At 42.1% G+C, this 144,179-nt stretch overlaps 1 protein-coding gene across 1 annotated transcript; it reads left to right on the top strand.

The window, feature by feature from the left end:
• Positions 1-5,685: 5,685 nt before the first annotated feature.
• TMC1 (transmembrane channel like 1) lies at positions 5,686-119,975 on the top strand. Its single transcript, XM_060236544.1, has 20 exons — positions 5,686-5,737; positions 14,007-14,069; positions 22,039-22,306; positions 34,491-34,631; positions 43,451-43,541; positions 46,161-46,242; positions 50,858-50,964; positions 51,711-51,809; positions 65,159-65,301; positions 78,465-78,609; positions 82,363-82,557; positions 94,832-95,011; positions 96,880-97,032; positions 98,248-98,376; positions 108,775-108,842; positions 111,353-111,592; positions 117,298-117,423; positions 117,981-118,059; positions 118,164-118,275; positions 119,646-119,975. The coding sequence occupies exons 1-20, from the start codon at positions 5,686-5,688 to the stop codon at positions 119,825-119,827; spliced, it is 2,655 nt and encodes an 884-aa protein (XP_060092527.1). The 3' UTR covers positions 119,828-119,975.
• The last annotated feature ends 24,204 nt before the right edge of the window (positions 119,976-144,179 follow it).

The raw sequence follows: 144,179 nt of genomic DNA on the forward strand, positions 1-144,179 counted from the left end.
ACACCCACCGAAGATGAAAAGATCTACTAGTGACACAGAATACCACTGCAGATTTACTGTGGAACTAATGTTCTGATACTCATTCATTGCCTTAATTCATTTTATACTGGTCAGAACCCTTTTCCTAAGTATTGGTTTATGTGACTATCTGGTTTGGGAGATTACAGTGGGCTAGGTGCTACCCCAATGATAGCACATAAAACTTATGAATTTCACAACTTGCCTAAGAAGTTTACATTGTCTTTTCCAAAGTGTCTGTGCAAGAGACTTATGTAAAGATCCTACTTAGCAATACAACATGGTGTGCTCCGTTGTGCCAACTTCTAGTAAGATTTCAAATGTCAAAATGTACACTGTTCTCTTCTGTTTGAGGGGGCAAAAGAAAGAAGGTAAGGCTAAGCAACTCCTCAATCCTATTGACCCTCCTATGCCACCCCTAAATGGCAAACTAAACATTCATGAAAAATGAATGACTTGGGAAATTAGTACCTTCTTATGTTTCAGAGCATGAAACTGCACCAGCACCCTTTCGCCGACAGACAAAAGTATGGTGATGTGCTAGATACTTTATCTTGAACTACTTATCCCGGTAATTGCCCATGCAGCCAGTAGCTCTAACAGTCCTGTGAAATACAGTCAGGATGCCTAGAAATGAAAAGCCAACCGCCTCACCAAGTAATGGTAATTACAATTTTAATTATACATCTTATTCCTGTATTCTTTAGGTGTGTATTTTCATTGGTAATAGAGAGCTGAAACTCTACCAATCTGTTTAGGAGAACTTGCTTGAACTCTAAAATTTGCATTTGTTTCTTTGTTTTTAAGTGTCATACTTTCATTTTGGTAACCTAACTAACTTGTAAATCAAAACTGTGCAACAGCAGTTCATGGCAACTAAGAAACAGATGGACACATTTGAGATGAGTCTTGGAATCTTTGTTTAGGCAGAGATCTATTTCCCCATATATTATTATAATAGAATGTTGTCATTAGTAAGAAGAAACTCTGGCTGTTCTTCCCAGCTTGGCCAGCAGCACTAGCTTGGAGCAGCACAGTTCCTTTAAGTGTTCTTTCCAAAGGTCGCCATCTCTGGAAATGTGCAACCAGTTCAGGGAAGCCATTAACAGCACCATCTGAAAACACTTTCCTGAGAGTAAGTCACATTGAATAGAGTTGTGTATGATTCATCCTACTTACGATTGTACTGTCTGTCTGAAAACAACTTCCTCCTGAACATATTTCCATTGACTCTCTGAGCAAGTGAATGTCCACTAGGTTGTATGAGGCAGAGTCACATTTATTTTGATCTGAATCTCATCAGCATATATAGCATCATGGATGGCTTTTCTAAAGAAGTATTCACCAAACTTTTTGCAGTTGGCATCAGTTTCTTTTACTATCTGTTGGAAAAAAAAAAATCACAGAAATAGATCACTTGGGGAACTACTGGGAATTATACTGTACCTTATATGGTGGCCTGTCCTTTATAGTTAAGATAATTAGGAAGACTTGAGTCTCATGAAATTAGAAATGTACAAGCAGAGAACCTGCAAGAATTTGGAGGGTCACTTAATTTTTCTCCCAGATCCCCTTCCCTGCACTATGACCTCTTTCATCCTGTCTACATGAGAGCCCCTCTCACACCCCTTTCTTTGCTTTCTTCTCTCCTTCCCACTTGCCAGCGAATCTTTCTTATGTTTGCCTCCCCAAGTCTTAAGCTTTTATTTATTTATTTATTTATTTATTTATTTATTTATTTATTTATTTATTTATTTATTTATTTCACATATACTCAACATTTCTCCCCCAGTGGGGAACCAAAGTAGATTACACTGTTCCCTAATTTTTCATTTTACCCTCACAACATCCTGTGAAGTAGGTTAAGCTGAGACACAGCAAGTTTCCACGGCAGAGTGGTGATTGAATATGAGTCACCCACATAGCTAGGACAAAACTCTGAGCTTACTTCTGCCTAGCAGGCTCTCCCCAGGAAAAGTCTGGTCAAGTTGCAAAACTTAAATATTAGCAAGTTGCTTAAGTAAGTTATGTGATAGCCACTGCTAAGCCTGACCAAGTTGTGCAGAGGCTGTTGTTAGGCCCAGGCAAATTATATGGCACGAAATCATCCATTAGCCACCAGTGAACTTTTGTGAGTTTCACAAATTGCATGGTGTCAAGCTGTCTGGTGGTTGCTGTTATGCCTGGCCCCAATGAATGCTACCTCAAAGGCAGAAGGAAGGGAAGCAGAGGTGTACTGGGAGACCAAAACAGCCCTGGAAAAAGCCCACCCCCCTGCCTTTTTCTAACAGAAACCAAGGTTTGAAGGCTGCCAATCATGGTTGCCTAGGAACTCCCACAATGCTCACTGAGATCTATTTGCTTCAAGGTGCAGACTCTGCTTGTAATTCTTGTGGGGAGGTCACCCCCCACAGTTTTTTAAAAATTTCAGATTCTAATGCTGAGGCTTTAAAACCTGGGACTTTTTACAGATACACAGAAAAGAACTGTTTTGTCTGTTCTTGGCTTCAATCTCTAGATTTACATATCCACAAATGAGGCCATAGTGAGAATTGGATATACTGATTATTTATTTATAGGGCACCATCTCCTTGTCTTTACCAGACATTGTGGATTTTATAAAATGAATTCCAAAAGTAAATTTCAACCTTTATTCTGAATTTCCAATAGGTTGTGATAAATTCTCTTGTGGATCTTCAGTTTAACATACACTTACACGTGCACACACATACACACTCAAAGAGAAATAGATCTATCTATGATGCTATGATGTTAGTATCAGAAAATCCCATTGCTTTGTATTTTGATGTTGGATTTAATTTAAGACAGTTTCCAATTAGATTTAAGAGCTATTGATTATTTATTTGAAATATTTGCCCCCACAGATGGAAGGAAGAGATGGACACAAGGGTTTGGGTAACTAAGGGCCACTTTCTTTATTATTAAATTAACAACAAGGGCTATAAACATAACAGGCAGCATGGCAGGGCCAGGGGACGAAATACCCCTCCTTTGCCGCATGACGGGCAAGCCACCCTGCCCCTAGGTATAGACAAAATGCATGACTTGTACCCAACCGGCCTAGCAAAGGTTATACCCTGGAGTTCCAGCTCCCATCCGCACGGCTGAAGGGGGGGATCAATCCATGCAAACCCAAGGCGACTTCATCACTCAACTAGTCCACGCGTGCCAGGAATGATTTAGCTAGACCCCGTGCCCCAAAACTGGGGTGTTATTGGTGCTCACCGAGCTGCATAACGGAAGTTAGGCAAAAAACCCAGCCACTGTGAGGCCAAGCCTCTGCTTAGGCAGCTGCGCCCACTAAACACCTACCACTTCCTAAAGTCCAAGTTTTAAGTCATCAAAAAAAGCATCGTTTCCCTTATCAGAAAGATGGACGCCATCAATCCTGTATAAATCCGTGCAATCAGCACAGATCCCAGGATGAGGGAGAAAGCGGCCCAACCCCCCGCCCCCCCGGGCTTTTTTAATTTCTAAATTGGCTTTGCAGCAAGCTCTCTCAATCGCCTGTGGATCCCATACCCCATGCCATACCTGGCACAGGATCATGGCCGACCACACAATCAAAACCTGAGGCCAATGACTCCTAATGACTCAAAAGTCATCCTTGACTTGCAGCACAAGGGCTTTACCCTTGAGCAAGCCTAGATTGTTTCCTCCCAAATGTATCACCACATGTGGTGGCAAAACATGAACGTTTTCAAAAAAGCAAGGGCAACAGGCCCGACCACTGGAGACCCCGTCGTCCACGCCACTCTATGGTAGCCCACTTGCTGAGCCCCAGCTGTGACCTGGCCAAAGTCCTCCTGGCCCTATGGGCAGCCAAGAACACGAAGCTGTGTCCGCATATGAGAATGCATCATCTCTCCCCATGGACAACAGGATGTTAAATCCGCTACAGGACACAGTTCCCCCTTGGAACAGGTGCCCAAACTAATAGTGTTCCCCCGCTGCAACTGGTCAGTCTTAGAACGATGCACTGTGATATATGCCGCTCCATCAGCAATGCGAATGTCTTGGGCCAATAAGGCCCTTCCAGAAACATCCCCTCTGGACTGAGCTACCAGCTCACTCAGAGAGCCCCAAAAAATGTCACCAGGGAGGCAGCATGAAAGAGAAGTGTTTCATACTCCGACCAACACACCTGGCCCCAGACTGACCGTAAACCCCTAAGAATTATGGGTGAAATCGGCTGCCTTGCATCCGACCTAACCCTGGCCTCTCTGGCCCACACTTCGAGCATCTTCCGAATGCAGAAATCACTAATTAGTTCCTGTAACCCCATGGCTTTACTGGCAAAAGCCAAAGCAGACAACCGGCCCCGAATGGATCGAACTGTCAGGTCCCTGCGCTGCAATGATACGCAATAGTGGAGTAAATGCTCCACTGGAAGAGGCCATTCCATTCTGTAACCTACGGTGCTCCTAAACTTCTCAAACTGGCTCACTGCCCTTGTGTATGATTTTCTAGTGCTAGGAGCAATAGCGATACTTATCGCTCTGCCGACCTCGACCCGCCAATTGTCCAAATCTCCAGGGGCATCCTTGTAGGAAGAAGATCTGTGTCTGGGGCGAGCTGACGAAACCTGCATCTGTTTGTGAGAGAGAGTGTCAGCCACTCCATTATTCACCCCAGGCACATGCCTGGCAAAAAATAAAATATTCCGCTGCAGTGTGAAAGCCCGAACGAACCTCATAACCCTGGGTGATTTAGAAATGAGGGAACTGATGACAAGCACCACAGCTAAATTGTCACACCAAAAGTGGACTGTGTGGTCCACCAACTCATTTCCCCACAACCAAACGGCCACCAAGATCAGGAAGAACTCTAAGAAGGTCAAGTTCCTGGTCCACCTGGCATCTACCCATTCCATAGACCAGTCCTCTGTGCACCAGTGTTCGCAAAAATAGATGCCAAATTCCAAGGACCCTGCAGCATCGGATGTAATTTGAAGCTCGGCTTCCAACCTCAAATCCTCCCTCCAAAAGGAGACACCATTAAATGAGGTCAAAAACTCCTGCCACAAGAAGAGGTCCTCCTGTATGCATCCGGAAATCCTAATTCTGTGATGCGGCTGGCGTAGACCAGCCATTGCATCACACAGCCTCCTCAAGAAAGGACGGCCAGGAGTGACCACCTTACAAACAAAGTTTAGGTGTCCCACTAACTGCTGCAACTCCTTCAAGGTTGCCTTCCGCCGCAACAAAAACTGGGCAACCAGCCCCTGGAGCCTCAAAAATTTTTCCCCTCGGAGGCAAGAGGTTTGCTGCAATGTCAAGAATGTCAATTGCTGGGAAGGGCCTTGTGTCTTCTCATGGGTTAGGGGGATGCCCAACTCCTCAGACTGCACTGTAAAGGTCGCCAGGAAGTGAGCACACTGGCTGGAGCCCAAGGGGCCAGCAAACAAAAAGTCATAATTGCTTAAACCAGCCCTACAGCACACACCCCATTCTAAAAAAGAGCTAAAGTGCTCGAACGCAGCACAAGAAACAGAGCACCCCACGGGCAAGGCCCTATCCATATAAAACTGCCCATCAAATTGGAAACCTAGCAATTCAAAATCCAAAAAGATGAATAGGGAGAAGACGAAAGACAGACTTTATATCGCTTTTCGCCAACTCAGCACCCACCCCACAGCACCTCACCATGCGAACCGCTGCATCAAATGATGTGTACCGCACGGTACACAATACCTCGGGTATGGCATTGTTCACTGACTCCCCACGAGAGTAAGATAAATGGTGGATCAATCTAAACTCCCGTGGGGCCTTTTTATGCACAATGCCCAAAGGAGAGACCCACAGAGAACTCACAGGAGAAGCAGGAAATGAACTAATCACCCTGCCCTCAACCAATTCTTTCCCTATTTTTTGTCGAACTATATGCTCCATACCTGTAACTGACTTCAGGTTGTTGGCCATAAATGGCCTTCTGGGTTCCTGACAAGGAATTCTGAAACTGAACTTAAAACCATTGAACAAGTAAATTCTATCCTCAACATTTGGATAATTATGGAGCCAGGCCTCAAGCACTGTCACCTTTATTGGGCTGGGGCCCTTTTCCAAAAGGCTTATTTGTCCCACCACAGCCCTGCCTGCGCAGCCCCATCCTGGGTTTACCCTGGGAACAATTCATAAAGGAGTGAGACCCTCTGCACAGAGGGTACTTGTGCTTAAATGGGCAGTTTTCTCTCCCACACACCCCCTGTGACCCAAATTCCCAGCAGAGCAAGCAGGGTTGAACTGCCTGCCCCGCATGCCCGCGGGAACCAGAAGTAGCGGCTGTGTGCTGCACAACATGGCCGCTGTCTGACCTATCTCCAAGATTAGGTCTCTCTGGAGACATAGCCTGCAGCCACAACTGTGGCTGAATTTGATCCCATTGAAGGGATGGGTTCAAGGCGGCCCTCATCCTGAATTCCTTGTCATACTGAAGCCAGGCAGGACCACTAAAGCTGGTGTAGCTCTTGTATATGATATCAAAATACTGGAAAAGTGAAGTGGCCCTCCATGGATGAGACCTGGAAATTATTCCGGTGTATATAATGAAACCGGGCACCCAATTTGCCCAGGTCCTATCAACTTTACAACGTTTGATTTTCTCCTTTTCCCTATCATCAAGGTCCTCCTTATCCTTTTTCTTAAGCTCCCAGTAGAGAAGAGAAAAAAGGTCCATAAATTCACCCTTTAATATTTTATCATTGGTGGCTGGCAACAAGTGATCTCCTAAGGGAAGAGCCAAATCACCAAAAGATAAGGCCTTAGCAGGCACCAAAGATGGGTCCCAGGGATAAGGGAAACTCCAGCCACTGCAAGGGGCTGAGGATAGTTTAGGAAACTGACCAGGCAGGCCACCCCAAGACACTGGAGGGTTAGCAGAATTAAAACACTAAGCCCAAGGCTGAGGATTAGTAAACACTGCAGACTGGCTATTGGCCACAGGCCAAAATGTATCTGAATGCCCCCACAGGTCCCAGGGCCAAGCTACATTAGTGCGTTGTATAGACTCACCCCTACCAAACTGCACACCTTGCTGGGTGTCCACATCAGAAACTTCCACCAGGAGAGGTGACGCTCCATCTGTCTCAACAGGGCCGGACCTGCTCTCAAGAGAAGACAAGCAGTTAAGAATCTCTTCTTGCAACCGTTTCCTATCAGCAGCCTTGACAGCTTTGGATGAAACGCCCTTCTTACCCCAACCTCTGTGATATGGGGCTTGCCACTAGAACCCTCCAAAGCAGCCAACCTAGCTAATACAGACTGCTCAAAGGAGTCATCCTCGTCCTCAGATGACATAGGCTGAGGTGCCAGGCGCTTATAAGAAATTGGCTGGCGAGGCTGCGATTTTGGTGCAAGGCTCTTGCCCTTTGATTTTCCTTGCCCCTTAGGCATGACTAGCGAGCCCAACATCTAGCCTGCAAAAATGGGGGGGGGGTGTACCTCTAAGCAGAGACTAACAAAAAATGGCCACCGCCCTGCCTAGCAACAGGGAAGTAATAAGCACAGAAAATGGCTGCCGCCCTGCCCAGCAACAGGGGAGTAATAAGCAGAGAAAATGGCCACCACCTCGCCCAGCAACAGGGGAGTAATAAGCAGGGAAAATGGACACCGCCCCGTCCAGCAACAGTGCAGACCACCCCAACAATCAGGACGGGGGGACTGAAGAGGGCCCCAAAGCTAGACCTAATATTCCCAGCTACAGAGGGGGAACAACTCCCAGGAAAAAGCAGAAAAAAAAGGCTGGCTGAGCTAAAAAACCCAGCCAGAAGCAAACCGCTACGCCAAAAAGCGTTTCCGCCTCCTCCACGTGGCCGAAAATCAGTTGCTCGCCATCCCTCAATGCTCAAAAGCGGCTGTGGCTGCCAGGAAACCGCTGCCACTGAGCTACAGCCCCTTCCTCTGAAGCTCAGCTGAGGGATTGCTGCTGCTGCTTGCTGTGGCATGAAAACCAACGTGCCGAAAGGCCCCATACCGGGCAGGACAGGAGGAGCTCGTCCAAGCTCTCTGCTCCCCGAGCACGAGGTGAAGACTGGGAGGCAGAAGCGGAGACAGCCGTTAAGGCATGCCTGCTCCACCTTCACCTCTCATAATGCCCTGCCCGCTCCTCCTCCTTATGAAGGGGAAAAACGGCCCTTGGAGACAAGACTGTGCAGCCTGCCTCTGGTTGGGAGCTGCATTATCTACCATCTCTCTGTGTGTTCATATCTGATGTGGATCACAACATCATAAAACTGATTCATAGAACAATGAAAAACAAAACTAAGATTAACCCCCAAATCACTTGAGCTAACAAAACTAAGAGCAAGAAAAAGTAAGCACAGCAGGAGGAGGGGAAAGAAAAACAAACAAACATGAGAGGCTTACTAGGTCCAGGGTGACCCAAATATAAGTCCTCACACTACCAGGAAGGTCACCAGGTGAACTGGCCACTTTCTTGTCTTAATTTTCCGCACAGGGTTTTTGTGTGGATAAAATGGAGTAGAGAATGATGTATATCACTCAGAGCTCCTTGGAGGAATAGTGGGATAAAAATGTAATTGAAAATTATTGTTATAAATCATGCTTACAATGATCTTTTTTATCAAATTGATTTATCTCAATATTATGCCAAAACAGTCTAATTTTTTTTTTAAAAACCCATCATTGGAAGATGTGTGCTTAATGATCTTGTATCCCCTCATTGGTGGATCTGTATGATAAGGGATGTTGAAGGAAGATACAAATGATCTTAAGGGACCCTTCACATCCGGGCCACTCGCTATTTGAGATTTTACCGTCAGGTAGGCGATATAGAGTGTTGAAGGCAAAGAAAAATAGATTCAAGGGCAGCTTCTATCCAAGTGCCGTGGTTAAGCTAAATGCAGGGTTATGAATGGTTATGAGTTTTTAGATGCATTTAAATGGTCTATGTAGATGTCCTTTTGTGGGTGTTGATGTGTTGGTATGTTTGTGGAAGAGCACCTCATTTCGTTGCTCTCATTTTCTTGAGAACAATGACAATAAATTTATCTATCTATCTATCTATCTATCTATCTATCTATCTATCTATCTATCTATCTATCTATCTATCTATCTATCTATCTATCTATTCACTTTTCTTTTCTTTTTGCTGTCCTATCTTTTCCCAGTTTTTTAGTGATAGTTACAACATCATTTAGATAATACAAAAAAAGAAAGGACAAAACTTTTTTAAAAATAAGGAATTGTTACATTCCCTAAAAACGCCAGAGACTTGAGCCATACATATAATTAATTAACAGACAGCAATATTAATCATTTCAGGATCAGCATGAAATATTACCCAGTTCCATTGTGTTCCATGGACAACTACCTCAATGTTTGAAATTGCAAAATAACACTGGGACAATTGAGTAACAAGTGTGAATTGTACCCCTAAACAAGAGACAGCAGCTGCATTTCATTCCAGTGCCGTGAATCGTTTAGAATAGCTTAACTTTCAGTCTATATTCCCTTAAAGGAAGGTGGGTGAGACATATTAGGTGATCCTAGAGCGTTATATGTTTGACATTGTACACACTTCTGTGATCCATCCTGAGCCTTCATTTGTGATTATGGGTTAATCCACTCATTCTTAGCTTTTTGACAGAACTATTTCTCTTGGCTGTTAACTTCCGCTTTCTGTTTTCATACAACATTTTTGCTCTGCAATATCAGGTTGCTGTTAGATAAAAACCCAGGGTTTACCATTATTTGGAAGAAATTGGCTTATCTCCCACTTCTGATGCCAGATACATAAACAAAATGCTTCTTTAGACCAACATCTTATCTTGACTGTTGGAATTCTTCATAGCTTGTTAGTTATTCTGTGCCACCATGGTTAATTAAACTCAATCCATTACATTGACAATGCATTTAAGCCTCAGTTAGTAAGGGTGCCTTGTTTGTTTTTAGATATAATAACATTGATTTCTGAAGGCGATATCCACTCAGCTGTAATGCTCATTCCAATGTATATTATAAAACTCCAGCTATTCATTTATTGCACATACTCAGGATCCACTGTGCAGCTCGCCAATTCCATCTCTTTAGAAAGCTTCCATGGGAATTTTCTCTTTGACTGAAAGAAGATCAGCAAAGGCATTTGTTGCAAATAAAAACCATTCTCTAATCTAGCATGCAAAGCATCTTTTCAGAAGCATTTGTCTTCATCACTGCAAGCACTCAATGGCAATTGTAATAATCTTTGTATAATGTGGATCCAGTTACTGCCTCTAACCAAAAGCATATCTCCAGACCAAACAAAAGAGCACTCATTTTCACATTCCACTCTTGATATTGAATAACATTTTTGCATAATCCTTGAAAAAAAGATTATGCAGATGTTGGTAGAGATGACAGAACGTGTTATTGGCTTTGTGGAAAGAATTTCTGCTTTTTGCATGTATGCCTTTTTAAAAATAAGCCTGTTACATTCTGAATAATAACCATTTGCACAGTAACACAGGGAAAGAAACAAGACCCATAGCTGTTCTTTTCATAGCATTACATATTTAGCTACTCTTTTCTGTCCTGCGTCATCAAAGAAGTGCTCAGTTTTGTTCAATTACAGTTTTTGCTCAACAAATTAGCATTTGCGTCATACTTTTAAAAAACTGGGTAGGTTTCTACCAGTATGGTTCAATTTATTAATAAATGTTTATATACAGCTACAACAAAAATCAAAGACAATACTAAATGCAAAAAAACCACTGAATACATTGAATCAACTTCTTAAAAATTAATAAATGAAAATAGGGAGAAAAATGACCGCAGGGATGTGAAAAAGTAACCCAAAAGGTTTGTTATTAAATGATTAAGATAAACTGAGGGTCTATTTAAGTCTTTAGGAAATCGGCACTCAATCATGCTTTCCCAGTGTTTCTCAAAGGCAAACAGTAGCTGAATATCTTTGCTTACAATTCTTCTCCTTTTCAGGGTTAAAAAAAGTTCCAGGGACAGTTTTGGTCAGCAAAACCACAGAAGCAAAATTAAACCTCCTCTGCCTTGTCCCACACTGCTGATCTGAATTGGGGCCACAATAGAGTTGTCAGCCTCCAGGTAGTGCCTGGAGATCTCTTAGGATTACAACTGATCTCCAGGTGACAGAGATCAGTTCACTTGGAGTAAATTACTTTTCTGTGTGGAAGGTAGATTTTATGGCATTATACTCCACTGAAGTTCCTCCTCTCCCGAAACCCCACCCTCCTCAGGTTTGACCCACAAAAAACCTCCAGGTATTCCCCAACCCAGAACTGGCAATTCTAGGCTTCATACAACTTCTTGTTTTGCTCTATCTATCTTATTCTACCCTTTCTCTAATGTTTAGGGTAAAAACTAGCTCTCTGCTCAGATACTGATGCAAGAGACCCCCCAAAATATTAACCAATTGATGAAATATATGGAAACCGCCAATACATGTTGATCTATCCTTTCTTTACAGTCTGTCTATACCACATCAATTGTTAGCTGAAAATTTAGCTTTTTTTCATTTTTACTGTGATTTTTCATTCCCTCTGACTTCACAAATCTCTTCACCCATATCCTTCCCTCTGCTGGCTACATTTAATGATGCCAGTTAACCACCTGTTTCCCAATGCCACTCTTGTGGCTGGAAGGACAAAAATAATACTAGAAAATAGTGGTGGGTTTTTTTTTTCTAAAGTGACAGTATATCACTTCCAGACATCAGTCTACTGAAGGTATTTACTCTAGACTTTCTGCCAATTTCTCAAGAGGCATGACTTCACTCCTGGTTTACTTCAGATTATCCCTGGAATTGATGTCATGCCACTGCCAATGGTGTCCTTCATTCTCTACCCCAGACTCACACCATTTACAACCCAAGAAAAATCCTAAATCAAGCAATCCTAAACAAAGTTAGCATTCCTAAACAAAGCTACATTCTTTAAAACCCACTGACTAGGGATAGGCAAAATTGGGGAAATGCAGTTCAGTTTGTGGTTTGTGGTTTGTGGTGTGCCCATAAACTTTTCGCCTCCAAACAAACTGGTTTGATTTGTGAAGTTTGTGACATGGTAGAATGGCTCTCTGGCATGTTAAAAGACCAAATTCACAGAAGATCTCTGACAGGCTCTCCTTTACCTGCCCTCCAAGCTTGGTGAGGATTGGATTTAAGGGATCTGAGTTATGGTCCCCAAAAAGCCGCAGGAAAGCGTTTTGTGGGGAAATGACAAGCAGTCATTTTGACAGGTGCAGGTTTAGGAGGTTCAGGAGTATATAGAACAGATCCTGGGTAAACTAGAGACAGCAAAGTCACAGGAGATTTGAACATATGAAGCTGCCTTCTACTGAATCAGACCCTTGGTCCATCAAAGTCAGTATTGTCTTCTCAGACTGGCAGCGGCTCTCCAGGGTCTCAAGATGAGATTTTCCACACCAATTTGCCTGGACCCTTTTTTGGAGATGCCAGGGATTGAACCTGGGACCTTCTGCTTCCCAAGCAGATGCTCTACCACTGAGCCACCGTCCCTTTCCCCCAGATGCTCCTCTACATGCCCTCCAAGCTTCCCCTTGTTGCTTTGAAGTTTGATAAACATTAGATTGAGTTGATACAGTCTGTCTGGAAACATTTAGACTGAGTTGATACAGTCCATGAACTACTTGAAAGTTTGTGGAAAGTTTGTGCCAGTTGACCTGCCATGAACTTGAGTTTGTGAACCATAAACTGGCCAAAATTCATCACAAACTTTAGTCCATGAGCTGGTTGTGCTCATCCCTACCATTGACGTCAGGGGACTTTCAACTATCTGCAAATGCAGAGTAGATATTTCTTGGGTTCTTCTGAAGTACCTTTTACATTAAGACAGAGAAAACTGGAATAGACCCTTGATTTGGGGGAGGAGAAGCTGTATGGTTTTATCTTCCAGATAAAAGGAAGTAATTTATTCCAGAATAGTCACAGGGAGAAATTTCAAAGCCCAGATACCTAAGGGCTTGCAAAACCACCCTCTGTCAACTTGCATTTAAGATGGCACCCGGAGATGACACCTATCCATCCTATACACATTCTGAACTGTGGCACTTTAATTTATATTTGATAAATTTTAATTGTTAATTAACTTAATTTGAATTGTATCTAACTATTTTAATTGTTTTTAATGTATTGATGGATTTTAGTGTAATCATGGTGTAAACCATGTCATGTGAGCCGCCCTGAGCCCGCTTCAGCGGGGGAGGGCGGCATATAAGAATAAATTTATTATTATTATTATTATTATTATTATTATTATTATTATTATTATTATTATTATTATTATTATTATTATTATTATTATTATTATTAAGAAATCAATTTCTACAGCCAAGCCAAGGCTATGTGGTTGTGATGCATCTGCCTGAGATGAGCTCAGCGTTTTACTAGTCACTCAGTTGATAGAGGGTTAACAAAAGCTCTTTCAAGACCCTTCAGATTTTACACTCCCCCAAGATCCTTCAGATTTTACACTCCTTCCAAGTTGAGAAACAAGCCAAAATACATCACTGGCATGGTACCTCTGGACACCATGGTAGGGATAGCTGGTTTAGTGCTAGAATTGATCCTTAAATAAAACAAACTGCTGGGAAACAACCAGTAACTACATTTAGGACCACAACATTAAATAATCAGAAGATAGTCTTCATTTAATTTATTTCATATTTGTCCTGCTTTTTTTCACTCTGGAGAGCCAATGTAGCTGGCAAAATGTACAGAAAATGAAATACAGCACAGAGACATACCACCAAACAAGCTCCCATTCACCCTTCAAGCAGGTAATAAACCACAAGGTTGTCCCATATCATTGCTGTGAGCCTTGGCCCTTGTCCATATGCTCATGCTAAAGTTTCCTGAAAGTCCAGGCTTGAAATTACTTGCAGAGAGAAAGCAACAAATGTTCAGTTCAGGCCTTATTAGTTGTTTCCAGTTCCCTTTCTGTTATATTTTGCATAATTTTTGCTTTTCTTCCACAGTGAACATAAATGTTGGCAATGATGAAGGTGGTGCTGAAAGTGGAGAAGGTAAGGATATCAAAGGTAACTGGAGGTTGATATTTGATAGGGATGGGCACAGACCAGAAAATGCTGGTTCAGTTCACAAACTGAACCGGACCAGTTTGTGAACCAAACCATAGCTTGGTTCGCGAACTGGTCCGTTATTTAAAAAACCCCACACAGGGCTTCAAGGCTCCAAAATGGCAGGTTGTCTCCAGATCACTCTCTTCAATGTACCCACCAAGTTTGGTCCACATTGGATTTCAGGGGGCTGAGTTACAGACCCCTAAAAAAGGTCATTCAGTGCAATGCTTTTCAAAGGAATGTCACCTCTGCTGGTTCAGGAGTGACAAAAACTAACCTGGGTGAGCTAGAGGCCAATGCACACAATTCCTTCCTGGGGTGACCCTGCACATAGTCCACATGTTACATGCATGTCAGATTTGGGGGGATCCAAGTAGCAGACCACCAAGCAAGGTATCTCCAGGAAACTGTTTTTGGGGGAGTTGTCCAGCGCCAGTTTGAGACACTACAGTGTGGACCTGGTTAAGCTACAGGCATCAGACTCCCAGAGTACCTCCCCAGGGACCACCCACATGGCTGCAGATGGCTGTCTTCCTGGGACCAGACACCCATCCCTGGTGACATGATGACTGATTGAGGCCAAGCCTTCTATCCTACCTGGGAAGGTGACAAGGACAACCAAACCTGGCAACCGGGACTCACTGCACAGCTGTGGGAGGGGACACTGGTGGACTAGCTAAGGGAATGTGTGGGAATATGTGGTAGAGGAGAAAGGATACTTTTTTGGAGGAGCAGAAAGGGGGCCCCACAGCCAGGGAAGAGGGCAATTAGCCAAGCCCCTCATAAATCTGTAGGTAGTTTTGGTGCCCGAGTGGGAGAGAAGAGTGGAAACCCCCAGAAAACTGTAGGTAGTTTGGGTGCCTGAGTGGGAGAGGATACCCCTCAGGCAGAGACTCAAGCAATGCAGGAAGAAACAGGGTGCTTGAGTTTCTGCCTGAGGGGTATGCAGAAAGGGGACCAGCATGCAGAGAAAGGGCAGTTTTCAGAACCCACAAAAGTGAATAGTCCACCCCCAAATCAAATCAAAAACATGTTTTAAAAGAAAACAATCTATCCATGCTTCCCACTCCTCATAGCAAAAAAAAAAAAGACCAGGGAGGAGGGGGGTAAATGTAGCTCTGAATGCAAGGAAAGGAGAAAAAGAGGGAGGTGATGCTTTTACTCTGGCAGTTTGTATAGAGGCCAGGAGATTCAACAGGTTTCTCCGCCCACCCCAGTAATTCTGCCCCCTTCAGTCCACCAAAAGATATTCTTTCACATGCAAGGAGAACAAGACTCACAAAAACCAGAAGCAAACAGAGGACAGGAATGTGCCTCCAGTGATTATATACATCCCCCTCCCCCCATCCTGAGGAAGTCAGATTGATCCCTGTCATTGGAAATCAGACTTGCCCATCAGCTTCAGACTGTCACTGCTGGTCCCTCGATGACTGGAAATATCCTACCCATATCCACTTTTCAGTGCAAAACTCCATGGGTGGAGTTTCTCTGCCGAGAGTGCACAAGAGGTTCCGAACCAGGCAGAAGTTCGAAGTTTGGAGACTTCCTGGTCCGAACATATGACTTTTGAAGCGAGCTATCCAAGCCTTAAACAAGGTAAACTCTGGGCCAGATTTTAGTTTGGTGTTCGGGTCTGTGCCCATCCCTAATATTTGAATTCTGTACACAGTTGCCTTCTGAAGGATGAAGAAACCGGGGGTGGGGGGAGGACAGAGAACAATTTCAAATGGACAATGCAAAAGGGTATTTTTCAGAGGCCTTTGCATGGAAATAATTCATATTATTATGTATAATAATTCCAAATCATTTTGATTTGGTACTTAACAAGCACTCAAACAATCATGAATACAGAACAGAATGGCAATGCAGCATAAGGAACATTCTCCAGTTATCAGGTGCATGTGTAAATACATTATTGCTAAACCTTCATGTCAGCATATAAATTATTAATTAAAATAATTAATATCACACTGTCACGTGTCCAGAGTGGCTTACAATAACTGTATGTAAAAACATTTACAAGAACTAAACTAGCCTGGCAATAAATAATAATGCCCAACAAGAAAGCTAAAAGTGTTCATCAAATTCCTCCCAATAAAGAAAACTTTGTAAAACCTCCCCTCTAAAAGTAGTAGTTCCCAACCTTTTTGGCATGGTGTAGTAATTGCTGAATTTTATAATTTTTATTGATTTTAACTACAAAGAGAAAAGGCACAAGCGTAGATACATTAAAGAGGGGAAAGGGTGGATACAAAGTGGGAAAAACAGAAACAAAGAGAAATGCAAATATGTCAGTTACAATTCTACCTCCAAGTGAAATACCCAATTCTACCTGCAAGTATGAGGTTCTCCTCATATATTTTACCATCTTTATCTTTCATTATAGATTTTTTACTAAACTATTACATAAAATGCAAGTCTCATCACAGAACTGACTGGCTAAGCTCAACCATATTGAAAGCACAGACTTTAGTTTAACAATATCGTCATTAAAATAAGCATATGAAACAAATATCTTTATCCTTCTAACTAACAACTCAAACAGAAAGAAAGGGGAAAAAATCAATTTAAAATGTCATAGAACATAGGGAGAAAAATAAGACTAAACTAAAGATAAGACATATTAGTTTGTCTCAGTATAAACAGTTTCTCCAAACAAATATACTAAGAGCAGATTTACCAGATTACTAAATAATTGTGTTGTCTGCCTTTTTAACACTTGATCCAAATTAACCATTTATTTATATAATATTTTTGCCAAATTTTTCAATCCTTAAGATCTCACTTGACCTCTTAAAATCACATATCAGTTATTAAAAATTCCATATGTAATTACCCACAGAGGGAACAACAGTTCAAAGACCCTTCTTCCTGAAGATTTCCACATCTTGATTTTTTGCTGCTTAACTCAACCATATTGAAAATACAGACTAGCTTATAAGTTTAACAATATCATCATTAAAATGAGGCTAAAAAACAAATATCTTTATCTGTTAAGAGCAAATCTAGCATATTACAAGATAATTATGTTGTCTACCTTCTTAAAAGTTAATCCAAGTTAACTATTTATTTACATAAAGTTCTTTTCAAAACTTTTCAATCCTTTGGCTCTTATATCCATATTACTCTAAGGTCATTTTCGCACTCACCTCCAGCCGGCGCGACCCCCCTCTTCACCGCGCAGGATCTGCGCGGATTTCGCACTAAATGCCGCGGAGCAGCCTTTTGTGCTGGAAACTCCCGTCGCAAAAGCCGCGCAAACGATTTACGTTTGAGCGGCTTTTGCGACGGGAGTTTCCGGCGCAAAAGGCTGCTCCGCGGCATTTAGTGCGAAATCCGCGCAGATCCTGCGCGGTGAAGAGGGGGTCGTGCCAGCTGGAGGTGAGTGCGAAAACGACCTAAAAGAAACAGCTTAATATAACCCAAAAATCTCACTTAGCCTTTTAAGATGGCATATCAGTTTTTTTGAGATTCCATATCTGACTACCCACAGAGAGACAATTCAAAAACCTTTCTTCTTGAAAAATTTCCTCATCTTGATTTCTTTGCTGAGGTGCATCTTCTCTCTCCTTAATGCAGTCATCCCTCTCGGTAAAAGTAGGAAGGATTCCACGCCATTTGTTCCTCTCGAAAAAACTTCAGTCAGTCTCAATTTCTGGTCTTTCTTTTTAACTGCACCATAAGGTTCCATTTTGGTTTTCTTTTGTTCATTTCCCAGTGGATCACTCTCCCTTTGCAATTCCACAGACTTCACCAGGATCTCTTTAACACTCTGCTCATGTAGATTTGAGATTTCGCTAGCTTTCAGCATAAAAGCTCCCATTTGTTTTTTAATCAACTCTGTTAATGAACCAAGTTCCTGCTTCAGAGAAATTATGCTACGTAATATGTCTTTTTTATAAAACATTTCGCTTGGTAATGCCATTTTTCTCTGTCAACAAACTCAGTCTATTAATCCAAGTTGAAAAGTAGCTCAGTTTGCCTCTCCAAATCTCCTCCAGCTATGATTTTGGATGTTACCATTTCAGTTTCAATCAGATGACAAAGACAGATCTCTCTAGAATATATCTCGTTTTTGTTCAGACCATATTGCAGCCAGATAACAGCCTTTTTTTAACACATATCCAATTATAATCCGGGTTGATTTAGGTATCCGTATTCAGTCTAATTCAGATTGTTGCCAATGCTCAAAGTTCTTTAAAATTTTCGAAGCCTCAGTCACAGGGAAAGTGGGGGTGGAATCCACTTCTTTCCCTTCCTTTGAACTGACCCGTTTGTTGTTATGTAAAATGACCCATTAGCCAGTGGTATTGAAAGCAAACTTACTTGCCAAGTAGAATTGCCATGCTTGAGGTAGGAAAGCGATACATCAGGAGCTTATTGAGAGAAAAGAAAGCAAGTGGGCGTTCACATTTTCTGCTGTGTTAGCTATCATGGTGGTAGAGCTTGGGGGCATACAAGAAAGACAGGAACAGCTGCCGCTATGCACCTGGCTTTTTGCAAAAATCCCATGCTGAAAGAAAACCCCTTCAAGGTCACAGACGTGGCACCCCTCCAACCACCTGATTCAGAGGGGCTGCTGGAGAGACGATCCATGGACCCCTGCTGAGCTCAAGGCGACATAACCCGGAAGTCGATATGGTAATTGTTAAATGGTCACCCACTTAAGAAAAATAGAACATGCATAAATCAATATAAGTGCAAAAGCCTAGGACCCACTTTCACAGGTTTTGCAACCCACTTTTAGTCCAGGACACATAGGTTGGGAAACACTGACATAAGTTCCACAGATCCTTTCTGGAAGATTGTTCCACAGGGTGACCTTTCTGGAAGATTGTTCCACAGGTGGTGAGTACTACAAATGAGGGGGGAGGACACATCCTAGCCACAATACAGTGGACTTTCCTGATTGTGTGTGTGTGTGGGGGGGGGTCACCCCAAAAGCTTGTTCTCTGGAACTAAATTGACACATGGGCTCCTGTCCATTATGTATATAATGTAATTTCACATTTGTTAGATCAAGTCCCATGCCAGTTCTGCATATCTTTTCCCAAATGTTCAACTGTGCAGGAAGTAAGTGAGGCTGAAAGTTATACAGCAACTATAAAAACAAAAGTTTAATGTGAGAACACCCTGTACCAAGCCTGTAGATTAACATCCTCAACCAGAAAAGCAAATCTGTATGCAGAAACAGGTTCCCACCATATGAAGTTGCTGCAGGGGACCAGAGCAAGAGCATCTAGGATACAGTGAACAACCTGAAACGTGTATGTTCTGCCTAAGGTTTGATCAGCACCATTCACTACATCAATTCCATTAATAAAGCCTGACAACTAAAAGCTGACATACACCTTTCTGAATGCTGGTCACAGGTTAAGAAAATGTACAGCCTCTAGCTGTTGGCACTGCAATGAAAGAACCTGGATCTTCCAACTCTGCTCTATATCAATAGGCCTCTTGAATTCTTTAACATAGTTATGCATTGTTCTGAAATCATGTATGTTCACTCTAGGTAAAATATTGTTACGGGCCATTCCAAAGTGATTAAAAGTATTTTAATTTTACACTTGTGATAATTTCTAATGTTAGATAAAATGTTCAGTACTCTAAAACAGAGTATGTCCTGTAGACCATATTGGATCACCAAAGCCTTCATTATTCATTTGTTACATTTGTATACAACTCTTCCTCTAACAAGCTGAAAGTAATGCTTTAGCTTCAAAACATCTCTACAAGTTTTGGTATACAGAAATATTTAGTCAAGGTCACCCTTCATAGCTACATGGGAAATAAAGCTTGAATATACCTGTCAGTGTCTATCACTGATGGGACAGACCCTGGGGTCATAGCACCCTACGGTACTTCCTTTTTATAGGAAGAACCAGCATCAGAATAGGGCACAGAGGAAGGTTTTTGTCTTCATCCTGATCTCTCTCTCTCTCTCTCTGCTCCCTCTTCAGGGTTGGGCCTCTGGTGACTGAAGGAAAACTGGGCCAAGGGCCTCCCTGGCTGGGCACTCCCTTCTCCCTACCTGCTGTCCCTTGAGAGTTTAAGAGGCTGCTCTGCCTGCCTACACAGGCCCCAGGAGGCCCAGCTGCTGATGGCCTCCTCCTCTGACCTGTTCCCAGATGGAACCTGTTGCCTGAGCTTGCTGGCAAGCTCCTGAGCATGTTGTCACCCTTGTTCCCATCTAGGGTTGCCAATCCCCAAGTGGGGGCAGGGGACCCCCTCCCCCCACTTCAGATTCATTGGGGGTGGGGAGGGAAATCTGCTGGGCACTCCATTGTTCCCTATGGAGTCTGATTTCCATAGGGTATAATGGAGAATTGATCCGCAGGGCTTTGGGGGAGCTGTTTTTTGAGGAAAAAAACTGTTTTTTGAGCATATCATCTGATGCCTCTCCTCAAAACACCATCCAAGTTCAAAAGGATTGGACCAGGGGTTCAATTCTATGAGCCCCCAAAGAAGGTGCTCCTATCCTTCATTATTTCCAGTGAAGAGAAAACATTTAAAAGGTGGGCTGTCCCTTTAAATGTGATGACCAAAACTTCCTTTGGAGTTCAATTATGCTTGTTACAACCTTGCTTCTAGCTGCACCCCCAAAGTATCTTGGCTCCACCCCCAAAGTCCCCAGATATTTCTTGAACTGGACCTGGTAACTCTATTCCCATTCCAGCCTTTGACTGGGCTGGCTGAACATGGCTGCCCCCTGCTAACAGCTCTTCTGGAGCACTCCCCTGCTAGCATCTCTTTTGGAACAGGCCATCACCCTGGACAATACCCTTCATATCAGTACTGTTATGTTTATGCAGCCAGCTACTAAGTTCAGCTTTCTCTAGGGTTGCCAACCTCAAGATAGAGATATCCCAGAATGACAACTGATCTCCAGGTTACAAAGATTGGTTCCCTGAGAGAAAATGGCTGCTATGGAGGGTGGACTCTATGCTGTTATATCCCACTGAGATTCCACCCCTTCTCAAATCCTGCCCTCCCCAGGCTCCACTCCCAGATCGCCAGGATTTTTCCAACCCTGAGTTGGCAACTCTAGCTTTTTTTGTTCTATATGAGCTATCATTCTATGGTAGTTTCACACTGGATTGAGATAAAAATTCAAATCCCCACTTGGCCATGAAGCAAACTTGATTACCTTAAACTAGTCATTCTTCCTCAGTCTAACCTATCTCACAATGTTGTGAGGATGTTAGAGACATGAAGATCTGCATACAGCACTCTTGAGTTGGGTAAGATATGGGACTTGGAGGGAGGGTAAGATATGCAAAATGGAGAGAATTTGCTATCTTGCAATCTTTATACTAATATGCTGGTAGTTGTAACTCAGGAGGTGTGATTGTGGCACATTTCATTAACCCAATCACTTAATTTAATGGATTAAATTAGTTAAAGCTCTATTACAAAGACATTTATTTATATACTTCCAAAGGACATACAGCAGAAAAACAATATAGTCACAGGACAGTATTGCAGTTGTTGAGTTTCAGTTTAAACCAGATTCCAAGTACCTTCTGAGGTAACAACATATCTCTCTGAAAAAAAATCTCCTCAACTTTTTCTGCTTCTGATAACTACTTCCAGTTGTCAAAAATGTCAACCACCTTTTAACAGTCAAATTCATCTGCTGACTGTTTGTCTGTGGAATGGTCAAATGCTCCAGTCAGGTCCACCCATCATGCACGTTTGTTTGAGGATGTCTTTAAAATAGCAGTATTTAGCTTACATGCAACAACTTATTTAATCACAGGAACCCAGGTTTTCCACACCGATATATAAACATTTTATATAAACATTCACTACTTTCACCTGTGGCAAAATTATGACACCAGAGAAGACTTTTGTGTTGGGGGCTGGGTGGGAAAGAAGTGGGTGCTTGATAAAAGTGAACTGATTTTTGTTCATTTCTCTCATCAAGATGGTAAGCAAAAGAAAAACGCAGCAAACAGGAAAAACAAAGAAAAAAATGAAGTGGAGAAAGATGAAGAAATAACAGCTGCAGAACGCAGGCGGAGATACAAAAGACGTCGAAGAATAGAAGCTGGACTTGAGGATGATGACTCTGAGGATGGAGAAGGCTGCACAAACAGGCGGAGCAGGTCAAGAAGCAGGTCATCCTCAGAAGATGAGATGTGGGACAGAAAAATGAAGAACAGGGGGAAAAAGAAAAAGAGGAAAGGATCAGGGTAATGCATTATTATTCACATATCTCAAAAAAATAATGGTTGTTGATATTTTTATGTCCTTGTGCACTGAAACTTGTGTGAGTCCTTAGGCTCCCAGAGCCAGGACTACAAATGTTCTGCCCTCATAAAAGTGCATTATTTCCAAAAGCACTTTACTTCCATTCAAAACACTGAACACTTTGGAACTGTATGTGTGATGTCTATAAACAAATTTTGACAACTCATTACCCAAAGCAATAAAGTCATTTGGAAATCTGATTACTTATTGGACCAGTAATTTGTGGGGTGGGGTGGAGAATAATCCCCATTCTGAACTCCCAACTGCTTCTAAAAAAATCTGGCCTTTGCATCTTTCATCATTTCTTTGGCTTCATCCTCATCTATTTTCTGGGCCCATAATCCTTCGCACATTAATCAACTCATGGAAATACCATGATATCCTGCAGAAGAAAATGGATATACTTATTTCAAGGAGAATGCAGGGACAACATACATTTCCCTTATTTGGTCCACAGAAAGATTATGTGACAACTAGGGTTGCCAAACACCAGGTGGGGCCTGGCATTCTCCCAGAGCAACAAATGATCGTCAGACTACAGAAATTATATTCCCAGAGGATATGGCAGCTTTGAAGGATGGACTCTGAGTTCCCTTCTGTCTTGAAACTCTGTCATCCCCAGGCACTTCCCCCAAATCTCTAGGAGTTCCCCAAGGGGGGATTGACAACCCTAGAATTTTACAGACTTACATCATGTTATTTCATATGTGAAAAGGAGGAGGGACAATCAAAATAATAATTCCCATTCTTGTGAAAGTTTCTATCTATGCCTTTGGTGGCTGAAACAAGCTCTCAGAGTTGTGGAACACTTCTTTCACCAAAATAATAATAATAATAATAATAATAATAATAATAATAATAATAATAATAATAATAATAATAATAATAATAATAATAATAAATTATATCCTGCCCTCCCCGCCGAGGCAGATTTGTGTGTGTTGAACATCTGAGCACTCTGAGATATACTGAAATTTCAGCTAAGGGGATAGTGAAACATTTGCATACTTTTTTTCACTATGTTGTGACAGTAAACAGCACACAATAAGGTCAGCAATATAAAAATAGAAACAGCATTTAAAAATCAAGGCAGATATTCCAAAGCTGTGGCACTGCTATCAAGAAGGTATCTCTTTTGTGGCCACCCCATGTTGTCCCTGGGGTAATGTAGTTGTCAGTTTTGCTCTCCCTCACAGGATTTTCCTTTATCTTGTTCTTTGCTGAGCAGTCCCTTTTTCTATTTTCTTCTTTGTTTCTCTCTTGCTGTCCCACCTAGTCATTAGAATGTATATTGGGAAAAGCTGACCCAGCCTAGGGAAATGAGAGGGAGACTAAAACTACCCTGAACTCTGTGAACTCAGAGAAGGGCAGTAATATGAATCTAGATTATAAATAGAGAAAGAAAGAAAGAAAGAAAGAAAGAAAGAAAGAAAGAAAGAAAGAAAGAAAGAAAGAAAGAAAGAAAGAAAGAAAGAAAGAAAGAAAGAAAGAAAGAAAGAAAGTCCTTATGTCATTGTTTGATAATGGCACACGGGAGGCTAATAGTTTAAAAATAATAAACTGTTTTAACTTTGAGGTGAAATGGTCAGGTATGAATCAAGTTTAAGACTTATGAGGTGAATAGGCAACAGGAATGAGGTAACTTTGTATAAAAATAATCACCAGATAATTTGTCACAAACAAGTTACTGTTTTTGTTATTCAAACAGGTCTTTAAAACTTGAGGAGAGAGATTTGTTTTTCTTATTTAAACTAGCATAAGCTTCTTGGTCTTACAGACACTAAAACTGGTGAAGGCAGGAACATTTGCACAAGTTAAGAACATAAGAGAAGCAATGTTGAATCAGGCCAGTGGCCAAAAACCAGGTGCTATCAGGAGATCCACCAGTGGGGCCAGAAGTCCTCCTAATGTTGTCTCCCAAGCACCAAGAATACTGAGCATCACTGCTAATGGTCACTGATGGGCCTCTGCTCCATATGTTTTTCTAATCCCCTCTTGAAGCTGTTTATGCCTGTAGCTGCCACCATTTCCTGTGGCAGTGAATTCCACATGTTAATTACTCTTTGGATGAAGAAGTACTTCATTTTATTTGTTCTAAACTTACTGTTCATTAAATTCATTGAGTGCCCATGAGTTTTGGTATTGTGAAAAGGGGAGAAAAGTACTTCTTCTTTACCTCCTCTATCCCATGCATAGTTTTGTAAACCTCTATCATGTCACCCCTCAGTTGTCATTTCTCCAAGCTAAAGAGCCCTAAACTCTTTAACCATTCTTCATAGGGGAAGTGTTCCATCTCCTTAATCAATTTAGTTGCCCTTTTCTGCCCTTTTTCCAATGCTATTTCTTTTCTGGGATGTGGTGACCAGAACTGTATGCAGTATTCCAAATGAGGCTGCACCATCAATGTATACAGGGGCATTATGATACTCGCTGATTTGTTTTCAGTTCCCTTCCTAATAATCCCCAGCATAGCATTTGCTGCTTTTTTTTAAAACTGCTGTTGCACACTGAGTTAACATTTTCAGTGAATTATCTACCATGACTCCAAGATCTCTCTCCTAGTCAGTCTCTGCCAGTTCAGACCCCATCAACATGAATTTATAGCTGGGATGTTTGGATCTAATGTGCATTACTTTGCACTTGTCCATGCTGAACCTTATTTGTGAGTTTCCTTCCTTATCCCCTGGCTAGGGATCACCCTTGGTTTTAGGAGCTATATCCTTCAGGCTTATTAGGGATGGGCCAAGCTTCTCACTTCCCTAACTCAGGATCCTTCTTAATCCACTTCCAGTATCTTAGGCTTCCTTCCCAGTCAACTGTTAGTTCTTAACTGCCACTCCTAACTGACTCTCTCAACTGAAGAATTCTGTTTGAATCTCCTGTCATTCAAGGTTCTCAGACCAGGTTGCAACATTAACCATTTAGTGTTTGTCATAGCAGTGATCACACATTCAAGTACCTTGCCCAATAATAGAACACTGGAGGCTGGGCAGAAATTATTAAAACTATATGTATCAAGTGAAGACTCCACAAATAATAGTCTCCCTACAGCAGGGCTTTTTTTTGGTAGAAAAAGCCTATCAGGAACTCATTTGCATATTAGGTCATATCCCCTGACACTAACCCAACCGGAAATGCATTACCATGCATTCCTGCTCAAAAAAATCTCTGTACTACAGCCTCGTTTAGCAGGAGGTGCCAGAACTCTCAAGAGGGAAATGAAGGAGAAACACACAGGTGCTCCTCATGAACTTCTAAACATTTTTTTTTTATAATTTTGTTTCCACAAAGTGATTCTGGAACTCCATTCTGCCGTGTTCCCCCAGGAAAAAAGCCCTGATAAGAACCCTCCCTTTCAGAAGGATTTATTATCCCCCCCCCCCATCAAGTACCTTAGTCTTTCTTGGCTTCCTTAAGTAACAAGCAGGGTCAAGACCCAAGCATACACATCACACAGAATCATGCCCATATTTACACCTTGAACAAGCTTAAGGTATCTAGAAAAAGTAGACATCTTAGTAACAACCAAATTCCTAACTGAATATGGGATCCAACTTGGTGCAAATGTGAGAATTTTGCCACAATTTATCAATTTCCTACTGTGGACATATGCATAACAAGGTTTGAGCAATTCAGAAAAGTTTGGCAAAGTGGCTCCATAAGGTGACAGTTATGATGTAGAAGAACATTTGGTACCATTAAGGTCCCTGAGTAAGCTGCAAAATGGACACTACCTTTTATTTGGTTAGATTACCGCTAGTTTTTTTTTTTTTGGAGGGGGGTTAGCCATAATCTATCTATCCATTATCTCTGCTGTTTCATGGTCCCAAGCTCTTCAATGGACCAAACTTGAAGAGTGCAACTTGGTGCTATAGTGTACAACCTGGGCACTGCCTATGTTGAATCCCTATACCGAACCGTAGATAGACTGGGCAGCCATGGCAACTAGAAATTCTCAAGAGCCATCGGGAAACCATTCAGCCACATTACTAATTTACCATTTTAATCAGTTGCCCACCCCTGTATTGTTTCAAGCTTCCATTATAGTTAAAACCCTACAAGGCCATAATCTGTTCAGTACAAGGAAGGCACCATGAACTTTGCTTCCCCAATATCATGTTCCTCATGTCCAGAACAGAATGCCTACAGCAGAACCCACAAAACAAAGAGCATGGGGAAAGAAATAATTTGAGCCAGACCAACATCCTTGAATTTCTAATTCATACCAGACAAGGGACCTTGGTTTAAAAAGCAGCCAGCCTGGAACACCACACCATCTCCCCTGAGATCTTAGGACAAGAAGAAGTTTGCTGGGCAGTGAAGCAGACAGTAGACCAGCAAAATCCTTCTGCTCTGTCATCCAGCACAAGCATAATTATGTAAGTTCTAGAATTTGGGCAGAGTACCTTGGGAATGAATCCATAACAGAATGTGGAAACTCCCTGTTATATATGTGACCAGTAATGTGTTTATTATATGGAGTTCTTGCCTGGCTCATTGGAGTCTGTAAGACTGAGCTGGGGATCCGGGAACAATGGGCAGTAGGATCCAAATCCCTGCTGCCATGCTCCAATCATGGCCCCCCTACTGGTTTGAATAGTCCAATAGGATGCTAGCATGGGACTCTGGAATGTATATATAGTTGGCCCTGTTGGCCCAGTAGTTAGTCTTATAGTGCAGCTCTATACTATGCTGTATCTAATAAAGAGCTGATTATCACTACCATCGCACCTCTGCCATGTATTGAACACACTATATTATACTCCCCATCTATCTAGTCTTGATTTCTCCTGAACTCAGTTGGAATGCAGTTGAACTCAGTCTACCCAGTTATTGGTAATAAAAACAGTAATAAATCCAGTGGGGGTGGGGGAGTAAAAGTCCGAGCAAATGAGGAATATAACTGCTAAAGTTTCCTAAGGATGAACTGGAATCAAATGAGGAAAATGAATTAGTGCATTTTCAGATAACTCAAAATAATTTAGGATTGTAAAAATCCAAGCAGATTTGGACTTTATTTCCATTAATTTATACCCCGTTCCTCCTGACATCAGCTCAGCGCAGCTTCCAGACAATGTTAAATCATACACAATAAATACAATAAAATCCAGTAAAACACATCATTAAAATCATAATATACCATAAAACAGCCGTCACATTCAGCCATCACAGTTAATAATGGTGGCCATGTAGCATATCAGTATCAATAAGTTGTTAACAGAGTACTCACAGGGAACCCGATCACTTTTGTCAAAGACACTGAGATGTCAACTAAAAGCCATCCAGAACAGCTTAGTTTTACAGGCCCTAGTCTCCTCCAACAGTTCATTCTACAGAGTGGGAGCCAGAGCTGAAAAAGCCCTGTCTCTAGTTGACACCAGCTTGATATCTTTCAGGCTGGAGACCCTCCCCCGCAAAAAACAACAACACCAAAAGAGGTTCTGCTCATAGTTGTAATATTTGCTACTTGGATTTTTTCTAAAATGTTGCTACAGAAGTGTAGATTTAATAAAGATTAACTAACATAGTGCAACTCATATGATAGTTGTCAATCTCAAAATGGCTACTGCCCTAGCTTTCCAATTCTATTTTGCTGTTCTCCAGCAATGCTCTATATGCCCTCTATATGCCCACTCATAGAACTCTCTGGTTCCTACTGTCATGTATCTCCCATTTTTAGAACATACTATTGTCTGCATCTGATCTTCTTATCACTCTTATCATTTGATGCACTAATCTGAGTGTTTTTTAAACTCTCAGAGCGTTTTCGCACTGACCTTTTACTGGCGCGACCACCCTCTTCACACTGGAGGATCTGCGCGGATTTCGCACAAGAAGCGCCGGCGCACCCAAAAGAGCCGGCGACTTCTGTTGCAAAAGCCGCTCAAACGTTTTCCTGCTTCTTGGCGGTTTCCGTTTGAGCGGGTTTCGCGACGGAAGTTGCCGGCTCTTTTGGGTGCGCCGGCGCTTCTTGTGCGAAATCCGCGCAGATCCTCTGGTGTGAAGAGGGTGGTCGCGCCAGTAAAAGGTCAGTGTGAAAACGCTCTCACTGATGATGATGATGATGATGATGATGATGATGATGATATTGGATTTATATCCCGCCCTCCACTCCGAAGAGTCTCAGAGCGGCTCACAATCTCCTTTACCTTCCTCCCCCACAACAGACACCCTGTGAGGTGGGTGGGGCTGGAGAGGGCTGTCACAGCAGCTGCCCTTTCAAGGACAACCTCTGCCAGAGCTATGGCTGACCCAAGGCCATGCTAGCAGGTGCAAGTGGAGGAGTGGGGAATCAAACCCGGTTCTCCCAGATAAGAGTCCGCACACTTAACCACTACACCAAACTGGCTCTCCAACTTGTTATACTGGTAATAGTTTTACTTCCCCGTTTCAAAATGCTAGTTTGTTTGTATGTAGGGTTGCTAGCTTCCAGGTGGGTCTTGAAGATATTCCAGAATTGCAAATGATTTCCAGATTACAGAGATCAGTTCCTCTGGAGGAAACAAGTTTGGAGGGTGGACTTTATGACATAATACCCAGGGTGCTACAGTTGCCAGCCTGGACGTGGAGCCTAGAGATCTCCTGCTTTTACAACTGATCTCCAGCTGGCAGAGATCAGCTCCCTTGGAGAAAATGCCTGCTTTGAAGGGTGGACTTTATGGTACAATGCCATACAGTCCACCCTTCAAAGCAGGCATTTTCTCCAGAGGAGCTGATCTCTGCCAGCTGGAGATCAGTTGTAAAAATGGGAGATCTCCAGGTCCCACGTGCAGACTGGCAACTGTAGCACCTTGTGTATTGTTGCTCAGCAAGCCAGATTTGGCCTTCTCCTCCTCAAATATCACCAAGGAGAGAGCCCGCTTCCCTCACCAGAGCCCTGGTGCCACTTTTCACATCAAGCAGAATTTGCCCGTCTGAGGATGATAAACAGGGGTGGGAGAAGAAGGAACTCAGAGGGAGCTCTGGATGCTGTGTTCTCATCTCCTTGTGCTGCTCATCACAGCCTTTGTGGCAAACCACATGCACAGGCCTGGCGCATGGGAGTCAGCAAACTAGGCAATTGCCTAGGGCATCAGCTCCCAGCAGGGGTGGGGGGCAGGTGCCCCTTCCCCGCTTGCGCCATCCCTGAACCTCCGCTACTCCGAAAGCGGTGCTTTCCTTTCCTCCGCCCTCTAAAGGCACAGGGGAAGGGAAAGACCAACTGTCCTGTCGGCTCTGAGGGATTGGAGGAGCTTCCCCCGATCCCTCAGAGCCGAAAGCAGCATTTTTCCTTCCTCTGCACTCTTTGAGGGCATGGGGGAAGGGAAGGGCCGACTGTCCTTTTGGCTCTGAGGGATTGGAGGAGCTTCCCCCAATCCCTCAGAGCTGAAAGCGGCATGTCTGTGACATCATTGTGATGTCATCACGCTGCATGCACGCTTTGTGTGCACGAAACCTTTTATGGGTGTGTGTGTGTTGGGGTTCTGCCTTAGGCGCCAGAACCCCATGCACCAGGCCTGCATGTGCAGTCTCCCTACAAATGAATCAGCCCTTTCTGATAAATTTCTGAATGAGTGGGGTTAGGCAACATTGTTTGGACAAAGCTGGGCCTGCCCAGAGCTTTGCAGCTCTCCATTTCTTATGTGCAAACTGACCCCTGCTCGTGGATTTGGAGCTTGAGCATCATGGATCACATTCTTAATGCAGAATAACTTTAGAGCCTCAAACTTTAGAGCCTCAAGCTGGGCCTGCCCAGAGCTTTGCAGCTCTCCATTTCTTATGTGCAAACTGACCCCTGCTCATGGATTTGGAGCTTGAGCATCATGGATCACATTCTTAATGCAGAATAACTTTAGAGCCTCAAACTTACTGTTTATGAGTAACAGGAAGGTGTTCCAAAAAGTCCTGAAGTTAGCAGGCACACCTGTGACATTTGCCATAGAGTTTACCAAGGCGCATCCAAATGGGGGGAAGTCTGGCTTTTGGCCACAGTGCGTGCTGTGTAGAAACACAGTGGTAGCAAGAGAATCTGTGCATGCCTGTGTCTGACTTTTGTAGAGTTTCTGTTTTTGGGGGGGAGAGTCAGATATGCACTGGGGTCCCTGGTAGGAAAGTGAAAAGAAGACTGTAGATTTATATCCCACCCTCCACTCTGAATCTCAGAGCAGCTCACAATCTCCTTTACCTTCATCCTTCACAACAGATACTCTGTGAAGTGGGTGGGACTGAGAGGGCTCTCACAGCAGCTGCCCTTTCAAGGACAACTCCTGACAGAGCTATGGCTAACCCAAGGCAATTCCAGCAGCTGTAAGTGAAGGAGTGGGGAATCAAACCCGGTTCTCCCAGATAAGAGTCTGCACACTTAACCACTACACCAAACTGGTTCCCTAACCAAACGAGCTCTCTTAGGCAGGAGGCAAGAGTGTTTCCTGTTCAGAGAGAAGATGACTAAGGGGAAAGTGCCAGAGGCTTTTAAAATTAAGCATGGGATAAAAAACATGAACAGAGAACTCTTTTCTCATAATACTGGAACTTAGGGGCTTATTGGAAGTTGATGGGTTAAAGGATGTACACTCAGTGAGTAATTAAATTGGGGGATTTACTGCCATTGGGCATATAGTAATGGACATGAGTGTACATGGCTTGAGAAAGGGAATTAGACAGATTCCTGTAAGAGATGTCTATCCAGGGCTACTGGCACAATGACTCCATAGAGAGAGTGAACCGCTGAATCCCAGGGCTATTGAGGCACCATCGGGGAAAGCCTCAGCCTCTGTGATCTGTTTGTTGGCCCTCCAGGGCAACCAGGTTGGCCACTGTGTGAAACAGGATACTGGATTAGATAGACCACTGGGTTGTTGCAGAGAAATTGTGTCTGCTTAGAACATGCCATTATGAGGGAATGTGTGAAAGGCAGACTTGTGACTAGTCACTGTGGGGAAGTAAAGAATTGCTCTAGGTGACCAGGCAGGATAGGCGAGTGATCTTTACTTCTCTTCCCCCCTCCTCAGCTGTATTTCAATTCCGTAGAGTCCACTCTTCAAAACAGGCATTTTCACCAGGGGAGCTGATCTCTGCCAGCTGGAGATCAGTTGTAAAAGCAGAAGATCTCCAGGCCGCACATGCAGGTATTTTTTTTCCACCTGCAGGCTGGCAACTGTAGCATCCTGGGTATTATGCCATAAAGTCCACCCTCCAGTCTTGTTGTTTCCGCCAGAGGAACTGATCTCTGTAATCTGGAAATCATTTGTAATTCTGGAATATCTTCAAGCCCCACTTGGAAGCTGGCAACCCTACATACAGACAAACTAGCCCCTCCCCAAACCCCATCCTCTCCTTGATCCACCTCCAAAGGTCCCAAGTATTTTCCAACATAGACCTGGCAATCCTAGTTCAAACTGTTTGAGTGCAACACAGCCGTTCAGCTAACAACGTCTTACAACAAAGTGGTTGTCATAGGCACAATTGGTGGGTTTCAGGATGCCGCCTTCCCTCCTTCCAGAAGCAACCAAAGCTTCATTACACACACAACACAGCTTCCAGCATGCTCTCTCACAACAACCCTGAGAAGAAGCTTAGGCTGAGAGTGTGTGACTGGTCCATGGTCATCCAGTCAGCTTCCATAGTAGAGTGGGGATTTGTATATGGGTCTCCCAGATCTTAGTCCAACACTTCCGGTTACCCTTTTTCCACTTGAAAAAACTGAATCATGCTAAGAAATTACATATGATGTGGAGTTGCTTTCTTAAACTAAAATAAAGAACATATTTTCAACAGCTTACTTTGGAGTAATCACATTTAATTGGTTGTGAATGATCAAGAAATAAAGTGTAATGTAGTGTTTAGACTTGGACTGAGGTGGGGATCTGTGTTCATATCATTTGCTTCTAAAGCTTAGTGGATAACCATGTGCCAGCCATTGCCTCCCCAGTCGGAATAATGAGACAGACACAAAATTAGATTAAATGGCCACTTTATTAACTTAACAGAAAGGGCAAAACGTGGGGACAGGTCAAGCCATGGGTCATACCAGACCACCTCCTTGTCCTGAAAATGGGCAAGCCCCCAAAGCCCCGGGTATAAGCCAACCCAGTGGCTCAGACCCGGCTGGCCGAGCAACATGATCGCCGCTCACCCAAGCTCCACCATCCTGAAAGCCGTACAGCCTGGAATGTGGACACTCTCCGTGTGACGGGATCCCCAGACTCCCTGGTGCTGACCTTGGGCTGTACAGCTTAACGGTCACCCAGAAAGGCCTTTCACCAAAATGGTGCAATGTAACGGGAACTCACCAATCCCCAAAACATATTCCCAACAACAAACAGCCAGTGACCAACCTATTTAACAGCACCGCCGATCCAATTGCCATCACCCATTACCTGCAGTACAGGGTAGGCAAAAACACCCCTCGACCGGCCAACTTGTCAGGGGGGCGAAAAATTCCTACCCGGCCCCTTAAAAAGGTGACCAGCCTTTGCCTGTACTGCATGACGGGCGGGTGGGCCGAGAGTGATTTCCAACTGCTTGTTCGGGGGATGGGGCTGGCCTTTTAAGGCCGTGCCTCACCCCCCGCCCAGAAGTAAGCTGTTCCACTGCCTCAATCCTGTTGGGCGGCACCCAGCCTTAGCGGACGATGGTCCGCTCGGCTGGGGAGGAGACGAATTCCCTCCCAGCCTAAATTTCCTCTAAGCTGAATCTTTGTCCCAGGATTGTTGTGAGGAAAATAATAAAATAATACCCATCCAGTTACACCATCTGAAAAATGGATGGGATATAAGTGTGATGAATAATAAAATTAAGTAATAGGTTAACAATTACAGCATAGTGGCTTTTAAATTCTGTGTAATGTTATGACACCAGAATTTCCACAATAAGTCACACTCCAGAGCTGTGTCATTTGAAAGAAAGGGCACCGCTAAGGAAATGTTAAAAAAAATGGAAATACCAGACATCAATCAGAGTCTATGGGATTGTGATGAGTAGCGATGAAAAGCTTGTCAGAAAATGGACATGCAACAACCCAGCATGTATTGAGGTGAAACCTGAGGGTTTTTTTTTCCTTCAAATCTAAGTAGCTATAAGCAACACTTCTTAGATTTAGACGAACAGTTCAATAAGATCACAGGCTTTCTCCAGACTTATTTTTATAGAAACAAACCATTATTAACTAAGGGAAGACCTGCAGGATACAAAAACAAAACAACAACAAAAAAACCCCCTCTGCTTTCATCACAGAATAAAAAAGAAGGTAAGTTTGAAAATGACATCCTGAAGATTATAAAGTATAAAGAGAAACGCTTTTGGAAGTGAATAATGGCACAGACAGCTATATATAGAACAGCAAAGATGTTTTAAGGCAACATAAATAGACTATATAAATCAGGTACAGGTACACACATCAATTCAGAAACTATTTAGCCCTAATTCTGAGATCGCTCAAAAATATGTGAGCTTTAGCAACTTGGTGTGGCTTGTTTTTGTAGACCTCCCACACTTTCACTTCCCATGGCCTCCATCAAAATTAAACATTTTTAAAACATTGGGCTGGTCTTATCACAGTTACCATGTGTAGGCTTCTCAACTTCCAGGTGCCTGGAGATCTCCAGGAATTACAACAGATCACCATATTATGAGGATTAGGTCCCTTGAAGAACACACTTTGTAGAGTGGACTCTGTGGCATTATACCCTGTTGAGGTCCTCTCCACCCTCCTTAGACTCCACCCCCAAATCTCTAGGAATTTCCCAACCTGGAGTTGACTAGCCCAGTGCCTTGTCTGTATTGACCCTAAGCCAATTTTTGATAAGTATGTCATCAAATGAAACTAACAGGAGCAGGGTTTCTTGTTACTGGCTTAACCATGTAGAATTCCTTTCCTTTTGAATACCATCTTCGTTTTCATCTTGACAGCTGTTTATGATCTTACATAAGAAAAATTTACATATGTACCCTGTATTGTGATTGATGATTGATTTAGTAGTTCAGAACTCAGTTTCAAATTAACTTCGTAGGCACGTGATTTATTGTGGTACATTGATGTCTTCCATTTATCTCCAATACACAAATAGCTACTATAAACCTGGCTACTATAAATAAGAATTTTCAACCAAGTTCCTAAGTTCTTATTCCTATTTTTCTTTTTTAAAGCTCTGATTCTAGTTCTGATGAGGATGAAATGACGGAGGAGGAAATGGCTAAGCTGAAGGAAGCAGTGGAAGAGAAAAAGAAGTTAATTGCAACATTAAGAAACAAGCCTTGGAAGATGAAGAAGAAAATGGAAGTCTTGAAGTATGTTTTCATTGTAATACTTTTTTGGTGTAGGGCCAGTGCATAGATTCATATATGTTATTCAGTTATTTGGCTCTTAATGACTTGTGGATGAATATGAGACCTAACTCCACTCTCATGTTTGAGATGGTAATTTCTGGCTGTGGTGACCATCAGATTGGCTCATTCACATACAAATCACCAGTTGATTTGGATGCTATCAAGGTCCGGCAAGAGCACATTTTCTAACCTCAGGAAGACATAATGCTACTAGTGGGCTTGTATCTTGATAGAAGATCTCATTTGTGAGATGTGATACCTTCATGTGGGGGAATTGTGCCTGACAGGATGTGTCCATTCACCACAGTCCATTTATAGGTTGCCAAACTTGTGCTTATCATGTAAGTAGTTTCCACAGAGGCTTTTCACCAAAGTGCCTCATATGAGTAATGAATTGAGAGTCAGTGTGTTGTAGTGGTTAGAGTGTTGGATTGATGTGAGGGTAAACACAGGAGGCAAGGAAAACCACATATATTCCTCTGGAAGAGGTGGTGGTGGATAGAATACTGCTGGCTCACAAACCCTTTGGTGGTCTTTTACATGTGGGTAATTGTTGTATCTGAAAAAAATTGAATAAAGTCAAACCAGCTCATATCATACCATATGCTCATTCGTCATATACTGTATATCTGATCCCCTCGTCTGAAGAAGTGTGTTTTTAGCACATGAAAGCTTATGTTCTGAATAAAGCTTAGTTGGTCTTAAAGGTGTAAATTGACTCCTGCTTTGTTCAACTGCTTCAGACCAACACAACTGCTCATTTGGATATATTACACTATTAGGTTGTATACTCCCCCATTAGGTTGTATTTCTCCCTCCCCAATGGCTCAAGAATAAGGGTACTTTTTCTTGGATAGCCCATTCTTAGATACTGTAGATTGACATGAACTGATCTTTTTCATGTGTCGCTATGTATCCATCTAAAGGTTGGTTGACTTAAGCATGCATATCGCATAAGTGACTGCATCATCACAGATCAAGCACCTGGGACAAAATTTTAATCTCATATGCTATTATTTCAAACAGTATTTAAGATTACATTTTGCATACTTCTGATGGGGAATAGAAGAAGAAGAAGAAGAAGAAGAAGAAGAAGAAGAATTGCAGATTTATACCCTGCCCTTCTCTCTGAATCAGAGACTCAGAGTGGCTGACAATCTCCTTTATCTTCTCCCCCCACAACAAACACCCTGTGAGGTGGGTGGGGCTGAGAGGGCTCTCACAGCAGCTGCCCTTTCAAGGACAACCTCTGCTATAGCTATGGCTAACCCAAGGCCATTCCAGCAGGTGCAAGTGGAGGAGTGGGGAATCAAACCCGGTTCTCCCAGATAAGAGTCCATGAACTTAACCACTACACCAAACTGGCTCTCTATTTGTGGATACTATTTGTGGAATCATAGAGTTGGAAGGGATCTCCGGGGTCATCTAGTCCAACGCCCTGCACAATGCAGGAAATTCACAAATACCTCCCCCTCACATATACATCCTCAGTGACCCCTGATCCATGCCCAAAAGATGGCAAAATCCTCCGGGATCCCTTGATCCCTGGAGAAAAATAGTTGCCTGACCCCAAAGGGTCAATAAGTATTTCCCTAGGGTGTAAGAATGGGCCACAAGAACTAAGCATTGATGCACCCCTTCCCATCCTCCTTATCATGATCTACATAATTCAAGGACAGATCCTTGAGGCAATCCACCTGTCATCCCTCTCCAAGAGAATGAAGAATTATCCACAAGCACTCTTTGTGTGCAGTTTTTCAGCCAGTTAGAGATTCACCTAACAGTAACAGGATCCAAACCACATTTTATCAACTTGCCAACTAGAGTAGTATGTGGAACCTTATCAAAAGCTTATCAGAGAGCCAGTTTGATGTAGTGGTTAAGTGTGTGGACTCTTATTTGGGAGAACTGGGTTTGATTCCCCACTCCTCCACTTGCACCTGCTGGAATGGCCTTGGGTTAGACATAGCTCTGGCAGAGGTTGTCCTTGAGAGGACAGCTGCTGTGAGAGCCCTCTCAGCCTCACCCACCTCACAGGGTGTCTGTTGTGGGGGGAAGATAGAGGAGATTGTCAGCCGCTCTGAGTCTCTGATTCAGAGAGAAGGCTGGGGTATAAATCTGCAATTCTTCTTCTTTACTGAAATCAAGATAAACTATGTCTACAGCATTCCCTTGATACAACAAGGTAGTCACTTTCTCAAAAAAGGAGAAAAGGTTAGTCTGACACTCATAGCACAATACATTGGTGGTTATTTAAGGAGCCAGAGGACTTGATTGGTTTTGCTGTTTGTCAGGGAACTTGGTTCAGTCAATTGATAACACAAAAGTTAATTGCCTCAAAATGATTATGTTAAAAGTATCTCTGTGAGTGGGAAGGAGCATATAATCTTAAGGAATAACTTGGCAATGATAGTGCTTTTACCATTTTTAAAAACCATCACTTTAACAAGCTGACTGGGAGAAATCCATGTTGATCAATACTAACAGCGCTTTGATCTTTAATGAGTTTCAAGCTGGTGACTGAATCCATCTTGACCTGTTACTGAAAAGTTGAGCAACCCACCTGAATCGTCTTCTTGTGCTGCAACTTCTTAAGTTCAGTAATTCATTCCCCACTTTTGCAAGCCTTAAACAGCCCAAGTACAGGACACCTAGCACTTTGGGAGCTGCAACCTCATACCTACCATTAATTATTAAGCCGGGCCATTTAAGGACAATAATACCTGGCCTCATGAAAGATTGATGCTCCTTGTGTTGGTAATTAGATTAATGTTACTTTGAATTTAATAAAGCTTTCATGGCTAGCTAAAAGGGTACATTTTGGCTTATCTTGTGCTATCGATAATTTACCTATAACATATGATCCAACTGATTACAAAGCCCAGTTTTGTATTTCCTGTGTTTTGGCACTTTCTCATCCTTAAGTAAGAATGTACAAGCTTCGTTTTGTGTTTTAAAGAGACTTTAAAAACGTTCAGATAGTTTTAAGAAAATTACTTGTAATTTTTAAAGCACTCTAGGATGTTCATAGAGCTTCTCATGCACATGCACACACAGTTTCTTGCATATCTTAATAACAATCCTGTAAGGTATGTCAGTGTTATTTCACCCTGTCATGTTGTTATTAAAATAAATTTAGAGTCTCAGATATTCTAAATAGATCAGATCTAAAGTCTTGCAGGATTGTATCATCAATATATCTAATACACAATATAATGGTTTTTAATCCAGAGACTGGAGTCATAAACAGGCAATACAAATGTTTGCAGCATCTATACCTTGAGGAAATGGATGCCCTCTAAAATCTGTGACAATTGTGCGGGTTGTATGGAAACCGCAATGATATTGACAGCCTTGAAATCTTGGTTTCTGTTAGTAAAATCCAGTGGGAGGGCCCTTTTCAGGGATATTTGGGCCTCTCAGTCCACCCCTGTCCTGAATGAAAGACTTACCAGAGTCAGGGGCAGTAGCAGCTTCCAGGCAACTTGCTACCAACTCACAGCTCACCCAGGTGTGACACTATGATTTGATGCCATACGACTTGCCTGTGCCCAGTAGCAGCCTCCACACAACTTGTGTGACTGGTCCATAGCCAGTAATGGCCAGTACGCAGCTCACCTGAACAGAAGTGTTGGACTAAGCATTATTTAAATTGGATTGGATTGTAAATTTTAGGAAGGACTTTCGGTCCTCCTGGGGAGAAAAGCAGCATAGAAATGCCTAAAAAATATTTACATGAATGGTCAATGTAACAAAATCACAATATCTAGAGGAGGCATATTGAAAAGAACAAAGGTGAGAGTATTGTGCCACCTTTTGTTGATGACTGCAGCAGCAGCACTGAGGCCTTTTTAATAGCTCACGGGATGTACTCATATATACATTATTTGTCTCAATACCCACCAGTCTTCTTTTGCAACCTACTCTTCTAGCAGCAGATTTTCTATTCATATATTTTATTTTAAAAAGATCCCGTGGGGATACTTCCTGGAGATATGCACTTAAGTACCTATTAAATATGAGATTTCAATTAATTCTGCAAACATTTCTTGGGGCTGCTAATGAGACTGCTGGAGAATACATACTAGTTTTTCTGTATACTGGCACATGCCAGGGTCAATCTCTGTTTTGCTGTTATGCATTTTCAACTGATGTAAAAATGCAGTGCAATTTCATACGGAGGTGACTTAGAACTTGCCCATTAATATAGACTTTTGCAGAACTGTAATAGGGACCAGTGAAACAACATGGTTGTAGTAGTAGTCTGTAGGTTATTTTGTATGATGTGGCAACCAGATTTGTTGCCACATCATACAATTTCTTACAACTGCCAACTCTGGGATGCCATGCCTCCTTTTTATAGTTTTCTCAGCTCTTAGAGGCTTACTATTTACAAACGTTATTTTTGGATAACAAAATTTGGGCTTTCTTTAATCTCTAACTTGTCCATATGTTCAAGAGATGAATGAGATATTGACATTAGCCAAATGAGGGACAGCAGCTTTTGACAAAATTAAGGTCTATTGCCTTTCTTTCATTACTATATCAATGACTTTGGAGGAAGAAGACAATCATTTTTTCTAGTGGGTGGAACTTACAGCACTAGAGGTGGTCAGTGAACTGAGATGATCTGAGGTGCTATGGGGTGGGTATTCTATGGAAAAATGCTTTATTCATGAATGTTTGTCAGCAGCTCCAGATATTCCAAAGACAAAAGGAGACAGCTCTGGTTCATGCTCCCATTTTCATCTTCTATTAATGGATCTCCTTCAGTGGAGAGACGTATAAGCTCTCAGTGTAGGCATAGCTTGCCTTTCTCCCTACTCAGGGAAAAGAAAAAGGTCTGTTTCATGTGAGACAGAGATGCAAGTAAATAGGAAGCATGAGAGAGTTCTCTGGATGTACCATAAAAATACCTATCATTTTCTCAGTATCTTAAAGAATACAAATGCTAAGTCCAGTGATCAAATCATCATATTGACTTCATGTCACCCTTGCCACTTTAAATTTCTAACACATATCAAGTGTTAACTATCACAAAATGATACAACTTATCCATTGTGTGCAACAGAAAGAAGAACTTGTATATGATAACTTTATTAAAGTGTCACCATGTCCTGGAACAGGGCAGACTCAGGCAGTAGAAACTAAGAGCCACAAAGCAGGGACACTAACCAAGTTCATGTAGCCAAAAAGTTAGTTCAAAAGTCATACACAAGGGAGGCCAGCTGAGAATCCAAGGAACAAGGTCCAAGCAGGTCCATGGGTCAAAGCCAGGGGTTCAGAAATCACAAGAGGTACCAGGATCAGGTGCTATGGTGTCTCCAGAATGTTGTTGAGTTGCTCCCATAGCTCAGCTGTCTGAAGTCCCATGTTTTATGGGTAGTTCACAGCTGGTTCTCATTGAACTTGCAGGGGAGCCGTCCATTTGGCTCATTAGCCCCAGGTGCTCCTTCTGACTTTGTAAACACCAGGCTGTGAGGAGCTCACTCTGTCTCCTCTAGAGGAACTCTAAGAGTGCCTGTTACCTCCTGCATTCCCCTGGCTCTCAGGATGATTTCAAAGGAGCAATTCCATATATTGAACATAGTCCTAAGATTATTAAACTGGTTTACTACATAGCTAGTAATACTAATATTCTGGGGCTTAAAGCTGCTAATTATATTGATTTCCATCAGATTATGGCACATCTTTTATTGCACAGTAACTTGGGTTGCCAAGTCCAGTTCAAGAAATATCTGGGGACTTTGTGGGTGCAGCCAGGAGCCTTTAAAGGTGGAGCCAGGAGACATTGGGAGAGGAGCCAGGTTGTGACAAGCACAATTGAACTCCAAAGGACATTCTGGCCATCACATTTAAAGGGACCATGTTCCTTTGAAATGCCTTCCTTTGGAAATAATGAAGGATAGAGGCACCTTCTTTTGGGTCTCATAGAATTTGACCCCCTGATCCAATCCTTTTGAAACTTGGAGGGTGTTTTGAGGAGAGGCACTTGATGCTATGCTGAAAATGTGGTGCCTCTACCTCAATAAACAGCTCTTCCAGAGCCCCAGATACTCACTGATAAATTCTCCATTATACCTTATTGGAATCGATCTCCATGGGGTATAATGGAGTGCCCAGCAAACCCCCCCCCCCGCTTTCTGATTCCTGAAGTGGGGGGAGGGCCTCCAAACCAGGGGATCCCCTGCCCCCACCTGGAGATTGACAACCCTAACAGTAACCCTGGCTTATTCTTTGGTTCAGTGGAAAAAGCATGTGCTTTGCATGTAGAAAGTTCCAATTTGGGCCCCCAGCATCCCCAGCTGATAAGAGGTGTGCCTCTGTCAGACCCCAGAGATCTGCTGCCACTCAGAGTAGACAGTACTGACCTTGATAGGCCAGTGGCCTGACTCACTAGTTGGGATGGTCACAAACTGATTCATAAACTGAAATTCAGCCTGAACTTGGAGTGGTTTGGAATTCACAAACCAATGTTTGGGGAAGGCACCTTCCTTGAGCATTTACTGGACTTGTGGCTGGTTCAGCTATTTGGGGACAGCCATTTAAACCTTACAGCTGAGTGGCATGAAGTCCACTTGTCAGCTGTTAGGTTTAAACAGCTGGTAGCCATTTAACCCTTTGGTTTTGCTGTCCCCTTTCAAGGCAGGAAAGGAAGCAAAAAGAATGGGTTAAATGGCTGTATGCTGTTTTAACCTAACCATTCAGCTTTTAGGTTTAAATGGCTGTGAGCCATTAAAGCCCTCAGGTTCACTCCCCTCCTTCAAAGCAGGGGAAAGTGAAACCAATGGGTTAAATGGCTGCCAACCATTTAACCCTTCCCGGGCATTTCCCTCCCCCCTTTTTCCTGGTCCCAGCAAGACAAGGCCAGGAGAAAAGTGGAAGGGAAATCTCTTCTAGAACAGTCCCCACTCCTTTTCTCTTGACCACAGTTTGCCACGGCTGAGTGAAAGGGGGAACTGAATCCATCAGACCAGCCTTGTAGCTAGGGATCATGAGGGGAGGGAGCCATGGAGGGCTGCAGGGGGAGGGGGCCATTTAAATAATTCAGGAGGCTGGTGACTGCTCCTGCCACCTGTCTGTGCTATTTGGACCCCACCAATCAACTGATTTGTGGGTCCCTTAAATGGCATGGGAGGGGCAGCAGCTGCTCCTGGGTGCCCCTCCCACTCAATTTAAGTTACACAGAAGAGAGGGGCAGCCTAGGGGTGGGGGCCCCCCAACTGTCAGGGGGCCAGGCCCCATGAGCCTCTGGTTAGCTATGGGCCTGCATCAGACTGGCTTGGTTTGAGTGGGGTCCTTTTAGCTCAGTTCAATTTGGGAGCTACCCTGAACCCCAAACCAAACCCCTTTTTTGGGATTGTACTCATCCCTACTCAGTAGCTGTGTTCACATGTTATGTTGTAAGCATGCACAGCCTTCATGGACTAGTACTAAATGTGAGTTTAAATTACAAATTCAGCTGTACATGCATTGAATGTAACATGAGAATTAAAACACATGTAAAGAAAAATCAAATGCACACTTATAGTCAGATTGTATATGCATTCACTATGAGTTTTAAACAGGGCTATTATAAAGAAATTTAATGTGTGTGCTGGTATAATATTCAGGGCCTATGTATAATATCAATGTAATGTGACTGACTGAGTAAAAACTGGCTTTTGTACTTTATTCTCAGTTGTTGTCAAAACACCGAGTTGATAAATTAAGATCCTGTAATCTAGTGATTCACATTTTGAAATGGCTACCAGTTCATGATGCTAAGAAGTGGCCAATTAATATGCAATACATTCCTTTTTTGTGAAACATTAAAAAAAGCAAAAAGTATGTATGTAGATGGCCACCCTAGTTCAGAGCTTTGTGTGTAATAAGCCCATTCATTTCCAGATGAGTAATGTACCTCTTCAGCAGAAGAGTACAAATGCTTATCCTGTAGGAAGAAGATCTCTGTGTTCAATCATTGATAAAATTTATAAATCCTATTCAGCTGCCCCAAATAAATGCTTAGGTTTATCTACAGCTCTGTCGATCAGGTTAGCAGTAATAGCAGAATAGCCATTGCTCCTAAAAAGGACAGGGAGGTTGTGTGAATATGTGCTTTTTTCTATCCTACACAGCCAAATGCAGCCCACAACCCACCACCACCTTAATAGACGCCCTGTTGTTGCTGCATGTACTGCAGAAACAGGAAAGGCTGAAAGCATGGTGGATTATGTTGTTGGTGGATTGTGTTGAGCTCCGCGGGTGACATATTGTGTGGGTATGCCTTGGAGGAAATGTGGGATACAAATGTAGTTAAATTATAATAATCGTGCAGACAAATAAGATGCCATATCAGAAATGCCATGGCCCCAGATTTTATAAAAATTCAGCTATTTTTATTTCACAATGTAATTTGTTTTCAGATGAGGTGATCTTGATTCTCATTCAGTAAAGTAGCTAAGAAATAATTATATTTAGTTACTACTAGTTGTAGTAGTAACTGTCCTAATGTCAAGATGTTTCCCCTGACCCTGTTCCATATCATTATCTGTTGCTGAAAATGGGTGGAGAAATGCAGACTATCACACAGTTGGGACATGAATCAGTTGAATTAGACATTTAAAGAAGAGAAATGGCTTGGCTACCATTATTGGTATAATGTTTGCTTCAGTCTTAAGGTCTCATTCAGGAAGATCATTCTTATGTGCCTTTCAGCATTTCAGTAAAATAGACAATGAGTCTATTCCTTAATAACATCTATGTATGCCTTTTTATGTTCCCCTTTTTTTTTCCAGAGAAGCTCAGCGTTTCGTGGACAAATTTGAAGGGGCTCTTGGCAAAGGCAAAGGGAAACAGTTTTATGCTTATAAAGTGATGATGATGAAAGTAAGACTAATTTTCATTGTTTCTGTTCAATGGCAATAACTGAGTTTATACTCTTTTAAGCAGTAGCTCATTCACCCTTCTAGAATGTGCCTTTTAGCATGAATGGTGTTATTATAATTTAGGTTGCATTGAGTTGTTTTTGTACAAACTTCATACATTTTCAATGCAGGATTTTTTTTCTATCTGCAGAAAGTGTGTGTTTGTGTATAAATTAGTCTCTCTCTGTTTGAATAAGTTACATCATTCACATTAAGGTTTTAAACGGAATGTTATCTGTTGTTGGCCCAGTTTTAAGTAAAGTGATATAGGGACAGAGTTTTCATACAGTGAATATCATTCGTTTAATATGCTGTCTGTGAAGTGATCTGGCCATTTCAAACAGTGTTGTGCTCCCCCCCATGCTTTTTCATTGCATGATCTTTCTTGAAACAGCAGCACCACTGAGATACAATCAGGTTATGGCTGTTATTACATGGGAACAGGAGGTTACAATCAAAATTCCTGTGAGAGGATCACAGTGCTTGCTGGATTCTCTCTCTCTCTCTCTCTCTCCCCCCCCCCCCCCAATTGCAAGGAGGTCAAGAGCCCTGTAGCGCAGAGTGGTAAAGCTGCAGTACTGCAGTCAGAGCTCTCTGCTCCCGACCTGAATTCGATCCCAACGGAAGCTGGCTCAGGTAGCCAGCTTGAGGTTGACTCAGCCTTCCATCTTTCTGAGGTTGGTAAAATGAGTACTCAGCTTGCTGGGGTGAAAGTGTAGATGACTGGGAAGGCAATGGTAAACCACCCCATAAAAAGTCTGCTGTGAAAACGTTGTGAAAGCAATGTCACCACAGAGTCGAAAACGACTGGTGCTTGCACAGGGGACTACCTTTACCTTTACAAGAGTTTCCTGCTCTCTTCAAACTACCCCTCTCACTCCATTCATTTTTCTTGCAGCTGACTGCATATCAACAAGACCAGCCTCACAGATATCCACACAAAACACTCACCAGTTTTCAACCCACAAAGACAAGAAGTTTGTCTCCCTGAGATATATACCTTGAGATATATACAAGTCACTGATGCCCTGAGCTACTTCTCTCCTCCTGTATCCATGTAACAACAGCCACAATCTCAATGTGTGTCAAGAAATCTCAGTGGTGCCACTGTTGGAAGAGAAGAGCTTGGCACTGTCTCTAACCTCAGACTCCAGAAAGGGGAGTTTACAAGAGAGTTATGCAGATAGGCAGGAAAAACTGTGGGTTTCCTTCCTGTTTACTCTACTTCTTCTGTCCCTTTGATGTGTAGACTGATAACACAGGGAAACTGCCTTCCTTCCTTCAATTCTGTCTCTCATTCCCACACACAAAGAAGGAGCACATTGCTCTCTTCTTTGGCACGATGGAGTGAGGATGCTCCTTAGCATCTGGACCGATCCAAGGATGTTAAATTAGATTCTATCTCTACCTCTAAACTTTGCTATCTAGAATTTAGTTCCTAAATAAAAGGACTGTTATTAGTCTTGAAAATGGCAAGTGGCTCTGTGTAACTCTGTAATTCTGCCAGCACACTAAGAACAAAGAGCTTTTGTTGCATGTAGCCAAGGTGCACTCTACTGAGTAGAGATGGGATACTAGCACTATAGCACTCAAATTAGAATGTTTTTTAAAAGTTTGAGGAAGATTGTGTGATTAAAAAATGATGTAGAGAAAGTGTGGCACTATTGGCACACTACAGCAATTTAGTAGCACAAAGAAGATGTGAAAATGAAGGAAGCAGTTTACCTCAAGAATGGCTCAACTACGCTTTGCTGGCAGGACTCAAGTGACTTTGTATGAAAAGGTAAATAAAATCCATTAGCATCCGGTTGCTCGAACAGTTGTGTATCAAATGGCACAAGAAAGCCATTAGCAACCAGCTACCAAAATGGATTACATAGGATGTCTGAAAGGGGCCATCATTTTACAACAGAAGATTTACAACAGAGGAATATAAACAGATAATAAATGTAAATATCAAAACCTGCTGGTGTTTCAAAAAATCACAGAAGAAGCAATCCAGATTACTTTATATTAGAACATTTAACTTTATGCTAAATATTTTATACAATGAATGGATGTTCTCTCTTGCACTTAGAGCTATGTTCCTCTTTCTACTTGACAGAGGTATGCAGCCTGGAAAAATTAAAAGATAGTTAACCTCATGCTTGAGTTCCAATGTTTTAGTCCAGAGACTTGAAGAAACAGAAAGTAGCTGATGAGGATGATGAAAAACAGGTGGGGTGGGTGGGCATGCTTCCTGTCTTTCCATTTCTCATTTCATCAAAAATTGAACTTTTATTTGCTTCTGTTAGGGAGTTGTACAAAATTTATGATGGGGAAAATGCTGTACATTTCTTTGCTGGAGGAAATAGAAACATTCTATTTTGGATGAAGTGAAGAAGCAGCACAGTCAGTAAGCACAAGATACTTTGCACTTTCTGTGCCCTTCACTTTCCTATTGTATCAAAACCATCTACAGTGTGAGTAGATTATGAATTTCATGAACACGAGAGGTTTACCACATTACATATAGCATTTATTCAAAATGTTTTTCATTTTCCTTTCTTTAGTTTTTACAGTATAAACTTTTTTTTCCCAGAAATGGATGAAATTTCAACGTGACTTTGAGAATTTTAAAACAGCCTGCATTCCCTGGGAAATGAAAATCAAAGAAATTGAAAGTAAGAGTTTTAGAAAAACAGATATAATTTCTTTATGTGTCTGAATTCCTATTCATATATTGGTCAGTTGCCAAGCTCCAGATGGTGAAAAAACAAAACCACTGTCATATCATATTGCAAGTGCAAATTAATTTACCAATTTCAATATGACAAACTCACAATTTGTTTAGGACTTACCATGAACATTCTTAAAGATACAGTACAGTATGAAGAAAAATCAAAGGCTGAATTCATTCAATGTGGAGCCATAATTTTAAATGTATACATGCAAAAAAAAAATGGAATAAATCAATTGTGTTGAAAAAGTATGCTTCAAATCTATATAAAATTTAAAATCTGATATCTTCCGGAGAATGGCTAGCACTGACAAAATGACTCAACTCCATAATCTTATGTTTGATACAAATTTGTGTTCCAAAATTCTTAGTTTAATACTTCTGACACTAGATCCTATGTACAATTTATCACATGGACATACTGCCAAATATATAATTTTTAAGAACCAAACTAAAATGGTTCAAATGTCATGTCAAATCCAAATAAGGATGTTTAAATTCTGTGGTTTCAATACGTAATTCACAAACTAGGCAACTGCCACATTTGTGATTTCCCCTTGGGCATTGGAAAATCACAAATGTGGCAGTTGCCTAACTTGTGAAAGCACCAGTAGTGAGTCATTTTGTCACTGCTGGCCATTCTCCAGAAGATATCAGATTTTTAATTTTATATAGATTTGAAGCACACCCTTTCAACAAAAGACACTTTTTTCATTTATAAATTTAAAACTATGGCTCCACATGGAATGAATTCAGTCCTTAATTTTTCTCCATACATTTGATTATTATTTATAACATTGTAACATTTCATACTGTACAGTATCTTTAAGAATAGTAAGATATTACAATGTTTTTGTTTGTTTTCGCTTTTTGTACTCTTCTGAGTGTTATAACAATCTCCAGATGGTAGCTGGAGATCTCCACTGATCTCCAGGCAACAGAGGTCAATTTACCTAGAGAAAATAGTTGCTGTGGAAAGTAGACGCTATGCCATCATATCCCACTGAAGTCCCTCTCCTCCCCAACCCTGCCTTCCTCAGGCTCCACCTCCCAAATCTCCTGGTATTTCCCAACCTGAACCTGGCGACCCTAGTCATGTGTTCCATAACTATGAGTACAGGAGAACAGTATCTCTTAGTATTAGGGCTGCTAACCTCCAGATGATCTCCTGGAACTACAGCTGATCTCCAGGTCAGTTCCACTGAACCAAAAGGCTGCTTTGAAGGGAGGACTTTATGGTATCACATTCCTGCTGAGTATCCTTTTCAAATGCTGCACTTCCCAGGTTCTGTCTCCTAATCTCCAAGAATTTCCCCACCTGGAGTTGGCAAGCCTACTTAGTGTCACCCTCCCTCCCTCACACTCACATCCACGTATTCAGTCAAATGGCTGCATTCCCAGTAGCAGATAGGAGCTTCTGTTTGTCAGTAGTTGCTGCAAAATTTAGGCAGAATATACACATGATGAATAACAGAGCCAGTAGATACAATCTCTTTTTCTTCTGTACCCATTTGATTAATGTGCTAATGAATGTGTAAAAGGGGCTTTCCTTTCTGGGTCTGAAGAAAAAGTTCAAAATGTATCACCACCCTTTCCAGTATTAAATATTGTTATGCAATGCATCAAAGAAGGCAATAGCAAACTATCTCTGCTTCTCACTTCCCAAGGAAACCCAATGGGATTGCCATTAGTCAGCTGTGTCTTGAAGGCATTAGCACACAAACATGCAATGCAATGTTAGCTATGAAAATAATATCCTTAGGGGGAAAAATCTTCATATCAATTAGATGTTAAGTTTAACGCATGACGTCCACAGGGACTTGCAGCCACAATTGATTCAGATCAGGACTTAAGCCTTCACTGGTGCCATTTTTTCAACCTGATGTTCCCTGTGGTAGCTATTTGCCCCATGTGGAAGCTATACATGCAACCCACAATGTGCTTGCAGCCCCCCCTCCCAGCAAGTAGTGCCCCCAGGAATGCTGTGGGTCAGAAAAACAGCACAGGAGGAGGCTGATCCTTCTGCCCCTGCAACATGGTACTGATACAAATAGGACCTCTGCAGTGCTTCAGAAGTGAGTTCCCACAGGAAACCTGCAGCTGCTAGGGCTGCTAAGACTCACCATGGGACCTCAGACAAAGATTCCACCTGCCACCCCCGCAAGTATTACCTGGATGCAAGCCAAATATCATATCAAAACAAATTACTTGGCTTGCTGTTGACATGAATCTCTAGTAATAAAAGAATCAGCTGTCTGTCCATCTGTTATTTATTTACTTCATTTATATCCCACCTTGCTCCCCAATGGGAATAGGATTTTGAGCTCTAGGTTGGGAAATACGTGTAGATTTTTTTTCCTCCAAGGGAACTTATTTCTGGAGATCAGTTGTAATTCTGGGGGTGGGTGGGGAGAGGCCATCAGTGATGGCATTACATCACTTCTGGGAAATCCATAGTTTCTGATGATTCCTAGAAAGAACTGATGTCCTGGATTTTCTTTGGAAGTGATGTTAGCCCTCTCTAAGAATTGCTGAAAACATATTGCTATAGATTTTCCAGAGATTCCTAGAGATCAGTGGCCATTTTTCTAAATGTTTCTCCCTCCAGCTGCTGGAGTGCCAGTGGGCAAGGCCTGCTGGGGACAGGAGATCTCTCCGACAGCCCTATGGCCAGGACCACTAGGCAAACTAGGCAATTGCCTAGGGTGCCGGGAGGGGGGCCACCAAATTGGGCTCTCTCCCTCCCTGTACCCAAAGCAATGCCTAGTTTACCTGCCACTGTCATCCTCACCTTGCCGCACTACCCGCTGCTGTCCTGACTTCGCCGAGGCTTCCTGAGACTTGGGAGGCCTCAGCGAAATTGGGGTGTGTGGCAGTGAGCACTTCCAGACTTTGTTGAGGCCTCCCAGGGCTCAGGAAGCCTCAGCGAAGTCAAAGGGTGTGACAGTGATGTCATCTGTGATGTCATTGGGGCATGCTTGCACAAATATACCACTGGGGGAGGCAGAGGTGCAGGGTTCGGCCTGGGGTGCAGGAACCCCTAGTGCCAGGCCTGCTCCCCACAGTGAGGGGGTGAGAAAGGCAGGCACTCCCTTCCCACCTCCCTGCAGTGTGTGGAATGGTGGCAGCTGCTTTGGTATCATAGTCAAGGAATTACAACTGATCCAGGAATTACAACTAGAATTACAACTGATCTCCAGAAATAAGTTCTCTTGGAGAAAAAAAAAATCTCCAGGTATTTTCCAACGCAGAGCTGGCAACCCTATCCCCATTGGGATATAAACAAAGTAAATAAATAACAGATGGACAGACAGGCTGATTCTTATATTACTAGAGATTCATAACAACAGCAAGCCAAGAGATTTGTTTTGTTATGATATTTGGCTTGCATCCAGGTAATATGGGGAGGGCAGGTGCAATCTTTATCTGGGGTCCCATGGTGGGTCTCAGCAGCCCTAGCAGCTGCAGGTTTCCTGTGGGGACTCACTTCTTAAGCACTGCAGAGGTCCTATTTATATTGGTACCATGTTGCAGGGACAGGAGGTTCAGCCTCCCCCATCCTGTTTTTCTGGCCCACAACATTCATGGGGAAACTACTTGCTGGGTGGGAGGTTGCAAGCACATTGTTGGCTGGGGCCAGCCTGGCTCTCAGGGAGCATACCACTGCTTTTTCCCATTGGATGCAAGTTAAATATTTATTTCATAATGGTTTACCGTAAATGAAAGTGCAGCTTAGTATTATACAAAGAAAGTAGTATTCTAAAGATTACAAAAATTTGGGATTAATAAAATAGCCTGTATTTTGGCCCACCTTTACAAATGATACAGTCTTAAATCCACAGTGAACTATTTATATAGTAATAACTGCAAGAGTGGTATTTGTGTCTAAATGGAGGGCTGAAAAATGTCTACAATTGACTGGGAAAATAAATTAATGCAACAATGCAAAGCTAACATCCTACTTGCATTATAGACCAGATTCAGAATTTCAAGAAAAATGGAACACAGTTTTTGTATACTTAGATCAAAATCAGAGTGGAATATTGTAAGGATTAAAATAAGAACTGAATGATAAACAACAGAGTGATTAAGAGGTAGAACTAAGACTAAGTAATATATGTGTATGAAGATGAAAAGCTAGAAATATTCGATATGGAGGAATGAAGATCTGTTTGATAACTTTAACAGAGAAAAATGTAATTAGTTATAATAGACAATACAGATATTATGAATGCTGGTCTGTCTTTTTATTTATATTTTTGTTTTTGTTCATCAAACATGATCACTCACGTGAAAATGTAGTATTGTAGTATTTCTATCTTTTTTCTGTTTTTTATTTTTGTTTATTAGTTTTTATACACACACACAAATAGTACAATTTTATACTGCTACTCTGATCAAACATTCCACAGCATTTATTATCAGCAATTTATGAAGAAATCATTAATTTGTAGTCTGTTAGTAATAAACATTTTGGATTGATTTTATTCCAGTTTTAGAGTTCAGAGAAAATGAACAACTTACATGCCAATTTTATTTCTTTTGTTCATGTTTGACAGGTCACTTTGGCTCTTCAGTTGCCTCCTATTTCATATTTTTACGGTGGATGTATGGAATAAACTTGGTTCTTTTTGGACTGACCTTTGGTCTTATTATGGTGCCTGAGGTAAGAAAGACTCAGTAGAAATGTCCAGCCCATTTTTGTCATGTCTCTGATTTAAATGCCAAAGATAAGTCTGAAGTGCTAAAGTGTACAGTAAGAACTGTAGCTTTTAGTTAAAATTTCACTGTGAAGAAGACCAGCATCAAACCAAAGTTGTGACACTCAAAATGGAAACAGAGTCTCTCTTCATGCCTTCAGCCCCTTTCATAGCATCCCACACTTTCCCCAAGAGTCCTCAGTCCTCAGAAGCAGCTTTGAAAGGGACACTACAAACTCTGCTCCTTTGGTAGATCTTAGAATTTAAGCCATGTTGTTAGATAACTAAAATTTCAGTGATGTGATGGGATGATTATTCTTGTTAATTAATGTCAAAGGTAATGTTTCACATAGAAATTACTCAATGTAAGCATTAGCAGAAGCACTAAACAGGAAAGTAATGTTTAAAAATTACCAGAAAGTTCCCTTTCTGCAGTGTTTCTAGATCCCACAGATAGGACTACCAAAAGAGGAATAGCTTAAACAATTTTAATATTAATTAAAACAGCTTATTCAGCAGGCTCTAAACCTTCTTCTAGGTCATCTAATTTTAGGGCAAATTCACAAACTACCAATTCCTTTACTAAGTATAATATGTGGGAATGTTTATGAACTGCAGATTCTATAAGTCCCTTTATCACCCTGTTTGCATGCTGACCCTTTATTGGAAATGTTATTAAAATATGAACACTTCTCCCTTTGTCTGAATTCAGGCACTGATGGGGAAGCCCTATGGCAGCTTACCAAGAAAAACTGTGCCAAGAGCTGAAGAAGCAACTGCAATGAACTTTGCTACTTTGTATGACTTCAGTGTAAGTGTGCAGGTTCACAAAAACCTTATATACAGCTATCTAGTTTTTTTTTAAATGGACTTTTGTATTTCACTTCTCAACAATTTATTGTTCAAATTCCCGTTATGTGATATATGGCATTTACCCAGGTTAAAAGAAAATATATAAACAATAGTTTCTTTAACATTGGTCCAAGGAACACAATTTGGCACCAAAAACTCTGAGGGTTTTTTGGTATCATGAACGAAATCCTTATGCTGATTTGACACCAGAGCTTCTGACATATAAGCATAATAGAAAGTGAGCAAGGGAAAGCTGCATAATCAATGATTCTGAAAGTTTGCCATTTTTTCTATTTTTTTCTTATTTCAAAGATTTTATTAAATAATGCTGACCCTTTGTTTACAAAATAAATGGAAGCATATAAATACATAGAAACATATAAATTACATATAAATAACATACAGGACCTATGAAACTCATGCAAAAATAAGACAAAACCTGTGAAACTCATGCAGAAATAAGACATTGCATGATGAGAAGTCAAAGGTCTAAACAATCAGAAGGTTTATAATGGTACGATTTTCCCAAAAAGGCTTAAATATATAATCAGCAGAAAAGTGGAACAGCAAAAGTTATTGCCTTTACTTACTAGATAGAAAATGTATTTAAAAAATCAGTATCCTGCACCATCCCCAGCCCAGAAAGAAAGCAAAATTTAAAGGGGGAAAAAAGAAATAGAAAAGTAAAGGGAGTAGAATGAAGCAAGTTCAGAAGATAGGAGGGAACCTTGAAAGTAACATTAGCATGTCATAAAGTAAACCATAAGGGCCCTCAGGCTGGGTCACCTCAGGCCAATTTCAGGATGTACAAAAACATAGCAGGTAACTTAATTTTAATAAAGGTGCCTTGCAGGGTTAACTTGGCCCTCTGTGATTGTCCGAAATAATAAACTTGCAACCTGACAATGGCAAGAGAGCAAAAGAAAGATAAAAGAGGAGATAAAAAAATTGAACTCCTGTGTTTCATGCTTTTTACCTTTCCCTGTTATGAGGTATTGTTTGCTTTGGCAGCATGAGTGAAATTGGGAGTCTGCTATTTGCCTTCCCCCAGTCGGAATAAAGAGGCTAACACAGAATATTGGGAAATGGGCCACTTTATTGAAATAACACAACTAACATGGCAAGGGCTGCCTGCAGTTGGACAAGCCCTAGGGTCCTCCTCCGACCCCACCTTGTTCAAAATGGGCGAGCCACCCTGCCCCCAGCACAAGCCATATGACTGTGGCTAATGCCAGGCCGGCCACGCCAAAAACTACCCTCTCCCTCAACTTCAGCCCCGATCACCAGAAGGAGGCAAATTTTGGGGGACGCATAAATATGATTCACATTACACAGCATTGAGCCATAAAGCCCATCTGCTGTTCCTGAGGATCGACTGCACTAAACAGGTGCCGAGGCCTGGGTGCTCACCTGCAAGGTATTAACCCCTTGCTCCTTCTGCCACTGCCACCGCCAATGCCAAGCCTCTGCTTAGTCATTTGTGCCCCCCGGGCGGTCTAGTGCCACCCGAAGCCCTTGCCACAGGCCACTTAAAAAGCCCCGATTACCCACGTCCGACAGATGGACTCCATCTGGCCGGTACAGCTCTCCCATATCCACCCTAATTCCAGGGTGAGGAAGGAAGGTACCCAGACCCCCTTCTAAGGCTTTCTGCAGGGCCTGATTTGCCTTTCGTCTGGCCCGCTCAATACCCACAGAGTCCCAGGCGGCCCGCCAGACTCTTCACAGTAGGATGGCAGACCAAATTAGATAGACTCTGGGCCACCTCCTCACGATGGCACGAAGATCCGCTACCACCTGCAAGGAAAGGGCCTTCCCCTTCATCAGCCCCAAATCATTCCCACCAAGGTGGATGACCAGTATGTGAGGCGGAGGAACAGCCCTTCCTAAAAACAACAGTGGCAGGAGCCCTGGCCACCTTAGCCCCCGGCGCCCCTGCCACTTGACAACAGCCCAATCTCTCAGCCCCAACTGGGAACCAACTGGCGATCTCCTGGCATAATGGGCAGCCCAGAATACCATACTGTGCCCACAATGTGGCTTGGCCATTTGGTCTGGATAGCCATAAAAGGTAATAAAGTCCTCTGCCAATTGGTGTTTCTGTAAATCTAGGTGAATCACAAAAGGACTTGTATTTTCTAGCACCTTTAAGACCAACCAAGTTTTATACAGAACGTAAGCTTTCGTGTGCTCTCTAAGCACACTTCATCAGATGAGGGGATCAGGTATTATGGTCTGAAATACAAGCAGTTTGTTGATTAAGTATGCAGACTTATCACATGGTAAACCAGTGTGGCTTGGCCATTTGGACTGGATAGCCATAAAAGGTAATAAAGTCCTCTGCCAATTGGTGTTTCTGTAAATCTAGGTGAATCACAAAAGGACTTGTATTTTCTAGCACCTTTAAGACCAACCAAGTTTTATACAGAACGTAAGCTTTCGTGTGCTCTCTAAGCACACTTCATCAGACGAGGGGATCAGGTATTATGGTCTGAAATACAAGCAGTTTGTTGATTAAGTATGCAGACTTATCACATGGTAAACCAGTGTGGCTTGGCCATTTGGACTGGATAGCCATAAAAGGTAATAAAGTCCTCTGCCAATTGGTGTTTCTGTAAATCTAGATGAATCACAAAAGGACGTGTATTTCCTAGTTATGCACGTCCTTTTGTGATTCACTTAGATTTACAGAAACACCAATTGGCAGAGGACTTTATTACCTTTTATGGCTATCCAGACCAAATGGCCAAGTCACACTGGTTTACCATGTGATCAGCCTGCAAACTTAATCAACAAACTGCTTGTATTTCAGCCCACAATACCTGATCCCCTCGTCTGATGAAGTGTGCATAGAGAGCACATGAAAACTTACGTTCTGAATAAAACTTGGTTGGTCTTAAAGGTGCCCTTGACTCCTGCTTTATTGATTTCAGTAAAGTTAAGAACAAATTCTGTATTGTATGTAGAACTGATTGGGTCAAAGGGATTAGTGTAGTAACAAGAAGAACAAAATATAAATAGTGACTATGAAAAACTGGAAGATTTTTTAAGTGGAGAATTGAAAGCATCACAAAGAAATAGTTTTTGATGCTTCAAGGACAACAACATATGAAACAGACAGTTCCAAAATGGGTAAAACAGGGAGGCTTCTAGCAATTGGAACCACAACTATGTCTGATGCCAGGAGTTGGATGATTGATCTCTTAGGGTTCCCCACCACCACCAGTGAAATAAAGGCTATGGGAGCTTTAAACATGACAGCAACATGGATGCAGGGATAGGTGAGTGATGAACTCTTTACCTGGAAACCAGTTCTGCAATCACAATTACATTTCTCATCAGCTTTCCCATCCACTGGGGAAATAGGACAGGGATGACTGATCATGGATCTTCTACCATCATGTGTAGGTTGAGTGAAACTAGTGTGGAGAACTTGGTTAAATGAACTCAATTGACAGATCAAAGTCTTAGTAGAATTGTAGTGAAGCACTAGTCAGGATGAGGAGTGAACTGGGCTCCAAAAGAAATGCTGCCTGTTGAAGAGTACATTCCTAAGCAGAGTTACACCTTCTAAGTCCATTGCATGGCGTAGTAGTTAGAATGTCAGACTAGGATTTGTAAGACCCAGTTTCAAATTCCACTATAGCGTTGAAATTCAATGGATGACTTTGGGATAGTCACTGTCTCTCAGCCTAACCTGACTCACAGGGCTGCTGCTGTAAGGATAAAATGGAACTGTGGGATAGATATGGGCATGAAACAGTTCATGAACTAAAGTTAATGATACCTTTTGGCTGGTTCATGGCTTGCAAACTCAAATTTGTGACAGATCAACTGGCACAAACTTCCATGAACTTTCAAGCGCTTTGTGGTAGTTTGTGGTGGTTCATGAACTGATACATTTCCAGACAGTCTCCTCTCAATCTAAATGTTTACCAAACTTCAAAGCAATGGGGAGAACTTAGAGGGCATGTAGAGGAGCATCTAAAAAAGGTCCCCTGAAACACTGAATTCTCTCACTTGCACAGGATCTAGTCTATACACTCTTGAACCTGCCCCAGTCAAAATAACTGCCTGTCTTTTCCCCAGAAGGCACTTTTCTAGGGACACCTTCTTTGGGGCCATAACTTGGACCACATAAATCCAATCACTTCCAAACTTGGAGGACAGGTAGAGGAGAGTCATCTGGAGATCCCCTGAGTCTGGTGCCTCGAACATGGGAGAGGGGGGCATTCTACTCACAAACCAAACCAGTCCATTTGGTGCTAAAAGTTCATGATGGTTCATGGTTCGTGAACTGGGTATGCCACAAACTACAAACTAAACTAAATTTTCCCAGTTCATGTTCTTCCCTAGTTGGAAAACAATGTTGTAAGCTGCTTTGAGTTCCAATGGGTGTGGGGGGGGGCAGTCTATCTACATAAATAAATTGTAAGCCAAAATGCCCTCAAAATGAGGTTGGGGAATAGTCAGGTGAGCACCTGGCTCACTAGGGATCTTTTACCTATGTATACAATATTAACTGTCCAGAAAGGTAATGCGTAAGAATATTGAGACTATAATTAAGTAAAATCAGTTAAAATTTATTAAGAAAAATATAGACTTCCATACAAGATAAAATACTCATCAAAACACACATTCTGTTTTAGGAAAGATAGATAGATAGATAGATAGATAGATAGATAGATAGATAGATAGATAGATAGATAGATAGATAGATAGATAGATAGATAGATAGATAGATAGAGGAACACATGGGTAGACAAACAGGGCGATATTTACCTATTGTAGTTTTCAAGGAAGGCTCCAATAGCAACAAGCGAGGAAGTGGGAGAAGGGACCCAAAACTGATCAGGAATCGGGGATGGATCTATGCAGCGGAAGTTGGGATACTGATAGCAGCACACCTGTGGGTAGCTAGTCCACAGATTATAAGGAATCTCTTGAGCCCTTAGGGAATGGGAGGTATGAGGGAGGAGAAAGGGGAGGCTCTGCAGTGACCATAAGGGCTGGACTACTGCAGTAGCCAATAGAAAGTTCATTGGTGGCACCTAATTGAGTGCCTGTTCTTGACCAATGGACTTGCCTGGATCCTGGATACCTGAGAGAACTTTCAGGTTGAAACAGACCAGGGGGCAGCTCCAAAGTGACAGTTGGAAAGAAGAATAGAAGTGACTACTGGGTGGGTAACACTCAAGATTAGAGAACTTATCTGAAAGGGTGACAATAGATAGTCTAATTGTGGCCTAGGTAACACCCAGCATGTACAAAGGAACTTGGCTCTGGCTGAAGATGGTCTTCCTCTTCTTCTGTCTTCTTCTGGGCACTAGTCTTTGTCTAGAGTTCCATTAAACAAAGAAAGTGGCAGTTGGACTATTAACCACTCTGGGGTGGGTAGGTTGCTTGTAGGCCAAAGGTGACATATGGTGTGTATGTGAGCCTTCTGTTGGGATGAACTGGAGTCAAGCCTGGCGAGAAGATGGCTATGTGTGGTGTTAGCCCTCCACGGTGGATTCCATGGTCAGCCTGGATAGCTCCTGGTGGCGCAGTCTCTTCCGCTCTATGGCTGGTACACGCAACGACGGGAAGACGTTTGTGCTGCTGGTAGGCACTCTTGTACCGGTCTAGAGTGCCTATGTAGTTTACGGCTGCAGAGAGTGAGTATAAATGGGCAGTCTTCGCAGTGGAGGACGGTAAGCAGTGGGGTGCCGCAGGGCTCGGTACTGGGTCCCATCCTCTTTAACTTGTTCATAAATGATTTAGAGTTGGGAGTGAGCAGTGAAGTGGCCAAATTTGCGGATGACACTAAATTGTTCAGGGTGGTGAGAACCAGAGAGGATTGTGAGGAACTCCAAAGGGATCTGTTGAGGCTGGGTGAGTGGGCGTCAACGTGGCAGATGCGGTTCAATGTGGCCAAGTGCAAAGTAATGCACATTGGGGCCAAGAATCCCAGCTACAAATACAAGTTGATGGGGTGTGAACTGGCAGAGACAGACCAAGAGAGAGATCTTGGGGTCGTGGTAGATAATTCACTGAAAATGTCAAGACAGTGTGCGTTTGCAATAAAAAAGGCCAACGCCATGCTGGGAATTATTAGGAAGGGAATTGAAAACAAATCAGCCAGTATCATAATGCCTCTGTATAAATCGATGGTGCGGTCTCATTTGGAGTACTGTGTGCAGTTCTGGTCGCCGCACCTCAAAAAGGATATTATAGCATTGGAGAAAGTTCAGAAAAGGGCAACTAAAATGATTAAAGGGCTGGAACACCTTCCCTATGAAGAAAGGTTGAAACGCTTAGGGCTCTTTAGCTTGGAGAAACGTCGACTGAGGGGTGACATGATAGAAGTTTACAAGATAATGCATGGGATGGAGAAAGTAGAGAAAGAAGTACTTTTCTCCCTTTCTCACAATACAAGAACTCGTGGGCATTCGATGAAATTGCTGAGCAGACAGGTTAAAACGGATAAAAGGAAGTACTTCTTCACCCAAAGGGTGATTAACATGTGGAATTCACTGCCACAGGAGGTGGTGGCGTCCACAAGCATAGCCACCTTCAAGAAGGGGTTAGATAAAAATATGGAGCAGAGGTCCATCAGTGGCTATTAGCCACAGTGTATGTGTGTGTGTGTGTATATATATATATATATATATATATATATATATATATATATATATATATATATATATATATTTGGCCGCTGTGTGACACAGAATGTTGGACTGGATGGGCCATTGGCCTGATCTAACATGGCTTCTCTTATGTTCTTATGTTCTTACAGCATAAGTCCCTTGTGCCCCTGGGTAGGTTGACCCACACTCTCTGGCCAGACATGTGTGAGTTACTTCTCCAGGTGCTCTGGCAACCAAGCTGGTAACTACGATGTTCAAAAAGGGGGCGTTTCCCTCACAAAATGAAATAGACTTCAGCGATCTTAAAATGGGGTAACTCTGCTTAGGATTGCACTGGAAACCCAGCAGTGTTGTCAGAAGTCATTTTTGCACCATGGACAGACTCCAATTCTATTCTCCTCAAGGGTTCCCAGTCTCTCCTGGCAATTAGTGGAGGTTGGGGGGAACTTACCATGAGAGAGAAGGCAGCCCAGCTGAAGTGTAGATGTCATTTCTGTTGTGCATTGAAAATGATGTCATCAGGCTGTGATGTCTTGATGATGTTCTGGTATTTAGGAATAAGCTCTATAGTAATAAAGGCTTTTACAATAGAGTTTTTGTCCAAATACCAGAGCGTCACCCAGACATCAATGGTGTGATGACATCACTCCCTGTGTGTGCCAGAAATCACATCTCCACATTACCAGTGTCATCTGCTGGGCCTTCTTTCTCCTGGTAAGCCCCCCCACTGGCTAGCTGATTGGTGATGAGGGGCAGGGCCTGGTGATGCGGCAACCCCGCCACCTCTGAGGGAACTGGTAGCCCTACTCCACTGAGCACTAGCCCTAGTTCAGAATGAGTTCAAAAATGCAAGACCACTGCTTCCGAAGTTCCAGATTCATGAAGAGGAGAGCAAAAACTTCTGGCTGTTGCCATACTGAATCACATGTCCTCAGTTTTCTCCTCTCTTACTAGCAGAATTCAATGCCGGTAGGATTGTCAGTTTCCAGGTATCCCACTTATAGAACTGATCTTCAGCTGGCAGAGATCAACTGCTCTGGAGAAAATGGCTGCTTTAAAGGGTGGACTCTGCAGTATTGTACCATGCTGAGGCCCCTCCCCTCCCTAAGCCCCACCTTCTCCTGGATACACCCCCCAAGTGTCCAGGTATTTTTCAATTCAGTCCTGGCAACCCTAAATGCTAGAATGTGCTTTACTGTGTTAATGTGAAACTGGAACAGTACCATTATGTTGCCCAGCTGATTGCTTTAACTAAGAGTACAATTCTAAACAAAGGGTGCCTTCACACTATACTAAATAATGCATTAGGCAATTGGGTTTTTACTGTGTAAAAATATCAAAAATCCAGTTGTAAAACACATTATTTAGAGTAGTGTGAATAAACCCAAAGTTATACCCTTCTGACTCCATTATAGTCAATGGTGCCTAGAAGGATAGTACTCTACATAAGATAAGCATCCAAAACTACATTACAAACATGATATAATGTGACAGCAACAATTTGACTCGCCAACTTATGGTGAGGCCTGGAGATCTTGAAGAATTACAGTTGATCTCTAAACTACAGAGTTCAGTTGCCTTGGATAAAATGGCTGCTTTGGAGGCTGGATTCTATGGCATTGTACCCTACTGAAGTCTTTCATCTCTCCTAATTCTATCTGCCCCAGGTTGTACCTCTAAATCTCCAGGAATTTCCCGGTGTGGACCTGGCAACCCTCCATGTTCAATATTTTATCAAAACTTTGATAGTTTATTTGCTGCCTATCAAATCATCATGTTTTACAACTAATTTAGGTGTGCATACACAATACGGGGTTCATAACTAAGCACATTCTGTTGATTAACACACTAAGTAAAACTGGTAGGTGCAACAGAACAGCCGATTCAATACAACCAGCTCCTAAGTGAAAACATAACTTCAGATTCATGTAGATACATACAAATATATGTGTCGCTGTTCAAGTGCCCTTATCACCCTCCTTAACTACTGAAATCTATATTTATTTATTTATTTGATTTGATTTATACCTTGCCCTCCTCGCCGAAGCAGGCTCAGGGTGGCTTACAACATAAAATCCCAGAAACAATAAAATTAATAGGTATTAAAAATACACATTTGGCAATAAAATAACAATGATTAAAACAGTTAAAACAATTAAAACAGAAAAACAGAATATTAAGTTGACTATTATATGGATACATGAGTGAGTAATCTTATATAAAACTATGATGTTTCTAAAAATGAGTGTTAGAACAGAGGCAACAAGATATCTATTGTTTCATTATAAAGCTTAAATTATAGTTTACAAACTACAGAAATAGTGCAGTGTCAGCAATAACATCAGGACTTTTGAGATTCCATTCTGCTTATGAGGTTGGGAAGTAAATTGCATTAAAATCAATAGTAATGTATTTTATCCCAACCTGCCTCTGTATCCAGAAGTCTGATGTATGGTTAGTTCACCCAGACAAGATGCTTTATTGATGATCATCAGATTGGCTGCCTTTGAAGGCTGACTTTGTGGAACAGGCTTTCTGTTCAAATAAAAAATAATGCATTATGTTTAGCGTTAAATATATTTTATTGATCAATTAACTGCACAGTATATCTTTAAAGTTCCAAGGTGTGTTATAATTGCAAATTAGACTAAGTAATGTAAATTCATCATAGAATTATGTGAAAGTAGAGATTAAAATATTAAGTTCAGTGGTATTGCCAGGAAACAACAATAGCGAATTCCAGCCTATCTATTGCTTCAGTAGTGGCTATTTGTATATGGGAAGTGTGTCAAAATGAAAAACCCACATAAATTTTGCAGGAAAATTTGGAGGTGGCAGGAATGCAGTAATCAGTTTACAGATCTTTTATTTAAATCACTTTATCCCTGTTCTTCTGTGGAGCAAAAATGCATAAAAATTGGCACCTAATGGCACATTAAGCAGGGATTTATTGATGACAACCACCAATATGTGCACCATATTGGCTGAGAAATGTGACTTTGATTCCAAAACAACACTGTAAAAAGACCCAGGTGTGCACTGATTCTTCTTAAATGAACTGCTCCCAGAAAATATTTTGTAAGATGAGGAGGTATAGGTCAATACCTTAGCTACTTATTCCTTAGCTACTTATGTGAGCTACAATTGCCCTAACTGCAGAAAGTCCTTTAAGTTTCTAAAAAGAGATGTATTCCTAATATGCTTTTCATGCTTTATTATAAGCCTTGATTGGTTGTTGCCTGTTATCAAATTCCCTGACTGGCACTGACGTGTTCCAGGTAATGTGCCATGATGAGGAATGCTGAAAACTTTGACACAAACACAATCACTGGGCAAACATCCTTTCATTGAACGTTTTTGCTTATATGTGACGCAGGCTTCTGATCAGATTGGCTCCATTTGTTTTTGTTGGAATTTGTCTCAAGCAAGCACAGTGCTGAGCATCTTCTGCAGTACCCCCTTGTGCTTCTGGGCCAGGTCATGCCTTGGTAATGAATAACACACACACACACACAAATGCCGCTTGTGACCTATTTTCTGCTTGCACAGTTATGTAAATGATTTGTTTTTTCAATGAGTGGAGAAGAAGCATATATACTTCAAGATCATGGTCAGGATATTTAAATGAACTAGTTGTCTACTATGGAATTACTTGCATTTTGTCTCAAATTTGTGCCTGCATAGTCTGAGAAGTCAGTCCTTAAATGACTGACAGAGAATGCATTGTTTGCTTTTTGTTCTTGCATAATGAGTCATATCTCTTCATAAACTGATTATAATATTAGTTAGACTAATGATCAGGTGCCAAAAGAACACAGAGATTTAAATAGTAAGTCTCAGCTAAAAAATTTCCAACTTAACAAAAAACCCCTATGTTTTTTAACCTTCAAGACAGTGGTGGATGAGTTGCAGGGAAATGGCAGCTTGTGAGGACATAATATAATTATGGAAATGGACAAATTTGAATTTGTTGGGATGTATTTGAATGACTGATTCCCCAATTATTACCAGCCAGCAGGATGCAAAATGAACTGGCAGGTTCCTGGCAATAAGTGGCTGCAGTGTTAGCGGATTATGGAAGTACAGAGATGGTATGCCATCATGGGGGGTGGGAACAGGAATGAGAATGACCCCTGAGTGAGAATAGGATTCATCCTATAGCAATATTCTCTTGCCACAATCTACTTCAACAAGTGTTTGCACCTTCTGCAGTTGTGCTGGTTGCACTCCTTTAGTGGTGGTGTCTTAACTGGCACAAGGGCATTGCTATGCCAGTGTTTGTTGTGTTTTGTTTTTGCTGGCTTAGTCTACTAGCCAGGAGGGACTTTGGAGCAATTCTATCTCATTTACCAGGCAAAACTCAAATATAGGATATCTGACAAAATTCTGTATTACGGTGGCATAACTTCCATTGCTGTTCAGCTAATAGCTGTAATTAATTTTGTCAGTTTTCAAAGACAGTTTCTGAGAGTAGGAATAGATGAAGTTGCCTTACAATGAGATAGTCTATTGATTTATCTGGTTCAGTACTGTTTGCTCTGACTGGCAGCAGCTCTCCAGAGTATCAGGCAGACAGACATCTTTCCAAGAATTTGCTACCTGAGATCTTTTAACTGGAGATTTCAGAGAACAAACTTGGGACTTCTGGATATAAAGTATGTGTACTCTCCACTGATTTCAGGAAACTCTCCTGAAACCTCTACCAATACATCCAGAGCACAGCTAAAGATACTGCTAATAATGATAAAACATTACTGAAATTACTGTTGAGATTATATTTATTTAAAACAAAAACAAATTGACCCATGCTTGGTTTATTATAATACTACAATGGGGTGACATTTCCAAAACTGTTAATTAGAGGCCATGTTCCCTTATGCCATATGTTTACTTACTAAAATATATCAGATATCCTATTGAAGTCATTGTGTGGCAGCCAACTTTAAGAGAACTGAAGGGTAGGACTGAGTGTCATCAACTACAAATGCCTGTGCTGTGTGAGTCCAGAACATTGTTGATTCAATCCAAAGAGTCACCTATTGTCTCACAGGAGGAGTTCTATGAGTGGAAGACTTCTATAAGAAAAAGGGTACTCTGCATTCAAATTTATGACTTTAGGGTTGTAAGATCTGGACTTATCAAATAAGAGAAACAGTACTGGGTATCTGGCAACTATGGTTATCTTTAAGATGCTGTGAAGTTCTCTGTAAGGAACTAAAAAACTGATGACCTCAGAGTTCAATCATCCCTTGTCCTGGGAGTCAACATCAGTACTGAAGCAATTGAAGAAACAAATTGATAACCATGCTAGAAAACTATTCATCTTCCCTTGTCATGTGCTAATATTTCATTTTTGCCACGCCCAGCATTGCAAATGTTAATCAGGCAGGCAGTGTGACTCATGTCAGACATCCCAGTAGTCACAGTACATTAAATGCATGGCTGTGGATAAATGCAACAGAAGGATGTTAGCGTATTGACATTTCAATCTACTAATGGCTTACTTTTAAGAACTAACCAGCAGTTAAACAGCAGAAGGAGAGGGAACAGATGTATTTCACTTTCAGAAGGACTAAATCCCTTTGCATTACCAAAGTCAATTAAAACCTTTTCTGATTCATCTGCAGGCTGTTGGCAGATTACAAGGGCACACACTGAACTCTGGTGTCTGATTGGAATTCATGCTGGCCACTCGCAGGCTTTTCTGCTAGGTGACATTCATGAAAGAACGGTCTGCTGTCCATCAGCAACAGATGGTTGCTATAACTAAAAGACTGACCTTGTGTCAATACATTTGTTTGTTTGCATTTGACATTTACAGTTTTGGAAAGCAATAACTATTTCATGTTTCCTAATGGTATCATTCAGTGGGTCTAGATTATTAGTTTATTGTCTTTTGGAGAAAATAGAGGGATATTTTGTTATCTTGTATCACTTGATCACTATTCCTTACACATTTCAGAGGCAGCATCTTCCCCCATGTGCTATCTGAGCTCAGTCAGGAATGCTCTCAATGCAAGAGGGTTAATCTGTTATACCTGCAGCAGGGATAAAATCTAATGGCCAGTTCATACAATGAAGACCCAAGAACATACGTTGCAATTTCTTATGCTGAACTTAATCTCCAGATCAAAACTAACACTTCTTGTCACATTTCCCAATCATGCACATTGATAAGCTGCCAGCTGCATATGTCTGCTCAACAGGGACAGAGAAACTGGGGAAAGTAACAGCTGGCATAGAGGGAGAGGAACTAGGGGAAGGGTTTCTTCTTCCAGCTTCAGAACAGAAGAAGGTATGTTGGGACAAGCCTTGACTTCGTTGAGGCATGCTTATAGGGTCCATCACGAAGAAAAGTGTTTATCTACTCCTGATTCTAGTGGCTTAGCAGTTATTTAGAAGAATTTGGACATTTGAGGGGAAGGTGACAAACATCATGGGGCCTGGCCCCTATTTGCCCCTTCTCCTTTCCTTATCTTCTACCATCTTGCAGCTCTCCTGCCTGCCTGCCTTTCTGAACCACTGTGAAATGCTCAATGGTTTGGGGGCTGTTGTCAAAATAACTGCAATCCTAAATTATACTGTATGTTGTATTTCTTATTGCTATGACTGTTCTGCTCCTGTACAGTATTGCTTGAAGGTGCTTGGTAAGAGTTTCTAAATTGCTCCTTTTCAGGGCTTTGCCCAGTATTCTGTGCTCTTTTATGGCTATTACGATAACCAGCGAACCATCGGATGGTTGAAGTTCCGGCTACCTCTCTCCTATTTCCTTGTAGGAGTTGGATGCATTGGTTACAGTTTCATGGTTGTCATCCGCACGTAAGTTTCACTTAAGTGAAGAAATTAAGAACAGAAAATGTATTTATTGACTGATTTGGATTTTTACCCTGACCCACCCCAAGGCAGAAGGTAATCCTAAACTGTTTCAAATTGTCAAATCAAGTATAATGAAAAAAAGGGTTTTATAGTCTCCAAAGATTAAAACTCCCATTAAACCAATTCAACTTATTCATTATACCATAACAACAAAATGAAAAGCTTTTAGCACTTTCAACTTGGGTGGGGGGGAGGATAAAGGCATTTTATATTATTTGAATTGCTTTCATTAAAGCTGCACCATAAACACCAGGAATTTTGTGCAGTGGTTGGGAATCTGAGCAGGAAACCCTGGATCATTCTAGTATTATTTACAATATAATGTCAATGCTCATTTATTCATACTAGAATGACTTTTACAGTCTGACAGAGGTGGGAAAAACATTATTAAAAGATCATAACACATTTTCTATGCAGCTCAGAAGTGTGAATTAAATGTGTAAAAAAAAAGAATAGCGATGTCAAACTTTAAAAAAGACATTTTATCTAGCACAATATCTAAGATCATCTCAAAAATTACAATAATTCCTCTTGATAGCAGAGGAAAGAGAGGTCAACAGCAGACTATGAAGCATCTCACTGAATAAGTAGTCAATAGCTGTGTACAAGAATACAGTGATGCTACTTTTCAACAAAATACCAATATGTGGGGGATCTGCAAGGATCTGGAGGGGAGGGGGTATTTTTCATTTCCCCTTTTCTTCCCTTGCAGCCCCATAGCCTCTCACTTTGTCTTGCTTACTTCTCTCCTTACTACCCGCCAGTCAGCCTATGTTTGTTCCCAGTCTTCTGCTTTATCTTCTTCCCTCCTGCTAGCAGCTGGGAAAACTCTGGCTAAATTGTGCGGTGCTGGACAACAGGCCCAGCTGCACTGGGGGGGTTCCCTGAAGGGCTTGTGGGGGGCACGACCTTCCTTTGTATTCCTTGTCCCACACTAGTCTCTCTTTCCTTCCTCTGGGCAGCCCCCATATCATTTCCTCTTTTCCTTCATTCATCTCTCCTTCCTACTTACCACCCAGTAGTATCTGCCCCCCCCATATTCAGTTGTATTTATTATTTACTTCATTTATATCCCACTTTTCTCCACAATGGGGATCCAAAGCAATCATTTTATTATCACAAAAATCCTGTGAAGATAGGGTTAGATTGAGAGTTTGTGACTGGCCCAAGGTCACACAGTGAACTTTGAATCAAATTGGGGATTCAAACCTAGTACTCCAGATCATAGCCTGAAATTCTTACCACTTAACCAAACTGGTTTTTGTGGGATGACTGCTGTTGACCAGTAGCAAGCAGCCAGTCCTGGGAAAGTAATACAAGTTGTGTGGTAGCAAGTCACCTGATGGTTGATGCCTGGCTTGACCCTAGTGAGTCCTTTCTCAAGTCCCTGGAAAGGGCCCTTGCTGACCTCCCCCCACCTTACCAACAGAATCCAAAGCTTGAAGGCTTGCAGTACTATTGAGGTACCTTAACAATCCTGTAATATTGCCGCTGAGAGAGCATTCATTTCTTAAACCTACTTATGTTGTTTCTGTTATTTGGGGATTAATCCCTCAGGGTTTGGGTAGGGTTTTTTTTTGAGATTTCAGATTTTTCTGCAAACCTGGGGTGTTTGTTTGTTTTTTATGTTTGTAGAACAATCTGGCTGGTCTGTTCATGTCCAATCTTTTTAATTTATTCTTTATTTTTCACATGTATATTCCTCCCTTCCCAAGACAGGCTCAGGGTGGGTGACATAAAATCTTTAATAATAACTCTCATGTTGTGGTGACAGATATGACCATCCTGATTGGTTGGGGCATGGTGAGACTGTGGGGTATAAGCCTTTGGTCTGTCAAACTACCAATCAAGAGTACTTGTGTGCTATTGGTTGATTCTGCTCCTTTCTCCTGTCCAAGTGCCTGTTGCTAGCTTGCAAAGCTGATTCTGTCAGTAAAAGTCAACCACAACTTTAGTTCTGGCAGGTACTTCAGGAACACACTATTGGCCCATCAAACTTAGCCTGGAAGCTGGGAACAGCCTTGCACCAATTGGCTGGGCTGCAGCTATGGTAATGGAAATGTAGCCAATTGAGAGACTGTAATGTACTCAGAGACGAGACGTGGTGAAGGCAAGAAGCTTTAATGGATGGTACATCACAGAACAGGGCAACGGGGCCGGGACCCTCTTTATATACACTTTTCCTGGAACAGCCCACAAACTGGCCAGTTCAATCCTGGCCAGTCAAACTTCCCGCCACAGATCGTGATTGGCGGGTCCTTTCGCGCGCTGTGCTGGGCGACCAGGAGACTTCCCCTGGTCGCCTCTGCTGCATGGCCACGCGGTGCTTTATTTCAGCACAAGACGCTACACTCCTCCCTTTCTAGTTTAAGGTACACAGTCCTGTAGGTAGGCTGGAGCCCTGTGCTCCCGGGTCGATTGTCTTGGGGCTGCTTGTGGCGTCGGAGCAGTCCCCGTGGAGGGGGTCTCCTCCTGTGGATCCATCTCTGGAGGCGGACAGGCCGGTTCTGCTTGCAGATCAGGATCGGCCGGTCTCGGGGAATCGTACGCTGGGAGGGTCAACCCTGGCGATGCCGCCGCTGGTGTGTCAGTTGTTGGTTCTCCCCCGCTTTCCAATTCTCCCACCCCAGTCATTCCTCAGGCAAGGTGCGGCGCCGCATCTGATTGATGTGCCTCTGTAGGACCTGGCCCCCCTCGATCGCTACCTCGTATGAATGAGACCCCGTCACTCTCAGCACCCTGCTGGCTACCCACTCTGGACCGTTCGTGAAGTTCTTCACGTACACCGGGTCCCCCGGAAAGAACTCCCATGTCACTTCCCTGATTTCGGGGGAACTGCGGATGTCCATGGTGTAGCCTGTCCAACCGGGTTGTTAGCTTCCTACCCATTAGAAGTTCCGCGGGGCTTGACCCTGTCACTGTGTTGGGGATGATCCTGTTGTGGAACAGGAAGGTAGCAAGGCGGTGGTCCCAGTCCCCTTGTACGATGCAACCCATGCGTACCATGCGTTCTGCCTGACCGTTGGTGGCCGGATGGAAGGGGCCGGACCTTATGTGTTGTATGAGGTACTGGCTAATAAACTCCCTGAATTCCCGTGAGGTAAATGTGGTCCCGTTGTCCGTGACCAGGGTATCGGGGATCCCGTGTGTGCAAAAGACCCTCCTCATGGCTTTGACTGCTGCTGCCGTGGAGGTGGATGCAACGGGGATCACCTCTAACCATTTTGTGTAGGAGTCGACCAGGATGAAGAATATTTGCCCCTGGTACGGCCCGGCGAAATCTAAGTGGAGGCAGGACCTTGGCCGCCGGTTGGACTCCCAGCAGTGGACAGGTGCGCTGGGAGGATTGGGCCTAGACTCCTGACATGGTTGGCACCGTCTCACCCTCCCCTCTATTTCCTCATCCATGCCTGGCCACCACACGTAGCTGCGGGCCAGCGCTTTCATCCTTACTATCCCCGGGTGGGTTTCGTGTAAGGCATCTAGTACCTGTTTGCGCAACAGGGGAGGGAACCACCACTCTACTTCCCCAGAGTATACATCCCTTATAAGAGGATAGCTCATCTCTACGAAATGCAAAGGGCCTGAACTCACTGTCCAGCTTGCCCGTTGGCCACCCCTTACCCACCCAGTTCAGAACCCATGCGAGGGTGCGGTCCCTGCTTGTGGCCCGAGCCACCTCCGCTGCGTGGAGGGGTCGCTCGGGCAGGGACTCCAGAAGCATCACCATGTGGGCCGGGGCGGGATCTGGGTCTGTTGAGGGAAGTGGCAGGTGGCTAAGGGCATCCGCGTGACCCATGGCTTTGCCCGGGTGGTTTACCAAGGTGTAGGTGTACGAGTTTAAGAATTGGTTCCACTTCAGGACCCACTGCAACACGATTTGTGGGGTCTGATGGTCAAGGGCGAGGAGGTCCAGGAGTGGCTTATGGTCCGTGGCGATGGTGAAACACCTACCGCATAGGTAATCGTTGAATTTGTGTACCCCCGCCACGATTGCCAAAGCCTCCTTATCGATCTGCGCATAGTTGCGCTCAGCTGGGGTTAGAGTTCTTGAATAGTACGCCACCGGAACCTCCCTCTCGTCCAGGAGTTGGTGCCCCAGGACTGTGCCCACCCCGTACGGGGACGCATCGCAAGCCAGAATTAGCGGAAGGGCTTCATCGAAGTGGTGGAGCACCGCGTTAGAGACAAGGAGGTCTTTTACCGCCTGAAACGCAGCGGCTTGTCTCCTCACCCAAACCCACGGGGCTTGTTTGTCTAGCAGCCTTTGGAGTGGTTTCGCTATAGCCGCTTTGTGGGGCAAGAACGAATGATAGAAGTTCAACAACCCCAAGAAACTTTGGAGCTCTGCCTTGCACGTGGGGGCAGGGGCTTGGACAATCGCTCTGGTCTTTTCTTCCTTCGGGTGGATCCCTGCTGCATCTACGGCAAACCCCAGGAACTCCACCCGCGGTACCCCCAGCAAGCATTTTTCTTTTTTTACTTTAAGCCCCATCTCTTGGAAATGGTGGAGTACTTCTCTCAGGCGGCAGCTGAACTCCTCGGTGTCCGGGGCGGCGATTAAAATGTCATCAAAAAATGGTTGCACTCTGGGGATCCCTTTAAGGAGAGAGTCAATTATGCTCTGAAAGATCCCCGGAGCTACGCTAACTCCAAACTGCAGCCTCCGCACCCTGAAAGCCCCCCGGTGAGTCACGATGGTCTGAGCCTCGGCTGTTTTGGCGTCGACCGGTAATTGCTGGTACGCTTGTGCCAAATACAGCTTCCCAAAAATTTTGGAACCTGCTAAGGCTGCCAGTACGTGGCTGACCACTGGAATGGGGTAGAGGTTGTCTTGGAGTGCTTTGTTGATTGTGCACTTGTAATCTGCACAAATCCTCACATCCCCATTAGGCTTTACCAGTGTGACTATGGGGGTTTCCCAGGCCGCATAGGACACTGGTTCTAAGACTCCCTGGGCTGTGAGGCAGTCCAGCTCCGCCTCAATCTTTGGTTTTAAGGCGAACGGGACCCGCCTCGCCTTGAGCCGGATCGGTCTGACCAGGGAATCGAGCGGCAGGGTGATGGGCGGCCCCTTGTAACTCCCCAGGGACCCATTGAAAACGGCTGGGAATTCCCGGCAGACGTCCTCAAAGCTACCCGCCTGCACTTGCTCTACCCCCACTAACTGGATTCCCAGTGGTTGGAACCAGGCCAGCCCCAGTAAGGTGGTGAGCTGGCGCTTGACCATCAGAATGTCCAGAGGACCCCTGAATTTCCCTCTCTCCACCCGTACCCAGGCCCAGCCCACAATGTGTACCGGGTTTTTTTGGAAGTCCCTCAGAACAAAGTCAGCCGGCCTCAGTTGGAGGCGGGGGCACAGTTTCTTTAGGGTTTCCTCCGAAATTATGGAAATGGAGGAACCCGAGTCTACTTCCATGAGGCATGGGTTTCCCTCGACGAGGACCGTCAATTTCACCTTGTCCGGGGTGGAGAGGGGCAAGTTCAATACTTGCAGGCTGGTTGACGCCGTCGTGTGAGCCTCGGTGGAGTCATGATGCGCTGTCGGTCGCCGACGGCTGTTCTTGGCCCGGCAAGCCCGAGCGATATGGCCTATCTTCCCACAACTGCGGCAGTCCATGTTGTGGTATGGACAGTCCCTCCTCTTGTGGGGGTCGCCACAGCTGGCGCACTTGATGGTGGGGGATCTCTCCGTCGCTTGTTGCCTCGTGGGGGCTCTTGGGTCTGTTCCTTGTGGCCGCTGGAGCTGGAAAGCCTCTTCATCCTCCCGGTCGCCCCGGCGCCATTTCTTCCTGGTGGACTGCCTCTCCACGTGGGTGGCTGTATGCTTTTGTGGCCCTCTCAAAGGCCGTCGCCTCGTTGAAGGCTTGTTGGAGGGTGAGCTCTTCCTTGGCGAAAAGCTTCTGTTGCAGCCTTTCGTCTCAGAGGCCCCAGACGAATCAGTCCCTCAGGGCCTCCTCCCGCTTGTCGAAACTGCAGTTCCCTGCGATCTGGCGGAGAGCAGCCAGGTAGACTGCAGCTGTTTCCCCGGGCTTCTGATCCCTCTTGTGAAAGAGGAATCTGCGGGCAATGATGGACGGTTGGGGCGAGAAGTGCCCTGTGAGGAGTCTGACAACCTCCCCGTATGTCCTCTCGGTGAGCTTCGCTGGGGCTGAGAGACCGCGTGCGATCTCGAAGGTTGCCTCTCCGCAGACGCTCAACAGGACGTCCCGCATTCAATCATTGTCCGTGATCATGTTGGCCCGCAGGTAGCACTCGACTCGTTCAGTGTAGGTCTCCCACCGTTCAGGGTGGTCGGGGTTGAATTCAGCAAGATGGCCCGTCGTTACGCTAGAGTTCGCCATTGTGGCGGCGGGCATCTCAGTTTCTTGCGGTCCTGTGCCTTCCTCGCTTCCAGCCAGGTAAGTTGCTTTCTGCTTGGGGAAGCATTCCTAGCCGGATCCCACCTTCATCTCCAGTGTAATGTACTCAGAGACGAGACGTGGTGAAGGCAAGAAGCTTTAATGGATGGTACATCACAGAACAGGGCAACGCGGGCCAGGACCCGCTTTATGTACACTTTTCCCAGAACAGCCCACAAACTGGCCAGTCAAACTTCCCGCCACAGATCATGATTGGCAGGTCCTTTCGCGCGCTGTGCTGGGCGACCAGGGGACTTCCCTTGGTCGCCTCTGCTGCATGGCCGCGCAGTGCTTTATTTCAGCACAAGACACTACAGAGACATTTGGAGGGAAGTAAAAAAATGCCTGAGAGTTGAGCTGTAGGACTGGAACAGTTCAGTTCAGTCTGGGAACTGTGGAGATCAGTCTGAGAACTGAGGAGTTCAGTCAGAGAACTGAAGCTGAACTGTTGTGAAAGCAACTGGAAAGGAGCTGAGACATCCTGTGGACTAAGTTCCTTGGGAGACAGAACAGTTTCTGTCTGTGAGAGAGTTATTGGGCAGAAGGGGGCAAAACCAGGCACCTGCTGTGAGGAGAAACTCTCTGAGGAGATCTGTCAGCACATCAGGGCAGTCTCCTGGTCTAAATAAGAACACTCTAACACACAAATATTGGGACTGGATTCTAGTGGCTAGGATGGATTCCCAAGAGTCAGACAAGGAATCTAGCTGGGTGGGACACACAGGATTGAGGGGCTGATTAGAGCACTAAAAAAGTGTGAATCCTGAATGCTAGTGTATACATCTGTTAGGGAATATTGAACTAGCACAAGTCAGGAGTCCTCAGTGTGAATGGAAAAGAGTGTGTGGGCTTTTATGAAGTCCAAACTTAGGGCTATTCCATCTCTGCTAGTGTTCCTAGTGCCAAGGAGGCACTGCCTGCCTATCCAAAGTTCCTATAAATTCAAAAAGGCTGCCTGTTTATAATTGTTCAGCCTAACAATCTCTGTGTTTAGAGATTAATTATTTTGGCCAACCCTCTGCCTGCCAACTGAATTGTTTTTTTTATCAACCTAATTAGTATTATTTAATCCCTCTCCTTTGCCTTTTGTGATCCAATAAATATTCTTTGTGGTTTTAACTTTAAAACATCTGGTGCCTAGTTTTTATATAGTTCTGACAGGATTTCTGTGCATGTGCCTGAGATCCTGAAAGAATGTGACAGGGAAAAAATTCATAGTGGTCACCCTCTCAAGCTGACCTTGACCAGTTCCTCTCAACTCTGGCCTCCCGTTGGCTGATTCCCTTGCCTCTGCCTACTGCAGGCCCAGGAACATTGAACACACTGCCAAAAGCAGACTTACCTCAGAGACAGTCACATCTCCAACTCTTCTTTGTGTCCTCTCTGTCAACTGGCCTCCCAGCACACACAGCCTCCAAAGACCACAGAAAAAGCCAGGGAGGCCAGGCTTTGCTGGGCCCATGGCTGCATCCTGGGAATTGCTAGCCAAAGGCTGTTGCTAAGTAACCCAGGCTGCTTTTGTCAGGAAAGGGAGAGGCCTCCAGGGGAATATAATGCTTTACAGTCCACCCTCCAAATCAGTTATTTTTCTGCGATTTTGGAGAAAGATCTGTTGTCTGGAGTCCAGATGGCAGAGATCAACTCCCCTTGAGGTGGGCAGAGGGAGTGAATGCCTTCACTTGGGTGAGTCTGAAGACAGCAAGAGTGGGGGACACTCACCCAGAGTGATACCTTTCTAGGTTGATAGAAAACCCTGGATATTCTGTGGTGGAGTTTGAGGAGGGCATACAAGTTAGGGCTTCAGAGTGGGGTCTGCCAGACCTAGGTTCTTGCTGACTGAGTGATTTTGGACCAGTCATACAGTACTAGCCTTACCTGCCTCACAGGGTTGTTGTTCAGATCAAAGTGGGGAAAGAAGAATTATGTAAGCTGCTTTGGTCCCCCCCCACACACACACTATGGAGAAGGACTGTCTTTTCCTATGAAGAGGCTGCATGGAGGAGTAGGGCAATGGAAAGCTGAAGTTAGAGGGGCAGATAATTGGAAGGAGATAGGGTTGCCAACTTCAGGTTCAGAAATTCCTGAAGATTTAAAGGGTGGGGCCTGGAAAGGGTGGAGTTTGAGAAGGGATGGGACCTCAGACAGCTACAATGCCATTTCCTCCTTGGGGAACCACTGTTGCCAATATCCAGGTGAGGGCAGGAGATCACTCAGATTTACAACTTGCTCTCCAGATGACAGAGATCAGCTCCCGTTGAGGTGGTGGTGGGGGGAGTGAATGCCTTCACTTGGATGGGTGGGAAGACAGCAAGGGGAGCATTTACCCAGAACCTCCTTCTAAAGTCCATTGTATTTTTCTTTACAATGGACCTTACTCCAAGTCAAGTATAAGATAAATATAACATGGGTTCTAAAATTAGAAGCTAAAACATACAGACAATAATACCCATTTTTCCACAGATAGGGCCACATTGAGAATTATATTTATTAATGGTCATGACAAAGGACTGATATCCTGTAGTAGAAAGCAGAACCTTCACTTGTGCTGTCTCTTTGAAAATCATACACAGCACTTGCCTCTCCAGTACTTACCACAGTGTGAACTAAAAATATTTTCCCTCCTTTCTTGGGCCAACATTGTGCCTCACACTGTGCCCCAAATAATATTTTCTCAAAGCCTAAAGATGCCATTAAGATGTAGACTTTGATGCCATAAGGAAACTTCAGAGATCCAGTTGTTGTGTTTACTTTTGAGATTATGTAATCATGTTTTTACTCAATGAGTTACCTCAGAAATATTTCTCATGAAGTTGGTATTTTGCCACTTTGGCATGTGGTGGAGAAAGATGTCAGCATAAAGGGATGCCACCACAACACTCTTCCTGCAGTACAAAGTATAGACGTATATATGTGTGGTGGGTGCAAATGTATCTCATTTGAGAGAAAAATCAAGGGCAGAACAAACGGATAAATTTGTTTGCTGCGGAATATATTGACACCGGACATACAATATTGAAAAGAAACTGAAAAAAAATAATGTCAAGTTTTACAGACATTAAGCTGCAGAAGACTCACAGTTTCAGAATTATTAGCTGCCAAAATATGCCTGATTAACATATAAAGGTTTTAATGCCCAAGGCACATTTTTTGACCCAGTTATGAGTTATTAAAAATATTTCTTTGATACATATTTGTGAAGATTCTTTTGACTTAATCAGGGAATTATAACTGAGTAACTGCCAGTTGCTGAGGTTTTTTTTTTTTTTTTAAAAAATCCTTACACCACAATCCCTGGAGCCAAAATAAAAGAAATACCCCGTGTAAGAATGTTCTGCATGTGCTAAATTTCCATCTGGCCACAAGATAATCTTGATCTATATTTAGGTAACCTTAAGAGTAAATCCTCTTATATTTTTCAGTTTGTTGATTTCACAGAAAAACAATATGATAAACGTGACGTCCCGTTACTACTGAGCTTTTTATTTAGATGGCTATTTTTTTATTTGTTGCTATTAGCTGGATAGACAAAAGAAAAGGGGAGAGACAGAGGACAAAGGAATTGATATTGCATTTGTCAAAATAATCACTGGGGCAATAATCAGTCCTTTACATTCCTACCTTCCCATTTTGAAGCCTTTAAGTAAAATTACCTGTCAGTAAAATTACCTTTAAGTAAAATTACCTGTCAGTCTTAAATTCTGATGATGCAGTTAATTTGATGCCACCTTAATTTCATACACTTTTAGGTATTTTTGCCAAATTTTAAATACCATCCATTAATTTTTTTTTACACAAGCTCAGTTTATTTAAATATTTACTTTCCACTTTTTCCTCTAAAATCTCCATAGTGGTTTACCAGTAAAATTAAAAACAAGAAAGAACACCTACATTTAATATAATAAACTATAACTGAATTATAAAATGATAAAATAAGACATTTACATCAAGTAGAAGCAATAACAACTTCAAATATCATTTTTTTTAATTTTCTTAACAAAAAAATCTGGCACCTTCGGGAAACAGACTTTTTAGTGTTTATAAAACAATCCATAAATGGAGCACCGTTACTTTAAAGGCACTGTCTCTATTTATTACCAATCTAATTTCTAGAAGCAGAAGGCCAGGAGAAGTGCCTGTGAAACAGGTCTCATATTAGAGAAAACAGTGCTTCAGTTTCAACAATATCTGAACAAAAACAGTGCTTGGTATGCCTCAATCAAATAATGGGACTGTTTGCTGTATTTTATTTATTCTGTAGATTAACTAAATTAGGTATTGTGTTTTTTACTGTTTTATTGTAATTTTAATGTTTTAACTGTTGTAATTGTTTTCTTTTCTGAGCCTGCTTTGCAGAGATTGTGGGATATGTCAAATGAAATAAACAAAATAAATAAAAAATAAAGTATTTGTGGTTTAATTGCTGGGTCCAATTTTAATTGGTGTGGGCAAATCTTAATCAATGAGGCTATGAATTAATGGCACAGTTGTTATGGTTTGAAGATCTATTGGTTCTGGTGTGTTGATAGCCAAGAGCATAAAAGAGAAAAATTTAACAATACCTTTTGTTTTAAGAATACATAGTATCTATTAAAGTTAAATTGAAAGTTATCTCATTTTTTTCAAAAAGTGTAATGTTTCTGGATCCCATGGTAAATCTCCACTGATGGAAGGTATTTCTTCGGGTGGGTAGCTGTGTTGATCTGAAGTAACAGAACAAATTTTGAGTCCAGTGGTATCTTTAAGACTAACAAAGTTTTATTCTGGATATAAACTTTCATGTACATGCACACTTCTTCAGATACATTGAAACAGTCTTCCTCAGGCCTTCTAGGGAGAGAGATACTTAGTTGCCAGGAAGCTCTAGTTAGAGTCAAGATGCAGAAGTAACTGGGCAACAAGTATAGCTGAGATTGGATTAAAGCAGTTGGTAAGACCTGTGATTGGCAGCAAATTAGCATACAAATACGAGAGTTAAAAACAAATGTGAGAACTAAGTTTGAGTCCAGTGACATCTCCAACAAAGTTCAATTCTGAGTATAAGCAAGAATCAAGAGATTTAGCATGTGTAGATGCACACTTCTTCAAATACATTGAACAGATACCTTCAAGTGTTACTGTCACAACTTCCATCTTAATATGCCACTAAGAATTTAATTCCAAACACTTTATTTAATGTTCCCCACTGAATTGGGCCCAAGCTCTAAGGATTCTTCACTGGACTATGTGGCCCTGAGGATGACATTCTTACGTTATTAAAATCATAGGACTCTGGGTTAATATAAAACAAAATAAAATGTTATTTGTACAATAAATGTATTGGTTTCAAGATGTTTATAGCTTAATTCTTTTTACTGAAATGTCACTCTTTCACTTCACATACTCCTCACTTTCAAATCCTTCTTTCTCTTCCAAACAGTTTTCTGACAGCTTCTGCCTCTCACACTCCTGTAATACTCTGACAATATTAGGTTTTGGCTCTCTGTCTAGCCCCTAATATGTCCTCTAAAGTGTTCTACTTTTTTTCTCTAGAAACTTAATGCCTTTCACAGCATTAGTATGGGATTCTAATCAGAAGACTGCTTCTCAGACTCTGTAGACTGCTGACTGACCACAACTGATTGTTAACTGCTGTCACTCTGCTGAGAGTTAACTGCTGACTCCCCTTTCTCTCTCTTTCCCTCCACACATACTTCTTAGCTCTGTCCACATGCTCTCAGTCACCAACCAATCACCTCATTCATTCCCCTTCTTTCACTCCCTTTCTCTACTGCCATTTGCCAACAATTAAAGAAACATGTACATATAAATTCAAATTATTTCAATTGCACATGGGGAGGGGCAGTTTGCCAAGAAGGGCATCAGGATGATAAGTATAGCTTATATACTTTGCCCTGAGTCCTGCTTGCAGGAAATGGAGCAGAACAAAAATCAACTAAACTAACTAGCTAAGATTGAATAATGCAGTTGGTAAGGTCTGTGAATAGCACCAAATTAGCATACAGATAATAAAGGAGTTAAAAACAGACATGATAACTTAGTTGAATCCAGTGGGACCTTCAAGATGAACAATGTTTAATTCTGGGTACAAGTGAGAACTGAGTGACTTAGCATGTGTAGTGAGATAAGAACCAGATATTGCTGTTAAGCCTAGGTGTTCCACTATCCTGAGTGTCATAATAGCTTGAAATTCAGCAATCTCCCGTTCCACTCTATTTTTGAAATTCCTTTGCAGTAAAACAGCTACTTTGAGGTCCCCCATTGAGAGCCCTGGGAAGTTGAAATGTTCTTCTCCAGGTTTCTTGGTTTTGTGATTACTGATGTCAGGTTTGTGTCCATTTATCTCTACTCCAGGTTTGATCTGTTTGCCCTATGTGGTGAGAAATATCTATATGCAAGGTATTTCTTTCAGTGGAAAGGAAAGAATGTCCTCATCTTCCCATTCCTGCTGCATCCTGAAGTGCTTCTTGGGACATAGCAAATGAATTGGGGGTCTGCAGTAGGAAAAGTGCATTGTTGAAAATTGGCTATCCTTCTCACTAGTGGAAATTTATTGTGGGGTCCATGCCGCTGCATTGGTGTTTTCATAATGTGTACATTTAATTAAATGTAACTGAGTTGTTAAATAATGTGTTAATTAATTAACTAAAATAAATATAATGTAACAAAGAGGAACAACTTACATTCAAATATTTTTGGCATTTTCAGAATGGCAAAGAATGCAGATGATGATGGCGGTGGAGATGATACAAGTTTTAATTTCAGCTGGAAAATGTTCACCAGCTGGGATTACTTGATTGGCAATCCTGAAACTGCAGATAACAAATTTGCATCCATAACAACTAGTTTCAAGGTAATATATGGCCTCCTGGAAAGAAGTTCACTGCTTTTTCTGCCCACTACCAAGAATGAATAGCAAATCACTTAATATAGTAATAGTAAGTAGTTATATAGTTATCTTACTAGCTACAAGTTATATTAATAGTTATATTACTATTTTATAGCAATAAAAATAACAGGATAGTAAAAGTGGTACCTTGGTCACTCACCATTTCTTTATTCAGATTTTTATAACCTGTCTTTCTCCACAATGGGGACCCCAAGCAGCTTTTAATGTAATTTCCTCCTCCTCCATTTTATCCTGTGAGGCAGGTTAGACTGATAGTGTGTAACTGACCCAGCCAACCATCAAGCTTCCAAAGCAGAGTGGGGATTCAAAGCTGGGTCTCCAAGATCCAGGTCTGATGCTACACCAGACTAGCAAATGCACATGAGAGGAATAGTTAACCTACAGGATATTCTTTAACAGTGTAGTCTCTTAGGGTCTTGTAACACATTACACAATTTGTGTGGTTCCTGTCAACTCTTCTCTTTTGTGGCCCTGTAAAACAGATGGAGAGAACAGAGGAGTCCCTGCATCCTTTCATAAAAAGGCTGACAAGGACAGGGAGGCTATTGTGCCCATTGTTCAGTAAGAAAATTGCTTATTGAACCAAAGCCGAAAGAATAATACTTTTGTTTTCTTTTTAGTACCAATTATAGATATAGAGATAGATATTACACAAAGATATTTTAAAATGTTTATTTAAAATATTTAAAATGCTGCTTTTTTGTTTTATTGAAGATGATGTGCTGAATACCAAAAGTAAGACCTCTGGCATGCAAACAAAATCAGGGCAATCAAATTCCATAGCAACAAGTACCCTCAATGACTCTAAATACCATATAAACACTGGTAATTTGAGTGTAGTTAAACTAATAGCAGCATCAACTGGCTAATATTCAGTTAGAGAAAATGAAAATTCAGTGGCACCTTAAAATTAACATTTATTTCTGTATTAGACTTTAAGGTGCCACTGGATTTTTAAAAATGTTCAAGAATACAAGACTGATACAACTACCCCTTCACAATTTACATTAAGTTGCAGATTCAACATTCAATTCTTAAAAACTAGAAGCCAGATGCACGTTCAAAAGCAATCACTTGATTACAAATTATAAGGCAGACACCAGCATTGTGTAGTGTGTAATGAGACCCTGAAGAAAAAGTTACATGTAATACTGCAGTTTTGTAATTCCAGACTGTTGGCCTTATGAAAGAACTGCCAGGTGTGGTGGAGGAATGAGCAATTTTGACGGGCTTTAGTACTGGGAAAGAGGGAATATGCCATTTTCCTGAACTATTTTAAACCCCTCCATGGGGGGTAGGGGGAGAGCTTGAGATCCTCATATGGACCTCACTACCAAGTGTTCAAATGCTTGTTAAGAATCCCAGTGTGTTTGTAGTTTGAACAGAAGACTGAGGCCTCCTTGTTGGGGTGAGGCCACTGTGACTACCGCACAATTTATACAAACCAACAAACAGCAAGCCTTTATTGGCATAAAACAGATTTAGCAGTAAAATAGCAATATAAATAATATAAAATCCTAGATTATAGAGAACATAGGGAGCTAATATACATAAAATAAATAAAATATATCTGAGTTTAGCCAAATTAAATAATTAAAACAAATAAAATGTGGTCATTCCAGAACCATCCTCTGTTGTATTTCCATGGCCTGTTGAAGAAATCTAGCCACCATTAAAGTTACCTCAGCGCAAGTGTCATTTAAAAGTTTGTGGACTTTGCCTGAATCAGCACAGCCCAACATATCTGCTAAGATATCTTTCAGGTATATACAACGAATATCATCATAAAGAGGACAGTTCAATAATACATGGGAAATAGTTTCAATACACTTGGAATTACAAAGACAGTGTCTATTAGAGTACTCATTCCTGTTAAATCTACCAAATAGGATAGCAGATGGTAATGCATTACATCTTGTTAACGAGAACGCACGCTGTTGCTGTGGAGCTTGTAGAGAGGAGAAATACGACGCTAATTTCCCTACTGAGAGAGGAAGTTCAAAATTCAGTGGGGAGCAAGACTTGTTGGCCAGGCTATATAATGTTTGCGTTTCAATACCTAGAATTCTGAGCTTAAGTTTTAAAAAAGCATCTTTTAAGGATAGCATAAGAAGTGAATCTAAATTAATGCCCATAGATTTAATTTTCCTCTCAATAAATACTAGCCAATTTGACAAATTAGATTCTGAGAGCAGTTGATATAAAATCCTAAAGTTAGATCCAGATTGGTGGGCTACTCCACTTGCATCTCTCTTTACTAGTATTGACAGAACAGGCATAATTCCTAAAGCCAGGCTTAATTCAGTAGTGGTTCCAATTTATAAAAAAGGAGATCCCGCCATTCCAAATAATTACAGGCCGATTAGTCTCCTATCCACCATTGGTAAAATTATATTCTAAGTATCTGCTGAGGAAACTTGAACAATGGATGACACGAGAAAAAATTCTTGGTCCGGAACAGCTGGGTTTTTGTAAAGGCAAAACTACTCTCGATCATTGTAATACTTTGTCCCATCTAATTTCCAAATACACTATTGGGAAAAAGATGAAATTGTATGTAGCCTTTTTAGACTTAAAGGGAGCATTTGATTCAATTGACAGAGAGCTGTTGTGGGATAAACTGGAACAAACAAGTATTGATAAAAGACTCCTTATGCTCATTAAAAAATTATATACTTTCAACTTTTGTCAAGTCAAATGCTCTTTATCAGGCAATCTTACGTCAAAAATCCCATTAAGAAAAGGGGTTAAACAAGGTTGTGTGTTGGCCCCCTTTTTGTTTAACCTCTTTCTTAATGATCTTGCTCCCTTTTTGTCAGATACTGACCATCATAGTCCAAAACTTGGTGCCAGACATGTTCCCTTACCATTATATGCGGATGATAGTTTTACTATCTTGTTCCAGAATTGGATTAAAGCATTTGCTTGTTCGCTGTATCACCTTCCTTAACAACAATAAGCTCCTATTGAACTATGACAAATCTAAAATTGTTGTTTTTTCCAAATCTTGGAAACCAACTAAATGGTCAATAGGCGGCAAAGAGATAGAACAAGTAAAATACTACAAATACCTAGGAATTAATTTTCAATATAACACACTTTGGACTAATCATCGTAACTGTATAATTAAGTCAGTCAATGTTAGCGTTGCAGCTATCCAGCGCTTCTTTTACAGCAGAGGCAATCAGTTAATCCCAGCCGCGCTAAAAATCTTTAAGGCTAAAGTGATACCGCAGCTTTTATATGGGGTCCCAGTGTGGATCACAGCCTTGGATAATAACATTGAAGGTGTCCAATCAAAATTCATATGGAAATCCCATTAATTCTGGGATTCCCAAAGTGTGTACCATATTCAGTTTTGTGTTTAGAAATGGGGACGAATCTTGTGGAAACACAAGCATGGCTAATGCACTATTTATAACCCTTCCTGAAGGATTGATGTTATCAGGGCTTTTTTTTTTAAAGCCCAGCCGGAACTCATTTGCATATTAGGCCATGCCACCTGACATACCATCATTTCAAACAGGGGGTTTTTTTTGTAGAAAAAGAACTGCAGAAACTCATGTACATATTAGGCCACAACTTCTGATGCCAAGCTGGCTGGAACTGTGTTCCTGTGCATTCCGGCTTAAAAAAAAAAGCCCTGGATGCTTTCTTACGTTAACCTAGTTCTTTTTTTATCTCAAATAAGTACAGGAAGCAATTGTGGAGGAACAAGAGAGCCGAAAAGAAGAAAATGTCCACTTGGTTCGATTTCTGAGGGTCCTTGCCAACTTCTTTGCATTGTGCACACTGGCTGGGAGTGGATATCTCATCTACTTTGTTGTGAGGCGGTCCCAACAATTTGCTTTGGAAGGCCTGGAAAACTATGGGTGGTGGGAGCGAAATGAAGTTAGTTCCAGCATGTTTTCTAAACAAGATGTGATAGAATACCTGGATTTTAGTTTGCATGATGATAAAGTTGTAATTATCAGGGTTAGGAAAAAATCTTCTAAATAGGAATTGCCATTTGTTTTTTCATGATCTCTGGGGTCATGAGGGTTGTCAGGTCTGTGTTGGAAAATACTTGGAAACTTTGGGGGTGGATGTGGGAGAGGGTGGGATTTGGGGAGGGGGCTCAGCATGGTACCCTGCCATAAAGTCCACCCTTCAAAGCAGCCATTTTCTCCAGGGGAACTGATCTCTGCCAGCTGGAAATCAGTTAAAGCAGGAGAGCTCTAGGTCTCACCTGGAGGCTGTCAACCCTAAGCCACTTACAGCTTGGTGAAAAGATGAAAAAGGATTGGTCCACAGATTGTGGAAAACTAAATCTAAGTAAGAGAAGATTTATGTCATCCAACAGTTCCTTCCTCTTTATACTCAAGTATGTTAGGTATTTCTGGACAGTTGCAGCAATTCAGATCTCATCAGTGAAAGTATCATTTTAGGATTTGGAGTTCTGGTGTGCATAATTTATTTAACCTTGCTCCCATTGGACAGTATCCTATCATGTGTGGAAAGTACACAAAATTTTGTTGCTCACATATCTAGTTTGGTTAAGTCCATTTGGAACTCTTTGCAATCTTCCTGGAGTCTTATGGGTCACCTACTAATGTGGATATCACACAATTCAACCCTAATTACAGAAGTTTTTATATGTGAAAAAGTATCACTGTGTAGGATGAAATCTGGCAAAACTGGGTTTGTTTGTTTTTTAAAGGAGTTTCTTTGGAGCATTTTCCTTCTACTAGTTTTGGCAACTGATATTCCCTGCATACATTCCCAGCAAACCCCCCCCCCCAAAAAACAACAACAACAACAACAACAACACCAAACACCTGGATTTGGATACTTATCTGGATTTGGATGGTTCTCACATTTGAAGTATACTGTAGTAGAGTTCAGAATTGGAAGGTAATGACATAAATTTCACCACTCCACTTAACGAAGTCTGAAGCCCTTCTCCAAGCTTAGTGGCTCTTCCACCAGTTCTTCCTTAAAATGGAGAAGAGCTTCAGCTTTAGCTGAGTAGAATGGTAGAATACATGGCAGTATATCCAGTGCCGGCCCTAGGGCACATGGCACTCCAGGCAGCCTCTCTGCCTGCCACCTTCCCACTGCTGCCACCTCCTGTTCTCTCTCTGAAGTGCCCCCCTCTCTTCCTCAGAGAAGTGTGACGAGGCTGGGCCTTACCAGCTTTGAGACAGCCGGCATCTGCGTGTTTTTTGAAGAGATCTCTGGAGAAGGCTTCCCCCCCTCCTTTCCGGAACTCGAAGTGAGGGGGGAGGGAAGCCACCTCCAGTGCTCTCTTCAAAAAATGTGCAGATGCTGGCTGCTTCAAAGACGGTAGGGCCCAGCCTCATCATGGTGAGCTTCTTATGGAGTGGGGGGGAGAGCGTGGCAGAAGGGAAGGGAGGGGGCTGGCGGTGGCAGCAGCAGTGGTGGTGATGGGGGGAGAGAGGCAAATTTCAGCACTTGTCTTGGGTCCTGGGAAGAGGGAGCCCAATTTGGCCTAGTGGGCAAGCCGGTCCTTACTATATCTTATGATGGTCATGAAAAATCTACTGTGACATCACCTATCCTGGCTTTTTCCTCCTCTCCTATGGTCATTTAACATGAAAATGGTAGCAAATGCACACTTGCTATATACTGCATTATTCACACAGCATGAACCACCAGAAAAATTTTGCCTATAATACACCTATACACAGCTGGAAACATCCATATGCCATTATCAGCCATTACAGGTACATATAAATGTTTCTGATATGCCTGTTAAAATATTCTTACTGCCTCTCTGATGAAAAGGCCCTCCCTGCCAGCTTTTACCCAAGCAAAGGAAATATAAATGTATTAAAAATACTTGTTTTTTCATACCAAGTCTAGAAGCAGTGTGTTATGGGTAGGAAATCATTTTTGATCAGAGAAATAACACTGACGGGTTTAAGAGATTTAATCCCCTTCTCTAGCATATCCTTAATCTGTATTAGAATCTCTATCCTTCATGGCTTCTTTTTGCACTAAATCTTCAGTGATCTTCTTCATGGTCTCTGTGCTTCACACCAATGGGATATAGTGTGCCTGCACCGGTTCTGATTGGTACTTCAAAGCCTATTATAGAAGGATTTTCATGCCCTTCCCAATGGCCATGCACGCAGGCCCCACCATGCATGCCCACTGGGATGAGTACGAGGATCCTGCCAATTCCTTTCTGACTGCCGCGCAGATCGGTTCCCTCTTCAACTTCTCATTGGTACTCACTTTTTCTCTCCAACTTCCAACTTTTTGCCTAAAAACAAAGAAAAGAACATTGGTAATACGGGGTAAGACCTATTTACCTGAGCGCACCTCCTTTGCCGGGAGCTGCAACCCTCCCCCACCCACCCAACCCATCCCTTGGGGCGGCAGGACTATTTTCCACCGCATGGAACAACTTTGGGGGTTCTTCAAAAGGTGCAAACAGTGTGGCAGTAAGTTCCCCCCTCCAGACGGACACGAACTTTGCCTATTGTGCCTTGGAGAAACCCACCAGCCAGACTCCTGCACTTATTGTGCAAAATTCTCCAAGCAGACCCGAAAAAACTGTGCTGCAAAACTTAAAACAGCCCTCATGGAATCTGCACTCTCTGCGCATTCCTTGGTGCCATTGTAACATGATTCTGGGCTTGCCGCAGTTGCTACGTCTACCGCTCGATCTGATGCCAAACAGTCAGTGCCAAAACGCTCGACCCCAGTGCCCGAATCAGAATCCTCCACTTCTGCTAAGAAACGCAGGGAGGACAAAGAGCGAAAGAAGGAGAAGGAGAAATGACACGCAAAAGACTGTTCAGAGCTCACATCCATATTCATTGCCTCTGGAACTGATTCCGGCACCGGAGACGATACCGCCCCTTCAACTGTTGCATTCCCTGATTCACCAGCTATCAGGACGGGAGGTACTCAGGACACTAGTCTGTCCGATTTCAAAATCGATCTCACCCAACAGTCCTCCCGATCTACATCCTTGGGCTCGAACATGGAGCAACCTATACAATCAGCTCCATCCGACACCGTACCGAGGGACACCCCTTCAACGTCGAAACCATTGGACCAACCCACTCTGGAACCGAACCCTAAGCAATCTGAAGTTCTGAAAGTAACACCTCCACTGCCATGTTGGGATCCACCTCAGTGGCTGTATATGTATGGTTCGTGTCCCATGCCCCCCTTTCCATGGATGCCTCGGCCCTACCTGGACTGGGATGCTTGCTCCATGATGTCACATCATTCAAAACATTGTGACCGAGATTGCCCAATGCCCGGGACGATGGCATCAAAAACGCCCAGATGTGAATGCACCTCATCACCACCAAAGTCGACTCAGAAACCGAGCACCCCACCTCGATCTCCGGAGCTCTTGGAAGGCGAAGCGATGTCTGCTGACTCAGATGGTGAGTCCAACCACTCAGAGCTCCTCAAAACGAGCATGGAGACTTCCTCACCTCAACGATCTCTGGAGGCAGGCTCCATCTCTCCCTCCGAAGATCTCACTGCCTACAGCGATTTTATCAAGCGGATGGTGCAGACCCTCTCGCTATTGATATCACAACCGAAACCTACGATAACAGACACGGTCTTCAACATTGTGCAAAAGGATGCCTCGACACCGATATCTCTTCCCATGACCTCTGTACTGTTCCAGGCTGCAAAAACGCCTTGGGACAAGCCAGCATCCACACCGATCTCCTCCAGAAGGATTGATCATATGTTCAAAATTCAAGAAGTGGATGCTGGTTTTCTCTTTAACCACCCTAAACCAAACTCAGTGGTGGTGACATCCTCCTCCAAAAGCAAGAAGACGCACTCCTCACCTCCTGACAAGGAAGGAAAGAAGCTAGATGGAATGTGCAATAAATTCTATGCAGCAGGTGTGCTAGCCATTAAAACTGCCAACTATACAGCATGTATGAGCCACTACCAATATGCCCTATGGGAAAAGTCCACACAGTTCTCCTCCTTGCTTCCAGAGGACAAGCATCAGGACTTCAAACATCTATTGAAGGCAGGGATGTTGGTTGCAAAACATCAGGTCAAACCGACTAAGCACTCTCTGGACATATCAGCCAAAATGCTCACATCTGCAGTCACCCTCCGGCACCATTCTTGGCTTAGAGTGATGGCACTATCGCCCAACACTAGGGCTTGGGTCGAGGATCTACCCTTTGAAGGAGAAGGCCTTTTCAGTTCAACCACCGACATGGCTCTCCAGGAACTGGATAAGATCATAAAAACATCTAGAAACTTAGGAGTCTCCACGTCCTCCAGGTCCCAGAAACAGAAGCAGAAACCATGGTCCAAATCATGGCTCAAGAAGCCATACTCCAAACCATCCCCAGAGCAACCGTGGTCTCCTAGATCACAACATAGCCAATCAAGACCTACCTATGGGGCTAAACTGAAGTTCACCCCCAGCCAGCAGCAGTCCAAATACAAGGGCACCAAGCCAACCAAACAGAGTCTTTGACTTTACCCACCAACCTTGCCCATACCCCAACCCACCTGCCTTCACCATTACTTATCAGCCTAGCAAAGGATAACATCCGACAAGTGGGTCCTTGCATTCATCCTGGAAGGATACCACATAGAATTCCTTCAAATTCCTCTTCCCTCCAGTATCATCATCACACCTCCAACACCTGTCCTGTTGGAGGAAGAACAAAACCTCATTACGAAAGCTGCAATAGAACCCGTCATTGTACCCGCTCCTCACCGTGGCTTCTACTCCTGGTATTTCACTGTTCCCAAGAAGGATGGGGGCCTTCATCCCATCATGGACCTCAGTGCTCTCATTACCCACATTGTCTACAAGAAATTTTGAATGGTGTCCCTGCAGAACATCTTACCTCTCCACACAGGTGCAGTTCATAGGAGCGATCCTGGACTCATCACATTGCAGAGCATTCCTGCCACCAGACCGGACCCGGGTGATCCAGACCCTCATCCGACCATCCTACTGCAGCAGGTAGCCACAGCACTCCAGGTCCAAAGACTGCTGGGGCTCATGGCTTCCACAACATCGGTCCTGCTCCAAGCTCGGCTCTGCATGCGTCCCCTGCAGGTATGGTTCATATGAACATTCAATCCGTCCAGACATTCTCAGTCTCGTGAACTCACCATACCGCCATGTGTCCTTCGCTCCCTAACGTGGGAGTCAGATCGCAACCTGGGGCAAGGAGCCCCGTTCAAACTTCAGACTCCATCCAAAACCATCACAATGGATGCCTCCCTCTGGGGATGGGGCGCCCACCTGGCAGGGATCTGCGTAGGGGGCCCTTGGGAGCCACACCTCCAGCAGTGTCACATAAACTTTCTAGAACTCTTAGCCATACGATACGCGGTCCATTCTTTCCATCATCTGATCTGAGGCCAGGTGATTTCCATGCTGACGGACAACACCACGGCCTTCTACTACCTCAACAAGCAAGGAGGTACAGTCTCCCTCTAGCTCTGCAAGCTGGCCATGGACATGTGGGAGGACTGCCTAGCTTGGCAAGTTCACCTGATTGCCTCTCAGCTCCCGGGCATCCATAATGTGACGGCGGATTCCCTTAGCAGGGGATGGGGTGTGTCCTTCCATGAATGGGAGTTGAACTGGTGGTACCTGAAACCCCTTTTCCAAGACTGGAGGTACCTGGACAAAGATGATTTCGCCACCAGAGAAAACAAAGTGTCTGGAGTTTTGCTGCAGAGGGGGTGCGGACCCTCTAGTGCTCGGGGACAGGCTCCTTTACTCCTGGTGCCACAGACATTTGTACATGTTCCCTCCACTACCTCTCATGACCAGAGTCCTGCACAAGGTAATGGAGGAATGACCGGTGGGCATCATGATCACTCCGTGATTGCTGCGGCAACACTGGTTTCCAGCCCTGTTCCACCTCTCCAACCAATCATGGCACCATTTCTACTGGTACCGGACCTTCTACTGGCACATGGGGGCACAATACCCCACCACAATGTACCCCAACTGAAGCTGACAGCATGGCGGCTGACTTAACACGGCTGTCCAAATGGATACATCATGTTCTCCTCAACAGTCGCCGGCCATCCACTAGGAAGTCCTATGCAGCAAAGTAGGCCACTTTTACTTGCTATTGTACACGTTGGGGAGCCCATGCTCCTCAAGCAGACCACACCCTAATTTTTGGATTTCTGCCCATGCTCCTCAAGCAGACCACACCCTAATTTTTGGATTTCTGCTCTCCCTCACAGACAAAGGACTGAGTCACTCCTCCCTGAGGGTATACCTCGCTGCTATTTCAGCTGCACATGATGAAGTGTTCGCACTTCATCTACTAAACACTTCCTCAAAGGCCTTATTCACCTTTTTCCACCATCATGCAGGCTGATGGCAGCATGGGATTTGCCCCTTGCTTTGTCTAGGCTGACAACAAGACCATTTGAACCCATGACTACATGCTTGCACCAGCTCCTAGTATGGAAAACAGCTTTCCTGGTAGCTGTTACTTCTTCACGCAGAGTGGGGGAACTCAGGGCACTGCAACTCCCCCTATCTCACCTTCACCCAGGATGGGGTGACCTTGGCTTCTGATTTGAACCTTCTACCAAAAGTCATTTCTAAGTTTCATTTGTCCGCAGACATAGTTCTACCACCTTTTTTCCTGTTCCTTCTTTGGATTAGAGGAGGCTGCATACCCTGGATGTCTGGCGGGTCTTGTCTTTCTACCTGAAAAGAACACGGGAGTTCCACTGCTCTTCCTCCCTCTTTTCTCATACGTGACCCGGACCAGAGGGAGTCGAATCTCCGCACAGCAGCTATCTAAATGAATTGTGGAAATCATCAAGCTCTGCTACCTGATAGCAAAGCAGCCCCTCCCGCATCCACTCCATGCACACTCCATGAGGGCACTGGCTGCATCCACAGCATTCCTCAGGGGGGTCCCACTGGTGGACATTTGCAGAGCTGCCACCTGGGCCACACTGCACACGTTTGTGAAGCATTACACCCTAGATTTACATCGCTCTCAAGGAGCTCCGATGGGCCGGGCAGTCTTGGAGGCAGTACGTTTGTGAGAACCTCCAGCACCCTCCATCCAGGTAGGACTTATACTGCTTGTTACTCTCCTATCGGTGTGAAGCACAGAGTCCACAAAGAAGATAAACAGGTTGCTTACCTGTAACTGATGATCTTTGAGTGGTCATCTGTGCATTTACACTACCAGCCCTCCTTCCCCACTGCTGTCAGTCCTCCTGGGGGCACAGCAGTCAGAAGGAACTGGTGGGATCCTCGTGCCCATTCCGGTGGGCATGTGTGGTGGGGCCCAGGCACATGGCCATTGGGAAGGGTGCGAAAATCCTTCTATAATAGGCTTTGAAGTACCAATCGGAACCGGCGCAGGTGCACTATATCCCATTGGTGTGAATGCACAGATGACCACTTGAAAATCATCAGTTACAGGTAAGCAACCTGTTTTTTAATGTAGTTTGGTCCTCATGCTAAATGAAACCTCTGTGCATTTAATATTTGGCTCGGATCCAAAGATCTACTTGAATATTGTTATGCATTTAAGGTGCTTTGGACCTGTACTTGTTGTTCTTGTGGTACCTGACTAAGACCTTTGAAACTGAAGAGAGCTGGAAAAGCAGTTTGCAATACAGCGCATGCATGTGGTTCTGTATGGTATTCAAAGAAAAAACACTAAAATCCCACTGGATTAGCACAGTCCTTGAAGCTTCCTAAAGTAGCTCATTGGGTTCTAGCCAGGGTTGAATGCATATACATTCTAAATTGCATGCAATCATGGCCACAAAGCAATATCTGCTAGGATTAGAAATGTTGCTGCTCATTCACAAAGAAAGAAGAACAAAAGATCTTTGTGTATTGATTGGATAGCTGCCATTCTGTTGGGTTCCTTTACAGTAACTTCCTCTTCATGTCTCTGTTTCCCATTGGTGCAATTTTTACTTTATATATCAATCTGACATCATCCAGGTAGGATAACAGGAAACATATTTTACTTATTTGAATAGAGGATAAATGAGGTCCAGCCAGCCACTCTAAGCTTCTCCCAATTATAGAAAAAGTAATAATATCCATGTTGCAACTTGAAATGCACATCTCTGCCTAACTGAACAGCAAGCATGCAAAATTCTTTAATGATCCACAATACGTGATATAAGGAAATTCGTAAATCAAAAAGAGTGGCAGTAGGGGTTAGATTTAGATATCTTAAATTTATAGGCCACAAGAAATTAAGTAAAATATCATTGAAATAAAAATTACAGTGGTGTGTGCACTTATGCAATCTTTCCCCTTGTAGCAAAGCAAGCAAACCATATTAGCTTTCTGAAGATGTTACATTGGCTTCTGTTCATGCAGAGGAAGAGCCTATCAACTGTGCATTTTGGCAGAACACTATGCATGATTGCTATATCATGTAAATAGGGCAACATGTTTCATTGTGTATACTGCTTTTATTCACTTTTGAACACAAAGCAACACAATATCTGCAAAGGACTATAATTCTGCCATAAATCAGGAAACAGAACATATAAAAGCTTCTGTAGAAAGATATGATGGGCTGGATTCAACCCTTCCATACAAGAAGCAGGTTCATGGAATCTTTGAACTCATGAAAAGTCATTTGGAAGGGTCATGTAGATAACAGCAACCCAGTAGACATTGTATACTTGACTTTCAAGAGGCTTTTGACAAGGTACCTCATCAAAGATTCCAGAGTAAGTTTAGCAGTCATGGGATAAGATGAAAGGTTATTTTATGAATTAGAAATTGGGTAAACAACAGGAAGTGAAGAATAGAAATAAATGTAGAGTTCTCACAATGGAGAGAAGTAAGCAGTAGGGTCCCAAAAAGGATGGGTATTGGGGCTGGTGCTATTTAATTTGTTCATGAATGATCTGGAACTGTTGTTGATCAGTGTAATGGCCAAGCTTGTAGATGACTCAAAAGTATTCAAGATGCTGAAAGCCAAGGCCAGCTGTAAAGAGCTCCAGAAGAATCTCTACAAATTGGGTCAGTAGGCAGCAATGTAGCAAATGAAGCCCACTCTAGGTAAGTGCAGGGATCATTTTGTAGAAAAACAGGTGGTGGAGCTCATCCAGGGATTGTTTATGCAGCTGCATTTACTATTCAATCGATAAGGTAGGTAGGTGGGGAGGAGGAGGGGAAACCCCCGGAAAGATTCAGGAGCTGTGTTCCTGTGCTCTCCTGCTGAATTCAAGATCTGGATAAGTGTAAGGACTTGCACACTGGAACATAAAAATTCCAACTCGCTGATACTGGGAGGGAAAGAGACCATAGTGTTCAATTAAAATCATAGTGTTCAATGAAAGTGTCAGCTCAGTATGACTCAGCAGTGAAAAAGGCAATCTCTGTGCTGGGGATTATTTGAAAGGAAAGGGATTGAAAATAAACAGCCAACATTACAACACCCCTGCATAGATCTATAGTGCAGCCTCAGTTGAAATGCTGTAGGTCTGGTCACCATATCTCATAAAGAGCACTGAAGAGCTGGAGGAAGTATAGAAGAGGGCAACTAAGATGATTAAAGGGTTGGAGCACCTTTCCTATGAGAAGTGTGGAACTTTTCAGTTTAGAAAAGAGACAGTTATTGAGGCGACATGATAGATGCCTATTAAAATATGCATAGGATAAAGACAGCAGATAGAGATAACTTCTCCCCATCCCAAAATATAAGAACGTGAGGCTATCCAATGAAGTTGCCCTAGATTCAGGATGAAGAAAAGGAAATACTTCTTTTTACAATGAGTAATTAAAATGTGGAATTCACTGCCAGAAGATGTAGTGATGGCCACAGGCATAAACAGCTTTAAAAAGGGATTGAACAGATCTGCGGAGTATAGGCCTATCAATGGCTGCTAGTCAATGTTGACTAAAGAGAACCTCCACATTCAGTGGCAGTAAACCTCTGAATACAAATGCCAGGAGGCAACATCAGGGGAAGGTTTCAGCTTCCATGCCCTGTTGTTCACCTGGCAGAGGAACTGGTTGGCCACTGTGTGAGACAGGATGCTGGACTAAATGGACCACTGGTCTGTTCCAGCAGGGCTCTTCTTATGTCAGAGGTCTCTCAAGAATAACATGGGAGGTGGCATGGTGAATTGCACAGGACAAGGGCATCTGCAGCTGCTGTCCTGCAACCTTATCTTGTATATGCTTTTGCTATGTTCAAAGAACTTGCTCCACTTATGCCAGTGTGTGTATATTACTGTGAAATAGCTCTCTTCTTGCTGCCTTGGGTTGCACACCAGGTTGGGAAATTCCTGGAGATTTAGGAGTGGGGCTGGAGAGGATAAGGTTTGGGAAAGAACCTGAGCAGGGTATAATGCCATGGAGTCCACCCTGCAACAAAACCATTTTCTCAAGGGGATGTGATCTCCAGGTCACACCTGGATGATGGTGACCATATTACTACCCCATTACAGTTTCCCAGGCCAGTGACCCCAAGAGTAAAATTCTCCAGAGACAGGAAGAACTGCTGTGGGAAGTAGACAAGGGAAGGATCTGCAGTCCTTTCATCCATGGATTGTGAGGCCCAGCCACAGGCAAGCAGACCCCAGATCCAACAGGCTATGGTGTAAGAATGGTATGGTGCCTCTGATTTGGCTGATGTGCTCAACAGCTGTAAATGAGATGGAAAGCTAGACTTAATGATTGTTAGCAATGATACCCAAGTTGAAGTTTCTGGTGTGTCCTCTGAAGAGAAATCTCCACAGAATTTTCTTGGAATGAATTAACAGTATGTTTATTTACTGGCTCTTGTAAGAGTTATTTCAGTGTAAATAAAAGGGAGTGTGGGAAGCTTGATGCCCAAAAGGGTATTTAAATTCTCCTTCCAGAAGCATAGAGCTGTTGTCCATTCTGTTTTTCACAGTGTTATGCTAAGAGTTGCTCTTGATCAGAATTTTTTTATTTGGTGAGAAGATGCATTCCAAATTATAAGTTTGTGGACATTTCTGAATCATTGGTCCTTTGCATTTAGGATCTGAAAGCCAATGGGATTTCACAACTAGAACTTAACCAAAATGACCTCTTTAGTTTTTTGGAAGTCTTTACTATTGAGAAACATTATTTTCCTGAAGTATCAATCAATTCATTTATTTAGAAAAAATGAAAAGTGACAATTTAGTACAAAAATTATGGTTACAATTTTAAGTTTTTAAATCCATTGCTTATTTTGCATCCTAGTTAGGTTTGGAGGCTGTAAATAAATAAATAAATAACTCTTCCTCTAATTATAAAAAGGTGAAATCATATTCACATAAATGATAGCCGTTCATAAAGGTAGCCTGTTCAGATTGTAGACACCATGGGTGGTGAGAGTGTGATTTATACATACTAAACTGTTTACTTTTAATGAACATATTGTTTTAATGGTAAGTGGTCAGAATTAAATATTCATTTTGGTGCTGGCATGCTGGAGATTGCTTGGAGGGTGGAATTTAGACTTGGCTTTAATTTCTGTCTTGTCCATTAAATATCACGCATCACTTAGGACCTAATCATGTAGGACCTAAAAAATCATTAGAAGAATATAATTTACTAGACTGGATTCCAGATGGTGAGCCTCTGTGAGATTATCCAATACTTATGGAGTTGTTATCCACAATTAAGATGTTCTTCTTGATTCCACAATACATCTTTTCCTGTTTTGTTTGCAACATTTGATTGAGCCATATTGTTAGAGTATCTCATTTTAAATATAATCTCAATAAGAGATTTTACTTATCAACTACTGGAAAGTAATTCAGATAACAAATATGGTTTCATTTCCACAACTTCTTTGTTCATCATGTACATCACACAAAATACTGCCCTCCATATATAAATTAAGGGTATGGGGGGGATGCAATTCTTTGATTTCATTTCTGTCTGAGATGAATTGTAATATTAGTTCTGTGATATGTGCTGCTGCAAAAACTTTTCAATCTCAACTGTGTAAAGGAAACTATCAGTGTCAAAGAGGCAAAAGAAATAAAATTATCTGTGTTCATGAAACATCTTAGTGTTTTAACCTGGTAATCTCATCTTTATTTTTAAAGATTTAACATCAGCTTTATTTATGTATCAGCAGTGGAAGAAATATGTACATGATGAAGATATATGCACATAGAATTAAATCTTTATTTTTTTTTCCTTTTTACCCAGGTGAACATGGTCATGTCTCTTCTGGGAATGTTCTGTCCCACAGTATTTGATATAATCAGTGCTCTGGAAAACTATCACCCTCGAATAGCTCTACGGTGGCAGCTGGGGCGCATCTTTGCTCTTTTCCTGGGCAACCTGTACACATTCATCATCGCTCTGATGGATGAAATCAATCTTAAGGCAAGGAAGGTCATCTTTCTTATATTGTGTCTTTTTCTTGAAATTTTTGTCATGTAGGTTCCTGGCTGAAGAGATGAATAAATAGATAAATAGGAAAGGCTTCATTGACAGACTGACTTGAATAGTTTTGTGCCCATTCATTCCTAGTAGTATGTCCAGTAAAACAATAGTGACCAAGTACCAAAGACAGCATTAAAATAATTAAAACCAATCTTAAATTATCTAAACATAATAAAACACAAGAACAACAGTCCCAGGACAGCCTGGACACACACACATACATGTGCATAAATTGACCTCTTTCCAATGGCCCAGGAGAAGAAAATTGTTCTCACCAGGTATGTCAATCTCACTCTCTCTCTTCCTCACACACTGGATCTTCCCTTCTGTCTTTTTTCATGTTCAGCAGCCCTTTTATCTATTTTCTTGTTTGTTTGTCTAAGGCTGTCCCACCCTATCACTTTTATTATATAAACATATTTTGATACTGGTCCAGGCCAAGGAGTTGAGGGACAAGACAAAATCATATATTATGCTTTTGAAATGGCACATCAGAGGCTTTTGAAAGTTCCAAATAAACAAAATGTTTTATTTAACTTGGAGGAGAAAAAGTCAGGAGGAATCAGATGTAGGATGTATGAGGTGAACAGATAATAAAACTGAACTAACTTGGTATTCACACAAACATCAGATAATTTGTTGTCAACAAGTAACTGTTTCTGCTATTCTACAAGGTATTTAATCCTTTGAGCAGAGAGGCTTTCTTCTTCAGTTTCTGCTTAAAAACTCAAGCATAGGTTTTCTGAGTTTCATTGACATGTTACTTATTTGTTTGTTTGATGAATCACCTTAGCTGGTGCTGGGCTCTAGGTGATGTACAACAATAAAATATATACAATAATCAATAAAAACAATTAACTAAACATATTACAAACCTGATGACATCTGTTATAAAGTGCTACCAATTTCTGCTTTCTAGATGCTGCATTGGGGGCAAGGCCCCCCTTTGAGGGGGAAGGGAGAGGGGTGCCAGCCCAGCAACTGTTGCTTTCTTCAAGCAAAAGCCTGGCAGAACATCTATGCTTACAGGCCCTGCGAAATTGTAAAAGGTCCCACAGGGCCCTGATGTCTTCTGGCAGAGTATTCCACCAAGTCGGGGCCAGGACTGAAAAGGTCCTGGCCCTTGTTGAGGACAGCTGGACCTCTTCAGGGCCAGGGATCACCAGCGGATTTTGATCTGTGGAGTGTAATGCTCTTCCAGGGACATAATGGAGGAGGTAGTTCCATAGATATATTGGTCCCAAATGTGAAGTTTAGAAGGCAAGAAAATATAATCAAATTCCCAAAATCTTTCTTTACACTGACCAGGTATTGCTTATCTTCACTAGAAGCTATTTCCCTTCTTAACTGGGTGGGAATCACTACTCTTTACTAGATGCTATTTCCTTTTTAAAGCTTGACTGAGGATCTTCCTTGATCCACTCACTCTTTTAGCCTCTGTCCCAGTCAGTGCTTAACTGTCTCTTCTTCAACTGTCAGTTCCCAACTATCATTCCTAAACTGACTGTCTCAACATTATTCTCTTTTCAACAGCTTGTCACTCAAAAGTCCTCAGACTCTGTTAGGCATTAACCCTTAACAGTCTGTCACCCTAAGCACCTAAACCTCAAGAAGGAGCTGCAAGCACTTCACAGCAGCTTCTTTCAGGTGGTCAGAACCATAATCACTCTTAGATATGTGTTAGTCCTTCATGCCTTCTAGCATGATAAAATAATATGGAAAGGGTAAAGGAAGAAGTGGTAGACCAAAGATCTCCAAACAATGTGTTTTATAACACTAACAAATATTTTTGCCCTGGTTTTTCTTAGCTGGAGGAAGAGAAGATTGTTAGGCAGAACATGACAATTTGGTTAACCAATCTGTACAATGGGACAATCCCTGAAAATGTCACCGATCCTCCACCACATGTGCATCTTGCTGATGTACCTAGAGGCCCATGTTGGGAAACAATGGTTGGTCAGGTAATGCCATTTTTCTTGTAAAACTGTTCAAGCTGATTCTCATAAGGTTATTAATTGCTTTTTTTCATTTATAAGCCTTCATGATGTCAATTTCTTCTACTGTTCTTTGTTGTGTTTGGACCTGCTGGGCAGTGAAACTGTACATAGACATGAATTTTAGGTAACGTTCATAACAGAGAAGAAGGAAGAGTGACTAGCAGCATTATCTTTCTGAAGTTTGGCCCCAACAGTTTATAGAACATTCCATGACTTGGATCAAAGGACAAATGTCCCATTACTGTCTTTCTGTAACACTATAATATGAAAGCACCAATTTCTTTCCTGGTGATGACAAGTATCACAGATTATTCCCAAATTACTTTGGGCCTTTTTTTTTGCAATGAAAATGTTCTATTGTTTTGGCAGCATTACTAGCAGGTTGACCAAAGAATGCTTGCATCCTAATCTGATTTTTCTGCCACCCCAATTGGGATTGATTTGAAGACACTTGAAAATAGTATTTTGTGTTTGGACTGTAAAACATTGACATTTCAAATACGTAACTGAAAATTGACTGTTTATGAATTTAGAAGCAGCTTTTAAAAATTAGGCTTCCAGAAAACAATGTGCACACTGGGAATTTTTTTTTTAAATGGACACCTATTTAACAACACTCATTGAATGTGTTTGTCTCTTTGCAGTCTTGAAGGACTGCTTAGGATGTGATACATTTTCTACAGAGATAACTCCTGTTTGTAAAAAAGAAGCATGTAGTATGCCAAATATCCATTTTGCTACATGTAAGTGTGCTTAATTCCCAATGAATACACACCCGATGTAAATGCAAAACACAAGATGAAGGAAGGACTGGTCTTGGCAAACAAACTACACATGATTTTCAGTCTTGGTTTTCTCCTATACAAAAGGATTATGTGTATATGAAATGTTATGTGCTTGAAAAATAGTAGCCAAATGAATGCTCTGAACACTGCAGTTTTGTAATGCTAGAGAGTGGAAAAGGGCATCCAGTAAGACATTCAGTAAGACTTTATGAGAACCCTTCCTTCTGTTTGCATACAGAATTCAAGGGTAGTGCTAAGTTGCCAGGAATAATTCCAAGGGTCGGTTTCCACAAAAGCAGAAGATGGCTCTTTTTTGGTGCTTGCTAAGTATCCCAATGAAAACACAACTCAAATGCTTTGCTTCTCTTAAAAAAGGGAAACTCTGTTTCTGCAGGAATTTGTGCGGCTGACAGTTTCCGACACTGTGACAACATATGTCACAATCTTAATTGGCGATTTCTTGAAAGCTGTTTTTGTCAGATTTTTCAATTACTGCTGGTGCTGGGACTTGGAATATGGATTTGTAAGTATCCTATTTCTTCTTGCCTCCTACTTTCTATGCAGCCCATTTTGAAAGGAGCCTTATACTCAGTGTTACTGAGTTACAGTATTAGCAGCTGTATACTAATTACTGAATTTTAGAAGACATACCCAGTTTTAAATCCTGTCTCACTAACCTTTTAGAGTTCTTTGAAAGTGTCAGTAAATACGTGGACAGCAATGAGCAAGTAGAAATTTTTTTACTGGTGTATCGAAAGGCTTTTGATAAAATCCCTCACCAAAAACTCCTGAGTAAACTTCAGAGTCATGAGATAAGAGAACAAATCCTCTTATGGATTGAAAATTGGCTAAAATACAAGAACCTGAGAGTAGGAATATATGGTATGAACTGGTGGGTGGCCTGATGAATAGGATAACTGATGTCTTCCTACTACCTTCAGTAGTAACATAGAAGAGCAGTCACATTCTGAAACTGTACAATCAGCAGAACATAGTGGTAGGACATATTTTCTAAATGAATCACTTCTTGGGGGAAACTATGCCATATACCCTCCTGTGTTGAGATGAAGGAGCCAATCACACAAAAACTATATTTTGACAGGATTTGCGGTCACAGATTTTTTATTGCTCTTTAGGGAAGATGTGTGGAGTGAATACAAACCTCTGGTATAGATTATCCACAATGCTAATCTTACTAATGACAGCTACAAAAGAGTTCACATTTGGGGTCTGTCAGCAATTTTTCTCCAGGCCAGTTTGGCACAAGATTCTAGAGATTTTTTCCATCTTCTGGGCATAGAACAGGGGTCACCGGGGATGTGCGTGTGTGTGTGTGTGGGAGATATTTCTGAAGCTCTTGCATTGTGCAGGGGGTTAGACTAGATGACCCTGGAGATCACTTCCAACTGTATGATTCTATGGTTCTATGATTGGCAGTGTCTTTTTATTTATTCCACATGTACACTTAATATTTCACATGTACACTTCTTAATATTTTAATATTTTACATATTACATACCAATAAGGAAGAACTGATTGAAGAAGTGGAAATAGTGGGCACCATGGGCAACAGTGACCATGTGATTTTGGAATTTACAGTCTTAGGGAAGGGAAAAGTTATACATAGTTAGACTTATAGGTTGGACTTCAGAAAGGCAAACTTCAATAAACTTAGAATTATGCTGGGTAAAATCCCATGGTCAGAAATATTTAGGGTTTCTGGGTTATGTCGCCTTGAGCTCAGTAGAGGTCTGCGGACCGTCTCTCCAGCGGCCCCCCTGAATCAGGCGGTTGGAGGAGACCCTGAAGGGTTTTTCTTTTGGCATGGGACTTTTGCAAGAAGTCAGGGGCATAGCAACGGCTTTTCCTGTCCTTCTTGTATGCCCCAAAGCTCCACCACCACGATCGCTACCACAGCAGTAAGAGGTGAACACTTGACCACTTTCTTTCTTTTCTCTTAATAAGCTTCTGATGTATCGCTTCCCTACCTCAAGCATGGCAATTCTACTTGGCAAGTAAGTTTGCTTTCAGTACCACTGGCTAATGGGTCATTTTACATAACAACAAGTGGGACAGTTCAAAGGAAGGGAAAGAGGTGGATCCCCCCCCACTTTCCTGTGAATGAGGCTTCAAAAAGATAAAGAACAATTTTGAGCATTGGCAGCAATCTGAATTAGACTGAATACAGATACCTAAATTGACATGGATTATGTGTTAAAGAGACTATTATCTGGCTGCAATATGGTCTGAACAAAAATGAGATATATTCTAGAGAGTTCTGTCTTTGTTGTTTGATTGCAACTGAAATGGTAACATCCAAAATCACAGCTGGAGGAGATTTGGAGAGGCAGACTAACTGCGTCTCTGAGCTACTTTTCAACTTGGATTAATAGACTGAGTTTGTTGACAGAGAAAAATGGCATTTCCAAGCAAAATGTTTTATAAAAAAGACATATTACATAGCATAATTTCTCTGAAGCAGGATCTTGGTTCATTAACAGAGTTGATTAAAAACCAAACGGGAGCTTTTATGCTGAAAGCTAGAGAAATCTCAAATCTACATGAGCAGAGTGTTAAAGAGATCCTGGTGACGTCTGTGGAATTGCAAAGGGAGACTGATCCGCTGGGAAACGAACAAAAGAAAACCAAAATGGAACCTTATGGCGCAGTTAAAGAGAAGGACTGGAAAACAAGACTGACTGAAGTTTTTTCAAGAGGAACAAATGATATGGAATCCTTCCTACTTTTACTGAGAGGGATGACTGCATTAAGAAGAGAGAGAAAGTGCATCTCAGCCAAAAAATCAAGATGTGGAAATTTTTCAGGAAGAAGGGTTTTTGAATTGTCTCTCTCTCTGTGGGTAGTCGGATATGGAACTCTCAATAAGAACTTGACATGTGATCTTAAAAGGCTAAGTGAGATTTTGGGGTTATATTAAATTGTTTCTCCTAGAGTAATATGGCTATAAGAGTTAAAGGATTGAAAAGTTTTGAAAAGAATTTTATGTAAATAAATAGTTAACTTGGATTAACTTTTAAGAAGGCAGACAACATAATTATCTTGTAATCTGGTAGACTCGCTCTTAACAGATAAAGATATTTGTTTCTTATGCTCATTTTAATGACAATATTGTTAAACTAACAAGCTAGTCTGTATTTTCAATGTGGTTGAGTTAAGCAGCAAAAAATCAAGACATGGAAATCTTACAGTAAGAAGGGTCTTTGAACTGTTCTCTGTGGGTAATTAGATATGGAATTTTTAACAAGAACTGATATGCGATTTTAAAAGATCAAGTGAGATCTTAACGATTGAAAAGTTTGGCAAAAAATGTTATATAAATAGTTAATTTGGATCAATTGTTAAGAAGGCAGACAACACAATTATTTTGTAATCTGGTAGATCTGCTCTTAGTATGTTGGTTTGGAGAAATTGTTTACACTGAGACAGATAAACTATTATGTTTTATCTTTAGCTTGTTATTTTTCTTTCTCCCTATGTTCTACGACATTTTAAATCTGTTTTTCTTTCTTTGTGCTTGAATTAAGTTAGAAGGATAAAGATATCTGTTTCATATGCTTATTTTAATGACGATATAGTTAAACCAACAAGTTAGTCTGTGCTTTCAGTGTGGTTAAGCTTAGCCAGCCAGTTCCGTGTTGAGACTACTCTGACTCTTTTATACTTATATGTGCTGAAGAAGAATTATTTAGACTTGTATTTTAAGTAATAGTTTAGTAAAAAATCTATAATGAAAGATAAAGATGGTAAAATATAAGGGGAGAACTTCATACTTGCAGGTAGAAAGAATTGGGTATTTCATTTGGTGCTAGAATTGTAACTGACATATTTGGATTTTCCTTTGTTTCTGTTTTTCCCAGTTTGTATTCACCCCTTCCCCTCTTTAATGTATCTATGCTTGTGCTTCTTCTTTTTGTAGTTAAAATCAATAAAAATTATAAAATGTACAGAAATACTTTGGAAGAAGGGGGTTCAGGAGGGGTGGGAGATTCTTAAAAGTGAAATACTTACAGCGCATTCACAGACGATTCCTATGAGAAGAAAAAAATGGAAAAAGCCTACAGAAGCTGAGTTGGCGCCATAAACAGCTCTCTAAAGACTTGAGAAATAAAAAAGACTCCTTTCGGAATTGGAAGGAGGACCTTATAACCAAAGATGAATATAAACAAACCAGAAGTGCTTGTAGAGAAAAAGTTAGGAAAGCTAAAGCTCACTATGAGCTTAGGCTGGCCAAAGATGCTAAAAACAACAAAAAAAGGGTTCTTTTCTTATATTCAGAGTAAGAAAAAGAGCAAGGATATGGTAGGCCCATTGCGAGGGCAAGAAAGTGAAATTGTAACAGGTAATGAATAGAGGGCAGAACTGCTCAATTTCTTCTTTTCCTCAGTCTTCTCTTCTGAGGGAAGTGGTGCTCAACATGGCAAAAACAGAACATATAATGAGGGTATGAAGTTCCAACCTAGGATCAGCATAGGGGTAGTACATAAAAACCTAGTTTCTTTAAATGAAACTAAGTCCTCAGGGTCAGATGACCCTGGGCTCTAAAAGAGCTTGTGGATGTAATTTCTGAGCTATTATTTTTGAGAATTCTTGGGGAACAGGAGAGGTGCCAGAAGATTGGAGGTGGGCGAATGTTGTCCCCATCTTCAAGAAGGGGAAAAAAGACAATCCAGGTAACTACCAACCCGTCAGCTTGACATCTATACCTGGAAAAGTTTTAGAACAAATCATGAAACAGTCAGTCTTGGAACATTTAGAAAGAATGGATGTGATTACTAAGAGCCAGCATGGTTTTCTCAAGAATGTCATGTCAGACTAACCTGATCTCTTTTTTTGAGAAAGTGACTACCTTGCTGGATCAGGGGAATGCTGTAGACATTGTTTATCTTGATTTCAGTAAGGCTTTTGATAAGGTTCCAAATACTATCCTTGTTGACAAGTTGGTGAAATGTGGTTTGGATCCTGTTACCGTTAGGTGAATCTGTAACTGGTTGACAGATCACACCCAAAGAGTGCTTGTGAATGGTTCCTCATCCTTTTGGAGAGGAGTGACAAGTGGAGTGCCTCAAGGATCTGTCCAGGGACCTGTTTTGTTCAACATCTTTATCAATGATTTGGATGAAGGAATACAGGAAATCCTTATTAAAGTTGCAGATGATACTAAATTGGGAGGGTTTGCAAACACTGAAGACAGAAACAGGATACAGGATGACCTTGACAGTCTGGAAAACTGGGCTAAAATCAATAAAATCACTACGCTGCCCCAGGGCAGACCAAATTCCTTTGAATTGGAGATAGGCTGTGAGGCTTTTGCGAATTATTTTGCAGACAAGATCACATCACTCCGCCTCGACCTCCCCGTCAATTTAGGGACAGTTAACGCAACCGAGGCCCCGAGCATGTCTTTGGATTATATTCTGGACGGTTTCGGCCCCCTCAGCCTGGAGGAAGTTGACAGGATCCTCTTGGCTGCCCGCCCAACAACTTGTAAATTGGACCCATGCCCTTCCTGGCTTATTAAATCTTGCCAAGGGGATCTCAGATATCCTATATGGGATATCATAAACAGATCCCTAACGGAAGGGCTCTTTCCAACGCCGCTTAAAGAGGCTGTGGTCCGTCCCCTCTTAAAAAAACCATCTTTAGACCCGGCCCAATTGGCACACTATAGGCCGGTCTCAAATTTGCCCTTCCTGGGCAAACTTATTGAGAGGGCAGTAGCGAGGCAGCTACAGACTTTCCTGGAGGACGCTTCCGCCTTGACCCACTCCAGTCCGGCTTTCGCCCAGGTCACGGGATGGAGACGGTGTTGGTTGCCCTGGTAGATGACCTTCAACGGCATCTGGATTGGGGTGGCTTGGCAGTGCTGATGCTGTTGGACCTATCAGCGGCGTTCGATACGGTCGACCATCGGTTACTGACTTGCCGCCTCGCCAACGCGGGGATTCAGGGGCTGGCCCTGCAGTGGCTTTCCTCTTTCCTCGAAGGTCGGGGACAAAGGGTCACAATTGGGGGGGGAGCTATCCCGGAGGCACACACTTAATTGTGGAGTGCCCCAGGGAGCGGTTCTCTCCCCGATGTTATTTAACATCTATATGTGACCTCTTGCCCAGATGGCCCGAAGGTATGGGCTGGGGTGTCACCAGTATGCTGATGACACCCAGCTCTATCTACTTATGGACGGTCAACCGGTCTGTGCCCCAGAAAACCTAGATCGGGCATTACAGGCCGTGGCTGAGTGGCTCAGACTGAGTGGACTGAGACTGAATCCTGCGAAGACAGAGGTCCTTTGTTTGGGCCGTCGTGGACCGGGGGGGGGGGGGGAAATCCCCCTGCCGGTTTTTGACGGTGCACCGCTGATGGCGGCGGACAGGGTCAAAAGCCTGGGGGTGCTACTGGAGCCATCCCTAAAGATGGAGGCTCAGATAGCAACCACTGCCAAGTCCGCGTTTTTTCATCTTAGACGGGCAAGGCAGTTGGCCCCCTTCCTGGACCGCGACGACCTAGCAACAGTGATCCATGCTACGGTCACCTCGAGGTTGGATTACTGCAATGCCCCCTACATGGGGCTGCCCCTGTGCCGGACCCGGAAATTGCAGCTGGTGCAGAATGCCGCGGCCCGGCTGTTACTGGGCCTCCCAAGGTGGGGGCACATTCGGCCGGGTCTTCGGGCTCTGCACTGGCTTCCAATAATATACCGAGTCCGGTACAAGTTGCTGGTCATTACCTTTAAAGCCCTATATGGCCTGGGACCTGCCTACCTGAAGGACCGTCTCTCCCCACACGTTCCCCAGAGAGTACTGAGGTCTGGGATGCAAAACCTTCTCACCATCCCCGGGCCCAAAGAAGTCCGTCTCAAGACAACCAGAGACAGGGCCTTTTCTACAATGGCCCCCACATGGTGGAACCAGCTGCCGGAAGAGGTGAGGGCCCTGCGGGATCTTACTCAGTTCCGCAGGGCCTGTAAGACAAGCCTCTTCCAGTTAGCCTACGCCTGACTAGATAAATGTAGCTTATCAGACTTCAGTGAAATATACTGTATAGTTTTAACGTTAAGATTTTAAGGTTTTTAGGTTTGTAAACGCTTCGACTTTTTTAAATGTAATAACTTTGCACCCTGTTTATTGTTTTATTGTTTGTTGTGAGCCGCCCTGAGCCATTTTATGGGAAGGGCGGGATATAAGTCATAGAATAAATAAAATAAATAAAAAAATAAAATGAATTTTAACAGCGATCAATGTAAAGTTCTACATTTAGGTAGGAAAAATCCCATGCATGGTTATAGGATGAGGGAGACTTGTCTTAGCAGTAGTATGTGTGAAAAGGATCTAGGGGTCTTAGTGGATCATATGCTGAACATGAGTCAACAGTGTAATGCGGTGGCTAAAAAGGCAAATGCAATTTTGGGCTGTATCAACAGAAGTATAGTGTCCAGCTCACGTGATGTGATGGTATCGCTTTACTCTGCTCTGGTAAGTCCTCACCTGGAGTATTGTGTTCAGTTTTGGGCACCTCATTTTAAGAAGGTTATAGACAAGCTGGAAGGGGCCCAGAGGAGGGCGATGAAGATGGTGAGTCCTATGAGGAAATGTTGAAGGAGCTGGGGATGTTTAGCCTGGAGAGGAGGTGGCTGAAAGGTGATATGATCACCATCTTCAAGTACTTGAAGGGCTGTCATATAGAGGATTGTGTGGAATTGTTTTCTGTGGCCCCAGAAGGTAGGACCAGAACCAATGGGTTGAAATTAAATCAAAAGAGTTTCCAGCTCAACATTAGGAAGAACTTCCTGACCGTTAGAGCGATTCCTCAGTGGAACAGGCTTCCTTGGGACGTGGTGGGCTCTCCTTCCTTGGAGGTTTTTAAACAGAGGCTAGATGGCCAACTGACAGAGATGAAGATCCTGTGAATTTGGGTAGGTATTTGTGGGTTTCCTGCATTGTGCAGTGGGTTGGACTAGATGACCCTAGAGGTACCTTCCAACTCTATGGTTCTATGATTCTATATACCGTATTTTTCGGTCCATAAGATGCTCCGGACCATAGGACGCACCTTCCTCCTGGGGGGCGATCCACTGCCTCCGCCTCCGATCCCGGCACTTCCCCCTGCCTGCCTGCCTGGCTCCAGCTCTACTTCCAGCAAGCGCTGGGATTGCTCCACACTGCCCCCACTGCAAACCCAGCACTTCAGGCGCGCCGGCTGCGGAGGGGGCAGCATGCTTCCTCCATGCCTGTCTGCCTGGCTCCAGCTCTAACGCTTACAGCAAGCGCCAGGATCGCTCCCTCCGCCCTCTGATCCCGGCGCTTGCTTTAAGCATCAGTGTCACGGCTGGGGCCGGGTCAGGCAAAGTCCAGAGGCAGTCCGAGGTCTGTAGCCAGCAAGCAGGAGTGTCCAAGGTGCCAAATCCAAATCGCTGTGCAAGCATCGCAGGTCTGAGGTCCAGAAGCCGAGGTCAGGGAGTCCAGAAGTCAAAAGCCAAAGTCAGGGAGTCAGGAACCAAAGTCAAGCCGGAGTGGATGCTAGAACGTCAGGGAGATGACTAGTTGCTTCCACAAAGCCTCCTCCCAAAGCCCACAGCTATATAGCCCTCTGCTGGCTGTTGCCCATTTGGGCTAATTGCTGGCTCTGGGAGGCGGCCAGGATCCTGTTACAACTCAAGCATCCTTGCTCTTAGGAGGGCCAGAATCCTCTCAAAACTCAGGACTCAGGGAGCGTCTTGCTTGTGAGCGTGCCGCCCTCCTCCGATCCCTGAGGTCCTGCCGGAGGCGGTCACGCACATGAGCCACCCGAGAGGGCGAGGCAGGGGGGCTGGGATCTTCTTCAGCAGGAGGCAGGGGTACTGGTGCAGGTGGCAGGGGTACAGTTTCCTCGGCAGACTCGTCTTCCTCTGCAGGGTCCCCAGCACCCATGACAATCAGAGCTGGAGCCAGACAGACAGGCACGGAGGAAGCACGCTGCCCCCTCTGCAAACCCAGCGCTTTGCGAGCGCCAGCTGCGGAGGGGGCAGCGTGCTTCCTCCGTGCCTGTCTGCCTGGCTCCAGCTCTGATGCTTAAAGCATGCGCCAGGATCAGAGGGCGGAGGGAGCGATCCTGGCGCTTGCTGTAAGCGTCAGAGCTGGAGCCAGGAAGACAGGCACCGAGGAAGCACGCTGCTCCCTCCACAGCTGGCACTCGTGAAGCGCTGCGTTTGCGGTGGGGGCAGCGTGGAGTGATTCCAGTGCTTGCTGGAAGCAGAGCTGGAGCCAGGCAGGCAGGCGCGGGGGAAGCACCGGGATCGGAGGCGGAGGCAGCAGATCGCCGCCCCCCCCCCCGGAGGAAGGTACGTCCTATCGTCCCTTCACTCCATAAGACGCACACACTTTTTCCTCCACTTTTTGGGGGAGGAAAAGTGCCTCTTATGGTCTGAAAAATACAGTACGCTTCTTAATATTTGTTCAGTGCCAAGAATGGTTTTGCCCATAATGGTGCTAAATAGGTCATGAGTGATTTAAAAGTTTAATTACTAGGTGACTTTTTTAGTTTCTAACATTGTAATTCAGAGAATCGTCTAATGTTTGGGAATTCAGCAGTTTTTTTACTAGTTCACCAATAGAAAACATCTGAGCTCATCCAATGTTTTATTGGTTGTTTTGTTGTTTATTGGTTGTTTTGCAAGACTCCTCTGTTTTTAATAACTATGTCACAAGTGGAAATTCAGCAAACAAAGCTCTTCCAAGTATACCTGCATGCCAGGGAAAGCTTAAACTTCTTAATTTCTTCTTGTCATGTTGCTGTTGTAGTTCTATAGGAAGAATTACAGTATTGGAAGATCAAACTATAATATACATACTGTAATGAGATGCTAAGTAGTAAATAGTCAAATAAACAAATTATACAAAAAACTGTGTATTGAATACAAAATAAGTGATACAATATAATGTCAAAGAATCCAATGTATTATTAGGAGGTACACAGATTATACTACAAAGTATAAATACATCAAAATTTATCAAAGCCTTCAAAAACCAGGTAAGTGCAAATATATGCCAGGTAAACGCCAAAAAGGTATGGAAGAATCATTCTAGAAGATTCACACAAGAAATCCTGGGCAATGCTTTCTAGTTTCAGTCACCTTCTTCAGTGAGCCTACTAGAAATATTTTTGTCTGTGAAGACAAGGATTATTTTCAGTATAAGGCAATGTGGTTTATTTAGCCAAATTCCACAAGGATCATTACTTATGTGCACCATTCAAATCAGCAGAGCACAAATTAATCAAACCTGTTTACAATTGAAGAGGCCTTATATCCTTTGATGTTACAGTGTATTTCCTATTTTGTATTCAATAAACACTTGTTTGCATAATTTGTTTATTTGAATATTTAGCACCTCATTACTGTATGTATATTATAGTTTGTTGCTGTCATAGGCATAGAAGCCCTGCCAGAAAAAAACAGAAGTTGATTATTGTGCTAAGGGCTTTTGCTGATATGCCATTTTCCTCTTTGCATTTTAAAACATGTGCAGGAGACTGTCCTGAGAATGAAAGATACATCTCTGTAATGTCAGGCTTCTGGTTGCAAAACACAGAGAACATCCTGGGTCTTATTGCTTCTCCCAGCAGACTTTTTTTGACTTCCAGGAGATTTGCATATACAAGTATTTTCTCTTGCTTTCTGACATGCATTTTTAAAATGACAGTTTGTCCACTTCCAGTTTTATGTCTACCTATCATTTAAAATCAAGGAGTTTGATTCTATCACAGCATTGACTACTATGATGGAAGTAGAATTTTGCATAATGTATCAGTTCTCTTTCATGATTCTGGAGTTTTATTTATTTGCTCCAGGAAAAAAAAAACCTGCTCATAATGTTACACAGGATATTATTGCAAATCTAAGGGAGTTTGATATGTTTTTCCCCTTCAGCCTTCTTATTCAGAATTTGATATCAGTGGCAATGTGCTGGGTCTGATCTTCAATCAAGGCATGATCTGGTGAGTAAGCAAAACCAACAAAACAAATCCAGTATAAACTATCTGGACAAAAGCCTGACTGTAAGAGTTTTCATATTGCTTGTTCACACCAGTAGAAATGCAGAAAAATCACACTTGTTTTTTCTGGTCTTGATCACTCCAGTTTTATGCTGGTGTGGCAGAAAAGAAATCATGCCTGGAAGCCTCAGAGTAAACTGTCATAAACCAAAAGTCACAGGATGGTGAATCAGACTTCACTTGTGGAGTGACATTGAGTGCCACCTTTCTGGTGTGACAAAGGGCTGCCCTGTGGCTGTTATTGCTGGTATAGGGCAAAGTCAAACTTCAGGAAACGTGTAGGTGGCAACAATGGTTACATAAACACAGTACTGCTTTCTTTTCCTTATATCTTGGTTTTTCTCACAGAGAAAAGCACAGGAGATTGAAAAATGCTATTATACCATATTAATCAGTTGTGGGTGCTGGGCTTCCTTTCTCAAGGTGTATCAACTTCAAAGCTCTGCTACCTCATAATTTTCCAGTGATGGAATCTCATATATGTTGGGGCCATTAGGATGTGGGCTAGAGGTGTATTTTTTAAATTTTCACTTTGAATTTTAAATTCATCTCCATTTTCTTTCATTATTGCATTTCAATTGGAGGACACATTATTTTCCATCCACACTGGATGGCATATTCAGAAATTGTGCTTGTTCACTCAAGTGATTTTCTTTGTCAACATTGAGGCAGCTCAGAGAAAAGACCCCCATTTCAACACACATTTTCAGGTACAGCATCTGCATTTTTCACCTGTTTGGGATGCCATTTCTCTAATAGGTGAGCCAGGGATTGGATTAGAATGCTGAAGCCACCCCCCAACCTTTCTGCTTACTCTGCAACACTAGTATGTTTCCTCTGACTAGATGACAAACTGGTGATCCATGGCTGGATCCTCCAGTGTCTGAAATATTCTTTGAAATCACACAAGTTGTGAAGAGGGAGGTTTGGAGATCATTGATGTGACTATTAGACTCAATAAGGGGAAATATAGCCTTTTGTCACTGCAGTTAGTACGTGTAATTCAGTGATCATGTTAACTGCCATTTTGCTGTTGTTTTCCACTGAACACAGGTGTCATGACTCCCACTGAGCTGGCTCTGGACACCAGCTCAGAAGCCACTGAGGAGGAGCCAGAAATGTGGCCTGGGGGAGTGTAGGGAACTGCAGGGGGTTCCTGCAGGGTGGAAGTATCTGGCCCATCTGTTCCAGAACTTGTCCCTGAGAAGCCTGCAATTGTAACTCTTCCATCAAAACTTCCCTGTGTCCCTGCAGGTCCTGGGACAATCAAGTTCCACTTCAGAACACAATCCACAAGCCCCCTGGAATACCCCTCTACCCAATCGTAGTAGTGGTGTTAGAGAGTTCATGCTAAGATAGATAAGTAAAGGTGCAGTGCCAGGCTTGCAGCCCATGATCCTCCTCCTGGGCCGTATCATGGTCCCAGTGGATGTAATCCTTCACACACCTCTCAATTATATCATCTACTGCTCATCCTTTTCTCTTTCACTGGTCTCTGTGAAGTCTAAGTCAGATCAACAAACAATAACAAATAGATCTAAGTATTATCAAATATAAATTGTTTTCCCTAGGAAGACTCATATATAATAATGACATTAACAAAAATGCCCATTTCATTTAATTAGTTGGTTAATTAATATCCCAGTGTATATTCCTAGTGTGGATTTGTTATTCCTTCTGGAGTCAGCAGCATACAAAAGGGATAATATTATTTATGCTGCTTTGAGTCTGGAGGGGAGGTAGGTTAACTGTGCATTTAATTGGGTGATGCATAGGGAAAAGATTACTATCTCAGCAGTAAGTGTCCGAAAGATTTATGTTTTGGGGTGAATCCTGTAGCTTTATGTCATTCTGTAATCATATGGTATCGTTTAATATCAATACTAAAACTATCACTTTAACAGTGAAATTCTCAGGCCTCTTTCCTGGGTGCAAGCCCCACTGAATAGGCCTGATTAGAGTTCTGCTTAATTTTGCTTAAGATTGTTCCCTAATTACATGTACCAAAGATATTTCTGTATCTTTAGATGCACTTTCCAGAAATTCCTTAAATGTAAAAATGTGTACTAAGGGACTTCAGAACAACACTCTTCAATCCATGTTCCTAAATGACCTTGAACTAATAAATAAACAAATTGATGAATGCAAAACCTTAGCCAAGCAATGGAGATGTTTCCCCCATGATCTCTAGCTTGAAAGCTCTTGGGAAGTGCACTGGATAACATCTTCCCCAGCATTTGTGACCTTGGTAGGTAGTTGTAAGGAGATGGGCTTTCAAAGTGTGATAAGAGAAAAGGTAGAGAAGCCTTTGACAGAAGGTTGATGGACTAAATCCCAAGGAAGATAAATTAATTGGATTCTAAAGAAGATGAAGCTTGAGGAATCTGGTCACTTGGTTGTGGTACATATTTTGTTGCTTTCTTATGACAGAATGGTTTGTTAATTGTTTCCAGGATGGGTGCCTTTTACGCACCCTGCCTCCCAGCTATCAACATGATTCGCCTCCACACTTCCATGTACCTGCAGTGCTGGGCTGTGATGTGCTGCAATGTCCCTCATGAGAGAGTTTTCAAAGCCTCAAGATCTAACAACTTCTACATGGCCATGCTGCTGTTTATTCTCTTCCTTTCCACACTGCCAGTTGTCTACACTGTTGTTTCCATCCCACCATCTTTTGACTGTGGCCCATTCAGGTCTGTTGCATTTCTTCATTGACTCATCTGAGAAAAGCTCAAGAAATAAAGATGCCAGGCACACTGCTTTGAAAAGCAGTTGTGACTTAGTCCCATCAAAATCAACAAAATAATTAATGGCAGCAATCCTGTGCATTTTTGCTCAGCAACATCAGTATCTTTCTTTAGACTAGGCAACGAACTGGTGATCCATGGTTGGAATCTGAAATGTTTGTTCTTTAAAATCAGACAAGTTATGGCTTAAAATCAGACAAGTTGTAATTATCAGCCTCAATGGGAGAAAAGGATGGATTTTGTGATTGTGATTGTATGTGTAATTCTGTGATCCTTTTAACTGCTTTCTTGTTTGTCTGGGAGTAACTCCCTCTACTTGGTAAGACTTGCTTCTAACTAAGTCTATAAAGGATCAAGTTGTACAAGAACAGTTTTTTGGGAATATTGCAGCTGTGTTTCAGATTTGAACTTCTTTGGGGACCTGATAGTATATTTTGGGTGATATTTTTCAGGGGAACAGAATATGCATGATTGGGCTGCAAGAAAACCTAATGCAGGCCATGAAAATACTGACAATGTTGAACCAGAGGTCACTATGGGGTTTCTCCATTATTAAGGCTTTGATAGATATATAAACATTTCCTAAATTTTCTTCCCAATTGATACAGTGATAGAAATGTTTTAGCCCACTTAAACTGATGAAAGCAGCATGAATATGTGGAAGAACCACAATATTTTGGTCTTTTAATGAACAGCAAGTATAGACATCTTTATGACCATGGCATATGAAAGTCTCTGCTTTTTGTCACTGTGTTCCCCATGCTGGCTTGTCACCTCATTTCATATTCTTTTAAGCTTCCCCAACTTATTTTAGTACCTTTGCTTGTATTATATCACACTCCCTACATATGATCTTGCCTGCAGCTGCTGAAGAGTCTAGTGTTCCCTCAAACAGCTTTACTCATTCCTCCTTTATTTTCTTGTTTCCTGCAAGTCCATGTTAGGACAACTACAGGGTGCCAGTTCTCCTTCTTTTGCTTCAAGCCATCATCTGAAAAATTGCTTTTGGGGGGTATATTTCTTTCCCAAATCAAATTCCCCATGTATCAAGGGGTAAAAATGTTCCACAAAGGTTTCTTTGCTTTTGGTTGTCATGAAGGGCTGTATCTCTCCAGAGCATGCAAAAACAGTTCTCCAGATTACTACTTTCTTAGTAAGCTCATGAGTTAGAGCCCAATGGGACTATTTTTGGCATTCCAGTGAAGTAATTTGGTTCCCTAATGGGTAAAAACACCCTAATGTCAAAAATGCATGTCTTCTCAGGTACTTCTCTAAACAGAAAGCCAATTGTAATTGACAGGTGTACAGGTGACAAGTGTCCTAAGAAGAAAAAAATTCTGCAGCCACTTTCCCCTGAATCATATCCCAAAAGTACAAGTGGAGTAGCTAATTCATCTCAATAGTGTTTTCAAGGTTAAAGGCTTCTTTGAAACTCTTGTTTTCACTTCCTGTTCAAGTTATGTTCCACTGCATTTTCTCATATTCCCTCTCCTTTTTAATTGTTGCCAACTTTTCTTTTTGCTGTATTTGCTGTGAAGTAATACTATTGGACATTGATAACTTGACATCAACAATTACTTCTGCTCCTTCCGGAAATGTGTGTGTGTGTTTTGTATAAATTGATTTCCTAGATTAGCTCCATACTCATCAAACTAGTGCTAGTTATTGTCGGATTGCCTAGATTAGCTCCATACTCATCAAACTAGAGCTAGTTGTTGCCTAAGACCTTTTTACATTTATAGCCTACAGCCAGCCAGCTAGTTAGGAAGGCTCTCTTTCCCACATGCTTTCCCTTGTTTTTAAAGGGAAGAAGAAAAGAAAAGAAAAGCTAGCTTTTTTTCTCGGTGTGGTTCCAGACAAGTGTCCAGAGTGCAATGAATTTTTCCCCCTTCACACTTCTCTCAAATAGGATTCCCCACCCCCCACCCCTGGACTCCTATTTCTTTAATAACTTGAGTAACAAGTGCAAATTCAACAAGTGGGCCTTTTCCATGCAGGGAAGAGTGAAGGGGATAATTTGCTCATTATTTGTGTAATAACATTTTGGACATTATCTAATGTCATTTTCTTTGCCTTGCAAATCTGAGGGCCATGGCTTCCTTTTTTCAGTCAATCCATTTTATTTTGGGTCTTCCTCTTTCCCTGCTGCCTTCAACTTTTTGCAGCATAATTGCAGGGTTACCAGGTGTCCTCATGTTAGAGGACATGCTGTCATTTTGTGTTTGTGTGCCTATTCTTTTGGGGGCTCTTTAAAAAAAAAACTGATGAAAATGTCCTCTTATTGGGTTGGAGGGTCAGGAATATCCCTAGTTAGTAGCAATTATCACAGCTTGAATAATAGGGGTACTTAAAATGAGATTTGTCATAGTGATCACTTGTTTGAAGTAGTCAGTCAAGTTATCTATATTTATTTATATATTTGATTTTAGACCACCTCCCCAGCCAAAGTGGGGCTCAGGGTGGTGTACATTAAAATTAATAAATATCATTATGATAAAATTTAAAACCATAAAATCAGGGGGATGGAGAAGTCCCCAATGTGATGCTCAGACATTACATAATATTGGGGACATGCATGAATCCTAAATGGCAAATTTGCTGCTTGGTATTCAGGTGCCCCCCCCCCAAAAAAAAACCTTTTAAAGAGTCCCTTTAAATGCTTTTGGAAAGTGGGGACCATGCATGCCTGAATCACCACTTGGGATTCTGGCATGCATGACCCCCATACTCCAAAAGCATTTAAAGGGACCATAAAATGATTTTGGAAGAGCTGGGGCCCACAAACCTGAATCCCAAGTGGTGAATTCACTGCTTAGAGTGTAAGTGTGTGATCAGCAGCTGCCCCCCTTCCTCCCCTCCTGCTAGATTTAAAGAACCCTCCTGCTGATTGGTGGGCCATGTGATCCCACTGATTAGCTGGAGGGCCCTTTAAATCTGGCAGGAGGGGAGGAAGAGGAGTGGCCAGGGTGGCTGCTGTTTAGGCTTCCCACCCCCCCCCTTCCTATTTCCCAGCCCCCTTTCTTCTGTATCATGTTTGACCCAGCAGCACTTTACCATCAACAAACGTCCCCCCCTTCCTGTGTGTGTGTGTGTTTGTGTGAGAGAAAGAAACTGAGAGTTTGTTGCAGGTAGGGAAGGGAGGCTGGGTCTGTCCTCCTCAGCATCACATTTGGAGAGGGTTGAGTGGGAAGAGACACAGTAAATCGGTTTTGCTAACTATTTGGAAACCAAATAAGGGAACTACCTGGGGATCCTAAGCTTAAAAGGGTAAAGTCTAACCTAGAGTGCTAGACTAGGGTCTGGGAGACCTGGATTTGAATCCCCACTCTGCCAAGGAAACTTGCTGGGTAACACTGGAATACTCTCAACCTCTGATGGAAGCAGCTTTGGGTTCCCATGGAAGGTAGGATATACATTAAGATTGCCAACCTCCAGGTGGTGGCTGGAGATCTGCTACTCAACAAATGTTTGAGTAGCAGAAAGCAATGTAAAGAGATAAATTTAAATTTGGAAGGAGGAAGTGACATCACAGGAAGGGAAGGCGTTTGGGTGCAGTGTGCTGAAAGTGACACCATCGAAAGAAGTGGAGTGTGGAAGTGACATCACAGGATATGAAATCACAAAGGTGATATCATATCCTGCTCCTGGCTCCACCCCCAAAGTCTCCTGCCTCCACCCCAAAGTCCCCAGATATTTGCTGAGTTGGACTTGGCAACCCTACTGCTATTGGAGGTGGAGCCTGGTGGCAGGGCCCTGCCAGCTAGCTGAGTGGCCATGGACATGAGTCCCTGAAATTGGGGGACCCCTACCTGGGGGCTGGCATCCCTAATGGGAGACCACCAAGGAACTCCAGGATTGTGAAGCAGAGGCAAAGCACCTCTGAACACCCTTGCCTATGGGGTTGCCATAAGTCAATTGTGACTTGATGGTTAAAAAAAAGCGGGGGGGGGGGAGGGAGGGATCTGGACTACATAGATGTAATCACTATTGAAAGTATATAATTCCTGAACAGGTCCTAATTGCTACAAAGCAGGTGAGGTGAGCTCCTTTTTGTGGAAAACTATGGGTGACATCTAGAGGTGGTTTTAGGTAAATGCAGTCTGAAAACCTATGCAGGTGTAGTGTGCATAAACAGTAAATGGGTTTTGGCCATGAAGAAAACATAAACAAACTACTGTGGGTTTTTTCCTTCTTCTTTTCTACTAGCTTATCATATGCATTAAAAATCAAAAACTTTTCAAGATGGGCAAGTCTATAAAATATTTTCTCAAACCAAATGTCTAATACCCTATATTGATCTTTTGATGCAGGAATCAACATTGTATTTCTGGATTTCTAGTATTAGCTACTTTTTCAGACTTACATACTACTTGCCCAAAATCTCAAATCCAACAGCAAGCTAGGGGAATGTACCTCCAGTCTTTCCTTCAGACAAGAGGGCAGAGACTATTGCGCCTGCTGCTGGACTCTTTGGTCAGGTCTATATGTTCATATCTGATTGAATGTTTTTGTGTCATCACAAGTACAGAGCAACAAGAGACACAAGACATGGATGGAGTTGTAATATAGAAGAAGAAAGTTAGATGGCTTAGTGTGTTCAGGGCTGCTCAGTCACTTTCCTGACTCAGCAAGAATTAAAGAGATTTTGGTTTGGATATTCTGAAAACTGGCCGAATTAATTGAATTTTGTGAACTATTCATTGTTTGTTCTTTATTATGGTCATTTGACCAATCATATAACACATTTACATGTAAAACATTCAAAGCATATAATAAACCAGATAAAACAATTTAGTATAACTATTCTTCTAGGACAGCAAGTCGTGTTTGTTGAATGTGGGTTCAGTGTTTCCTCAGTTCCCCACTGTGGTCACTCTGCATGTGCCATTTGAAATATGTAACTATCCTGTATCAAAAATGCATAAGACTTGAGAGGAAACACTAACCCAGTTGTAGGAAACTGGATCTCTGTGGTTGTTTTGTCCTTTGTCTTGGTTCAGCTGCTCAGCTGCATATTCGAGAGCACCATTTCCTGTCTTGTGCAGAGGGGTCAACTCTCAGGTTTATCTGCTGCTTTCACTTCTATGTGTTTGGCCTCCATTCCAGAAGTAGCAAAATAAGGTAGTGGAACAGACTGCTTCACTCCAGATTGCAAGCAGGATCACTGTTTTGAACGCTCCTCAAAGATTAACACTCCTTGCAAAGGGATCACCAGCATATTAAGCAATTGGCCAGGCTTTCTTACAGGTGTACAAGTGTTATTTTTGCTTGGGAGGGTTTTTTAACCATGAGAGAAGTATTTAAAGGATAGCATGTCCCTCCTGCCTGCAGCCTGACATGATGCAATCCATTTTACCAGCAATGTGATTGAGGAATCAATAGTGTCACTATGTGAATACAGCAGTTGCTCCCCAAACTGGTAACACTGTAGCCACCATATCTGTGCATGGGCCAAAAAGGAGAAGCTTTTTAGGCTAGAATAATCCCTTCCTCCCCACTGTAAAAAGTGGACTTGCACCATAATAGATATGGTCATTATACAGGACTGTAATTGAAGTCAGCTATTCTTCTGCTATCCCTGCAGACGTGAATTGCTTAGTGTTCTCTTGACTAAAAATGCTTTAAATTTATTTTTGTGTGTATATCAACAGTGGAAAAACTAGGATGTTTGAGGTCATCGGAGAAACTCTGGAACATGATTTCCCTGCCTGGTTTCGGAAACTTTTTAGACTCGCCTCAAATCCTGGAGTGATCCTACCCGTCATACTGCTGATGGTGTATGTACAGCATCGTCCTTTTGCTTCCCTGTGGGATCTTGTATTCCACTCTTTATGGTTAACATCCTTTGGTTTCTAAAACTGTCTTTGATGGCAGCCCCCTCCCTCAGTGCCTTTAGTGCACAAAAAATTGGGCAGGGAGCAATATCAGAACAGCTGCCAGTTAATGTGTATATATTACAAGTACATTAATAACCTTAAACTACCATTTTTATTTTGTTCAGTTAAACTGTCTCTGCTATTGCCAGCCTAAGGGATATATTGGGTTCAATCCTGCAGAAAAGTTCCACTAATGGAAAGGGAGTAATTTTCACAAGTTCCTCCACCTCCCAGTCTAGACCTCTGAATCCCCTTCATGCTGTTCTGAAGGTTCCCTGTCCCTCTGTGCTGGGCCTTTTGGCCTGCATCACTAGAGGGAAGACAAGAAAGTCCTACTCTGCTGACAAAAATCTTTTAACATCAGTAGAGATTTATTGTGATTTCCCATGGTCTCAGAGTAGTGAAATGAGTCTTAATTGCTGTAACAATTATATGATCCTGCACGTTTCTCTCATCAGGTTGAGTATCTACTATCTCAATGCTACATCCAAATCCTACCAGGAAGCTATTTTGGAGCTCAAAAGGAAATTGCAAAGTGTAAGGATGTTATACTCAGTATTGTTAGTTGCTGTTTTTTACTGGTTAATCATAGGGATTCATAAGAATAATTATGGGATATTTGTTTTATTTCTTACCATCAGCAAGCTGAAGAAAATAAAAGGAAGAATAAGCAAAAAGCACAGGAAGCTCGGAGGGCATTAGAGGAAGCTCAGAAGACAGAGACCAATGAGAACAACTCAAACAGCATTCAAGGTATGGAATGTTTTTCAAGCCATTGCCATCACAGATGGTTTACTTACTTCATTTCCATCCTCAATTCTTAGTTCTTTCTGCTTGGACTAAGCCACCTTTTCATCAAGTCAAGTTTCCTGCCTCTAATTGGCTCACCATTGCACTTGCAAGCCTGTATCTTGACATGCAGTGATGGGAGGCACTAAAGAAAGACCACCATTTTGTTTCATATACGCAGGGCTTTTTTTCTGCTGGAGCTAACAGGAGAGGAGCCTCACTTGGGTTAGCCAGAGCTCTGGCTGGCCTGACTCACCATGCAGCAGCCACGTGCTCCCAGGTGGTGTGGTCTGATATGCAAATGAGCTCCTGCTGGGCTTTTTCTATTAAAAAAGCACTGCATAAACAGAGTTACAACAAGATTTTAAGAGTTGATATTCTTGATATTTTGTGCCTCCATGCCATAAATATGCACAGCTGTCCTGGAATAAGTGATGTGTGTGGTCATAAAGCTACAAGAACACTTTGTTCGGGGAACATATCCAATTGTCATGGTGCTTGTCATATTGCAATCCCTTTCAAACAGCAATCAAACTAGTGTGAGAGAGTCTGCTTGAGGGAAGGAAAGGCCAATGTCTATAGCCATGGATGATTCAATATTTCATCTGTCAGCAGGGTTTCAACAAATTCCCAAAGTCAGCCAGAGCATTCTGGAATCCAATAGGATCCTTACATCACCAGGAGTGGATGTTTCAAATTTGGCCCCTTCAAGAAGGAAGTGACAAACCCAATCTTGCTTTCAAGAGGTTGTTATCTGCTCCAGTGTTGGTCTCACCTCAAGGTTCTTCACTAGATCACCAGCAAACTGCCCAGTATAGGTCCAACACATACCCTTTATCATGCAGAGGATCAACTATAACCTGGGACAGCCTCTTTGTTGTCATGACAGCCACAAAGTCCTGAGTATAGCTAAACAAAGGCATGGATGTTGGAAGTCTTCCAGAACCAGTTTATACTAGGCATCTAGGGGACGGGAGAACCATGCATGCTGCCTTCAATCCTTAGGTAAAGGTGGGATAAAAAGATTTTAGGTAGAGAGACTCTCCATCACCATACCCAAGATCAGTCCACCAAGTCAGCCAGGTAACCCTCACCAAGATAAGATGTTAGCTTAGAAAGAGCCTATGTTTTTTGTTACCCAGTGCAAGGAACATAGAATTGATGATGAACCTCCATGCTGGAGAGAGGCTCCAGAGGGATGAGCAGATGCTAGCATTTTCTCATTGCCATGATGCAGTTGTCAAGTTTACTGCTAAGCATTTGCCATGCATCAATTAAAAATGAATATTCTTACTTTGACTTTTGAACATTCTATTTTCCAAAACGTGTTTCAGATAAACAAAAAAGAGAAAACAATGTTAAGAAAATGCGGGGTCAACAACAGAAAGAAAAGCTGTATCCTGCTGCTACAACCAATGGAAACATTCATCCCCCAGGCAGTGGAAGAGGAAGAGGCCTGGTTCCACCCCCATGCATAGCAGTGACGCAGTCATCAGGGCTACCAACTACTGCATGAATGAACATCCTCCAGGAAATCAGCTGAGGATGCCAAGACCACCTTGACAATAGTGATGATAAATGTTTAATTCACTATTCTACACCTCAAGCTCTTTGTAGAATCCTTTATATATAAAATGCCAAGCATATTGGCACTTTCTGCCTTTCCCATTGGCTGTGGTGTGCACTTCATCAGCCATTGGCCCATAAACTGCCACTCAAGTTCTGTTGCATTCCATTAGTTGAGTCTATCCTCCCTCCTGCTCCCTGTTGCCTACCCATTCTCTGTGCATTTGGAAGAGAACATAGGCAGTGGTGGCAGGGAGGTGGTGAAGAGACAGGAAACAAAGATGGTAATGCGACTAGGCAGCAAGGTCTGACTCTGCTGCAAGCATTTCCTCGGAATTCACTGCCACAGGAGGTGGTGGCGGCCACAAGTATAGCCACCTTCAAGAGGGGTTTAGATAAAAATATGGAGCACAGGTCCATCAGTGGCTATTAGCCACAGTGTGTGTGTATATATAAAAATTTTTGCCACTGTGTGACACAGAGTGTTGGACTGGATGGGCCATTGGCCTGATCCAACATGGCTTCTCTTATGTTCTTATGTTCTTATGTGACTGCCTCTTTCCTTTCACTTCCTCCCTCCCCTCACCCTCACCCCAGGACAGACAAGGATTGGGCCAATGGGGAAGCTGCTAGGCAGTGGCTGTTGCTAGGCAATCAAGCTTGGTTTTGTCAGCAAAGGAAGAGGCCTCAGCTGAATATAATGCCATAGAGTCCACCCTCCTAAGCAGTTATTTTCTCCAGGGGGAGAAAGGGCTGTTGTCTGGAGTTCAGTTGTGATAACAGGAGATCTTCAGGCTTCAACTGGAAGTTGGCTGCCTAGGCCTGGCTTCTTGCTACTGTTCAGTAGCAGCCCTCCTATGACAGACAGAGTGATATAGGCACTAGCGCTTCAGAACAGGGTCTGCTAGAGCCAGGTTCTTGCTGTGAAAGCTGACTGGGGGACTTTGGATCAGTCACAGACTTTCAGCCTAACTTGCCTCACAGGAATGTTGTGCAGATCAAAAGGGTGAGAGGAGAATGATGAAAGCTGCTTTGGTCCTCACTCCAGAGAAAAATGGTCCTTTTCCTAGGTAGAGGCTTCAGAGAGAAGACTGAAGACTGCTGATTTATACCCCGCCCTTCTCTCTGAATCAGAGACTCAGAGTGGCTTACAATCTCCTCCCCTCACAACAGACACCCTGTGAGGTGGGTGGGGCTGAGAGGACTCTCACAGCAGCTGCCCTTTCAAGGATGACTCCTGTGAGAGCTATGGCTGACCCAAGGCCATTCCAGCAGCTGTAAGTGGAGGAGTGGGGAATCAAACCCGGTTCTCTCAGATAAGAGTCCACACACTTAACCACTACACCAAACTGGAGGGAGAAGATGGAAAGCTGAAGTCAGAGGGGCAGATACAGGTAGGTTGATAGTTGGCTGAGAAGGAGATAAGGTTGCCCACTCCAGTTTGGGAAATTCCTGCAAATTTAATAAGTGGAGCCTGAAGAGGGTGGGGTTTGAGGATGGGTGGGACATAGACTCAGCCCTCCAAACCAGCCATTTCATCCTGGGGAACCATTGTTGCCAATCACCAGGTGAGGTCTGAAGATCACTCAGAATTACAGCTGCTCTCCAGTTGGTAGAGATCAGCTCCCCTGAAGAAAATGACACCGAGGGGGGAGTGAATGCCTTCATTTGGGTGGGTGGTTTTCAGAACAGTATTTCCCCCTCCTCCTCTTAATTCTCTTCCAAGCCTTTAAAAGTAGAAACATTTCCTTGGACTTTCCCCCTCCCCTCTCCTGGCAGGCTAATTGGTCTTTTCTTATTGATCAGTATCACACTATGCATGTCTTTTGAAATAGATTAGGAAAGTAATTGCCTTTGTCTGACTCATTTGCAGGAACAGCAAGTTAGCTTGCTTGGTTTAGATGCTAGGCTATTTTGAATTTATAAAAAATTCAAATTTTAAATTGACTCTGACCACAAACATTTCAAATGTGAGAATAATGCTGTAGAACCTACTTTGTGGCAGCAGCCTTTTTTTAAAAAAGTCTGGTCCATCTCAACATCTTCTTTTGTCATCTCATTTCTAAATAACAATGGGGGGAACTCAGGCTGCAAAGCACTGAAGTCTCTGCTTCCTCTCCTACCAAATGGTCAACATGACTCTCATTAAATTTTTAAAGCAGTGCCCGGCAGTAGTTTTTTTTTCCTCCAGCAAACTCCTTAAGGGAAGGGGGGACACTAATAGCTACCCCACAGTAAATTCAGCTGGAAAAGTCTCCTATTTCAAAAGGCACGCCCAGTGTGAAACTAACCATTCAGGAGAAACCAATCCCAGAACACTACCCGGCTTTTTTCATTGGTATTTAGAATATATACACCACAACTCTCAATAGAAATTGGAGAGAGACAGAGAGATGTAGAATGCAAGCACAGCATTCAAAGTAAACCCAATCGACTTGACTTCAGTGAAAATCAGAAGTAAGCTGCCTATGCAGAATGGACCAACATCAGGTTTTCTGCTTGAATCTGCCACCTGTCTCTCCTAACTTTGCCTCTCTGTACTCCACTCTCATCCTCTGAGCCCCATGTTGATTATTTAAGGTATGCTGATCTTGTAAGTGGCCCAACTGCTTCCAGCTCTTCCTCTTAGGAGAAGCAGCTGATCTTGGCTTTAACACCCACAGGGAGCATCTTGTTTCCAAGCTTGTTTACTAGTTTCAGTGTGGTCAGCTTTTCTTACTTTCTTGGCATCATTTTCAATAATTTTTTTACTCCCCAAACCATAAATTGTAGGACTTTTGTACAACCAAAGTTCATTTATTTCATTTATACCCCACTTCTCTCCCTAAGGGAGACCCAAAATGGCTGACTGACAGCATTCTCCTCTCCTCCACTTTATCCTCACAACAATAATGTACCATCACCCAGCATGCTTCCATAGGAGAGTGAGAATTTGCACCTGGGGCTCCCAAGTTTCAGTTTGACACTTATCACTACACCATTCTAGCTCTCAAATGGTTGAAAACATTTTAGTATACTACAAAGACACAGATGCTCCAAGACAAAAAAAAGCAACAATTGATGTAGACTATTAAAAAACAGTATAAAAAGTTAGTGCTGTTATTATGAGACTATTTTAAAAAATGTGTTGACATTGTGGTCCCCATTTGAACACTTTAGTGGCATTTAAACCTGAATTGCTAGTGAAAAGCATGCTTTGAAAATAATGTTTCATCTCCATAGAAGGGGGGAAAACCTTTCCATTCTTTTCATTGTTACTTTGAAGTACTATGTGGTGAGAAAGAGGAGTGTTGACTTCCAAATATCTGCAGATGACAACATTGCATTTTATCTAATGGGTTCTCCTGCACAAGCCCCATTTAAATGATTGAGAGCATCACAAGAACACATGGTCAATGGGATTTGTGTGGGAGAACTTCTAGCTGGATTGGTACCAGTGTTCCCTCTAAGCTGAGTTAGCATGAGCTAGCTCACAGATTTTTAGCCTCCAGCTCACACATTTGTGTCTTAGCTCAGGAAGGATGACCCCAGAGCACACTAATTTATGCAGTAGCTCACAGCTTTAATGCCAGTAGCTCACAAAGTAGAATTTTTGTTCACAAGACTCTGCAGCTAAGAGGGAACATTGATTGGTACCTGTAGTTGTTGTTAACTACTTTTCAGGGTAGCTGGGGGTAATTCAAAGTGTATTCTCAGCAATTATTGAAAATAAACATGGGCTGGACCCTATGGTAGAGGGAGCTAAGAAGCTTATAGGGGCACATATTATCTTTCCCCAACAGCCTCTAGTTATTTCAGTAATCATATGCAATGGTTTGGTAGACCTTGGTCACAAAAAACAACAACACCACCAAGGTAGTGGTGGGACCAGTGAGGAGGGGGCAACAGTCAAAATACCTCTTCTTCTCCAGGCAGAGGAGGTTGCTCCACCTTTAGCAGAAGAAAGGGGTCTAGATAATTTTGCCAGAATCCACATCCCCAAAGTTGGCAGAGCAATTAACACAGCAACAGTGCCCAAACTGATTAAATTGTAGATAAAGGTTTATTTAGGAATAGACATTCTTGATAGTAAAGGGAGACAGAGATAGGTTCCTAACTACATCTCTAGCTGAGGGGGGCAGATTGAGTGTGGAACTTCCAGGAAGAAGAAGGAAATTGCCATAAGAGTAGCAGTCTGGAGATGGACATGGAATAACACCCAATAGAATTGAAGGTGGTGTCCTCACTATTCCATCTAATTGTCTTGTTTCTGTGCCCTGCAGGGTCTTCTTTATACACCGGACATTGTCTTTTCCAACCACCCCCCTCCCCCAGTATACAAAATATACCAGACATTGCCTTTTCCAACACCAATACATTCTCCAGGGCCACAGGGCCTTTGGCTTATAAGGGTTCCCCAACTCTTGAAAACAATTGTTGGAGGCTGCTGGAGAAAGGGGAATATGGGAATCATCTGCTTCTGCAAGCTGTTTCCACTTGTGCTTCTGTAGGATCCACTCCAATATGTTTTTGCTACTAAAACAGTACTTTCAGTAATGTTTATTGATAAATTTTAAATATGATATTTTTTTGTTTTGGTATCCTTTGTATTTATTATCATTTCCCTTCTATCTTTTGCTTTTTGTATTGGATAGTTTAGTGTAAATGTCAGTTTTGTTTAGTGTAAATGCTATAAATACTACAATTTCAAATTAGGATGTATGTTTTCTTTTTTACAAAGCTGACATTTTTGGAGAAAATTCATGTTTTTACAAGTGTTGCATGTAATGAAGCCATGCGACCACCAGAGGGCAGAGCTACCCAAATTCACAAAATATTTAATTCACTGTTCTTTTTTAGTATCTTCATTGATATGAGGTTCCCGGTGAGCAGACTCAGTTTAAAGGAATAGATAAATCCATGTCAGATTGATCTGTGGACAGCTATTAGCCATAACAGCTAAATGAAACTTCCAGGTTCAGAAGAGGACTGTGACTCAATGGCATACCATCCTCTTGGCATACAGAAGGCTCTACATTCAAAGCACAGCATCTGTAGTTAGTTTAAAAAAAAAAAAAAGACTGGGTAGTAAGTTTGGTTGCCATATTCCTGCTGAGGATGGGAATTTTTTTTTAATCAAAATCCTGTCAGTAATGGTGCAATGTCACTGCTGGGTTTACTATGGTAAAACCCAGAAATTATTTTAGTCCTCTCTAGGAATTTCCAAAAGCTCTATGGTTTGCCAGTGATTCCAACAGAGTCATAACAGAAATTCCAGGTTTTCCTGGTTGTTGGGCCTGGCAAACCTAGTAGTAAGTGATATGAAGGACCTTACCCAATGCTGACCTTGATGGATCAATGGTCCGTTTCAGTGTAAGGCAGCTTCATGTTGACTGCAGCATGTGACAGATCCTTTGTAGGATTAAATCTGTTTAACAATGTGAACACTCACTTTATTAATGTGAACTGTTTCACAATTTGGAACAGACTAATTTACTGTGTAAATGACTAAAGTACACACAAGACATGCAAAAAGCATCCTGCAGTGTTGTGTCTGGGTCAGGACAGGCATGTTACAGGTTCACAGTTTTATTTGTGCAAAACTGGAAAATATGCTAATCTCATAATCTGAGGAGAGCTTTCTTATTATTATTTTTTTTAATTTTCAAAATAATTTTATTAGAATTTGAATTGGTATACAACAAAAAAGAAAGTTACAATAGCTAAGAAACATAATTAATATAATGTCCAACTAGCAAAAGAAAATAGATATGCATACATATACAATCTTGTCCATGTATTTTTATTGAATAGTTATAATTGAAGTGACATCAGCTGAAAATTCTTTGAGCAAAAAAGGATGCCATTTAGCAATAAAATAAGATTGGTGAGCAGGTTTCTGGGGTAAACCTAAATCAAAGGTTAGCTTGTCTAGTGTAAAATATTCCTACATTTTCAACGACCAAGTAGAAATTGAAGGGGTGTTTGTGGAACCTCAGTTTATAGAAATAGCGTGTTTTGCAGCCATAAAATTTAATTCAATTAAATCTTGTGAATATTTAGAAATATTCGGTAAATCCCATTGAGATAATAGAGCAAGTTCCAGAAGGAAAGGGAGAGAGAAAGACGTAATTGACTTGATTTTCAAAAAAAATTGTTTCCAAAAGGAAACTATGAAAGGGCACTGCCACCAATTATGAAAATAAGTGCCATGTAAGCCACAACCTTTCCAACAATATGGTGTAGCTGAAGGCTTAAAGTGTGTTAGCTGGGTCGGTGAAACATACCACCTGGCTTCTACCTTAAATGCCTGTAATTGGACATTGAGAGATTTAGATAAAAATGTAGAGGAATTCCAGATTGCGTGCCATTGTGCAACTGTGAGAGAGCTTTGTAGATCTTCGTACCAAGCTTTCTGGTAGTAATAAAGGTTCATGGGTTTGTTGGTTAACAAAAAAATATAAATTTTAGATATTAAGCCTTTTTTTTCAAAGTAGGACAAACAAACTTTCAAAGGAGACTTGAACTTGTGTACATTTAGCAGATTTTAAATTTGTAAATATTCAAACCACGGTATATTAATATAATGTTTGGTTTCCAATTCTGATTTATTTATCAATTGGCCTTTAGACAAAATATCATAAAAATGATTGATTTCCGCTCTCATACCTTAAAAGTTTGACTCATTTGACTCATACCTTAAAAGTTGCTTCTAGAAAGGAGTTAGAGCATATGTACAATGGTAATTTCTGTGAAGAAGTCCAGAGTTCTTCCTGAAAGATTTTGAAGCTAAATATGAATGTTCAATAATCTTCCAATCAGATTGATAAGAAAGTCTGTATTGTTTTATAAAATTGGTTAATATAATTGAATCGTGATAAAAATTGAGATCCAGAACCGCTAAGCCTCTCTCCTTTATAGGTGCTCTCATTGTAGCAAAGTTAATTCTGGACCTTTTAAAGCCCTTTTAAAAGCCCAAATAAATTTAACAATAGCTGATTGCAATTTTTTAATAAGAGATGAAAGTAAAAAGAGTGTGATGGCCCTTATGTAGAATATGATTTTTGGCAAAATGATAGATTTGATGATTTGAATGCGTTCTAGAAGTGATAAAAACTTTGATTCCAGTGGGATGAGAGGTCATTGAGAGAAGTAGTAGTTTTTGAGTGGTTACATTGAATTAAATTGGAAAGCTTTAACAGAAGTTGAATGCCAAGATATTTACAAGAAGACTTCACCCATTTATAAGGGTATAGATGTTGGACAGTTTGCCAAGTTGATGTAGAGATGGAGATCGGATAAAGAATGGATTTATCGAAATTAACCTTAAGGCCTGCTACCGCGCCAAATTCTGCAAGGTGAGTATGAATCGCCGGGAAAGATGTTAGAGGATTGGAAATATAAAGGATCATGTCATCTGCAAACAATCTGATGTGAAAGTGGTGTGATTTAATGTTAATGCCTGAAATAGAGGAATCATCTCTAATATTATTAGCTAAAGGTTCGATCGCTAAAGCAAATAAGAGGGGAGAAAGTGGGCATCCCTGGCGTGTACCTCTGGCTAAAGAAAAAAATTGGGATTATCATTGTTAATGCGTAATATCGCTTGGGGTTGAGAATATAAAGATGAAAGAATTTGAAGAAAATATGGTCCAAAATTCATTTTTTGTAAAAGTAAATATAAAAAATTTGGCTCCACAGTATCAAAAGCCTTCTCCGCATCCAGAGAAAGAAGGCATGTGTCAGTCAATGAATTAGTTTTACAGTAATGAATAATATTTGATGTTTTTCTTGTATTATCGGTCAGGTCTCTACCTGGAATGAAACCAGTTTGATCTGAAGAAATATAGCCACCTATTATACGGTTTAGTCTTTGGGTCAAAATGTTTTGAACAACTTATATATGGTTAAAAAGTTTCAATAAATAAGGGGATAGTGTGGAATTAAAAAAATAAATAAAAATCTGAGGTAAAGCCATTGGTGACAGGAGATTTGTTAGATTTCATCAGTTTAATAGTATTAGAGATTTCCAGTTCATCAATTTGTTGATCTAAACATTTTTTTATATATGTCTGTAAGAATCAAGGATTTATTAGAATCTAAAAAAGATTTAATTGCTTGAGAAGACTGGCATAAATTCATATAAAAGTCTTTAAAAACTGATAAGATAGCCTTGATTCGTGTCTGTAATTTATCATTAAAATCTATAATGCCCCTGATGCCTAAATCTGATGTGCGTTCTTTAACCTTCCAGGCAAGTAGTTTTAGAGCTTGTGAACCTTTGTACCAAAAATATTGTTTTAAATATAAGAGGTTCTGTTTTATTTTGTTAACTTCCAATGCTTCAATTTTTTTCCTTTCTTCCAATAAATTTCGACCTGTTTTCCTATGTTGAGATTCTAGGGATTCAATATTTTTAAAAATATTTTGCTTTAACTCATTTCTTTTTATTGTAGGCTGCAGAAATTGAAATGATTTTTCCTCGAAGATAGGCCTTGAACGCATCCCAGATTAAAGGAAGAGATACATCATAAAAAAAAATTCTTGTATGTCTTGGACTATCTGTTTGGTGATGTTAATATCTTTTAATAAAAAATTATTAAATTTTCAAGTGTAACTTCTGTCTGTATCTTCCTTCAGAGATAGTTCGCAAAGGGTTGAGGCGTGATCAGACCAACATTTAGGCCCTATCAAGGCGGTAGTTAAAGAATTAGTGAGAGAAGTTGAAATAAAGATATAATCTATTCTAGTAAATGTATTAAATCAGTTGGAAAAATAAGTGTAATCCCTTTCAGAAGGATGTAAAAAACGCCATGTATCAACTAAATTCATATCCGACATTATTTTTTTTTATTTCATAACTTTATTGACAAAAACATCAACCTTTTACAAAATAATTATATCATTCTATCAAATAAAATATCTTACACCTAAAACACAAAACAGAGAATGGAAGTGGATTTTAACATCAAAGTTAACCCCCAAATTTTATATAAACTAAACTATTATCATATCATTAATTCATCTCCACCAGACCTTTTTTCCTCCTTTTCTTTTGTCTTTCTTTCAAGCCATCTATACAGTTTCTTCCATTTATTACTTGCTACCGATTTAGCCTTCCCTTTCAAGAGGTCTGAAAGTATATCTGCTTCAGCAGCGTAAAGCACTTTTTCAACCATTTAAGTTTGGCACTTCCCTTTCCTCCAATATTTGGCTAATAAAATTCCAGCAGCAGTAATAATATAAATCACCAAATATTCATCTTCTTTTAATGTCCTCTTTCTTACCATAGATAATAGCATTACCTCTGGTTCAAATTGAAAATCCATACCTAGTACTTCCTTTAAGAATATAAAAACTTTCACCCAAAAATTTTTCACAATAGCGCAAGTCCACCATACATGATAAAATGTACCTGTTTTGGTTTCACATTTCCAGCATTTAGGTGACGAACTGGTATTCATCTTAGATAACTGTACTGGTATAATGTACCAGCTATGGAACATTTTGAAAATTTTTTCCCTATAACTTACTGGCTTAATAATTTTATAATTATTTTTCCACACTTGCGACCATTGTTCCAAATCTATAGGCTTTCCCAAATTTTGTGACCATTTGATCACCGATTCTTTCACCAATTCATCTTCTAATTTTATTTGCATCATATAATTATACACTTTTTAAATTGTTTTATCTTCTTTTGCCAGTAGTATTTTATCAAAATCAAAATTCCCTTTTGTGAAACCAATTAATTTATCTTTATTGAATTTGGTCATAATCTGCATATTTAACCACCAGTCCATTTTTATTCCTCTTTGTTCTAATTCATCTCTCTTTCTTAATTTGTCCTCTCCATCCAAAAGCTTCTGATATGTCACAATATTAGAGGGATCCCATAGTTGTGGTTTTATGGATGCTTCTATTGGGGAAATCCACGTAGGCGTCTTACTGTATATCATCTTTTTAATTTTTATCCAAACATTAAATATAGCTTTCCGTATTAAATGATTAGTAAAATATTTACGGCCTTTTTCTATATACCATAAGTTTGTGTGCCAACCAGTCAAAAGATCATGTCCCTCTAAAGCAAGAATTCTCTTATTCTCCAAATTTATCCAGTCTATTGAAAAAATGGGAAGGTATGCAATTGTCTTTCATGGGCAGAATTGCTCTTATCAAAATGACTATCCTTCCGAAAGTGATGTTTTTATTTCAAACAATTAACTTTGCAGTTAAGAAGGATTTTTTTGTTAAGTTGAATAAAGCTGTTCGGACATTTGTCTGGCAAGGGAAAAAGCCAAGGGTTAAATGGAGAATACTTAGTGATAAAAAAGAAAATGGTGGATTAGGGTTACCAGATTGGGAATCGTACTATACTGCTAATGTGATGGTCTGGTTGAAAGACCGACATTATTTTTTATAGGGCAGATTGTGAGGTCTTAGATTGGTGTTTGGGTTTAGAGGGACAATGGGAAGTTGCCTTATCTAATGATTTGTTCATAAGGTAATTTAAGTCAGCTCCCATGATGAGAGAGACTTCTTGGAAGGAATGTAATTTGAACATGGTTTCTCTTATATAGTTTGACTGGCCAGAATTTGGGGCATAGACAGCAGCCAGTGTTACCAGAATTTCATCTAAAAGTCCTTTAACAAATAAAAATTGACCTTGAGCATCTTTTTCGATAGCTTAGCATGAGAATCTGTGTGATTTCAAGAGAAGAATGGCCACTCCATGTGCTCTAGAAGAGCCTGGTGCGTCAAATGAAATAGGAAAAAATGAAGAATTGAAAAGAAAATTTCTATTTTTTCCGAGGTGCGTTTCTTGGAGGAACTCAATATCTGTGTGTTGAGTTTTTAGGTAATTATGAATGTGCTTAGATTTTATAATATGATTAACTCCTCGACAATTGAGAGAAACTATTTTCAATGAATCAGCCATAATCAAATATAGGAAGAAGATGGGGAAAAAAGGATAACAAACAGAATTCAGAAGATTGCACATAAGGCAAAGGAGAACCACTCCATAGCAAAAATACACATTTCTTTCTAAAAAAACATCAAAATCTTATGAGCACATAGGTACATCGCTATAAATCCATGTGGGAAAAAGTTTAAAGAGAAAGAAGATTCATAATGATCTCACTGCAAACAAAAAAGGCATCCCATAATATAGAATGGTAGTTGAAAGCGCTGTAACTGCATAAAATGAAGCCAACAATATAAAGGACATTGTAAACTTGCCCAACCAAACTAAGTTTGAAATCTGCATAAGAGAGGCCAGTGCCTTAACAACTTGCAAAGTTTTTAAATGCAACGCGTAACACCAATACCTCAACCTAAAGAACTTGAAACAGAACCAACTATACCCCTCCTACCCCCGCTACCCTTTCTGAACCATTGAAAGTTCCTGCAAAGTATCTCAGCCAGTAGTATTACATAGCCCAATAAGGTTAACAGAACTCAATGTTTGCTGGTGTGTTGAATGAAAAAAAGAATCCAAGGAACAACAGAAATCCCAGGAGAAAAACAAGTGGGTCCCAGAAAAAAACTGAGACCAGGTTTTACTGATCCTACCGAACTGCCATCCCACCATAAGAGAGCACAGTGGCTGAGTACTCCAGGAAAAACCCATCTCACCCAGCCCACCCAAAAATAAAGATAGAAAAAAAACCCAGGATATGTTACAGTTATTAGCATTATCTTAATAAAACAAAATGTTACATAACACAACACAGTAGGTATTCAGAGTTATGAAAGAAAGTCAGATATTAAGAGTTTATGCGGTCCCGGATGGATCTGACTGTAGATCATCAGGGGAAGAAGATCTGGTAGAGATTTTGCCTCCTTTAGAAGGTGGAGTAAAGGTCAGCGTCCTCTTCTGTGATCTTTTATCCATGTCCATTGGTTCTTCCAAGTTCAGCATTTTCAGCATGGTGTAGCCCGCATCCAGATTTTCAATAGACCAAAATTGGCCACGATGACAAACTAGCAGTTTTCCAGAGGGGGACCATTTATATTTTATGTCCATGGCAAGTAGTTTCTGTGCGATCGGTTTGAGAGGCTATGTAGAGCATCTGCTGACAGGTCCGGAAAAGCTGTTTATTCTTATACATGAAAAATGTTCATCCTTATACATGAGAAAACCATTTTTCTGAGCCGAATCCAGTATTGTTTTTTTGACTCTAAAATCAGGCAGCTCAATAATTATGTCCCAAGTTTTCAATTTTTTAAACAGTTTGGCATAATATTTAAAAAATTCCCTTTTTATTCCTTCCTAATCTACAATTTCTTTTCCACCAACCTTTATTTTACTTATAATTTTAGCTTCTCTTTTCTTTTTTTTTCAGTTGCCAAGCCAAATATTTACCAGGTTTATTTGCTCCTTCAAAAGATTTCTGTTGCAGTCTTTTCAAGTTCCACTCTACTTTTATTCAACAAATGTCCCAGTTGTGTCTGCAACATTGTAATCTCCCTAATAATTTTCTTTTTCCCAGGTCTTTTCCTTAGTTCCATTTCTTTTTTCTTTATTTCATTTTGAATGTCTAGCATTTGTTTTTCTTTTTTTAATCTTTATTATTCAATGTAATTAAGATACCTCTCATCACTGCTTTATATGCATCCCATACCATTTGAAATTCCATGTCCTCAGTTTCATTTATTTGAAAAAAAGCTTTAGTTTCTTTTTCTAGAGATATCCTTATTTCTTTGTTTTGTAGTAAATCTTCATTTAACCTCCACCTTCTGTTTTTTTTTAATTGACTTGGTTGACCACATTAATGGGTTGTGGTCTGCTCTTACTCTAGGAAGAATTATGTTTTTAGTTCTAAGTCTTTTGTACACCATATCATATCGATTCTTGAAAAAGTATTATGTCTTGCTGAGAAAAAGGTAAAGTCCCGTACCTCAGAGTTGAACTTCCTCCATAAATCCTCCAAGTTTTCTTGTTTAACTTATTCAAAAAAAGATTTTGGCAGTTTCCCTTCCTTATTATTTTTTTTCCTCCCTGATCTATCCAATGTATTTTTAATTGTACAATTAAATCTCCCATTATCATAAATAAGTAAAGAAAAGCTGGAGATATATTTGCAAAGAATGAATGTGGCTCCATTGACAGAAAATATGGAAAAAGTCTTAAATGAACCAATAGAAAAAATGGGAATTGAAGCAGCAATAAATGTAATGAAAATGGGAAAAGCACCTGGTCCAGATGGATTTACAGTAAAATTTTATAAAGTCCTCAGAGAAGGGTTAATACCCAATCTGTACATATTGATGAATATTGTAAGAATGGAGGGGAAAGTACCAAATACATGGAAAGAAGCAGTGATTTCTTTGATTCCAAAAGAAGATAGAGATGTCACAGGTGAAAAAAAATTATAGACCAATTTCATTGTTAAATGTGGATTATAAAATATACACGAGAATACTAGCAGGAGGGCTTAAACAATTTTTGATGAAGTTTATTAAAGAGGAGCAAGCAGGATTTCTTCCAAGGAGACAAATAAGAGACAATATTAGAACTGTTGTAAATATTGTAGAATATTATGATATTCTATTCTAGTATGAAAGACATCCTGAAAAAGAAGTGGCGCTATTCTTTGTGGATGCAGAGAAAGCTTTTGATAATTTAAATTGGGACTTTATGTTTGCAGTGATGGAGAAACTGAGATTGGTAGAGAACTTTATTAGAACAGTAAGAGAAGTATACACAGAACAATGGGCAAGACTTTGTATTAATACAGATTTAACAGAGTATATGATGATCAGCATAGGAACGAGACAAGGTTGCCCTCTATCTCCATTGTTGTTTATAATGACTTTAGAAATTTTGCTGATGCAAATCCAGGAGGATAAGAGATAGAGGGACTGAAACTGAAGGGATTTTCCTATAAATATAGAGCATTTGCTGACGATGTTATGTTCATAAACAAAAACCCATTAAAAGTTACGCCACTGCTCTTGAGTAAAATACAAGAATATGGAGAACCGGCTGGATTTTATATAAACAAAGAGAAATCAAAAATTTTGTGTAAAAATATAATAATTGAAAAACAGAAAGATTTACAGAGCTTAACTGAGTGTGAAGTTACGACTAAAATAAAATATCTAGGTGTGGAAATTACCATGAAAAATATTGACTTATATAAAAATAATTATGAAAAGTTATGGCATAAAATGGAAGAAGATATGTTAAAATGGAATAGGCTCAATCTGTCGTTATTGGAAAGAATAGCCGCAATAAAAATGAATATTCTACCGAGAATAATCTATTTGTTTCAAATTATTCCGATTGTGAAGGACAATAAACAATTTATTAAATGGCAAAGGAAAATTTCGGAATTTGTGTGGGCGGGGAAGAAACCAAGAATTAAAATGAAAGTGCTAACAGATGCTAAAGAAAGATTTCAACTACCAGATTTAAAACTATACCATGAGGCGGTGTGCTTGGTGTGGATAAAAGAATGGCTAACCCTGTTAAATAAAAAACTTTTAGCATTACAATGACATGGAAACAAATTTGGGTGGCACGCATATATGTATTATGGTAAAAGTAAAATGGACGGCCTTTTCTCTAACCATTATATAAGGAGAAATTTGTTAAATACATGGGTAAAATACAAAAAATATGAAGATGAGAGAAAGCTGTTGTGGATAGCGCCATTGGAAGTAATAAACATATATGCTGAAGGTGAAGGAAAGTGGTCAAATATTGAAAATTCAAGGTGGTAAAATCAAACTAAAGATGGAAGAATTAAGTAACAAATATGATTGGTTTCAAATTCAACAAATTAAGAATCTAGTGGAAAGTGAAATTAAAAGTGAAGAAATAAGAAAAGAGCAAATCGAATTGGAAAAAGTTCCCCTTGGAGATAATGAAAACTTGATTTCAAAAGTTTATAAGATATTGTTGAGATGGTCGACGGAAGATGAAATAGTAAAATCTCAAATTATAAAATGGACAATTAATGTAAATAAAGAAATACAAATGGAATCATGGGAATACTTATGGAAGAACTCTATGAAAATATCAATGTGTTATAATATCAAATAAAATTGTTTCAAAATGTTGTATAGATGCTATATAATGCCTAAGAAACTAGCTAAAATGGACAATAAGATGTCAGATCGATGTTGGAAATGCAAAGAACATGAAGGTTCTTTCTATCATATGTGGTGGACCTGTAAAAAGGCAAAAAATTTTTGGCAAATAATTCAACAAGAGATGTCAAAAATTTTGGGATATGAATTTAAGAAAGTACCAGAAGTGTTTATTTTGGGATTACAAATGGAGACATTTCCAAAACAAGATAGGACTATAATTTGGTACTTACTTTCAGCAGCTAGGACATTATATGCGCAGCTGTGGAAGCAAGACAAAATACCAGAGAAATGGGATTGGATTATAAAATTATATCATGGAGTGAAATGGACAAATTTACAAGAATCTCAAAAGACTGTGAGATTGAAAAAATTGAAAATGAATGGGAAAAAATTAGAAGATATATCAAAGAAGAGTGGAAGATTAAAAGTTATTGGACAGTTTTTAGTAATAACTGGTTAATAGATTGAGAAATGAATATGGGAAAATTAATTTGGGTTTTTAGGGTTAAGATAAGATATATCTTTTATCTTGTTTTAGTGAATTGCTAGGTTAGGTTAAAGTTAGGGTTGATAGGTTTTATCTAGGATATTATGATTCATAAGAGTTTATACCTTCATTTTTAAAAATGGTTTAAGTATATGACACCGGCAGGAGTCAATGTGGAGAGTGAAGGGGAAAAGGAAAAAGTAATATATGCAATATGAAATAAGTTTTTTATTGATTTCATTGATTTCATTGATAATGGACATATGTTACTGAATAAAATTCTATAATTGATAATAATTATGTCCCGAGGACCGCTTGCTCACCCGACGGAAGGGGCGCCCACTCTGTATACCTTTAAAATATGAGGCGCTACACCGTCTTCTAAGTTTAAGACAGATGAAAACCATTTAGCCATAAAAATGGGAAGGTGGGTGGGTCCTTCTTTGTGTTTATTGAAACCGTGAAATTTTATGTTCCTTTCGCGCAGTTTATTATTTAGAGATAAAAATTTTTCCCTTGCCCATGCTTCAGAAGATTGTAAGGATCTAATGTTATCTTGGTTAGCTAGCACGGTCTGCATAGCTGTTTCAGCTGTGCGGGCAATATCTTGCATAGTGATATGCATAGAGTCCAGATGGTCTGCTAGAGGACCCAGGATGCCCATAACTTCCTTCCTAAAAGCAGTGATTGAATCTTGAAATACTTGAATCATTAGAAAGCCCGTATCTGGTGGAGAAGAATTGCTGGCAACCATCTTAGGCTCCGACATAGACGATGCGGTTAGGGCCAAAGCGGAGTTCCAACGCTCATGAAAGAACGGATTGATTGTATTTTTTCCAAATTCGCCTTGGCTTTAAGTCCAGCTGACTTTTTCTTCTTCATGGACAATTAAAAATGTGTAACTGCGTTGTTATAGTGGTGAGTCAGGGCGATCAGGCATGGAGCTCAGCAACTGTACGTCCAACTCCATTGAAGCAGATGCCACGCCCCCTCAGGAAAGCTTTCTTATATTGATTAGCACTGATCTCAAACTCTCACCTGTTTAAGTTGAAACTCTGAAAGTAATAGACTAATATGATATTTTCAGTTCTTAATAGGAGCAACGTGAAAATTCTCTGATCTTACCCTGGCAGTTGCTTCCTACAGGAAAATAGTTACCTGAAAGAAGCTGTCTTCTTTACTGTAGAGGGAAACACAAAAGCAAGGTGGAAAAGGCCTTAAAGGTAACATTCTCATAAGACAGACCATTATGGCGCAGGGACATAGAAGTTTTTAGATCAGGAGGCTTTTAAAGAATTGGGGGGGGGGCACTCAAATTTTTAAAAAGCCCTCCCCCCAACCTGAAAAGATGGGGCTGGCAGGCTGGGTCTTCCTGCTTTCACCGCCGGCTGGCTGTGAGAAGCACAAAGACTCACCAACCCTTGGACTCCCATCCTGCTGGGCCAAGCAGGAGAGAAGAGAGAGGTGGGGCCAGTAGGCCAGGTCTTCCTGCTTTTGCAGCCAGCCAGCTGCAAGAGCACAAAGACCCACCACCTCTTGCTCTCCCATCTTGCTTGGGCAAACAGGAGGAGAGGACAAGAGGCGACCTCCCTGGGCTGGGTCTTCCTGCAGAGCTGTCTGCAAGAGCATGAAGACCTACTGTGGCCACCTCTTGTACTCCCTGTTCCACTGGGTTGGGGGCCCTAAGTTGGGGGGCCTCTACAGGAAGTCATGGGTGGGGTCCCCAGAGGCTCCACCATAGCTATGGGCCTGTTGTGGCATAGTGCTTTATGTTGGGCTCGGTTTGGGAAATCTGGGTTCAAATCACTACCCTACAATGAAGCTTATTAGGTGACCTTGGATGCTTCACCTAACGTAATTTTGTGAGGATAAAATGGAGGGGGGAAGAACCATGTAAAACTCCCTGAGCTTCCTGGATGAAGGACATGTTAAAACCATTATAGTTTGTATAGAGAAACATACAGCTGACCCTGTTGTCTCTACCTTAGGTGTACCAACTTTTTGGTTTTTGGCTATTCCCAGACAGGGTGGAAAAATCTGCCCCTGCTGTGGAAGCAGCAGCTGCAGGGAGCTGGTCTGCAGGGATATCATCTGCATGTACCCCCCCCCCCTCCAGATTTTCCATTTGGTCAGTGTAGAAGCACCAAAGGCTGAAAATTGTACAGGATCCCCTCACAGCACAGCAATTTTCCTTCTCTGTTTCGCAGCTAAGTCATGGTGCTCAAAGCACCATGGTTCAGCTGAGGGGGAACAAAGTAAAGGATTTCAAAGGTGGAGCTTAATCAGGATTTCATGTTTTGGGGGAGCCATGGCAGCATTTTTGTTTTGGGGGGGCAAAGGCTACCTAAACACTTTTTGTACTTCTCAAGTGATGTGACAGCCCCCAACCCCTCAATTTTAACTCAGTAAACTTTCTAGGGAGATCCAGCTGAAAGTAGGCTTCCCCCTCCCCCCAGTGCTCATCTGAAGCACCTCCCTGCTGGTCTCTCTGGCCAGGCAAAAGTGAAAACTCCTTCCTGGAAGGAACTGGTTCCCCTCAGATTCCAAGGTCCCTGCTGCCTCTGGCCACCGAAGATCCAGCTAGCAGGGGCTTGTTTCTGCTGCAAGAAAGGCTTGCTCCCTCAGCAGGTTGGAAACCCTCCAATGGAGTGGCCATAGAGATGGAAGGAGAGTTGAATGAAGTGGCCTGCCCCCCCCCCCCCAGCCCCACTGTAACTATAAGCCTGAGCTTCACTTCACCTACTTTCTAGATTGGTTAGAGTATCAGACTAGCATCTTGGAGATCCAGGCTCAAATCTCCACTCTGCCAAGGAAGCTTGCTGCATGTCTTTGGGCCAGTCATGCACTCTCAGCCTAATCTACCTCACAGGGCTGTTGTGAGAGTAAAATGGAAGGGAGCAGAATTATGTAAGCCACATTGGGTGTTCAAAGTGGAGAAAGATGTGTAAGGATGGAGCAAATAAATACCAATATCAAATAAGTAGTAGATAGAATCAAACACAGTTGCCTCAGCGTAGCCAAATACATATTTGGAGGCACCACCACAAGAAAGTATATGTCCACCCATCTTATATTGGATAACAGTGGCACACAGACTGTGGCCTCAGATGATAATCTTTATAATTGGGCAAGTATATGCAAGAGAACATAACAAGAGCCCTGCTGGATCAGACCAGTGGTCCATCTAGACCAGCATCCTGTCTCACACAATTGCTAACCAGTTTCTCTGGACGGCTAATAACAGGGCATAGAGTCTGAGGGCTTCTCCTTATGTTGTCTCCTGGCTCTGGAATTCAGAGGATTAGTGCCTCTGACTGTGGAGGTTCCCCACAGCCACCATGGCTAGTAGCCATTGATAGACTTATCCTCAATGTGACTACACCACTGGAAACTGTTCCACCATGCTGATTAAATTTAACAGAACAGCACATAGATTTTTTTTTTTGGGGGGGGGGTAATACTTTCTCTTAGATACTCATGATTTACCTACAAATCATTAGACTCACAGCTGTTTCTTGTAGAACAAAGTTTGAGTCCAGTGGCACCTTTAAGACCAACAAAATTTAATTCTGGGTATAGGGTTTGTTGGACTTAAAGTTGCCACTGAACTGAAGCTTTGTTCCACTGCTTCAGACCAACATTGTGACCCACATGAAGCATTCTGTGTTATGCATGTGTGTGGCATCATATCTATCTGTCTGTCTGTCTGTCTGTCTCCGCACTTAAGAACGGCAAATAAATCCCTTCCAGCTCTGATTAATAAAAAGCAAACAGACATTTTCTAGTTATTTCCACAATGTCTTATCTAAACAATGAGAGAGTATAGTTTAAAACATTTAACTTGTTTCTGGCTTCTTTCAGTCTGTGGTCTCTGGTCTCTGCAAAGCTTTGTGTTTTGGCCTCCCATTTGTTATACATTTCCTTAGGGCCTGGACCAAAGCTGCTATTAAATATTTCACTTTCAAAATAAACAATTTATTCTGTGAACATCCAAAAGTGACTGTTTTAGGAACAATTGTTTGGTATGTTTAAAAATGAGAGAGTCAGTATGAATCCCCCCAGTCAACTTTTTCAGTGTGTAACAATTATAAGGACCATTTACCAAACCAGTTTAAAACTTCCCTTCCCTTCTTATTATCACTATGGAGAGATATTGTTATAGAAAACTCCTTCCTATTCCATACTAATACGCATTTAAAAATCCAAGGTGGTCAAGAAATGTTGGCTATGTGATGACAAGCTACATTAGCCAGTTTTTCCACTTCTGCTGAGCTGCTAGCAGCCTGAATAGTCCTGACCAGTGCTTTTTTAATAGAAAAAGCCCAGCATGAACTCTTTTGCGTATTATTTATTTATTTATTATTTATTTATATTAAGATTTATACCCCGCCCTTCTCACCTAAGTGTCTCAGGGCGGCTTACAACATAATAATTAAAACAACTTCAGTTTAAAACATTTAAAAATACAATTAAACCATAAATTAGTAAAAAACAAGATAGAATAAAACCGGCGGCCTATAGATACATTTTGTTCCATCCAAGATGTTTTACATTGTCAGCTAATGTCATAGGCCTGCCGGAAGAGGACTGTCTTGCAGGCCCTGCGGAATTGCCCTAGATCCCGCAGGGCCCGCACCTCTTCCGGCAGCTGGTTCCACCAATAAGGTGCCGTTGTTGAGTAGGCCCGATCCCTGGTGGATTTTAGACGGGCCTCCTTTGGCCCGGGGACTACCAACAGGTTTTGTGAACCTGAGCGTAGTACTCTCTGGGGAACGTGTGGGGAGAGACGGTCCCTAAGGTAGGCAGGTCCTAGGCCATATAGGGCTTTAAAGGTAATAACCAACACCTTGTACCGGACTCGGAATATTACTGGCAGCCAGTGCAGACCCTGGAGCCCCGGCCGAATGTGCTCCCATCTTGGGAGCCCTAATAACAGCCGGGCAGCAGCGTTCTGCACTAACTGCAGTTTCCGGGTCCGGCACAAGGGTAGCCCCATGTAGAGGGCATTACAGTAGTCCAGCCTCGAGGTGACCGTAGCATGAATCACTGTTGCCAGGTCGTCACGTTCCAGGAAGGGGGCCAACTGCCTCGCCCGCCTAAGATGAAAAAAAGCGGACTTGGCAGTGGCTGCTATCTGAGCCTCCATCGTCAATGAAGGCTCCAACAGCACCCCCAGGCTCTTAACCCTGCCCGACGCTGTTAATGGAGCGCCGTCAAAAACTGGCAGGGGGAGTTCCCTTCCCGGGCCGCAGCGACCCAAGCAAAGGACCTCTGTCTTCGCCGGGTTCAGCTTCAGCCCACTCAGCCTAAGCCACCTAGCCACTGCCTGTAACGCCCGGTCCAGATTTTCTGGGGCGCAGGCGGGCCGTCCGTCCATAAGCAGATAGAGCTGGGTGTCATCAGCATATTGATGGCAGCCCAGCCCATACCCTCGGGCCATCTGGGCAAGGGGGCGCATATAGATGTTAAATAACATCGGGGAAAGCACCGCCCCTTGAGGCACCCCACAATCAAGCGTGTGTCTCCGGGACAGTTCCTCCCCAATCGCCACCCTTTGTCCCCGACCATCAAGGAAAGAGGAAAGCCATTGCAAGGCCAACCCCTGAATCCCTGCGTCGGCAAGGCGGCACGCCAGAAGCCGATGGTCGACCATATCGAACGCTGCCGATAGGTCCAACAACATCAGCACCGCCGAGCCACCTTGATCCAGATGTCGCCGAAGGTCATCTACCAGGGCGACCAGCACCGCCTCCGTCCCGTGGCCCGGGCGGAAACCAGACTGGTAGGGGTCAAGGACAGAAGCATCCTCCAGGAAGCTCTGTAGCTGCAACGCCGCTGCCCTCTCTATAAGTTTGCCCAAAAAGGGCAAATTCGATACCGGCCGATAGTGTGCCAATTCGGTCGGATCTAATGTTGTTTTCTTCAAGAGGGGACGGACCACCGCCTCTTTAAGCGCTGATGGAAAATGTCCCTCCAATAGGGATCTATTTATGATATCCCGTATAGGATATCTTAGCTCCCTCTGGCAGGTCTTAATAAGCCAGGAGGGGCATGGGTCCAATTTACAAGTTGTTGGGCGTGCAGATAGGAGGATCCTGTCAACTTCTTCCAGGCTGAGCGCGCCGAAGCCGTCCAGAACACAATCCGAAGACAGGCACGGAGCCTCAGGTTCACTAGCTGTATCTAATGTGGCAGGGAAGTCGGAACGGAGCGATGCGATTTTATCCGCAAAAAAATCCACAAAAGCCTCACAGCCAATTTCCAATTCATTAAAATTTGGTCTGCCCTGTGGCAGCGTTGTAAGGGTCCGAATTGTACTGAACAGTTGTGCCGGGCGCGAAATTGCGGACGCAATCTCTGCCGCAAAGTAAGTTTTCTTTGCGGCCTTGACTGCCATCTCATAGGACTTCATAACCTCTCTATAAGATGTTCGAGTCGCTTCATCTCGGGTACGCCGCCATTGCCTCTCTAGTCGTCTGAGTCCTCGTTTCAACCGCCGCAACCCCTGGTTATACCAGGGTGTCGGCCTTGAACGAGGGCGCAGAGGACGCCTAGGCGCGATCTCATCGATGGCCCCGGTGAGCCTACTATTCCAAGACTCCACCAGGTCATCGAGGGAATCGCCAGGGGGCCAGGGATCCCGCAGAGCCGTCAGGAACCGTTCCGGGTCCATCAGGCTCCGCGGGCGAGCTAAAATAAGCTCGCCGCCCAAACAGGGTATTAGGCCACATCCCTGACACAAGCTAGTTGAAACCCAACTGCGGGACCGTCTCTTTCCATATATGCCCAGGAGGTCGTTACATTCGGCCTCCCAACATCTGTTGGCCATCCCTGGCCCAAGAGACGCCCGCCTTGCCTCAACTAGGGCCAGGACTTTTTCAGTCCTGGCTCCAACCTGGTGGAATCAGCTCCCTATTGAGATCTGGGCCTTTCCTGGCTTATTAGCTTCTGTAAGGCCTGTAAAATGGAGTTGTTCCACCAGGCTTTTAGCTGAGGCTGAGGGCATCTATTCTTGATCTGGTTGGCCTCCCCGGCCAGCACTGTCATCTGTGTTAGGAACTGGAATAAAACTGCCATCCCTATGAGATATCATGATGTGAGATGGCTAGGCTGGGCAATATGTGATGTCATAGCAATCTGAATGCTGTTGAGTTGTTGTATTTTATTGTATTTTATTGTTTTATTATATGTTGTATTTTATTGTATTTTATTGTTTTATTATATGTTGTATACCACCCTGAGCCCTAAGGGGAAAGGGCGGAATAGAAATTCACTAAAATAAAGTAAAATAAAAATAAAATGTTTTCCTGCTTAGAAAAAAAGCCCTGGTCCTGACTAGTCCTATTTTGTCAGAGCTTGGAAGCTAAGTAGGATTGGCCGCTGTTAGTACTTGAATAGGTGAGCACCAAGGAAGACTGAGTTTCTATCTGCAGGAAGACAATGGCAAACCATCTCTGCTCATCTCTTGCCTTGAAAGTCCCATGATCCTGGGGTCATCATGTATTGTTTAGTTGTAGCTTGATGGCACACAATTATTATTATTGAATAGTCACAAGGGGTGCGGCCAGACCTACCACTTAAAGCGAGATGGAAGAGCCTTTTTCTGGACCGGGGCAGAAAAATCCGACGTGGCAGCGTTCACATGAACGGTGGTATAAAGGGTTGGTCCTGTTAGTGAAAAGCAGTTGATCGATCACACGGTGATGGTGATTTCTGGGAGGGGGGGTCCATTGAACATGTGCCCAACTGTTTGGAGCTGGGAAATCAAGCCTTGCTTCAGCGGCAGGGGGGAAGGGGGAAAGTTTCCGGAATTAACATTGCCGATCCAAACCACGGAACTGCCAGGAATTATTTTCCTAGAAATTGGCAGTGACAATGATATCTTGAAATCCTCCACATTGAAAAAAAAGATTTTTTTCCTGTTCTGAATAGTGGGATAACGTTCCCCCCCCCCCCCGATCCTGTGTTGATTGGAGAAGCAGAAGCGTCACCTCAGATTCCCGTATTATCTGGCAATGTGCATGTCTGTGAGGTGAGAGGCAGTATCGCGCGTGAGTTGTCCAAACAACAAAAAGCCGATCCTGTGCCGCTGTTTTGAAAAAGGACTGGACTTTTTCTACAGTCAAATTAACCCGATATACATGCGGGGCAAGTCGGGATGATAACGACTCCACATCATTTGACAGATGTGAATGTCTGAACGTCCTCTTTAACTCCGCATTGGGGGCGTGGGTAAGTCGCGGTTAATGTTCCATCTGACCGCACCCAAGGATTGGCAATTTCTTGTCCTTTGCATCTGCTCTGTCTAGTGTTGTTTCTTTCAATAAATAGGTTTTTAAATAGGGGACAGAGTAGAAACCTAAGGGTGCTGTGCATCTTGAATTGTCCAGATACATTCAAAGTTGTGCAGCTGAGCCCAGCACCCTGACCAAGAGGACTGAGATGACTGAACCTTTGGGGAAAGGTTCATTCTCAAGAGTGGATCACAGGACTTTTTTTGAGCAGGAACACACAGGAATGAAGTTCCGGCTGGCTTGGTGTCAGAGGGTGTGGCCTAATATGTAAATGTTCTTGCTATGAAACAATAGTAACACCAGGGGGTGTAGCCTAATATGCAAATAAGTTCCTACGGGGCTTTTTCTATCAAAAAAGCCCTGGTGGATCATAAGCTTTGTGTGCAGAAGGTCCCAGATTCAGTTCCTTCCATTTCCACTGAAAATACTTTTCCCAGTTG

Source organism: Heteronotia binoei, chromosome 4 (assembly GCF_032191835.1).
Source record: "Heteronotia binoei isolate CCM8104 ecotype False Entrance Well chromosome 4, APGP_CSIRO_Hbin_v1, whole genome shotgun sequence".
In the NCBI taxonomy this organism is placed as follows: Eukaryota; Metazoa; Chordata; class Lepidosauria; order Squamata; family Gekkonidae; genus Heteronotia; species Heteronotia binoei.

Coding starts and splice junctions, on each gene's coding strand:
- TMC1 (XM_060236544.1), top strand. CDS start 5,686: ATGCGAACCGCTGCATCAAATGATGTGTACCGCACGGTACACAATACC. Junction 50,965..51,710: donor GTCTTATTATGGTGCCTGAG/GTAAGAAAGACT, acceptor GTCTGAATTCAG/GCACTGATGGGGAAGCCCTA. Junction 51,810..65,158: donor CTACTTTGTATGACTTCAGT/GTAAGTGTGCAG, acceptor GCTCCTTTTCAG/GGCTTTGCCCAGTATTCTGT.